The sequence below is a fragment of the Sparus aurata genome, chromosome 9 (genome assembly GCF_900880675.1).
Source record: "Sparus aurata chromosome 9, fSpaAur1.1, whole genome shotgun sequence".
Taxonomy (NCBI): Eukaryota; Metazoa; Chordata; class Actinopteri; order Spariformes; family Sparidae; genus Sparus; species Sparus aurata.
In genome coordinates this window covers 21,782,236-21,926,414 of record NC_044195.1, presented here as the reverse complement: position 1 = coordinate 21,926,414, position 144,179 = coordinate 21,782,236, and the positions used below count along the sequence as shown (strand labels likewise).

Here is a 144,179-nt window from a genome sequence, read left to right as displayed (position 1 = left end):
GAAGGAGAGGGGCTTAGTGGAGAAAGAGAGCATGATGGAGAGTGGAAAGGATGAGGTGCTTGAAGAAGTAAGGTCGATGTCATTCTTTAGACGGATTAGTGCTAGCTTCCACAGGGTTTTGGACATTTACACATGGTTCACCACACACACACATACTAACACACACACACACACACACACACACACTTGAATGCATGCAGACTGATGAGCATGCACGCACACACACGCAGGATTATCCTTATCCAGTAATAATCACATCACATCTGATGCTCTGTTCATGACTTCTGGCGACATACTAATGTGTGTGTGTGTGTGTGTGTATGTGCGCGCGCGTGCGCTTGTGCGTGCAGGGCAGCGCACATGTGTCTGCCATTGAGATAAAGCAGTCTAATCCTAAAGGAATGGAACATCTTCTCTCTTTCATCCTCCTTCCCCCTGTCTCTTTTTTTACAACACTAAAGGACAATGTAATGCTGGTCAGGTCTAGTCAGACTGAGGGGGGGGGGGAGGAAACGTAGAAAAAATGAAGGGATAAAGGGTAACAGAGATGAAGAGATTAGGAAAGCAGGGAGAGGAGATTAAGCAAGGAAAAAATGTCACTTCCAGGTTATATCTTGTCTCTCGTTTTTTCCTCGTCTTCATTTCATCTTTCCGTCTTTGTCCAAAAAGAAATGAACAAATTAATAAAAATCTGACGGCTTTCACCTTACTACACAATGCAGCTTGATATTGGATACTGTCAGTTGTAACAAACAGATATTTAAAAAGACAGAAAATACTAGGACTATGTCATTAGTTCAGGCAGAGCTCTGCTTGCATTAGCATCAGCTGTTTCATTCATGCTTCACCGTCACTGACTCACACAGCAGATGTGGCTTGTAGCATTCAATCATATGCATGCAGGTATGAACCTGACATCATGTAACTCCACTCATAAGGTCATGCCAATGCCTTTTTCCACTCCACAGCTTCCTCTGCCACCCAAAACTTCTCCATATGCGGTATTGTTTGGTATTATCAATTTCACTTGTATTTTCTTGCATGTTGGGGTTCTCCCAGCAGAGTTCTTGTTGATGATGATCTGTACAACCATTTGTTGTGGGTAAGTTTCTTGATGAAAGTGTCTTTGACTGAAAGATATATGAGAAGATGAGATATTGGTTGACAGCTGAGTGTTAATGTTAAGGAAAAAAAACATCAGTAAAAAATAGATTTTAAAACATTCATTAGATGGGTCAGATTTTGAAAGCGCTGAATCCAGTTTTACGTTTTGATCCAGTCCTGTCCCCTTAATGTGCATAGAAATAACTTGGCTTCAGACTTTCAACTTGCATGCAGTACGTACACCAAGGTCCAATTTTTACTCCCAGCTGATACACCAATCCTTCCCATTAAGATCTGCGAAAAAAACCAATGTGTCCAAATCAACACATTCTTCCAGCTCGTAAAATACAGCAGCTTGGTCAGTGGCATGAAGTTTCAAACTGTGATGTTCTACCTAAACCTCTAGCATTAGTTTTGCGCGTGAAGGGCTCCCTAGTCAAGTAGGCTATGATACATCATAAATAAAATAAACCTGGTAGACAAACAGTTGGTTAGGTTTAGGATGAGATCATACTCTGGGTTAGATAACTACATTCAGTTTCGTAACTAAGTAGTGACTTAACTCACAACATGTTATGTATGTTACATCATTTTCGTAACATAACTTAAAAACAAATCACTCATGACTTTTGGTCACAAACGAGACATAAACCCCTGTCCAGTATCTGATCCATCCCACCACCGCTCGACTCTTCATACTGCACTAGAGAGGCGCTGCAAGAAGTGATGCTCGAGGGGTAACAGCGTCAAACTGAGATGAATAAGGCCACTCACCAGTAGTGCTGACAGGTTGGGAGAGAGAACGGGCCGGTCCAAATGCATTCCATCTATATGTAAGACAGCTTATCAGACTTATTTTCCTAAACGTAACATGATATTAAGTAGTTTTGTTGCCTACATTTAACCAGTCTACAACCATTTCAAAACATGAACCATGTATTAATTCTTTTACCATGATGATGGAGGTCACCTGACTACACAGGTGTTAATGGGAAGGATTGGTGCATCGCCTGCACTCGGATAAATGGGGCCAGGTTGGTTGTTCTGGTGGTTTTCTCTCAGACTGCGACATGCTCTGATATTTTGCATCTAATTTTCTCAAAGTATATAGGCCTGTAGATATTATAATGATAAAATATATAATAACATGATATCGATATTTGAGTGTTGTGAATGTCTTGTTTAGAGTATTAATTTGGCAATTAACTTTTGTATGGCTTTTTAAAAAATTCCTATTTATCTTTGCTCTGTCTCTGCATCTTGCTGTTGGCAGAACTGATGCAGTCTGTTTTCTCTGCGTTGCCAGGTCTGTCGTTGTCTACCAATTGATGCCCAAACTGTTAATGGTGCACAAAAATCTGCCATTTGCCAAGAAGTGTTTAAATGGCATTCAAGTTTTTATAGTAGATGTCCAACGGTTGGTGTACTTGTTTTGTTCCAGGCTGTGTACAACTCTACGTCACGTACCACTCTCTCTCCCTCCTTCCCTATAGGAAGTTGTGATAACATGTGTATCCAGTTACTGTGTATGTTTTATAATGGGAGAGAAACAGCCAAACACTAAATGAAAGACAGGGTAAAGCCAGAAACCTCCATAAAATACACACACACGCGAGTGCTCATATATCCACAAGCACGCAAATACACGTACACATGTATAATAATAATCACAGTGTGCACACAGACACACACATATATACGGCATCTAGCACCCGCTGAACATATACAGAGGCCTTCAGAAGACAGACGCCCGCACTGCTGATGTGTTGGAAGTGCAGAGGAAACGCCACAAACAGGAAATTCTCCAGGGTTTCCCACAGATCTCGACTCTCTTCATGTGGTGGGTAACTGGTAGCTCAGGCTGCCGCAAACATGTAAATAGACAGAGGGAAGCTGTTTGTTGGAGGAACACAGGATCTTGATCAGACTTGTGCTGCTGATTTTTTTAACAAAGTGTCATAAATCACTTGTTGAATCATAACGCTGTTATAAAAATGCGGACTTGTCACTCATAAAAGAGCCATCAGACAAAACATTTAATTACAGTTACAATGAACACGTTTCCTCATAAAAAGTTTAAGCAACCCCACTTCAGAGCCATATATATCGGATGTGAAAATAATATTTACGGAGCCACTCAAAATTAGTAAGACTCTGAAAGGACTCACATTTATGGTTACAAGAGTTAAGCTCTGTCAAGATGCAATAAATAAAAGTTTTACTGACAACAATATGGACAACAAAGTCTAGTTTGTTCTCTCATATATAAATGTTATCCCTCCATGTTTGAGAAAACTTTAGACCCCTCCATGTTTTTTTCTTTTCTATCGTAGCCTCTGGCAACAAGACAAAAGCTGGACTCTTAACAGGTCATGCTATGAAGGATGCAAAGGATGCATAGGTGTTGTTCATTGAAACTGACCAACTGTGTAATAATATGCAGAGTTATCCTTTAAAGCACGTGTTTAATGTTGGGAAAGAGTTTATTTTAGACTAAGCCATGTTTTTATAAATGTATGTTTTTTGTTGCTTAAACCTTATAGCAACAGATTATACTAAAATGAGCAGACAATATATTAATTTTGTGGGAAAAGGGACTGTCCTCTTCAGAAAAAAATGTATTAAATCAAAAATGTTTGTTGGTAGATGACGACTTCTAGTGTCCATAATAAGTATTACAGCTGCAAAGGAGGAAGTGAGCAGACGTAATATGAAAAGTGGAACGTCTGTATAGGGAGGATGTCAGCAATGGACTGTTGGCTTATATATGCACAGGACTTTGTTTGTCTCCCATGTGAAACCAGAAGTCAAGAGTGACTTACTTCAACATTTTAAGGAAGTGAAGTTATGTCGCTTATATAACATAACTTAAGTCACTTAGGTAACGTAGATATGTTAGCATTGGAAGTAACAGAGCTAGCGTAGTGATATTAACCCAAAGCACAATGATTTCCAAAACCTAACCAAGCAGTTTTCTCACCTCAACCTGACCAAACTGTGACCTTATGAAAAAGGCCCAGTACGTGTGCTGTACCTATTCAGCGACACCGTTAATAATGCAGATTTTGTTGCTTTTTCAGCAGTAAAAATGATGCACCTGGAATACCTAAGCTAATTCATTTGATATCAAGAGCTTGGGAGGCAAGCTTTGTGATAAACCATTAAGAAAATTACAGCAGAGATGACTTGATGAAGATCGACACTTTGGGGAATACAATTATTGTCTTTCTTGCCAAGAATTAGATGAGAAGATTGGAAACACATTCCTGTTTGTACAGGCTGGACACAGCAGCCAGCTTCTAGTCTTTGTGCTAAGCTAAGTTCGCTGACTGTGGTATTATCAATCCTCTCATCCAACTCTCAGCATGAGAGCCAATGGCAATAAAAAGATACATTCTATGCTCTGTTCACAGATAAGAAGATTAAGGATATGGATATTGAGAGCGCATGTTGATAAGAGGTTATAGGAAAGAGGATCCATCACTCAATATTTGTATTATTTTGATAGTGAGTGAGTACAAGCTCAGGCTTATATGTTTGGATGCGACCGCAGACTCCTGAAACCTTCAGAAAGGCCGTCCAAAGACTGCACCTGCTCAGCAAAAATGACTAGATGTAAGTAAGATACAAAAACATGTTTTCTTCTGATCTCTGATGAGACACTATGGGTGGCCGGTGGATTTTGGACCCTTTGCCTGAGCAGCGTGTTTGTGCCAAATCTAAGACGTGACCCAAAGAGAGTAATTAAACCAAATACATGTGAGTAATCTTCAACAGATTTTGCTCTTGGTTTTATGAGCTCATCAAAGCGCTGCGTCCACTGACTCAGAGCGTCCTGCCCCCCTGATAAAGAGCACACTTCCCTCCAATCTGTTCTCAAAGACTGACCTTTGAGAAGGCAGCGGAAAACTCCCTGCAGCGAGAGCATGTTTAGATCTTCCTAATGCCTCTGATACAAACGTCCACTCTGACAAACAAGCAGCAGATTTGCGAGCTGGCCATCTAAAGCCTCGTGATTACTTTGATGGTGCAGACTTTGGTAGGGCAACTTAAAAATAATTTCATTGTTTTTTCATTTTTTTTTTAAATTGGAGTTTCTAATGCATTCCTGAAATCCTGCATTTCTTTGGTCATCAGCCAGCAAACAGCTGGTTTCACAAGAATCAGAAACCTCAGAGGAACAATGAACACCCGGAGTAAATGTGATGGACATAGATTTATGGAGACTGAGCAGAGACCAGGAGTGAAATAGGAAAAGGAGAGGAAAAAACAGGAAAACATAAATAAATATTAACAGCTTCTCGCTGATTAAGTAAACATTAAACACACATGAAACATTCATCAACAAGTGAGCGGTGGACATTTCCTGCTGCAGAGTGAGTTCGAGCTGCTTTCCCCCTGTTGTCTGTAAGAAAACCTGAGGATCATCAATCCAACTGACACACACACACACACACACACACTCACACCGAGGTCCCAGGATGGTAAAATCATTGAAAATGTAAGGGCGCCTGTCTATCTAAATCCACGTTGCTATGGCAACCGCCAAGGAGAGGATGTGTAAAAGACTCGACTCTGTGGTTATGTAACCAGCAGCAGTCGCTCAACTTGTGGAGAGTCCGACCAGTTTTCATTTGCCACCGTGAAGGGATCAACTGTTAAAATCTGCCCTCCCGCAGAGTAAAGATGAGACGCAGATCTGATAATCTTTTCAGCTTCTTAAACTGAAAGACACCACTTTGTGCCTGTTTAGACGGTTGCGGATAGATCAGATCTGTGCCGCTGATGTCCTACAATGGACATGAGGTCTGTTGACGTGGCTCTATGGGGAATAGAGTTGGAGTGGAAGAAAAAGCAAAAATAGGAAACAAAGGACGGCATAAAAAAGGGGAATGTTAAGTGTGGGCGATTGTAACAATGTGTGAAATGTTTCATAACAACACAGTGTCCCAAAAGCACCCTAATCCAGAATCTGTTAAAACGTGCGACATGTACACCTATGTCAAATTCATCACTCAAACAGCAACATATCACAGCAAAGTTGAGGCAGCTATCGTAAGCTAGCGTAAAATATCACCATAAGCTATTGTTAGCCATCGTAAGCTATCGTAACAAACAAGGAAATGCATAATACCTTCAGGTCTTTCTTTCCTTCAGCAACCAGCTAACTTAGCAACACTGTCAGTAGTGATACAATACCTTCATATGCAAACACTTTACTTACAAGTCTTCAAGAAACGTTGCGAGTTCAGCATCAGACTTAATCTCTGCAGAGCTGTTGCTAGCACTGAAAAGCAACGCTAATGTTAGCAACTTGCTTCTGTTTCTGTCACTTCTTTGCGTCAGAAGAATGTAATAAAAATACGCCCTCAGGGCAACGCTACTTCTTCATCATCTACATGTCTACAAGGTTTCTTAGGCTACGTTCACACTGCAGTTACAAGTGACCTGAATCCGATTTTTTCGCTCATATGTGACCCATATCTGATTTGCTTTTGACAGTTTGAACAGCACAAGTCGCATTGAATCTGACATTTTCTAGTCAGATTCAGGCCACATTTAAATGTGGTACTGAATCGGATACGTATCAGATTTTTTGAATGCGACCGCAATCTGAACAGCCAGGTCAAAAACAAACAGCCATAATCAAAACAAACATGGAGGACAGCAGTGATCCTGCTCGGTGTAACCAGCCACATCCCGGTCCCACCACTCCTGGCTCCGACGCCGCATCCAAATACTCCTCTGTACGGATGTTGCCGCTATTGCTCCACATAGAGCCATCATTAAAATATGAATTTCACAAATTTGCCGGCTGCCGCCACACACTGTTTTTAGCATTAAGCCATACAGTCCCACGTCACCGGTTGCAGTTGCCATGTTCGCTTCCGTAAACACCGCTGTGGCATGATGTCATCAATGATCAACTGCGCATGCGGGTCCCGCATTTAAAGAGGTAATGTGAACAGCCAAACAAAAAATCGGATTTGAGCAATAAATCGGAATTGTGCATGAAGACCTGCAGTGTGAACGTAGCCTTAGATATGAGGGCTTGCACCACATCTCAGCTTCGCACGCTTGACCAACAAAGGCAACATCTTCGGACCAACACGAAAACATTTACTGGTTGCACTTAAAGCTAGGGTCTGTAATGTTGAGAAATGATCCTGCTATCCTGTGATCCTGTATTCAGAAAAAGGACCGAAAAATAATCGGACCTCTGTGGCAGCTGCAGGACTGAGAAGAGCTGACCAATCCGTGCCATCCGGCCCGGATTGGTCAGATGCACGGATTGGTCAGATGCCTTCATGTCTCGTTCTGTCCCTCCCTCCTCCGCGCATGCACACGTTACATTTCACTGATGCCGGAAATATTCAGCACACTCCTCTGCAGATATACGGAGTTGCAGGAGAAGACGTTCATTTGGTTACAACGGCAGAGAAAATGCAGCCAGCATTACTTGTAACAGCTCACCCCGCTAAAAAGGCAAAGAAAAGAAAGCCTGAGGCAGAAAAGGCTGCGACGAAAAAGGCTCTGGATGAAGAAAGAAGTCAGACCGAGTCAACATCGGTGCAGCGTTTGAGCGGTGGAGACAACTGGGGCATGTGAAGGGCTTGAAAAGTGATGCAGAGGTTGCTCTCTTTCTGTTGGACAGGTAACTATTTGTTTTGTTTCAGGGGGATTTGTTATTTTCATGAAATATGTGAGGTTTGCCAACTTGGCTACGTTTGTAGCTCTTATTAACCCAATGCTAACGTTAGCTTCTTTGTGTGTTGTTTTTAGCCATGAGAATGGCTAATGAGTCGGCCCAGTTTCCACTGGATATGGGTCCGCTGCGTTGCGGCTCCGATCCGGTTTTGCTCCGCCTTCCGGCAATCCCCACCAGTTGCGGTTTGAGTCCGCAACAGCGCAGTACGGTAGATAGTTGGCCTCATGATGTGTGCTGGTGTCAACACGGAGTGTTTTATTTTGAAAAGTAACCGGATGTAGTTTGTTATTTTGGCGCTTGACTTCCTGTCTGCTCCGTGCTAAATTCAGCTGAATTGCTGCGTCTTGCTCCGGCATCTCCTTCTTCCTGCTGAGTCCCACTGCCAGATGCGCATTCAAGTTTGTGGGGGAGTGGCTTTGGACGGAGCACTGACGGGATGGGAAGGGGGGGGAGGTGGAACTTAGAGAAGGTGCCACTTTCAAATCTTGCTAGCTCTCTTGCTAGCTCTCCAGGATTGTAGACCCTAGCTTTAAGTGGACGAATGGCAACCATGGGCGGTCTGCTCCAGGATTTCAAACCAGACCCAAGTGTCTACCTGCTTGGAAACTTTACAAAATTACAAAAATGTGTTGATAATAAACATGCAGTTTTTGAATTTACCTTAGCTTAACTTTACAACAATAAAGTCATGCTGTGAGTCATGCCCTTGATTTGCATAAAGTGGCTTCGACTCCACTGCAAATGAGACAAAGGCAATGCAGCACCCTGTCTCTCCAAAACACAACACTATGCTACCAGAATACATTGGACGGTCCAGATAGACAATGAATGGGAAGCATAGAAAACAACAGATCCTATGGACACGTACAACAAGGGTAGACAAAAACCTACAATGACTCACTGTCACCTCTTGAGGCACAAGGACATAGCTGGTTAGCGCGACAACTTCAGTAGATCTCTGCGACACAATACATAGATACCTTTGACAAAACATCAAAACGGTTGTTTCCTCACAATCTGATGATCATTTTAAGCAAATATTTTTACATGTAGCGCCTTTAAATAACGTGCTTTATTGAACATGTGTCTCCATCAGTATAAGCAGGAATACTGCAAGTGTTAGTATGTGAACTCACACCTCACTGACGCACACAGCTGTTGCTCAGAATGAATGAGTCCAGTGTTCAGCTGTTTGTCCAGAGCTGCTGGTAGCAATAACGCTGATCACCGATCCCCAGGTACCAATAGAGCATTGCCCTGGCTGGAAACACACACACACACACACAAACACACAAACACATTTAATAAGCCCAAACAGAGGTAGCTAATATTAAAGAACACACCCACAAAAACAAGGAAAACACCAAATTCTAATCAAGAAAAAGACATATGCACACAAAATCTTAACCAACTGACCCCCACCCCCGAACCAACACACACATACACACACACACACACACACACACATACACACACACACACACTGCAAAAGAGAGGCGGAGAGAGGTTCAGGTATTACTATAAACATCCCCTCTGGCCTCTGTGACCACCTACAGAATAATAATTACTGACACACGGAAACACTTTGAAACTGAGCCAGGTACTACACACACACACACACACACGCATACAAACAGGCTAAACACATACAAATGCTCATATGCAACCACTTTTGTGGACAGTCTTTCATCACACATGTTAATCTTTCTGCATTTTCTGCATACAAAATATGCACACACACACACACAGACACAGACACAGACACCAACACAAACAACAATACTGCTAACAGCAGTCTGTTTTCTTTCCCTCGGTGTGGCCTGATCTGGTTTGTTTTGGTTTGGTTGTGTTTTTTTGTCTACAAACAACAAGCACACGCAGTCCAGAGACAATATGATTTCTTGAATTAAGCACCATGAATAATGATTAATTATTCATAGTGTTGGATGCCTACAAACTAAACTCCGGTTAATGCTGCCATCATTGGCAGCCGTTTGTTTTAGCTATTAATTAAATGTTACAAGCAGATTGGGCATATTCTAAATTACAGTTTCCTCTTGGATACTTATTTTACCTAAAAAAAAAAAATACAGAAAAACAGATTAAAGTTTTATTGGAAACACCCTGTGCCATGTGTTTGTGAAGAAAATCTTGTGTGTATGTTAGATGCCTGAGCTGCAGGGAGAGTCAGAGCCCAGTATCGTGTTCACTTCACCACCCCGGCCCCCTCCAACACACATACATGCACAAGTGCGCCCACAGACTGATGCCAAATTGGAATTTAATTAATTTTTCTCTTGTTGCTCTCTGACAGTTGCTTCTTTAATTTATAAAAGAGGTTAAAGGTTTCATTCAGTTTAATTTGTGTGGAAAATAATTAAATAAAAAAAATATCTCATGAGGGACGACTGTCCACAGCCAAAATCTGATCCGATACACACTGATTTCTGGGCCAGACCAAACTGGCCAATTTATTTTGAATGAGCAGTAACGTTCTCAGCAGATATGAGTGAATTATGATACCACCGTGATAATGGAAAATTGAATCACAAGCAGAGATAGGCAGAGGTTGAATCAGGGGTAATGTAGTCAGATTGATTGACAGAAGGTTGGAGAGTCATACAGACGCACAGGAAGAGTTCACTTCCACTGTTAGCCTTTCACTACTGACACCTCAACTTTGACCTTTACCAGCATTAAGGAGGGCCATTACACCTCAGGAAATGACAAAGTCAAAGATTGTTCATATTTCACCAGCACAGTAGACAGCAAGTTAAAGCTCTGGGAGACGCTGTGAGTGATTTATGAATTGTTAACAGCTGAATATTATTGGTAAACAAACAAGGGAAACATTCTTAATGTTTCCCTTATAATGGATGTTTTTATTGTTTTTATTCAGTGCACCTCCTAAATATTGTAAAAGCAAACTTTGTTTAGTGCTTTTGAAAAGCCAAACTTTAATGCAAAAAGTAAATAATACCATCAGGGCCGGATTAAATGGACGGGTTACTTTAGGCTGAGTGTATTTTTTCAGGGGCCCTCTATATGCACATTTTGTATTTGGTAAACAAACAAAAATTTTTTAATGTCACTAGTGAGGAACACTAATCATTTGTCATGAACTTATAGGTAAAGTTTATCTAACGCTGTGTATTTTTAAAATGAATTAATGATTGACACAGCGAAATTAAGTTAAAGGAGAACTTCGTTCGATTTAAACATGCAGCTTCATTGCTCAAGCTACCCTTGACTTGCCAGTACCGAAGACGCGAACAAATTTGGTCCAGCCATTACAGAGCTCCGTGAACGGAGATGTAGCATTGAACGCTAAGAGCATGGGGTCAGAACTTCACACTGTGTTTTAACCGTCTTAACATGCTCCACATCTCACACCAGAAGTTATGCAACATCAGCAGACACCTTAGCACACAGCACGGTAGCGTGTATGACTCAAACTGAATAAAAAAGTAGTTAAAACAGTGTGTTTGTGCAAGGAGCTACTTACCTGTTTGTTGACATCCGTGTGTTCCGGTAGCTAGACCAAACTAGTCAATCCATCGAGCGTGCACTTACTCCCTCACTGGCGGAGACGGAAACGTATTCCAGCATTTTCGTGTTTATGTTCATAATGTACATGTCCATGTTACAGCCTGTCATGAGCCACGAGCCTTACAATAGCCTGTTAAGCCTGTTAAGTGCACACTCGATGGATATGCTAGTTTGGTCTAGCTACCGGAACACACGGATGTCAACAAACAGGTAAGTAGCTGCTTGCACAAACACACTATTTTAACTACTTTTTTATTCATTTTGAGTCATACACGCTTCAGTGCTGTGTGCTAAGGTGTCTGCTGATGTTGCATAACTTTTGGTGTGAGATGTGGAGCATGTTAAGACGCTTAAAACACAGCGTGAAGTTCTGACCCCATGCTGTTAGCGTTCAATGCTACATCTCCGTTCACGGAGCTCTGTAATGGCTGGACCAAATTTGTTCGCGTCTTCGGTACTGGCAAGTCAAGGGTAGCTTGAACAATGAAGCTGCATGTTTAAATCGACCGAAGTTCTCCTTTAAGGCTGGAGATTCTTTGAGTTTTTTAATTCTAAAATGTTTGTTAAAGATTATTTAAACACACAACAGGAAGATGAGACTGGGAGACACAGGAACACAAGCCAAAACTGAACAGACAAACTGACAAAGAGAGAGGGGAAGACAGGGACTTGAATACACAAAGGGTGATATACTAATGGAGCACAGTTGAGGAGTGAACAAGGCAGGAAAACAGACAAAGGGAGGAAATGAAAAGTAAAACATGACACATGGGAACAGAACTTCAAAATAAAACAGGAAATAATAAAAACCCAAAACTCAAACCATGAATGCTTCTAGTGTTATTAACATTGTCAATTGTGGTTTGGTAGGTTTATGCAAAAAAGTAATTAGATTAGATTAGGTAAAAAGAAAAAAAAACTTGGATCGCAAAAGATCAGTCTTTGGAACAGAAGTTGTAACTCACATCAACTCTTCATCACAAACGGGATGCAAACTCCGGTCTCTGGAGGGAAGCCTTACTAATAATCTAACAATCCCGTCCACCTCCTGACTAGATGGCTTCACACCTACAGTCAGTGTAGTCTATTAAAAAACTGTAACAGTCAATATTTGACAGCTGACAGTAAACATACTACTTATAGATCAGCTACCCCCTTGTTGGTCTTTGACCTTTACTACTAGCACGCTACTGTTGTTATTCCTAACTTGCATATTAAACAACTGAGCTTCTCTTCTCTCTGTTACAGGTTTTCACTGTTTCTGAGAGAGTGGATGTTGGAGGAAACCATCTGGAGAAAAGTTGATGTACTGTAAACCAGGCCAAGGTCACAGTCAGAGTGATTCCATAAATCATTTGTCAAAGAGATGCCATGAAAATATAAACTGGTCCTGTGGTGCCACAGAAGCAGTGAAACATGAGAGTCTGGGTTACGATGAGGCATCTTATGTAATTGTAATTACTTCAAACTGATGCCAATATGTTTACAGGCATAATTCTACATTGCTTAATTTCTGATACAACTATAAGTTATTGATCCCTTCGATAATTTATTCCTGTGGCACAGAGAGCAGTTTACTGCGGGAGGAAAGCGCTTATCTGCTGAAATGTAAAGCGTGACACTGACGGTTATCATCTTGATCTATTTCAACGTGTGTGTACGTGTGTGTTTGTCTCCAGAAGCCATTTTTTTTGTCTCTTGAGCTAAAATATTGCATTTACATTTTTCCTGACGGAGCAGATTGAAACTTTGGGTTTAAATTCTGCAACGCCGAAGATGAAATTCAGCTGATAGATGGTTATTCTAAGCAGGTCATTGATTCCTGTAAGAGACAAACCTTCCCCCGCAGAGAGTGTTGTTTGTCTAAGTGTTTCTCCAGCAAGCGGATATCAAACCACCCATGAGTCTCAAAGCAGAGTTACGTGAAAAAGAGACAACTGTTTCAATGTCTGAGAAGTAAAATACCAGAGTTTCACGATGCTCTTTGGCTGAAAGAAGGGCTGCATTCCCAGACTCATGGCTATTCCATCGCTGCAGTTATTGCACGCATGCACGCACGCACGCACACTTAAACGTACTACAAGGGAACTTTTAATTGGTCATGAAAAAGTGATGGCATGCCTAAATATGACCTAAATGGAGAAACAAGACCGTTATTAAATAGTTATTATAGATATTCTTACATATCAGGCTGTGAAATGAGATGAAAGGAAATTTGGGGTATCAGCAAATGGCCTACCCTCAACCCCCACCCCCATATAACCCTACACCATGGATGATAACAACTATAATAATAAAATAAATACGAGGCTGTGAAATCAAATCAGAAAGAGGAAGGTCAGAATGATGTAGAACTGCAGTCCGCAGAGGACGAGCAGGAGAGGCAGCAGGCAAATGCCAATGCGGGAAAAATCTTGCACTAAAATTGAGTGAAATTTGAGTTCTAATTTGCTGCTCCCGAAGAGTGTTTTTTTTTTTTCTTTCTTGGGACCGGTTTCATTCGTTTTCAGCAGCAAACTGAGCAGAGCAAATGGCTTGAGCGAGTGCTATGACGAGAAGTATATCAGGCAGGGTTGTGTGTTTCAACGCAGCACGCTCACCTCTGCCTCTGGGTTGTTGGTACCACTACAAATATCCCACACAGAACGAGTAAAACCCATTTCATTTGTTCCACTATGAAATAAGGGGATTTACAGGAGAAATTACCAATTGGGGGTAAGGCTGTAAATATGTAAAAATCGGGAGTGCTGGCAGGTTTGCTCTTAATGCCCATCACCAGGTCAGATTCTGACATATCTGGGTCGGTTGACTTGAGGGGTCTCACAGCCTGAGAAAAGGAGCTGCTATAGGAGATTTATTGCTCAGCCGGTAGAGCAGGTCGGCTAGTTATCGGAAGGTCGCTGGTTCAAATCTCAGCTCTGGGCTGAGCTGAGCTGCATGTCGAAGTGACTTTGAGCAAGATACTGAACCCCAAATTGCTCCTGATGTGCAGTTGGCACCTTGCATGGCAGCCTCTGCCATCAGTGAGGGCCCTGCGATGAGCTGGCTACTTGTCAAGGGTGTACCCTGCCCTCGCCCAGAGACAGCTGGTCCTGGCTCCAGCAAAAAACTCTGCGACCCCATAAAAGGGATGAAGACGTTACAGACAATGGATCGATCTTTTTTTTTAATCCAGTCACTGGTAAAATTTCAACTGAAATTTGCTGACTTTCATACAGGCACACACTTGTGTGCTGTTGCCCAAAGCCACATGCATGCAGGCTGCACACATGCTGCACACACAGAAGCAAAGAGAAGGATTTATTGGGAACAGAGGTAGTAGTTTGGACTTTGAGGGGCACTTTGAGAGTCACTAATGTCAGAGGTAAAACTGAAAATACAGCCACTGGTTAGAAAAAAAACAACGCCCCCTGACTACTATGACACACACAGAGCACAGGGCTACACTCTTAGGAACACACTTTCTTGCGAACACACACCTGTTTGACGCCCATGGCCTTGTCTGTGCTGGCCTCGACACATCTCGCCCGGAACTTTGAGTGGGAATCCATCAGGTTTGGCAGAGAGAGAGCAGAAACTTTCAAAGAGAGAAGTTGTTTGAAGTCAATTTTTGAAGTTTGTGAATTTATAACACAGTCGTCTGTGGGGCGATGACCTCTGCTCTGCGATGGTGAAAGAATCTTCTTCTGACAAAAGTGGACAAGTGGATTCGTTGTTGGACCGACAGCAGATATCGAACTCCAGCAGACTGTTTATACAACACAGATCTGAGCTTTCAGCAAGTTCGACAAAGGCAACTATTACCTTGTTTCAATACCGAGAGGCAGACAGAAAGGCAGGGAGACATGAAGAACAAACTGACATTCCTGCAGAGCAAACCTGGACTGGGACAGATGCACAATCAAAGCAGAAAATACTGTTCCTGTGAAACCCTCTGTTTAAAGGGGGGAGGAAGAGTGAAGCAGAGTGGAGCAGGGAGCAACCAGGCAATAAAAGCAGGCGAGCCAGAGAGAAAGAATGGAGAAGAAAGGACAGTCCCAGGGAGCGAGGAAGGCAGCAGGATGGGAGATGAAAAATTGCTATTCTCCTGGAGCGCTGTGGCAGAGGTAACAGGAGGAGGTGGGGGAGGTGGAGGAGGGGCAGGAGGGTAACATCAAAGACGGAGGGGAATATGAGTTTGACCTCTGCAGGAGAGGACAACATGGTTCGACCCCTGACATCTGTAAAGATACAGTTACCACCAAACATTTAATAAACACACACACACGCTCAAAACACGTAAAAAGTCGTTGTCTGCCATTTTCTTTCCGTTCTGCATGGCTTGCTTAGTGCCTCCGTCTGATCCAGACACATATATCCACTCAGCTTATACAGTAAATAAAATAAAAGCCAGTCGACTTTGTCTTCTTCACTCTGAAACACACAAACACAAAGTCACAGATGAGCATGAGTGGGTGCGTAATGAATGAGATTTAGATATTGCAGAGGTCTAGAGTGACTCCACTACATAGTAATGCACTTGTCTCATTTGCCAAAAATCATAACGTGTAGCCGCACTAGAGACAAGTGTCACCTTCTCTCTAATTGAGAAACTGCGGCTTCACCCTGTTTGCTCACATTATTAGTATTCTGGTGCCGACTACGCGCACCGGTAGGAAGTCATATCAGCATAACCATCACAACTGAGGAGCAGAATGCAAAATTGCTCCTAAGAGCGTCAACAAAGCTGCACTCACCGGCAGCGGCTGAAGCTGTTGGAAGGACATTTTTCTCATTTCCTGCAGCCACCAAAAAGAAGACATTAAAGTTTACTTACATGTTGTTTCAATTTCTGGATAATGAAGTTCACCAGAATCCGACTTTTTGCTGCTTTCTGGAGCTGCCAAAAGGCAAAACTGCATCAGGAAACACTGACTTTATTTCATTAGCCGAAACAAATTATGTGCTCTTTTCATTTTCCACCCACCGTTGACCTTAATTGAAACCATCACGAGGTTTAGCAAAACATCAGCTAAAGAGGATGAGAAAGGAAGCAATGGCACACATTTAAGCCCGTAATACCCAGTTCCCTTTCATGTTTATGAGCTTCTTCCTGTTGGTCGTTGGAGTTGTAGGATGTTTGCACATGTTCAAAAACTAACTTCCATGTTTCTAAGGCTGCACCACCCACATGACTCAAGTACGAGTATTTGTAATTCACATACGAAAATGTTAATGTCATTCCGATGTGATGAAAGCCAGTCACTTGGCTTGAATACGTTTGAAAATCTCCAGTTCACATTGGATATTTTCTTTTTCACATGTTAAAAATGCTATTTCTCAGGCGAAAGTTGCCAATCACACGTGAGAAACTGGAATTCACACGTGAAGAAGCAAATTTCATGTGTCATGTTGAGTGGAAATTCTAATCTGCATGTAGAAAAAATGGAAATGTAATTTTTAATTTAATGGAACTGGTGAAAAAAGCCAATCCCTTGTAAATATGTCCAGTTCACATGTTTGAAACTAGTCAAAATTGTTAGGTTGCATGTAAAAACTGAAAATTGCCATGTTTTGTTTTCACGTGTGGAAATTGTAATTGGAATGAATCGATCATCGAGAAATGAATCACAGGCATTTTCTATTTCTCGCTTTCACCACTGAGTGCTCATGTGCTGTTTAGGTTTAGGCGCACAAAAGAACACTTGGTTTGGAAAACAACGTGGTTTCACTTAAAATATCTGGTTTGTTCAGCTCGTTCACAGTTGAGGATGGTCCGACTTCTCATGGAAAAAATAGTACAAAAACTGCTAATTGGCATATAATGTGTGCGTGATATGCCACGTCTAGTACAAATGTATCTGTTAAATGAAATGTTTGCTGCTGACATTATATTCTGGATATTTAGACATTTTTAAAATCAAAATATAATAAAGTTATAGGTTTGAATGCCTTTTGGCTGTGCAGCATGTGTTTGTACAGACCAGCGGGAGTGGATTAAAGAGGTTAATTAGAGGAGAATTTAATCAGTTCTTATCGTGACTGCAACATAGAAACTTCCAACCCACTCGTTGTAAAGCACATTTGCAATAGTCTGCTCTTGAAAAGCTCCATTTAGATAAACGTCTGTACTTAATGCAGAGTCCAAACGCTCTTTTGGCTTCTAGGTCTCTTTTGCAGATGTGTCTGTGATCAGGCGGCGTGGTGTGAACACTGTCAGGAATACTGAAGTCTTACTGAGAAAAACTTTGCACCCTCTCAAGGTCAAAGGGGAATTGTGGTCAGTTATAATCAGCTTATCTGAGAACACATCTAGAATGTAGAGAATGCTGAGACAATTTGCACACACTCTATCTCGCACACATACACATCCAGGTAGCTATCTCCCCCTCCCAGCTGTGAGCCTTTAACCTTCCAGTTACATCACAGCTCGAAGAGACACCTGGGTGTACTTTACATAACACTAACACACACACACACACACACACACACGAACAGAGACACACACATTCACAAAAAAAGAAAAAAAAAGCTGAAGGGTTACATGCACGCAGCTACGTGCACGACAATGTAGACGCCTGTGCGCAGGTCTGGAGCAGGACGGATAAAATTAGGAATACATGAGTCTCAGCGGACTGTGGCTGTGCATCTGTCGAGTGAATCAGCACACACACAGTAAAGTACCTGGCTGGCTGGCTAAGTGATTCTGTTTGTCTCATCTGTCTCTACATGACCAGACTGAATAAGCAGAGCCATTTGTCTAAAAGAGTGGTGTCAGTGAAAGCTCTGAGGCCAGAGCAGCTCCACATCCCGGATCGGATAATGAGTGAATGCTGCTGCTGAGTAGGTGACAAAAACAGCTCCGGTGAGCAAGAGGTGAGTAACAGCAACGCAAGAGTGAGAAAGTGGTTTGAGGCAGCTAGTCGAACAATTTTTTGCAGAACATGTTTGAAGGCAACAAACTAAAATTAGAATATTACAAAGCAGTGCATCAAGCCAGCTTTTTAAATGTCTTATTCGCAGTATCTGAGGTAGGGACTGACTGCGACTGTCCAGTCAGACAGGAGCAAGCCATTGAGTCAAAAATACCCATGTGACACTGGACAGAAACCCCACTAACACACAGTAATATCTGTTTTTTGTCTTCAGCGGGGGAAAGGTACAATCAGGTCAAATGACTCTGCACTGCTCCGATCAGCAGTGCAGGAAATATCCCAGCTGGACAATATCATTTTTGCCTCTTTATGGCATTATTCTATAATGCCTGCAAATGCTTTTCCATATGTCTTGGTTCAAGCAGTCATTGTTGAGTTTGAAAGACAAACTGAAGTAAAAGATGTAAAAAGTAACCACCAGAACGTTTTCACTCTCTTGTCTTCATGCGGCTTTCTACTGTTTCCTGTTTTGCATCACGTTTGTGATGTGGAATGAGACCAGAGATGTGGATTCGAGTCATTGTGACGCAGACTTGACTTTGACCTCAAGTAACATTTTGATGATTGCAACCTGAATTGACAATAAATGAATGACTTGAGACTTCACTTGACATATGATGACTTGAATGTTCATTGTTTTTCAGTTTAGTTTTTTTTTTTTTGTCATCTGGCTGTCAAAAATTCACTCTGTAAAAGTGATAAGGAGGGAATATTTTTCTATGGAAAAGACATTAAGAAAGCTTTTATTACATTTTTTGTTTGATTATATTGATTTCATTGAAACTGAATGAAATTGTTATACTTTTTGAATGGGTTCATTGGTCAATAATATCATGTCAATAGTATCTTGTCTTTCCTTTTTTTTATAAAGACTGAACACTGCAGGAAAGAATGGAGTTTCTTGGGTACCCAGATAGCAAAATGAAACCAGACATGTTCACCCAGCCCACATACCACTTGAAATGATGGCACTTTGGCGGTCCGCTCCTGTTTGCCCGATCTGAGCCACAAGCAGGCCATATCGTGGCCACATGTCAGCCAAGAGCAAACTGAATAAAACAGAACTGGCTCAAGTTTGGGAAAATGTGGCCTTGAGACTTGACTTGCCTTAACTAAGGACTTGACTTTTTTTGACTTGACACGACCTGTGACTTTTGCCCATGAAAAAAAGAACTTGAGACTTGGACCAAATGGCTTGAGACACATGCCTGAACATGACACAACAGAATATAAAAACGGGAGGACGAACTTGTTTCCTGGCGACGGGAAAGGAGTTAATTGCTTATTTCAAGTGGATTTGCCTGCATCTATGCTCTAATTTTGGTGTAAAATGGTATAAGTGTGCTAGAAAAGTTCAGAAAGACAACAATTATCCACCAGCAGTCACTGATTTGATGGTTTAAGCCCTTTTCTGTTAAACCATCACATAGAAAACTGGCTGTAAAATTAAAATAACAGACAACCTACAGAGCGGCTTGATTCTGAGCTCTGAATGTGTTAATGCAGGAGGTGATCTGGTAATAGCTGGATACGATTTACACAATGCCAAGGTGAGTAGAGTCAAGTAGAGTCAAGCCCAGATTGAACTGCCTTGGTACCTGAAAATGCAGAGCAAACAAGACACAAAATATATCTTTGTTAGAAATGTTGCAAAGGCAACAAAACAAAACAACTTGGCCAGACACCATCAGTGTGGCTGAGTGGAACGAGGAGGAACACACACTCGCACAGAGATACTCCCACATCCCATAGCTGAGGCAGCAAAACCTGGCAGGGACAAAAAATGAAATAAGCAATAAAATGAACGATAACAATGAGATATTCTCTGCATTAATTCACTACACCCAGTAACTCAGCTCTTTGTAATATAGCAAACATGCTGAAAAATTAATAAATGAGGCCCGGTGGGGATGCGCAGCGATCTTAAACAAACACAAGCAGCCAGACAAACTCGCAGCGCAGTGGGCTTCAATGTGACACAGGAGGTCACCAATTAGGGCTGGTTTCTGGGCTATTTAGGGGCAACGTCTTGTGAGGAATTCAAGTGACTGAGAGTAAACAAGAAATAAATTTGGTTTTCAGCTTGCAAAAGTAGAACCAGCGAGGCCGCGGGGTGTGAGGTGATCTGATTTATCTTCACAGAATCATAGACAGTTCACACCCTCATAACACACTGTGTGTGTGTGCGTGTGTTCGGTAAGAGAGTTTCTGCAGCAAGGAAAGACGATGCTAAAAAGCCAAACTTCCTTCCTGTCTGAGCGATATCACAGGCCAACGAAAACACACTCTCTCTCTCTCTCTGTTTTCATCGGTCTAAAGCACTCTCTCTCTACTTGAGGGCAGTGCACACACACAGGCACACACACACACACACAGCAGACAGGGACAGTCCATGTGAATGGTACACTCAGCAGGAAAGCTTGGGAATGGTGCACACATTCTCCTCCATCCAAAACAAAATAGCGGACAGTAGAAGTATTTCATATCTCAGAGGAGAGTATGGTAATATTTTGGAGCAACACTAATTTGCAGCAAGCATGTTATGCGTCAGATAAACTTCAGAAAAACAGGCAAATAAAAAACTTTGGGGAAAAGGGTCCCCCAATGACCATCATATTGGTACATTTTGCAATAATAAATCCCCTTAAACGTCCCATAAAGGCACTTAAACGGTGCACTGTATCTATCTCAAAACCCCCTTCTAGAAGAATGGGAGAATCAGGGGGAAAAAGGCAACTTTACCTTGGAGAGATGTCTCAAAATGTGGCACCTGTAATGATCGAAAACCCTTCCCCCTTGAAAAATCAATAACCAATTTGCAATGCCATCTCAGTAGGAAGCCTCCCAAGGGGGCCCCACCATGTCAGTCCCACTGAACCTGCATTGCATCCTCGGTTTTTTTCCTCGGTTTTTTTCCTCTAGTTTTTAATGTTGTTTTTTAAATCTGAACACTAGGAAATAAAAAATGTTTGTATATGTACATTTTGTGTTGGTGTGAGATTAAAGGTGCAATATGTAAGAAACTGCCCACTTCTTGAATTCCTACGCACAACAAACTGGACGTTGCAGAGTAACTGCTAACTGCTGCCAACAGTAGCTGCCATTAGCTGGTTAGCTTAGTTAGCTTTGAAGCTAGCTGTCCAGGCTGGGAGCTCAGAGTTAAGGGGAAGGGTTAGTGTTTACTTCACTAGCAGAGGAGTTCTGACTCCTGAACAGGCTAGCTGGCTAGCATGCTAAAGATTACAACACAATACATTGACATCAGTTATTCCTTCACATTGTGTTGATAATCTTAGTTAAGTCTTCAATGTTTTTAACCAAAATTCTTAAATATTCCATCTTTAATATAATGCTGATGAATGCTGGTTGGAGGGGAAATATTTGGCCAGGGTCCCCAACAGACCCTTACATCACCTCTGTGTTTCTACGCATCCTCATTCTCTTCATCTCTTTGAAGAAAAGAAAGATTAATAGTAGTAATGGTAATTATTCCGATAATTCTCTCTCTGTTATTTCTCCCAGCAGATGCTTCACAAATCATGTACTTTTGCAATTCCAAAAATGGATCTGATCCTTTGTGCACCACTGGAGGCGTATTACACACAAAGCAGAGGATGTCAAGGCTCACTAAAAATGTGTTGGATGACTCTCCTGTAAGGGTGAACAAGCTGATATGCAAAGAACCAGCCCACGTAGATGGAAAAATAACTTCCCTAACCTCCTTGGAGCAGTGCCTCTGTAATCCCATAATCATCATGCGCTAAAATAAACAAAAAACAGCAGATTAGAGTTTTTCAAAAAGTGGAACTTTGCCCCTAAACTCTCTCCTCGAGGCATGCTTTTTTTTCCTTGCTCTTATAATCAGGAACAATGCTGACCTCAGCTGGACCGACTGCGCTACTGCTGTTGTTTACGCTCCTTTATGGAAAAAAGCAGCGGGCATCCGAGGAGGCTGAATTATGTAGAAATTCTCCCACAGAGCCGAGCCTGAGGGGGCATACAATCAGAGAGACAGACAGACAGGCAGACAAAACGATAAAATGGGCTTAGACAGGCGAGACAGAGGGAAACAGATAGATGCAGCAGCAGACGGATAAACAGGTAGAAGGTGAGGGGGAGAGAGAGACAGATGGTCAACAGACGAAGAAAGCAAGTGAGACAGACAGGCAATAAACAGACTAAAGCATCCCACGCTTAATTAATTAGAGAGCAAAAACACTGCGGGGCTCTTGGCTGCCTGAAAGACAGTTAGGCGTGCAACATCCCCACAACAACACACCCACACTGAGATACCCAGACACATGCGTGGATGGCCGTGCGCACACATACACACACACACACACACACGACAAGGGAACATCGTATCACCTCTTTTCACGGCTTTTTAGATGAGTAGGGAGTGAAGAAAACAGGGACGGAGAGGGAGCAAGGGATGGAGTAAATGAGTTGGGCTGAAAGGAGGAGAAGAGAGGAGAGAAGAGATAGATGTGAGGAGAGGAGCAGAGAAATGGAGTGTGAGATGAAAGAGAGGGAGCGAGAGAGAGTCAAGGAGGAGGAAGAGGGCAGATTTGAAAAAAAAGGAAGGAGGGGAGCCAAAAAAATAAAGAGTAGTAAAGTGCAGTGGAGAGGACGAGGAACAAGCGAGGCGCAGGCAGGCGGATGAGAAACGAGGAGAAGGGAGACCGGAGACGCTGTGACCTCACATGCTTCGGCTGCAATGACGCTGTGAAGATCATCTCAAGGTTGTTAGATAAGAGGGAACCTATGCAGACAAGAGGAGAGGGAGGGAGGGAGGGAGGGTGACAAAGGAATGGAGCAAAAAATTGTGATATTTAGAAGAGAGAGAAAGATAAATAAAGCACCAAAAAAACAGCAAAAGGAGAGGAGGATGAGAGGGAGGCGAAAGGAAGCGTGAAGAGATAAGAGGAGGATAGTGTAATAGTGAGAGGGAAGGAGAGTGATGAAGGCCACAGAGAAAATGATTCAGTGACTCAAGTTGCTGAGAGGCATGCAGTAGTGTGTGTGTGTGTGTGTGTGTGTGTGTGTGTGTGTAGGTGTGTGTGTGTGTGTGTGTGTGTGTGTGTGTGTGCAGATACAAGTATCGAGAGAAGCGAGCATGCATGAACATGTGCGCGGTGTGTGTCAGTATCAGCAGACATGCAAAGACACAACATAGTGTGTGTGTGTGTGTGTGTGTGTGTGTGTGTGTAGGAGTGATTAAATACAACGACCTACCAGCCACTAAACAAGCAGGCAGGCTGTGTCCCATTCCCTAATGAGCTCCCCCTTATCTGTCCCCATCCTCTCCTCCTTCCGTGCCTCCTTTATGTGTTCTCCTTTACATTATCTCACTCACTCCTCCTCTCCATGTCCCATTATCATTCATCAGGCATCCCGCACTTCCACTCCTCTTTCAATATTTCCTCGCTCAACTACTCTTTTTTTTTACTCTCTTTAGCTTTATCTCCCCCCCGCCCCACTCGTTCGCTCGATTCCCCCTGGAAAGAAGAAAAGCAGTTGACATTGTTGTCACGGTCTTTCAGACTGGGAGATGCAACACTAAGCAGGGATAATTCGCTCAAATCAGAAGCAAGAAGTATCTTGTTAATGTTAATTTCAGCGACGCTGCCAGCGTGGCAATGCGCTGGTCTGTCGGTTTCTTCACTGTGGAGGGATCTGGATTGAAATTTTGCACAGGCATTCATGGTCTGCGGGTGATGAAAGGTAATAACTCTCGAGCCCCTTTATTATTCTTACCAGGTACCAACATTGTGTCAGAATTTGAGCTCTTCTAGCTGTTGACTCTCTCGCCTCAAAAAGTGGAGTTTGACTGTGCATGTGTGAGCACATGTGCTCCCCCAACGTGGGTATGTGTGCACATGATTCAAGCGCTCATATGTGCAGGTGTTGCTCTCATTTCACAGTGCCTACATGCCAAGTTATGTCAGGGTATGTGAACATGGATATGTATGCACTGCCTGTAGCCTATTGTTAGTAATATTATGCATGTGTACAATATAACATGAATCAATTTAAAGGGGCCCTGCAGAAGTACTGTTGTGCCGGTAGGCGATCATTAGTGTCCATTAGCAGTCTGCATTTCTAAGCTAAAGTTAGCAACTGTTGCTCTCTATTAGCAAAGTAGAGAGAGACACTGAGGAGAGGCATGCCAGAACCTGCGTAAATTCTTTACAAAGAAATCCACAGAGCAGCAGCAATGAACAACTTAAAAAAAATCGTCCACCGGCTTGTATAGGGAGAGAGTTGAAGGTCCTATTTTTCAAATCAAGTTACAATCCGCTCACATGAGGCCAATAAAAATGTGATTAATAAGTGTGATATTACTACACAATGTAACATAGTTTAAATATTTTAAAATCTGTATACTTATATTTGTACAGGTTTTACATGTTCTTTTCTCAAACTAATAACATGTACTAGTAGAAGGTGAACAAAATATGATTCTGTAGCTTACCTTACTTATGTTTCATTAGGTGTTAGTATGCTAAAGCGCTAAACTAAGCCACGAACACGGTAAACCCTGTACCTTTAAAACATTAGCGCACTAGCACATGTCAACATGTTGATGTGTGAGGGATGTTAGAATTTATCTCACTGTGCTTAAATACAGCCATACAGAGCTGCTAGCATGGCTTATTAGACTTGTTAGCCCTAACCGCTGTCTTGGACACTAAATATGATGCAAAACTCAGTTCAAACCTTAAGCTTGTTTCTAAGCAACAGACTTCCTTCAAATAGCTTATTTCGCTAAATTTTGTTTTTCTAGCTTAATAGAGCTTAATCTAGTGGAATGTGCAAAATAGCGCTTCAACAGTAAGTTACATATTTTCAGTTTTGTTAAAGCAAGTGAGTAACACATCCTCCTCAGAATGTGTCATGATGACCTCCTGCTGTGTTTGTCCTTGAAGCTAATTTTACCTCCACTTAGCAACATGTAGCCGACAGTACAAGACAAACAAGTTGTCACAAAGCTCTTTGTACCAAAAAATGAGCACACACTCAGGTAGGACACTCAACTCTCCGCTGAAGATGTGCATTTGGATCAAAACTGTATTAAAACACTTCCCTGTGTGGAATTTAAACCTGACAGGAATTAAATTAGCGAGATTTAGCAGCTATCAAACGCAGCCAAATACCTTGAAATAGTCTCCAGATGCTTCACATTTAGGTTTTAAATATTAGTCAGGTATCTGTGAAAATGTTCCAGTCTGCACCATCTGGACACATCTTGGTACACATCATTTCTGGGCTGCGCTCAGCAGAAAGATTTCTCCACCTCTGATGTTTAAAAGTCAAGAAATTTCCCTCTGAGATAAACAACCTCAATCAACTTGCCATCGTTCCAAAAAAAAAAACCAAGCCAGTGACTTTTGATGATATAAAGTTTGTAAATTGAAATGGCAATGTTGCAGTGATGTTTCAGTTCTGAGCAACTGGCTACTCAGGTCGTTTCCTGCACATGTTGACGGCAAACACAAAAAACACCTGGTCATGACTTGAACTCCTGCCTTTTAATGTGTTGCCTGCCATAAATCAAATTAACTGCACTTATATCGAGTTAATGGGATTAGAGCGGGGACACAGTGTAGGAGACATCAATCTGGTCTGGAAGTCAGCCATGAATTTGCTTCTTTCACATCTCACAGGGTCTCCTTGGCCAGCTGGCAGGGGCTGCCGGCTCCGTGATGATTTATAGTGATATCTCCCTACTTTGCTGCAGTAGTGGCTTCGGTAATCGGACAACATATGTGCTATAGAGCAAAAATGAAGATAATCCATAGTTTATAGACATATTTGTGCATCGCTTTTGTGAAACTGAAAGACATTGCTGAGTGTGATACAGGAAGATCGGTACCCCTCTGTGCAGACACAAGGGTTGTGTCAATATCTACAGCTAATTCTGGGCAAGAACATCTTCAAGAGTATTTCCCAAAATGCTGGACTAGCCCTTCAGTCCCCAGCAACTTCTGTCTGCTATGGCTGTCTTCATACTTTAGCCTTTTTCAGTGTTTCATCACAAAGTAAGCCCACAATCTCCTGGCCATAGCTTCAAAATCAGCGTACAGATGTCAGGGAGGTTTTCTTCTTGTCTGCCTCTCAGAAAGAAAGAAAATAAATGTATGTCCTAAATGTGAAACTATCCATTAGTATAAATTAAATGACTTAGTTGGACATTTATACTTTTCAAGAAAAAAAGAAAAGCCCAGTGACCAAGAAAAAAACAAAACAAAGAACATGTGTACTGTGTGTCATTGAGTAAAGGAATCACTGGTGAGTTAAAAACAGAGGATGCCAAATTACCCCCTACATGCCCTCTTGATTTCTGCGAACACCACCGTAAATATTCGGAATTAAAACATACAAGACATTTAAAATGCTCATAAATTGTAAAATACTGATATTTTTATTTTTCAAAAATGCAGCAGAAATGTTTTATGCTTGACACAATCCAGCCATCCGCTGAGTCAATAAACCCAGATGAAAAAGAAAATATTCAGTCAATCAAACACATCCGTTAAATGTTTTTTTTATATCATTTTTGTAAAAGTTTCTTTGCTTACCATCCACAAATGTCTCCAGCTTTCATTGTTCATGTATTCTGTTGACAATTAACAAAAAAATCTCTCATGAAGAAGTTACTTAGGATGAGAGGAGGTTAAATAGGCCTCACTGTGACAAAGCTGCATGTAGTCGCACAGACGAGGCTGGGAGGGAGGGGGGGAGACAGGACGGGGGCAGAGGGGAGAGGATAAAAGAGGAAAGTTACAATATTAAGGATGAGTTACTGGTTAGGATCAAATTATGTGAGTTTGGGGTTGGTTATCTCGTTGCCTTTTATAATGGGTTATCTTTATGGCGAGATGCGGTCGACCATTTCTCATTTTTTTACTGGCTGCCATGACAGTACCACATCTCTGCCACATGGATTGTCAGTACGAATTGGTTGAAATTGATTTTATGAATGCTGCGAATCTTATTATGATGACACATGGCAGCAACCACCACCGCCCTCGAGCGCTTACTGCGGAGTCAGCGGAAAAAAACCTCCAACTTCTCTCTGAAATGAATACAATCAGCATTTCCACGACTATTGGTTGAGGTTTTCAATCATTGATTTCATATCTTCTAAAGCATTACTGGAAAGAAGAATGGAAGAATGCTCCATTAAGAGAATGTTAAGGCTCTAAAGTCGGTATGTTTGGAGGTGCGCTTGCCATCGATGCCAAGTCAGACTAGCTCACAAAAGATGTGATCATCCCTCTTAAGCACCACCTCATCAACCAAATTGGACTCCAAAAAACTCCAAACATGGTGGCTCGCCCAGTCGCCAGGATAAGATGTTGGCATTTATTCACATTTATACCTGTAATAGGCTACATGCAATATTGACATGACTTCAAAACATGTCGTAGCATGTTCACATTACATATTTATGGCTTGACCTTCATATCAGCAGGTTGGGTAGAGATGGTATTGGTGGGCTGATAAGGTGAGCAAGCCAGTGACCACAGTTCAGGAGTGTGTTTCAACATCTGTAAGTATGAAACCACAGCTTGTTGTTGTTGTCATCATTGGTTGGCATGACACCACTGTATATTCTTAAGAAGACCTCAGTACAATTTCCGAACTTGTGACAAAATTTTAAACATTTGACAGGAAGTCGTAACATCTCCTGCAGTGTTTGAAGCGACCAAAACAGCACAACATTTTTTGTGCCTTAACCTAAACTGATCATAAGCATTGTCAGGAGATACATTTGAAAACTTAGCCTAAAGAAACACAGAAGTTTCAACATATCCATGGTTTGGAGAAGCGTACATCGCCAACATTTATTCTGACTACTGGGTTGTGGTGGCAGGTGATACACCAAACTCCAGGCTTTAAAACGTATGTGACAGATCCATGTATTTTAAGCTTCAAAAAATATTATTTTCTGAGAAAGAGAAGTTACATTATTTATTAAATGCAATGGCACAAGTTCTTTTGATCGGAGCCTTTAAGGGGGACAAGGTTTCAGTCAGCAATAGGTAGTTCAATCAGGGGCTCTTAAATACTGGCGCCCCTGGTAAGGTGTGAAACATAAAGGTCAAACGAATACAAAAAAAAAGCATTCTTGACTCTCTGGGACACACGGTGACCCCCCTGAATCATCACCACCTGCCTGTCTGCGGGGATGTTAATTAAGTTTATTGGGAGATGAAGGGTCAAGGCCTTTAAGAAGATACTTAGGGAACAAGGAGGGAAGGACAACGGGGGAAGGGGTTAGGGCTCAAGGGGTCATGGTTTTTGGCTGGTGCTCAATCATCAAACCGATATTGCATTATCTACACAGTACTAGCTCATCATCTGATGGTCAAACGAATAGACAGGATGGTGTGGAGAATGACCTATACCTCAACTACTAAACAAGTATCTAGATGTTTACATAGCTAAGAGTAATTTTAATGACTGTGCATAGCAAATATAGCCTTTTTAAATAAAGGTACTGTGTACATATTACAGTGGGTGAGATAGAAAGACAACCAGCCTTTGCTTCAGGACATCTATACAATAATATAGTAATATCTGAAATGAAAGCAATAATGTGGTTAAATAAGTCATGTTTTAATGCAAGAGCAGGTAAATGCTATAAATCATAATATATCATCTGTATCTTTCCATTCTATTTACAAGAGTTGAACACATAGCTGGTTAGAGTGATTCTTCAGTCAGTCTGACAACACTTCGGAGGCCCCTCTCTTCCTCTGAAGCTAATTTCTGTCACTTGGCACACTTTGTCTTCCGTATCACTCCATCTCACTTTGTCTCTCTCGCACTCACAGCTGTTAAATCCCTCTCAATAAAATCTTAATCTCTATCCCGCCATCTGACAAACTTTTCCTTCAGCTCATGTTTTTTTTTTTTGTTGAATCCCTCCTTTCCTCTCTGTCTGTTTTTTACATCCGTCTCTCGCCGAAATTTTTGTTATTTTCTCCTCAGCTTAGGTTGATCCTTGGCAGATAGGGCCTTTGATCTTTTAATGGAAAAAAAATGCTACATTCACATTTCACAGGTTGTTCAAGTTGACATCAGCAGTCTGTCTGTGTGTGGTACTCCTTAGCTCAGTTCTGCGTCTACATCTGCTCTGCTCAGTTCCCCGTGCAGCACAGGTACAGTAGGAGATGTAAAGCGATCCATAACTGACCCTTTTCGCCACGGCACTCCTCCTCTTCCTCCTCAGGTGTAGAAAAAGCAGATTTAATATCCAAAGCAGGTTTTTGAGACGTTTTGATGGATGTCTTGGCTCGTCTTGATCCAGGTTTACGAGCGATTGATGCATAGAACTGCATCTCCTGGGATCCGGTTTGTCTTCAGGTCCCCAACATGCAACACACAGCTGTCTGCCTCTTCTTCCTGTTACTGAAAATGTCTCTCTGTCACTCCATCTGTAACAATCCTGCAGGGTAATTAGTAGAGGTATTTAAGTCTTTTGTTTTATGTGTCTGTATGTGTGTGTCTGTGTGTGTGTGTGTGTATGTGTGAGTGTGTGTTATAATTATGTCCCAGTATGTATCTTGCAGCGGTTATACACGCGTGGTGGAGTGTGTGTGCGTGGAGATGTGTGTGTGTGGCAAGTGTGTATTGCTATATGGGCTGTGGTGTGTGTATCCCTGGTGCGGATGCCCCATCCTCATCCCCACCACCGATCCGGGCGTCATGGGGGTCATCGGCGTCGCCGGGGTAACAGGGTGCGACCCGGGGGTCACAGGCAGCGACCCCGGGGTCAGAGAGGTCATGAGGGGGACGTCATCAGGTGAGCGACGCAAGGTGAGGGTGTAGTCAGGCGGGCAGGTGAGGCGCACAGTGTCCAGCGTGCTGTAGATGTCCTGCGTGTCCAAGCCGTCCAGGGCGTCCAGCGTGTCCAGAGTGTGATGGTGGTGAGCGTTGTTCCTCTCGTCTGCTGATGCGGCGTCACACTCTAGCTGCTTCACCTAAGAAGGTTGGATGAGTGGATAAGGGGAAAGGTAGACACAAAGCAACGGGGACAGAAAGACAGAAGAGGAAAGAAACTGAATCTCAGGCTCATCACCAAATCGTCAGATCTAAAGCTGCCCCATAGGGAGTATTTTCATTATTCATTAATGAACTGACTTTACTCTTATTAAAGATCCTCTCCAATGAAAATCAAGTTGATTTAACCTATTCATACTGTATCTATATAATATCAGATATATCATGAGCAGAATAAGCATTTAACGCCATGGCTAAGACTACTTCAGAACTGCGGCACACTAATGACAGTGTGGCTTCAGACAAGCTCGATTTTACACATCACAAACCTAAGGGATGACTCCCATCAGCTTGCGGGCTGGGGCATTTCACATCATAGCATTATGCTGCTGGGAAACAAGCAGTATCCTGGAGAAGTTAGGTGAGCCAGATGTGGCTCATTATTTGTATTTTGTATTTTGCAAAAATCTTCCGGATTTAAATAAGTTAGTAATGTTTGCAGTCCTCATTTTCCAGACTGTTTTGAGACTTTAACCCATATTGGTCTCTCTAACTATATTCTAATAAATCCTCAATATTTTGTTACATAAAATGTTGTAAAATAGGGGAAAATGCGCAATCACACCTTCCTAAAAGCTGCGGTGAAATGTTCTAGTTGCATGTTTTGTGTGAGCCAGAGATTGTTTTCCCATTAAGGCTTAATAAATTGCCTAAACAATGACTCAGTTATTAAAATAATAGCTGATTATTTTTTTATCAACTAATCAAGTTAAAATGCCTGGGCCATATGGACAAAATCAATTATAATATTGTTAAGATTGTTTCATATCAATACATATCATGGAAACTATGATTATCATCATGTATAAAAATTGAATAACTGAGGTTCAATAATATAAACTGTGTCACTGTTATTCATTTAATCAAATTATCTAGAATGATCAATTCTAGATAATTTAGGGGTGTGTTATCATTTATTCACGATATGAAATCCACTGAAAATCGTTACATAATTAGACAAAATAATTAATATTTATCAGTCCAACATGTAGTGGCGGCTAGTTTGATTCACACTGTGTCTGAAAATCATTTATCAGATCTTGAAAGCATCAACAGAAGCTATTCCCTCCCACAGAAAACACTGCTCCTGAAATTCATTATTAGTCTCGCTATTTAATTCTGTGACTTTGTGACATGACACCATGTCACCATGTCAAAAATTAGCAAGAGTTAAGCCTAGCATCTAGTTTGGCACGTAAGAATTGATTTAGCACAGCTGCTCTGTTGTTGTTAGCGGTGCTGGCTCAGGCTTGTGTGAGCCGACCAATCAGAGCAGAGCCGTATTGGGGGGGGCCTTAAAGAGACAGGAGCTAAAACAGAAGGTCTCAGACAGATGGGGAATACAGCGCTGCAACACTGGACAGTACGAGAAAACTGTTGTGTTTTCTGAGAAATAAAAATGATGAGCCTGATAATAATATAATGAAAACACACAAGGGATGACCACCCTATCTGTGTGTTAGCTTGATGCATAACCATTTTAAAATCACCACCATGACACATTAAAGTTTGTGAAAACATTTTAGAGTCTTAACTTTGGGAGTAAATTGAGTGATCACTTGATCAAATTTGTTTCAGAGCCAGCCTGACACCAGCTAGAGCACAAACCAAATACAGAGTTCAGCTCAAGTTCAAACTACATCATGACTATTACTCATCATCAAAAACTTCCATCTGGATTAGACTGATTTTAATGTCATCCACTGCTTGGCTATTATGTGTTTTTCATGGTAAGAATTCTGCATAACACTAGGACACAGTCTGTGACAATCATTACGCTGATACAAAAACGCTATGCATGATTTTCATCTGTCACATCAGATCTACCACTGGGATACACCACACGAAAATAAATTACATTTCAGATGAATAAAACACAATTAACAAAAGCAGATGCTATGTGCGGCTACAGTGCTGTGGTTCAATTGCCAATTAACAGGATTTGTCAGCTGTAAAAAAAAAAAAAAAAAGACCTGACATTTAGTACTCAGTGTGAGAGATTTCAGCACAACTGACGGAGTGCGGGATAGGCCAAACAGTCAGAGGATGAATTGGAGGCAATTGGAAGCAATTCAGGCAATTGGACACAGCTCACACATGCACATGCATCAAAAGAACACACACGCACAAGTACACACACACACACACGCAAGTGCACACACTCTCCCACTGATAATGTCTGCTGATGACAGGCTGTGTTCTGCAGAAGTGCTCTGCTGGCAGCTTCTCCACTGGCAAGAGAAGGCACTCTTTCATACAGTCTCACACACACAGCCTCAACTGGCAAAATTAACAATATGCATAATCATGTTCATTGTATGGATACAGAAGCACACAGAAGCCACACACAGTCTACATGGCTCACCTGTAATGACATCAGTCCCTCCCCCTGCAGGTGGGCAGCGACATCCGCAGGTGTGATGTCCCGTCTCGGGGGAGGAAGCGGACGTGGCCGGCGATGCTCCAGACGCCTCTTATCTTTCTTGTACAGTAGAGCGGCGAATGCCAGGATGTTTAGGAACAACAGTGACGCTCCCACTGCGATCGTCACTGAGAGCTCAGTGGAGTAGTCCTCATTAGGGATGCGAACCCCGTTTTCCTCTCCACCTTGGCCCAGAGCAGACTCTGGCGGCTGTGGAGTACCTCCTTGTGAACCTGGATGACGCGTGCTGCTGGGCGGCCAACCTTTGGCCAGACGCTTGGTATATGAATACGGAGTGTCGTCCTGTGGAGAGGGACTGTGGGTAAAGGAGGACACCGATTGAAGGAGCTCATTGACATGATGCAAGTGAGGGACCAGCTGGAGCCAGAAGGAGATTTTGGTGGCACGATAGTGGTCTCTGACACGAGGCTTCAGGCCAATGTGGAGGTACAGCTGCTCTTTCGGGGTGTACTTGGACCAGGCCACTTCTTCAAAGCGGTTTGGTTTAGTGTGGATGAACTTGGTGTCTTGAGGGACCGGCTGGTTCGGGTCACTGGAAAGAGTGAAACACAATGAGTTATTTATTTGCATCTAGATGGGTTGTGTGTGGTTGTTATGTAAGTTTTTTGGACCTGTTTTATAATTCATTGATAACAAAAAGCAGGCATCAATCATTTGTGTTGGGCAGGGCATTTGTCTTCATCTCCTCTGAACTCTTTGGTCTACAAATATCGTATGCCAAGAGATACATGTAAGAAAGGAGAACTATGTTTAAAATATAACAATCTTGACAAGTTAAAGGAGATATATGTTCATTTTCAGGTTCATCATTTTATTTTGGGTTACTACTAGAATAGGTTTACGGGCTATAATTTTTAGGAAACGCATTGGTTGTCTTATAATGTCTAAGAACTGCAGCGCTGTATTCCCCTGAATACACATTCTGAGACGCTCTGTTTCATCTCCTGTCTCTTTAAGGGCCCTCCCCCCAATACCCATTCTACTCTGATAGGTAAGCTCACACATGCCTGACCCAGCACCGCTGACAACAACAGAGCAACCAAATCAAAAACACTTTATAAATCTCTTTAAAAACTAAATATCAAATGCTGAAAAATAAAAAAGTAATTCATAGAATTTACCCTGACAGCAAGTGTCATAAAGCATTATTTTGGTGCTTACAGAAAATCTAGCGCACAGCTTGCAGGCAGTGAAAAGCTTCAAACTTAAAATTTCTTTTAAATAAAATACAACACATCCTCACAACTTAAAGGCTCATGGACGAACAACTTCCCAACAGGGGAAAGGGGACCATCCAACGAGCATGTGAATACCAGGTAAGATTAAATATATGATGAAAAAGGATTAAGTAAACCACAATGAAAACAAACTCCATTTTCACACAGACTGCATCAAAACTGTCGTAAATACAAATCTCAGGTGTGCAACAATTTGTTGAGCTCATCGCATCATAACAATGTTATGTGTTGAAAACGTGTGTGTTGAAGCAAACATGTAATAACACCGTGATCCGACCCTCTCAGGGAAGTTACATAGTGCAGAAACAAGTCACAGGAGGCGGAGAGGCTGAGGCAGAAACACCATTCACCCTGTTACAAGACACTGAACCAGCTACATGATTCTGAAGCTTTTATTTTAGGGTAAAAAAGGTTACATAATGTTGCTCTAAGTATAAATACCAGTATTTCATGCTTCCGAGTTTTTCAAATGTCAGAGCCTCCTAACAGAGTTGCTGTGAAGACTTTTTCTCAGCTGGCTACCGTCCTCCTGTAGTGTGAGTGCTGGCCAACAGTTTCACCAGCGCTGGCACACGTCTTTCTAATCAATATAACAGTAACACAAGGCAAACCAGTGGCGGAAAAATATCTGTACAAAGAAAAATAAGCTTATTTTCCTGTGTGCAAATGCTCAAAGGTGGTCTAGTTGTAAATCATTGATTTTTTTTTTTTTCCATCTTCTTAGGCCTCTCACAAACTACAAAAAATGCAAAAAAAAAATTCTCATAAGAGGCGAATATGTGTATGTGGCATAGTGAAAATCACCCCTCTGACACATGCAGACAGACGGGCATTGATTTGTTGATTTACCGACTTATTTGTGTTGGCAGCGAACTTGACGCGAATCAAACAGCAGCACATCTTCACAGACGTGCCGGTGACACGCTATGCGCTCACTTGTCAATCTACACCTTATGAACAGCACACAAAGGCAGCTAGCATAAAAAAAAAAATTTAAGAAGACCTACAGGCGCACAAACACACAGACGGGCTGAAGATTTATACGCCCACGCAGAGGCTTACAAAATATACATCAGGGAGCATCATACCCTCCCTGTTAAATTGAGCTGTCGCAGAGTTCCATCACCATCGGAGACACTCTCAATCGAGTGAAACGTTCCTTCAGAGAAACTTCCCCGCTGATAATTGAAGTGCACGCTGAAATCTTCTCAAGCCCTCTTTGGTTATTTTGTTCCGCTGCTTGAAACAGCTAACTTGATGCGTTCCGGACAGGTTTCCTTTAAAGCCACAGTCAAATTACGTGAGAACGGCGTCCTAATTCTGCATGTTGTGAGATAGCAAGGCTCTGTGGTGATTTAGATCAAGGTCTAGACTGCAGATGTCTCTGTAAATCTGAGGAGGTCTCAGTGGAGTGAGCCTCGATTGGATTAATTACTGGTAATTACTCACTTCGAGCACAGGCGAAAGAGGGTCCATCCTCAACAATTACTTTTATCTTGTATATCATGTCAGAGTGGGCAGATAAAAGGTACTCTTATCAGTGTGGATTGTCAGGTTTTTTAAGTTTTAATGTGTGACTACAGCCACTGTAGTTTTCATTTCACATTCAATTTAATAAATTGCATCTGTGGAAGTGTTTGAAGCTCCCGGCAGATCGTTTTAATTCCAATTTAACATATTGAATAAGCTTTTTATGTCATGGCACCAGACATGACTGAATGAGGATGCAGCGCGAGAGAAGATTTATCAAACAGTGGCCGATCTCTCATTCCTCTTTCAGGACATTACCTTGGCTACCCTCAAGGACTTTTCCAAGAGCAGGAGGTTCTTTAACTTTCTCAGTCAAGGTCCAAAGAAGAAGAAAGGCCCTGTCAAGATCTTGACATGACGGAGAACCTGTGTGCACTCCCCGCCTAAATTAGTCTGCAGTGCTGCTTTTATGATTGTATCTAAAGTACTGTCTTCTCGACAGACATCAGAGCCCTTTTGAGGAGAAAAGACATTATAATACCAGATCCTTCGTCTGTGAGCTCATTATTTTTGTTGCTCCAACACTCCAGTGTTTTTCCTCAGATGCCTCATAAAGTCTCAGCCTCACTCAGTTTCAACTTCCTCTGCAAAAAAAAAAAGATTTTTTCACCAGTGAGGTTATGATTTTGCCTGTGTCCATTTGTCTGTTTGTGAGCAGGATTAAGCAAATACTACTGAACGGATTACCCCAAAAACTCTGGTCTCCACCCGGAGTGGACCCCATTAAGAGGAGGGACCCAGAAATCTTTTCACATTTTCTTTAACATTTTGAGATTGGGGGTTTTTCGCCATTTTCATTAATTTCTCAGGGAATTATTGATGGATCTTGATGAAGAAAAACAGGCGTAGTTATGTGGCTGGTATCTGAGGACAATTTGGTGCAGATCTTAAATGTGGAAAGCTTACATCATAGTTTAACAGTTATGGGGGGTTTAAAATAGGGCTGTCACGTATCAGATTTTTACTGGGTATATCGATATCATTATAATGATATTATTATTAAATGCTGTAGGTCAAATTCATCTTTAACTTTGGTTTTCGTGTGTTCTGTTTCTTCTTCTTCATTTAATGAATAACACTCACGACAGAGTTTGTTTAACCAACATGGTTTTTCTTTTACAGAATCCAAAAAATTCCCACTCTGTCAAGTTAACTCTTTCCAGATGCGGGTTTTGCTTATGACATGATTTGGTCGCGGCAGTAATAAGTCAATGACTAGCAGCTACACGGTGTGCTATTATCCAGCATTACGGTGCACTACTGCCTGCTTTTACAAGAAAGCGAGACAGTAAAGTAACAGAAATAGTTTAAGAGACACTGGATTATGTACACGATATTATCATTCATTCAAATTAACAAAATATTTCATTTTTTAAATATTTCCTGCATCGTCAATAACATATCATTTGCAAGACCCCGATAGTCACATTCAAAGCACTACCTCGCATCATGCATCGCGCTAAATGGAAAAATATGATGGAAAAGAAAGCTTATATTTCTACATTTACGTTGTAGAAAAGGTTGGCTGGTCACTGGGGCGGTACCCTCTAAGGTACAGGTGTTGGACCCTTGACATCAGGGACGTATTTGTACCCTTATGTTCTGTACCTTAAAACACAACAAGTCTTCTACCTCTGGTCGCAATTTTGTCAAAAATCAACCTTTTAAAAAAGGTACGTATGTGAACCTTTTACTGCTTGAGAACATACAGTAAATGCATTTTTTTGGCAATCAAAAGGTACACATAGTTATCTTTAGGTCTGATATTTAGCCCTGGGGGTACATTAGCGTAGACTGTACCTTGGGGAACAGAAATGCCCCTATTTCTGACAGTGTATAGTCTGCAATAGAAGACTCTCTACACAGTGAGTAGGGACCAGTGAACAAGGGGATGATTTCAGACACAACCGAAGCCTAGATCCTGTCCAACAGCTGCATCTAGGTTGGTTCCCTAGAAGCCTCACTCTCACTATGGTCTGCCAGAATGCTGGATTTTTCCCAGAAAAATTAAGGTCAAATTACAGCACAAAGGTAGCCTGTGTAGCACAACAAAAACAAGACGAGGCATTGTTTTCCCCGGTCACTATCCCCAGGTAACGGTGGAACAACTGGAATAACTGTGGCAACTCAACTCTGCAAAGGAAAAAGAACCCTGATGATGGAGGAGACAAAGAAGTCGAAGATATCGAGATAAAACGAGAGGGAATGGATTAGCATTTACTCGATCTCTCCATCGCTCTGGTGTTGTGTCAAAGTCCGCTCGCACACTGATATGTGTTTCCTCTTACACAAGACGGTTCTACTACTGGATCAGTAATAAACAAAACCTGCCTACTTACTTATTTTGCTTCACACGGTAGCCAGGCTGCTAGTGGAAGCCATGATGCGAACGCTGTCTTTTCAACAACTGTAGTTACAGCCGGTGGTTGGGGTTGAAAAGCTGCCTTCTTCCACTTTAATGCTATTTAATAATAATTATCTTCTCCCTGTAATTCCGTTTGTTTGATTGTCCTCCTCTCTCCGTGTGAACCGTGCCAGATAATTACAGACCACGCACGCCCATGTTTACTATCAATCAGTCCAACAAATTAAACATAAAGAAAACTCATCAAGCACTCGCTGTTTATCTGGACGGCACCAAAGACTTGAGTCTTGGCTGTCTTATTCGGAGCTTGGAGGAGGTTTGTTCCTGTAAAATCGTGAGCAAGCTGCCCACAGCTAGAGCAAAAGCACAATGCGTTGCCAAAAACCACGTCTCTGCAGAGACTCAAACACAATGGGATGAAGAATGACTATCACTGTGCATTTTCCTTACATATTAAAACATGATTACGTGACTCGCTTTCATTCACTATCGTGACGCATTCTCTTCGTGTGGGTGGGGATTAGATATTAATAGCAGACATTAGAAACACAATATCTGCGTCTAAGGAAGCAGAAATAAAGAGAGACTGAATCATGCTGAAGCTACGCTTTGTTTGTTTTCTTTATAGAGTATAGTCAGGCAAAGAGAAAAAACGTTCTCGGTGGGATTTTCCACTTGAAATCAGCGTCTCACATCAGTGTACAGTTTAATAGCTTACCCGGTCTTGGCAAAGTTGGTCCAGTAAGTCATGACTACAGCACTCAGCATCACGTCGTTCTTGGAGAAGTTACAGTTGAACAGATCAGTGGGTCCCACCATGGGCACACCGAACACATAGGGCACCTACACATACACACACACACACACACACACACACACACACACACGTTATGAAAGCTTACTGTTCTGCCAACAGATTACATTCATTTTCTAGACAGTAACCGGAACCATAACTGAATCACTCCCGGTGAAGACAGAAACTGATTCATGCGTAACAGCAGTGAACCTAAACTCAGGTCAGTAAATTCATCTTCAGGTCGACACGTCATTGCCAATCGTCTGGACTGAAATCCACCCCCACATGTACAAATACATGCACACACACACACACAAATATGCAGAGCAATGACATAAACTTGTGTAGCTATTCAAAATTAAACCAATATCGAAGCTTTATGAGCAAATACCAAAAAAAAGGATACTGTGATAAACTAGAGTAATCACAGCAGTAGGTAACAGGTAGGCACGACAGCTGTAAAACAAAATCTGCCTAAAAATAAATTCCACTCACATTTCAAATATCTCATGCTGTGGAGAGCTGCTTGATCTGACTTATTAAGTTAATATGGAGCAGCACTTTGAGGAGCTCCTGATTTATTGTGTTAATATTCCTAGAGCCACCATTGTTTTCCCCGATCTGTTTTAGAGTTTAGTAAGTACCCAAACCGGTCCGTCATCTTACCTCGTCACCGTGTGCAGAGTCAGCCCAGGGTGGAGTGGCATCACTCTGGCAGTGGTGGTAGAAGGAGTAGAAGTAGGTTGGGGATCCGTACTGAGCGTGGAGGTCGGCTGTGGCGATCGCCGGCGCCACCCATTGGTGGTCCGTGAACAGCGCGACCAGAGTCTTCCGCCGGGTTTCTGCATTGTCACGGTCGGCCCAGTCCGTATACATGAACCTTAAGCGAAGACATTTAAAATTAGCCTATTACTCGATCAGTTCTATTAGTAAATTGATTAGGACTGTCAGTTATTTATTAAAAAATCTTTAAGAATATTTATTTTTGTTAAAGGTATTACACTTTATACTGTCTATGCAAACACTGTATATTATAAAGTTGACTTTTCTTTTACCTCAGAATGACCAAGTAAAGCAGACTATTACATTTAACTTACACGAGCTAGAAACTTTTAACAACAATTAGTATATTTTTTCTTGGTAATTTTGAGGTTATCGGTTTCCTCAATTATTTTTTGTAAAGTCACTTTGTCAGATTTTACAGGGTATTTACAAACCCACCTCAAAGTCAAAAGTATTCATGTGTAAGTTTAAACATTAATTTAAGGGAAATACAAGGAAATACTCGTAATCACCTTCTCGACGATAGTTAAACTTTTCTTTTTGCGTGCACCATTTCTTTTCATAGGATGGCAAAGGTATGATTCGCAAAGGCAAAGGCAAGGAGCATTGGCCAATCAGTGGCAGAGTAGGGTGGGTCATTCCTTTGCCATCCTAGGAAAAAAAATCTAATGTTTATCAGATTATGCTTGCAACAGCAGAGGGTTTGTTTAAAAGGAAACATGGGAAAACATGGGGGAAAAACTAGTCAAAGTTAGAAAATACATTCACCACCGACATTTTAGCTTACTAATCGATTAATAAAAATAACAAAAACCGAAAAAAAACCTTTGGACATTCAAGCTGTTTCCCCCTGTTTCCAGGCTTTAGGCTAAGATTAAACAACTTTTCGCTGACTGTAGGTAAGAGTACGAGTGGTTTCAATGTTCTCATCTTACTCTTGGCAGAAAAGTGAATAAGTACATTTCCCCAAAATGTTGCACACCTTAGAGAAATTAAGATATTTACAGACTGGCTCACCTTATGCTCTCTCTCAGCGTATCTCGGCCTTCTGGGTATCCGTACAAGCTATCCACAAAGTCTGACACAGCAAAGTCAAAGTCCTCAGCCGTGACACCGTCCTCTGAGTCCACAATGCCCTCCACAAACTTCACGCCCTCGCCCTGGTTAACCCCGAGCATCACGTCGTAGTTCAGAAACTCTCCCTGCTCCATCAGAATCTGGGGGTCATCTGGTATAACATCACCATCAATCACCGGGGCAAAAGCCGTGTGATACTTGGCCGGCGTTATGTTCTGCTCCACAAGTTCGCGGTAACTCCGGCCCTGGAGGCAGGCGACCAGTTGGGTGCTGTCGTCGATGCCGCAGCCCACCCTCTCACCGAGCTGCCGGGCGTACTTGCTGGGCTGGTAGTTGACGGCCCAACTGGCTAAGGCGCTGCCGCTCTGGATGATGGCTCTGTGAAACAGGTCTGAGACACACATGAATAAAAATCTGCGTGAATAAAGCGTGCGTACTGAGGCGCAAACATGTACATTTATGGATGCACATGCACCCACACACGCATGCATGAGCACACAACCATATGGCTGGACTCTTACACAATCCATTTGCAACCATAAACAAATGCGGAACATGAATTTCCAACTGATCTCGCAGACATACATTATTCACCAGGATGACAGGTCATGTTTAGAGCAGCAGGTTCACGTACGTAAGAGTTAACATTTTTAAATAATACAGCTCTTAGCTATATGAGTCACGGGCTGTATTATTCACAAGGCTCATTCAGGCGTTTATACCGGTAAATGAAAGCTTTACCGGTCCACTGGAGACTTTGAAAAGTTTCATAACCTTAAATGTCACGGCTTTCACAGCACCCACCTACTTACCAACCACCATGGGTGCCAAACTGCAGATCTGCCTGCTCTCTATGTGTACCTTTTAAAACCTTCCCACGTGAAACAAAAAGCAGCCTTTCTGTTCATCCTCACCCTCGGAGTAGTGAGACAAGGTGAGCAGGCTGACACAGGAGGCTCCGGCCCCGGATCCAAACACGGTGACCCTGCCAGGGTCTCCTCCGAATGCTGCGATGTTCTCCTTCACCCAGCGCAGTGCCTGGATCTGATCCAGCAGGCCGTAGTTCCCTTTCGCCGCCTGGTCACCTGTGCTGAGGAATCCTGCAGGCGGACAGAAAGAGAGATGTTATTGCGAATGGTAGACAACTTAATAAAATGCTCTGTGGAGAATTGAGCTGTAAAAATAAGTCGAACAAAAGATTTTTTTCTTCATCTCACAATGCTCACAATGTTCACACACACAGGAAGGTGATTGGATGTACGTTCTTGTTGGATGATTTAAAGAGAAAACTAATGAAAACCGATGTCCCCCCCCCCCCCCCCCCCCCCCCGTAATTTCTCGAAAATGTGATCAAATCAGCAAGGTCCATCCATATTCATCGGACATAAACCTACACACGCATGCAGTTACAAACGCATCCCTCAGTCCCTTTACTGCTGACGCTGTTAAGTAAACACAAAGGATCCTAATGGACTCACTCCACTACTGTATATCTCATTACTGCAGAAGCTCATTTCTGTGAACCTCAACATATAAGAGTATAATTAGCAGGAAGGGCGACGTTAAGACATAATACATTTCATTATTCATTCTTTTTTTTTGTCATTTCTCTGAAATTTCTCCCATGCTAAATGGACATGGAAAGGAATTATATTAGCTTCAGAATGACTTCATAATCTGCTTCCACAGTAAGGTTTTGGTAAATGTCTGAATTCATACAAGTTCATTAAGAACACACCCCGGTTCCAGATGTTTCAGTAAGATTAAGAAAGAATAATGCCGTGCATGATTGGACACTTTGCACATTTTGGCTCACCTCATGCATCCAACTTATGATGGCAATGACGAGGAGGAAGAAGAAGAGAAAGGCGACACTGCAACTCGAGATGATGGAGGATGGAGGATGGTGGTGCTGGTGGTGGTGGTGGTGATTGTATTGGAGGTGGTGTAAACACAGAAGATGGAGATGAGGACAAAACAAAGGCAAGCAGGATTGGCTCTGTTTAGCTCGATATGGTGATTACAACCGTAGCATCTTGTCCTCAAGGTCAGAATTAAACAGTTGTTTCGCCCACTAAGCAAATGCCTTCTTTTAAAATCAATATCTAATGAAAGACTCCAAAGCCTTTTAAAAAAAAAGTCAGAAATTTTTTTTTTTTTAAATCTCAAACTCAGATCAAATTATTATCATTTTTTTTTGGTTGAACTTTTTATTCTTTTTATTCGATTTTCAAAAACTGTCTTTTTAAAACAGAGAGGAGTTGCGCTCAATCTGCTCTCTAATCAAAGCAGAAACCAGAAGAAACCTTCCCTCTGCAGCAGAAACATATCTCATACACTATTCACACGCTTTGTGTGCGCACACGATCGACAAAATGTGCTAAAACGGCACAAAAAGATGGCAAACAAAATTGCTGTGTTGAATAATTTAAAGAGAGAGCAACCCAGAATGATTCCTTTAAAATTTCTCCCCTCGTAGTTAGTACATTTATAAACATTTTATCAAAAGCCTTACTCACAGACATCAGTCACTTTATGTAACATAAATCCACATAATTAAGAAGATTAAAGTGAAAATGGTATGTGGGTTAAGTCATTTTGCTGAATAGACCAAATCACACAACTAATTACAAAGAAGCATAGTGTATGTTTTATTAACCTGCTGGCAGATTTTAATTAATTCCTTCGTATGAATTATTAAATTGCGGGCAACTCCTAATGAGAATGAGGGCATGATTTAACCCAGCCAATGGAATGATACGCAGCCCCTGCATCTGACTTAATTTAATATGAAGCCATACTGTGCTCAAGCAAACCCCTCTCAATCCTCTTGCCCTCAGTGTAGCACGATAAATGCTGCCTCTAAAGTGCGTTTTAACCCTCCCATTGCCCCACACAGGCCTTGTAATATTTATAATTACAGCTACAAAACGCCGGGATTCTAAGATATTCTATTTATTCAGCCTGTGAGCTTTGCATGGCTGTCTAAAATTAGAAAATCCACAGGGAATCAGATTTTCCCCGTTCAGAGCGCAGTGAGTCAGAGAGTCATGGGGGTAAAAAAAAAAAAAAAAAAGGATCAGATTTGAGTCAATGCTAGTGTGGAGAAAAATTGGCTTCAGGGGGTTTATTTCCACCAGGGACACCCATACTGAACATGTTTCCACTCCGAAAAGAAAGAAAAAAAAAAACAACAACAAAAAAAAAAGAAGCACTCTGGGTAAAATCAACTCGCTCATGGTTTACACATTTTATAGCTCGGTGAAGGATTAAACAATCCAGATGGTGAGCGTGAGGAAAAAGGAGTAGACCGCGTCAATGCTCTAACATCTTATAGCTCTTTGCTTATAAATACACAATACCGAATGAAGATCTGACAATGCCAGGGCAAAAGCAAAATAAAACTGAATCAGAATAACAGCGCTGAGGAAAGCATCATCCCACGCCACCTTATCTCTGCTGCAACAGCTTTCGTCAAACCACTCTTTTTTCACATTCCTACTACATTCCCAACTTATACAGATGTGTGCGTTTCCAATTATTATCCATTTGTTACCCTTTAGCTTAGCCCCCCTAATGTAAGGCAAATTACCAAACAGTAGGTGTGTGATACTGCAGTGATATTATCAGAATACCCAGAGCACCTTGGCAGTAATTGCACTGCTATTGTTCTTGCTCAAAGGGTGGAGCGTGGTGGTGTAGCACTAAAAAAGAGCCATTTTGAAACGTGGATTGTTTCACAGAATGCCTCCTACATGTACACATTTTAGGGGGGGTTTCTAATAAAGTCTACCTAACAGCCATCCAAGTCCAGCATCTATCAGTATATTATATGGTTGTCAAGATACACTGAATGTATCTGCATTGCAGAAAAGGATGAAAAATGATCAAAACATACGATTCAGAGGTTTGAGGACACTATATATACTCATAAAACCGTGAAGCACCTACGTGTTGAGCAAATTACGCAGATATAGAAGACAGATTATTTTACCCAGTACTCCGAGGCGGTAGTTGAGGGTTATGACGATGACGTTGCCATAGCTTGCCAGCACACTGCCATCCATCATGTTCCCGGTGCCTTCTGTGTACGAGCCCCCGTGGACGTAGACCATCACCGGCCGCTGACCCCCCTCCTCATGGATGTCTGGGAAAGAGAAGAAAAAGATGGATACAGAATAGATGGATGGATAGATAGGTGCCAGTGCTGCAAATAATCATTTTTGTGCATGCGTGTGCACAGATCCACCCACTGTCCTTCTGCCTCCACTGTGTGTGTGTGTGTGTGTGTGTGTGTGTGTGTGTGTGTCCACCTGTCCATTTGTATGTATCTGAGCCTTTAATCACTTGCTGGCTCAATACATACAAAAGCAGAGAAAGTCTGTGGCGGCCTTGCTTCTCTATGCTTCGTATCTCCCTAGCGGGTGGATATAAAATGAGGCTGTGTTCATGCTTGCAATAGTGTGTGTGTGTGTGTGTGTGTGTGTGTGTGTGTGTGTGTGTGTGTGTGTGTGTGTGTGTGCTTGTGTGCATGCGGGGTGACATGCATGTGTATGAACCAATATGTATGCATGAGTGAGCCTGTGTCCTTCCCACTTTGCTCCACAAGTCAAGGCGTCAACCCCTCGGCCACTGACGCAGGTGTCTGCATTTTAAGTGTCGGTTCGACCAGCGGCGTGAACAAGGAGGGGATGGATGGAGCTGGTTGGAGGGGGGTCAACTTAAAAAAAAAAAAAACCTTTGTTTGTTTTAGTTGACAAGGGCATGTCTGTGCCCTGTCAGGACACTTGCATGTTTTAATCATTGGCCGGAGACAAAGTGTTCTCAAAATCTTCTTGCAGTCGTCTCTGGTTAGCAAGTGCCATTTTACTGCTGCCCAAATGAACCTTAAAGGAGACCTATTATTATTTTACTTCAGTGTTTCATATGTTCTTGTGCATATAAAGTATCTTAAAAAGCTGAAGCTCCTCTCGCCCATACAAAACACTGCTCCTGAAAAGCGTCCTCAGTCGCCCAGACTTTAATTCTGTGACGTTGTGACATCACGCTACGTCACCATGTCACACATTTGCATTATTGATGCCAATTAGCTAGTCTGGCACATAAGAATTGATTTAGCACAGCTGCCTTGTTGTTGTTAGCAGTGCTGGCTCAGGCATGTGTGAGCTGACCAATCACAGCAGACTGGGTATTAAGGAGGGGGAGTGCCTTAAAGAGACAGGAGCTAAAACAGAGCCTCTCAGACAGAGGGGGAATCCAGAGCTGCATCTCTGGACAGTATGAGAAAACGGATGTGTGGTTTAGTATCAAAGGGGCATTATGTAGTTTTGGAGAAGAAATTCAATATTTACAATATTTATGAAGTAATTATAGAAACTCTGCAATATTTATTTTTTCCAAAAGTGAACAAACAAGTTGTTCTCAGAGGAAAATACGGTCCCCAGAACACTGCTTGAAGCTAGAGAGGTGGCAGGGTTCACTCACCCTCCTCAGTGGGGACGTAGATATTGAGGTAGAGACAATCCTCGCTCTGGTGCGTGAGGTACGTCGCCGCTATATCCAGGTTGGCTGTGAGCCAAGACGGCATCATATCTCCCAGCATGCTCCTCTCATCCAGCGACTGCGGGCAAACGGGAGCAAACTGTGTCACATTACGTATTCCCGGCCAGGGTAAGGGAGGCTCGGGCGGCTGGAAGCGCCGGTCCCCCGTGGGAGGCCTCGCGTATGGTACTCCCAGGTACTGGATGACAGGCCCCAGGAGGTCGGAGGGCAGCGGCGTCAGGATACCCCGGATACGGCCATGCACGGTGGAGATGACAGGCACAGTCTGCTGCCCCAATGACGAGGCCGGGTAGAGAGAGAGGGAGAGGCAGAGGGAGAGGATGGCAGAAAAGGATGGGAGAAGAGGCGAGGGAGAGGGAGTTCTCCTGGTCCTTTGCTCGGACATGATGGCGTGTTTAGGGGTAGCTGGGAGATGAGGGATGAGAGGGGACGAGGAAAGGATCAGGGGAGGGAGATGGGTTGCAGTTGCGCTGACCCTTCAGAGGTATCCAACACTCACACACAGCTGCTGCTCTGCCTGGCCCATAGCACACCAAACACACAGTCCGAACAACCTTTTCCTCTTGTGTGTGTTCGGTCCTGCGTGTGAGTCAGTGATTCTGTGCCTCTGAGTGTGTGGTGACTCAGTCCGAGAGTCCCTTGAATACGTGTCTGTGTGTGTATGTATGTGTGGAAGTGTTTAAGCCAGTGTGTATGGCCTGGACTGGCAATTGGAGCATGTGTGTGTTTGTGTATGTGTATCTGTGTGTGTATGTGTATGTGTGTGTGTGTGTGTGTGTGTGTGAGTCTCTCGTTATGTAAACAGTAGCATCACTGTTCCTCTGTCACTCTCTCCTTCCGGTCACCCCCATAACAAGCCCAAAGTGCCTCCTGGAAAAGAGAAAAGAGAGGCAGGGACATGGAAAGAGAGGCGCAGAGGGATTTAATTAGTCTTCATTAGAATAATCAGTGTAAAATAAATAAAATGTCACACACGCGCGCACACACATACACACAGAGCATGCTTACACATCACATCAGAAAGAATGGGCTGTGCCACCTCGCTGCTGTTCACGTTAAAAATAGATATGCAAGGGATAGATAGGGCAAACGAGATGTTGTCCGCTCAGCTTAACTCGGTGTCAGGGCTGCTGTGTCACACAGGAATGGGTTTCTGTGTGTCTCTGAATATGTGTGTGCGTGCGTGTGTGAGAGAGAGAGTGTGTGTATCCGGTATGAGCCGCAGACATATGTCACATCCTCACTACACACTGCTTCACAGATCACAGGACCCGGTTGAGGAGGATGGGGGGGGGGGGGAGTCACGTCACATGCTTAATTAAACCCTTATTGCACCGTGGGGCTCCTGACCTGCCTATAGCATAAGGTAGGAAGCCTGTGACACGCACACGTACACACACTTTGTTGCATGCGCACCTTCTCTTATGTTTTCCAAACAAAACAAAACAATAAAAATGCATACACACTTTCTTGGTGCTCACACACACACACACACACACACAGCTGCTCCCCAGCCGACACTGCTATCTCTCTCTCTCTCTCTCTGACGGCCTTTGGGACAGAATATTAACACATACATACACGCACGCGCGGGCAAGCAGGCGCGCGCGCACCGATATGGGAGCAACATCAATTTCCGCACATCCTAGGGCGCACGTCCAAAGCGACAAAGATATTAGAGTGCAGGAGCGATCAGTACTATCGCTCCTCCCATGTTAGATTGTATTGGTGTCGGCTGTCCAAGGTGCTAGTTAACATTCCAGTGGTGATCACACACGCTGATGAATAACGCTCCATTTATCAAGGCAAACCCGCCTGCCACCCTCCCCTCGTGTGTTTTTTATACAGAAGGAAGAAGGAAAAAAAGAGAGAAAGGAGAAAAAGAAGAAGAAGGAGAAGAAGAAAAAGAAGAAGAAGAAGATGAAGAAGCGCTGTCTGAATTCTTAATTTTTAAAAAAAACGGCAAAAGGGAGAAGAAAGTGTGTGTGTGTGTGTGTGTGTGTGTGTGTGTGTGTGTGTCGGAGGGGGGTTGTTTAAATCTCTATCGGCACTAGAGCTGACTACGGCAAAACACACACACACACACACACACACACATATGCAAAAAGCCTCAACCTGCATCCTCGCTGCAGTAAAAAAAAAAAAAAAAAAAAAAAAAGGAATCATCTATTGACAAAATGTAAGGATGTACCGTACCCAGCCGGGACGAGAGGTGTGAAATCCCACGGAGCATGTTCCCGTTCCCGTCCACCGCAATATTCGCCTCGTGTTTTCGCTGCTGCAGCTTATCCGACGTGCCCGGGATGGGATATGGGGAGATATTCCTCTGCTGCTGCTGCTGCTGCCGCCGCCGCCGCTGCTGCTGCTGGTGGAGGTGGTGTTGGTGGTGGTGGTGGTGGCGATGGCACGTCTCCTGGGTGAGAATAACCCCCCCACAAAAAAAGAGAGCGAGAGAGAAAAAACAAATAAATGAATAAATAAATAAATAAATCTGCCTTCAGTCCGAGAAAAAGGTGGGAACGGGAAAAAGAAAAAGACGTTTTCGGATAGTAGTGGAAAAAATGTTCTCCAAGGAACGCGAGGCCCAGGACGCTCAAATGATCAATCTCCCTCTCTCCCTCTCTTCCTTTCTTTCTCCTCCCTCCCCCATCGCTCTCTCTCTCTCTCTCTCTCTATCCCTCTCTCTCTCCCTCTCTCTCACTCTCCCCGAGTCTCTCTTTCTCTCCCTAGATGCGATTGGACAGTGTGGCAGGCAGCCGCTACTGATCCAATGATACGCACCTAGCTCCGTGAGGCTGGAGAGAACAGGGGAGAATGGTGGAGAGGAGGAGGGGAGAGAGGAGGGGAGAGGAGAGGAGAGGAGAGGACCGACCTGTGCAAGGGAAACACACGCACACACACACACACACACAGAAATGCACACCATTACACAAAGAACACTAGTGAACGCACACACACACACACACACTTACACCTGTAGAGGGTAAAAAAAAACAAAACACATATGCACACAGGAAAACACACAATGCATGCTCACACAGACCTGTAGCAAACACACTCTCTCACACACACACACACACACACAGACACACACCTTAACACGCTGTCGAATGGTGCTGGAGTACACAGTGACCTCTTCAGGACCAGAACAGGAGATTCTGTTGCCATTCTATTCAGCTCTGCCTGCGAGCAGCTTTCTCCCTCAGGCACAGCTTTTGTGTGTGTGTGTGTGCGTGTTCGTGCCAGTATGGTAATGCAGTGGGTCTGCAGTCGCTACTAAACTGTGTTTGGGAACACTCCTCACGTCAGCACAGCCTGCCGCAGCAGCATTCAGAACTTTCTATTCCTCTCCTCAACAATCTTCCATCCACTCATCCATCTCTTTGTCTCCCTGCCTGTCTGCCTCCACGTCTGCCCGTGCACTCATTTGCTTATTCCTCTGTGATGCCCTCTACCCACGTCTCCTGTGTCTGCCCTCCCCTCCCCTCTCTCTGTCTCTCTCTCTCTCTCTCTCTCTCTCTCTCTCTCTCCCTTTCCTTTCCCCGCTTGTATCTTTTTTTAATAAGGCAAAAATAAAACATGCAAGTCGATTTGTGGAAAGGCTTTGTCTGTGCTGATGGGGTTTGAGGGGTGGTTTGGAAGGATGACATTGACTTATAGTCTAAGCTTTACAAAGCCACAGGGCTCCTATCACAGCAAAAGCCCTGCCACACGTACTTTTTAAGTGAGGCTGCCAAAAATTCACCCCGCGTGAGTATCTGAGGCTGTCTTCGGGCTCAGATCGGATTAAAAGGTTAGAGTTGTAGCAAGAGGTTAGGCCCGTACAACCCAAAGAAGTTATCAATGAAATCCGAAAACTGCCTAGCTGTGAATATGAGGGCTGTAGCAGTTTACATATATCTGGAGATGTATCACATCTTGTCAGTTTGTTGGAGGTATTACCCAGCTGAAGTTAACATGATGAGAGGAGTTTCCCAAAGGTCAAGCTTAGATAAAGTATTATGTTGAAATTATATTTTAAGGAGCAAAGTAGAGAGTTGTAGTAGTTGATTTGAAGGGCCAAAGAGGATCAAAGAGTCTTGAACAAACTGGTTTTAGAAATAATTGGGTGGGGGGAAAAACCTGACCTATGCTTATGGTCAAATGAGAAATCCTTCTAGTGGCCATATTGTGATGGAAATAAAAAGTAATGATGATATTATCAAGCGAGACAATCAGGGTGGATAAATGGGTTAACAAAACATCAGACTTTGCGATGGAGACGGCTGTGTGCTTTCCATTTCGACGACAATCTGCATTGTTTGTTTTTTTAAGCATGACCATAGTCAATCTCCTAACCACAATTATCTGTTCCTTTTTGCGACCGTGACAACAAAGGTCCTAAATCTTGCGACCATGATAAAGAAGGTCCCCAAATTTTGCGACCATGATGACGAAGGTCCTCAAATTTTGCAACAATAACTACTTAGATCTCCAAATCTTGTGACCATGATCACATAGGTTACCAAATTTAGCGACCATGATGAAGAAGGTCCCCAAATTTTGCGACCATGATGATGGAGGTCCCCAAATCTTGGAACGATAACTATGAAGCTCTCCAAATCCTGTGACCAAGATCACATAGGTTACCATATTTAGCGACCATGATGAAGAAGGTCCCCAAATCTTTGGACCATGATGACAACAAGACAACAGTTAACAAATCTCGACAAATCATTTTGACACAAACCACTGTCTTTGTCTCTCTAACTTTAACACAGTACTTATTTAACACAAACTACAATCTTCCTCTGAACCTATCCATAGTGGTATCACATCATCAAACAGATCAAGTTTTTGGAGGGCACAGACAAATGTCATCCTGCTCACAATGGCAGAACAGAACATATTCTGTGTCATTCTGGAGCGCATGGAAAAACAACGTCTTTTGTTGTTACTAACATCTTGTCAGAGGACCTTCAAATGGAGAAGAGTTCACTTCAGCAGGAGTTTTGTTCCCTCTGTCGTAACAATTCTGATCAAACTGCCTGTTGTGAGCACAAGATTTTGTATATTCTCTACATATGTATGTTTCTGTGTTCTACTGGCAGTGAAAACAAATCTCACACTGTGACAATAAATCTAAATCTAAATGTAATTTGGAGGATTTGTTATTTAATGAGAGATTTATGCACTGCAACCCCACTATAACAGTCGCTCTGTGTGGTTGTCAGTCTGTTGTTGCTGACACAAACTGATCACGTCCTATATTGGCATTCATAGTCGCATGAGAGTTTATCTTCTCCTTTTCCTTACATACTGCACTAATGCACAAGTGTCAGGGTCATTGAATTTGTGCTTTCAACCAAAGTTTCCAAACCTATTTACTGATACATTTTTTATATTCTTTTCTTAGTGACTGAAGCTTCTGCCATGCATGTCCCATAATGAAGTCTCTTTTCCTTTTGTCAACTGGGCCTGCATCACATTCTTATACATGTCAGAGAGCATAATAGAAGGCTAATTGCTTAATTGTATCATTCAGTCCATCTGTATAAAAGCACCTGCACTACACTATTTCATTTTTCATTTTTTCAATGCTCGATGGCCTTGAGTAGATTAAGCAAACAGGATTCAAAATGTGAATTGCATTACTTTTTAAAAAATTAACTGTACTTTCCATGTTATGATCCCTTCACCAAGATTCCAAACTGTTTAGGTACTGTGTTGGACAATTGGTTAAGTATTTTCTACTGGTTTTGAGCAAGTAAAAGCTGTGTCCTAGTGTGAGAATATTGATAATAATCACAGGCCCTCAAAAAGCTGGAAGGAAAGTGTGTATTATCTGCAATTTAAACATTTTTTATTTTACATTAGTTCTAAAAAGAAACACATAAATACCATTGCTATGATTATTGCCCACTGTGACTACATATGCAACAGGGCTCAGATCTAAATGCTATACACCTCTGAGTGAAACTACCTGTTGATTATGATTCAAGGAGCCAGGTTAGAGCAACACTTCTTCCAAACTATTTTTTTTATGTTTTATGAAAGTGACATTTCCTGTGTTTGTCATTACGTCATTACAACCAGAAGCTGAAGCTGAACTGTAGCAGGAAGTAATATGGATGGAGACAAGTTGAACTCTGATAAGCTTCAAGTCTGGTTTTAAATCACTGCCGGCATCTGTCCTTCTTTAATTCCCCTAGTAAAGCATGATTTACATTAAACAGATACAGCAGATTGTCATCGGCATAGCAGTGAACCTTAGCACTGTTCTGGCAGTGGAGGAAGCCAAATGGTAGCATTTCAAAAAATAGTGTACCTAAAATTAAATCCTTAGGGTATGAAAAATATATCTTAAAGGTTCAATTTGTAGAATTCAGCCAGAATTTTAAGGTAGCTACAAAACTGTAAGGGCAGCATATCACCTCAGTAACCAACAACTGCTGATCTTTGCTTGCTATCCTTGGCTTTAGCTAATCTACCATTAGCTAATTAGCTCATGGCTCAGTTTGCTGTGGAGCCACTGGTCCTAGAGTGCATCTAGACTTAGACCTCAGATCACAGAAAGAGTCACCACAGTTGACAGATTTGGTAGCCTGAGTGAACATGGCTGGACAAAGAACTGGGACTGAACACAGCCTCCAAGACTGAGTGAGGTCAGTTTGATGACAAAGTACATCAACATCCTTCACATGACATCAAAATTGTTGTTTCTTCACTCTCTATATGTGTTTGGGTTAGGGTTACTAAAATTAACTAAACAATTCTGGCCATACATTACAAAAACCTTCAGCTTATGAAGTAAATATAGCTGAAAGGAGAAAATTGCTATGCAACAGGAAAATTATTCCATAGATGCCATCAGTATCAGTCCACACTGTCGTCTTAGCCAGTGGCATGTGCAGAGCCGTTTTCACTACATTTGCGCTTTATTTAGACACCACTGTGCTTCATGTTGTTTGGCCGCTCCGCCTTGATACTACCTGATGAAGACAGTAGTCGCCACCAGAGCAGCCAAAAGCTCTACCATTTTTGGGGTTCTTAATGCCTTTTGAAGGCCTTGCCTTGAATTTAGATTTAAATGAGCTGATTTAATATCTCACTTACTGCTTCTTTCCATTTCACTTTGTTCTCTAATTCCACACCAGAGAGGAATCTAACTGAACCAAGCGCCCTCTGGGATCTCAAGTGCTCCTAAATGCTTCTTGGGTCAGTCCAGTTGCCCTACAGCTGGCCTCCAGTCACCCCACTAGGGCCTCTCTGGTCATCTGTGACCTTGAGTGCCCCTCTGCTTCGTCCAAATTCCACTCTTTTTCAGCTCAAGCGTTGCTCTTATGTGACATCAGGGCAGGAAATTAACTCTTAATCTGCAAACTGGAGGGGTTTATTATCACCATTGCATCACAAATAAGTGACTGGAGGCTGAACTTGTTTGTGCATGCAATATTTAATGAGCTTATTTGTTTTCCGTCCTCATATCTTCTTTCATGGTTTACCTATCCAGAACTCATCCGTGTAAGCAACGTTTTTCTACAAGTGTCCTGCTTTATAGCGATTTTTCTAAACCATTGCCTTTCATCACACCCACACACACACACACACTCACACACACACACACACTTAATGTTTGTCACAAGCTTGTCCAGGTTTGGGGATATTTCTGAGTATTACACAATGCATCTATTTGTCCATTCATCCATCTTATTAAATTAACGTCGGTTCCTCTCTTCATCCCTTAGTCCAGATTAGTCCACCATTCATTCATCTCTCATCCCTCCAGCTTTTCTGTCTCTCCTCCAACACATTTGCTCTGCTCGTCTATTAAATTATCTCTCCGTCTCTCGGCAGCCCAACTCCCTTTCAGTTCACCCATCCCTCCCACAGCTCCCGCTTGCTCTTAAAATATTCATTGATGTCTTAAACACTTCTCTGTCTCTTTGACACACATTACCTTATCTTAACTCTTTCGTTGCTCTGTGCAACCCACTCACACTGTATAGCATCACATATGCTTTTTAGACACAATATATTTTGCATTAATTGACACATATACACATAATTCTTTATTATTTTATCTTCATAAAATGCTCCTTAGTTTGATGCTTTACAATATAATGTCACTTACCTAACTGGAGTTGAATTTTATGTGATTTTTCTGACTGATTATTTTGAACTGATAATGGCAGTTTGACTGGTGTTTGATTTAAGTTAGTTTTAGAATCTGTGAATCAAAATCATACAAGTGCATGTTTGTAGTGCGGTAATCCCAGCAGAAGCTCATCAAAACTGTGCAACAGGGAGGAGCAGGTGTAATTGGTGTATACTGCATCTGAAAATGTGTTACATAAACACTGGCTGAGCTAAAGTTTTTACGGTTACAAAAACGAGTTCTCGTCTGTCACTCAATTACATAAACCTGTTGCTTATCTCGTAAAATTGTTGCTCTTGAAGCACATTTTAGGGCTGTTTTCCAGGCCCAAGGCAATCAAAGTTATCAAAGCTCATGGTTACAAAGAAAACCTTTTCTCATTGCTGTCTACTGTGGACAAAACTGCACACACACACTCAAATGAACACCATTCACACATGAATCCATCTTCATTAGAGTCATTTCCCTTTTACACAGATAACATAGTTAAAATAAAAAGTGCTCCGCCACCACATTTCCTATGTACCCTCTTGACACGAGAACTCATTTAAGTCATGAGTGTTCCAATTAAATTTCAGTCAACCTGCATAATGCTGTCTCTGAGCCTCTCTGCTCTTGTCTATCTCCCTGACCACTGGTGTGGCCATGCTGTAACAAGTATTTTTATCCCTCCCCATCATATTATATGTCTGGGCAGTCAAATCTAGTCAGATTTATTTACAGGGCACTTGTCACAAAGTGCTTTGTCACGAGGAACTTTGCTTGAAAGAAAACAAAGGACACACAAAAAGATACTAAAACAAAGGCCATTAAAAGACAAAGCCGAGAAAGTCCAGTGTTTGTTTGTGCGTAAGTGTTTCTGCTCTCAGCGTTGTGTATGATGACTTACATATAAATGCAAACAGTCTTCAGGAGACATGCAAGACCATAAGAAAGTGGCCACAGAATGATGGCTGCTCGTCATGACAGAAGCTTTTATAACTTAATGGGCGTCTAGTCTGGGGCAGTCTGACACTTTGTCTGCAGTGATGAAATGGGTGGACTGACATAAAGGAGACCTGCATATTGTAAGAGGAAATTACTGTGCAGCACTGGATTATGGAACATCTTCAATGTATAAACAGGAGAGAGAAAAGAACAGAATGTAATTTTAGCACACAGATGAATTCCCTCCCTCTCTCAAGCTCTTATCAACAGACGTGCACATACAGTGCATGTAAGCAGTGTAGTCAGTGCAGGATATCAACACACTGCTGAGAAATTACCTAATACAAAACCCTGAAAGAGCAGTTGGGTATTCAACTTCACAAAGTGGCTAATGTCATGTGATGGATTGTGAAATATCTAGCAGTTGTTAATGGTAAATCTGTTCTCAGGTACGATAAAATTTAATCATTAATAAAATCTTTAATAAAAGCATTAATAGCAACTGCGGTGCGTGCAAATGTTAAAATGTCACTATTTTTAAATCTCTTTATTGATTCAGTGCTGAAAACGTATTATTTATTACATAAATGCATTTATCATCATTGCAGCAGATAGCTCAGGTTTTGGAATTCAGAGCAGCGGGCTCTGAGATGATCACGGCCCACTGCATCTTTCGACCATCCCACCTGACCAGCTGGACCACAACTTTGGACTAAAGGCTGCTCCTGGTTAATGTCCGACTCAGGGAAATGAAATGGACAAAGTGGAGATTCCTAATAAGAGACTGTTGTGCCCACATCTTTACAGACACCTGTCCCCACCACAAGATCTCAAATCAAGCTGTTGCACTGGATGGGTGGACCGTGTTCTGAGCCGACAGAGCGCAGGACTACAGCAGGAGGAGGAGGGCTGGAGATGTGTTGACATCGTTGACGCTCACACGCAGTCAAAGTTGATGGACAGTGTTTAAGTGATGTCCAACTTTAATGTGAAGATGGCAGCCATATTATTATCACCATTTTATTGCTGCTATCTGCGTTGACCCAGAAGCTAATTTTAAAAAGGCACTGTTTTTACGTTTATATGCATACCTAAATAACTGTAAACTTTAATTTCGTCATGCAACACTGTTGTAGAATGACAAATTGAATATAGTAAATCCCTTGGAACCTTATTACCTATTTACTAGTGCTTATACAAGGACCTTAATACCAAGTGTTACCAACACTAAATGTCTACATCACCCACATATTACTCACTATCCAAGTGCAAACTATTGTTCCCACTAACAAAAGCCTTTGTCTTTGGCTCCCACTGTCAGATGTTTTGATGCCAAAATTTGATTTATTCTGGATTTCCATTTTTTCAAAATGTCGCCTACACATACCTACAGTTGTGTACTGCATGAGTAGGCCGGGGTCGGCGATGAAGTCACTGATTCTCTGTGCAGTGCAGCCGGGCTCAGTGGTGCTGCTGGAGCGCATGAAGTAGCACTGGCTGACACACTTATGGAGTTTTGGGAGCACACACTCCTCCTGCACACTGCACCAGTCCTTATTGGTATTTCTCATAATGTCAGAACATTGTGGAGGAAGGGGAGGGGAGGTCAGAGATTGGGAAGTAGAAGATGGATGTCAGAAGAAGATGGGGGGGGGGGGGCCGGGGGAATGAGCAGGAAAGGTGAAGAAGGAAGGAAGCAAAAGCATTCGTTGGGAGAATATACGGGGAAAAAAGGAAGGGAGAAGAAGCAGGGAGAGAAAAGGGAAAATTGGTGCAGGTGTGAGACAAAGAAGAATGGGAGAGAGAGGAGAAGAGAGAGAGAGAGAGAAGGAGAGCTAATAGATGGAGTAGAGGGTGTGATAAAAACGTAAAAAGCAATTAGGAGAGGTGAGAGCGATGCAGAGACAGAAAACAATAAGGTGCTACGGAGACGGGTGTTTTATCAATCCTTTAAGGTAACAGTTATATGATTGTACTGAGATCACACTAAAGGGATATGGATATTACACAGGTGAGGATGAGTATTGATCGACTCACAGCGGCGGCATCTACGTATATCCAGGGGCTGTGAGGAAATCGACATGTCTGGGTCATACTTGTGTGGTGTGAAAATAAAAGCCTTGTAATTGGTTGTCCTCTGTGGGCTGGTTTGGGGCGGAGGTTAGAGCAAATAAAAAGCACCAGAGAACTGTGTGGTAATCGATGTTCATGGTACCCAGAGAGACAATAATACCCCCCTTTTTTTTTACTTTTATCATTCAAACACAAGATGAGCAGAGACTGGTTGTAAAACCAGCAAATAACCATAACAATAATCAGATCTTATTTCCATTTTGTTTTTTTACATCATTCATTGAATGGTTGAACAAATTGAGAGATGTGAGCGGTGATTAATGACATAATCAGTTTACTGATGGATTTAGTGTTTCATCAATAGACTGACTGACTGAGTGGGCTGGACTGATTGCTTGGTGTCTTCTAGTGTGGTCTGAGATTGAAAGGCAGGTAGGTTTAACATCCTGTTAAAAAATATTCAGTTTTGTCACCACAAACTCGGCTGGAAAATGTCCATACATGTAATGATGAGAATGTAATATTGATACTTATTGTAGAAATGTTGATATGATACGTATGAAACAAACAGATTTAATGTATCCTTGGCTTACCAAAATGCACAGTGCTTTAATTTTATTCTGAGCTGGAAACTCCACATTGGGTATAAGCATGAGTGTTAGTGTCCAAAGCGTACATCTAAATGCCAATGTAAAGCCCTTTGAATAATTCTGCAACCAATATAATTTTTTCATGTTATAGTTGCACCTTGTAATAATGATAGTAATTTGGCTTTTTGTGTCATCGTGTTGCAGGAAATACTGCCTATGTAAATCCACAGTGCCTGAAATTGATGTCCATGTATCGCAACCCTAACGGGGATTCCGGCTGTCATCTCACATCAAACATTCTTTAAAAAAAGCTCTCGTCGCTCTGGGACCTGAGTTTCTCTATTTCAAAAAATATGTATGTGTGTGTCCACAAATGTGCGTGAGGTATAGCTCCAGTCCAGCCAACGAGAACACTGGACTGAGGCAGCGAGTGCGGTGTGATACGCGTACATGTGTCTCCCTCTTTATCCGCGTCGGGAGATTTATTGCCAAAGGTGCCTCTGAGCTACAAATAGCTACTGCTCTGACTGCTGAATTGATAGGGCAGATGTTCAATCAGGAGACCTATGGGCACTGCTAGGCGACAAAGCCTGTTGGAGTGCCACTGAAATCCTGTTGCTTAACTTGAAGATCCCTCCATTCTCTAGAGCTCATCTCAGTCATCTCTCTGTCAGCTTTGTGCCGTGACTGCACTCGAGCCAGTGTGTCGATTCCCTGTTTGGAAAACAGCGCACCAACTCCAATTTGTCAAATCAGTATGAATTTATGCAGACGGCACAAACCTCCTGCTGGGTTTACTTGAGCAGTGTTCAAACAAAATTACTGTCATTATTGTTGTTTAGAGAAAGTCTTTTCATTAGCTGAAGGTTTAATATTTCTCAACCAGGTGATTAAGGTCTTGTGGATGTCTGAAAAAAGCACCATATTAATAAAAGAAATCACAAACTGAAGATCTCATCAATAACTGAAACCTGCCATCATCTCAAGCATTTTTCGCAAGGCAAGTTAAGCACTTGCAATAGGTTAACGAGCACGCAAGCTCTGATCTCAAACATCACAGACAAAATCCAGGTTTTACTGAACACCAGCTCAGAAAAATCACTGCCGCTGATAATTGACCTCGCTTTAATGTAGTCCTGTGTGTATGTGATTGTTTGTAGGCCAACCTTGAAGTTGCAAGCACAGTCCGAGGGCTGCAATAAATGAGGCCGTTGGGCCCTTTTTATCCAATAGTTTATCATCTCCATTGTGGCCATGAGATATGCCTCAATCATATGTTTCTACGGCAACCTGCACTTAGGTCTAGCTTACCGTTAAACACACACACACTGCTTGTTTTTATCACTTCTGGGGACATTACATAGAATGGCGTTAATTCCCAGGGCCATCAGTTAGATTGAATGTGGGGACATTTTTTGACAATATAATGTTGCAGCAGTGCATATAGTATTGGTTTCTGACAGCAGCCGACCTCTTTTGCTAATTGATGGCATTTAGGAAAAAACTTAGATGATCTAGTCTAATAACTCAGTCTTGGTTATTTATATAACGTATTAAACATGTATTTAACGTAATATCTGTCTGAAAATTGTACATTTAAATTTGATTATACCTGAGACATACTGTGAGTGAAGTTTGTTTTGTCTTTATTGATGTCTGCTTTGACGACCACCAGGATAAATTATGAGGACTCATACAAAAGTTTGAATAAAATCTGTCTTGTCTGTCTGAGTGTTGGATTCTCGTAACTCCTCGTATCTCTGAGAAATTTCACATATCGTATCCCTCTGGTTTTCTATTTCTTTCTCTGTACAACATACAGCAGTAACAGGTCATTAATATCCATTTTCCTAAGCTGTCGACACAGCTGGAGAGCACAGTGCGTGCTCGGTGGCAGTGTTTACAGAATGTTATCATTTATCAGTGTGGATACTAACTTTGTCGTCTCTATAGTTATACACACACACACACACACACATATATATATATATATATATATAGTTTGATATAATATATATAGTCTGTCTATGTTTGATATAATATATATAGTTTGATATAATTTACACTGCTCTTGCTCAAAGTGTTTTAACCTTTTGCATCATCACCTGTTGCTTTGGTAATGCAACAGAAGCACAAAAGAACTCAAAGGGAAAATTGTAACTACAGCAAATAAAGACTTATTTGACCAGCCTAGGAGACATTAACACATCTAGATCTTCAAATAAAACAGATAAAATTCTATCAGATCCCAAGCATCTGCTTTTTAGCTGTCCCCTTCTGGCCATAGTTTTCGGAATCCAGCCTTTTTCAAAAAGTAATTAAATTCTTGATTAACTCCTTAAATAGTTGTGGACTGGGTCCGTGAGACATTATTATACAATTTTAAGCTTCATTACGAGGTTGGTTTTAGCCTATAACCTTTCTTGCAATATTGTGATACTGTGATATAACTCATGGTAATTGTGACTGCTGAAGGCTCATGTTTTTCATCCTATTGTTTGAGGGATCTGTGCAATGCTGATGCTGTTAATTCATGACTTTTTGTGATTTTGTCATGTCTTTTTTAACCTGTTTTGTATTGCCAAAAAATAATTGATTTCCCTAAGATAGAGTTTTCCTATGAGGATAATAAAGTAACTAACCTACTGTAACCTAACAAAATTTTTAGTGATCGTTACCTTTACCCCTTTACCCTAAGCCTAACCATCACTTTTCTAACACCACCAACACCTTAAAAATGTGAGAATTTATGTTATGGGGTCCAGTCTTTTGTTCCCCATGTAGTAGAACACAAACACAAAGAACACAAACACACAAGCACACATACACAGACACGAGTGAACACATGATTACAGAAGACCCTGACTTAAAAAATATGCAATATGTATGTGAATGCAATGTACTGAAAGGCATTTTGCATGCTGCATGCTCTGTTCTTCTGCAGACATGCAGAGGAAGAATATCTCATGCCTGGAAAAACAGACAAAGAGTTTTTACAGTCTTAAGATACAAGACAAAACAAACAATGCTATAAATGTGTGGTGTCAGTTTGAAAGATGCTACAATTCCCCAAATCTACATTGACAAACATTGCATTTAGTAATAGTGTATATTTGCTTGAAAATATCAACATATTAGAACTATTCCACTACTTGTTATACCATTTACTTCATCATTTCACCCTGTGCCCAGAGAGAAAGAAAGGTTTTAGTTGGCAGATACATTAATCACCGCATGCAGCCGCCGAAAAAAATAATGAAACATGAAGGCAAAACACTGCACACGTGAGTTTTACGTGGAGTGTGAAATGTTCGCCACAATTTACTGCAAAATGCAATTTTTAGATTTTCTGCAAGTTATCCATCAAATGCATCAACTAGAGCAAAATGGATTTGCACCAATATGGTTGTTTAATTGAGCTGCTACTCCGGTCATTCGCTTATTTCGCTCATAAATTAAGCCACAGACCCGAGTGACCTATGACCTGTGAGGCAGCAGCGCTTGATGGCAATTTTCCAGATACATTCCCCTAACAGGCTGATAAGCCTAACTGGAAAGATGACGTCCTCCTTCCACACATGGATTAGTATAATGGAAATTGGATTCTTAGAAAAAGAACATTGAGCAGCAGATGAAATGTAATTTAAAGATGAATAAACTGTTAACAGCGGGTCTTATTACACATTCTGCCAAACTGAGGAGGGGCTGCTGAAAGTCTCAAGCTATTGGTGGATATCTTCTTAGTCAGAAACAGCAGTAAACATGTGCAAATATGTCAACTGAAAAAGTCAAACAAAGACGCTAGAAGAAAAAATAGTTTTATCATAAATCATTGTATATTCAGGGAAATTGACAGGGCATTAATCTCTCTAACAGCAATGCCCTGAATTTACATACAAACAGGTAAAACAGATATAGTGGTAACTATGGTAATAACAAAACAAAATTAACATCGAGCCCAAATAAGACCAAATTGATATAGGCCTAGAAAAGATGATTATAACTGTACTGGGTCACATAATTATTTGGGATTTTTGAAAATTTTGGGGTGAATGTGGCTGTTTGCTGTCTTGAAAGACTGTCCTCACCAGAAAAACTGCAGTACCAATCATGCAAATAATGGCCCAATTAACCCATGTTTAGTATCCTTTCTCTCATTGTTTTGTTTGCCTGCAACTATTATCCAGATTTTTGTCATGATTTGGGTTTTGGGTTAGTTGTTTCTTGTTTTATTTTGTATACTATGTCCTTGTGTGTCATGTTTTACTTTCCACTTCCGGTCTTTGTCTTTTTCCTGCCCTTTTTATTGTGCACACCGGTGTATCCATTAGTTAATCTTTCCTGTGCATTTTCCCTGACTCTTCGTTGATTCGTCTCTGTTTCTTGTCTGTTCCCTGGTCCTGTCTCACTCTACGTTTGCTGACTGCGTTCTTATGTTATACTGATTTGTACTGAGTTTTGTTTTTGGTTTGCAGTTAAGTTTTTGGTCTTGAATTACTCTTTGCTTGGATTTTGGACGTAGGAGTTGGCATTTCCGACTTCCAATCTAAAAGTGCTCCAGTGCATTTGCTCAGAACATAGAGAATGTTCTCTTCAAAAGGGTGTTTGAATGGCAAATCTGAACTGAACTTCACAAGCAACCACGCAGCAGATTTAACAGTTGAAGGCAACAATGACACTGAGCACAGATATGAATAAAAGCAAAAAAAAGTGCTGAATCATTATCAGTGCTGAATGTGTGTGTGAATGGGAGAATGTGGCAAGTATTGTAGAGTGCTTTGAGTGGTCTGTCAACCAGAAAGGCACTACGTAACTGCAAGTCCATTCACCATCAGTGCAAGACTGAATGACGAAAAGCCCAAAATACGCTACTGACGTGTCACATGATTGTGGTAGCTAAGCAACCCATGAAGTGGAACATAGTCAGGGTCAGAACATGAAGAAAGCGAGAGACTCTGTCAAAATATTTCTCTGCTTGTGATTATTTATCTGTTTTTCAAATGAAAATCCATTGGTTTGGAGGTAGAGTGTCATCCACATTCATGCCAACAAGGTGTCTGAAATGGAGCATGCATGTATGCATCATGGCATTGAGCTCATTATGAAAGAAAGATGAGGATATGATGGATAGAAAAATAGCAAAGAGTTTCTGTTGGCACTGTATGTGCTGCACCACAATGAAGCCTCCATTCGCCATAGATTGTTTGTCAGTCAGCTAATAAGCAGAACACTTCAGGGCCGAAGAAGGTCGATAACAGCCTCTAAAGCAAAGCCCTCGTTCCACAGATACAGATAAGAGCTCTCAAATTAAATGCCTGCGACTAAGTATCCTTGCTCGTGAAAACCACCCACTGACTAAAGTTTTGTCCCTGACACACATATTTATACATGCCACAAATTCTCACTGAGGCGGACTTTGGGCACACTTTGGCTACAGAGGAGACTGTGGTCCATTCCACTGTATAATACATGGATATGATAAAATATGAACAGACTTCCCATGAATATCCAGCAGCAATGAAACATAGTGATAATTCTGTGTCCCCAGTCCAAGTTTGCCCCCAGCAAGAGTGACAGCTTCAAATCCATCAAATTGTGTTACAGTTCAAACCTGTGTCTCCTCTCAATACTTCATTCATGATGCATACTAATGCATCCTTTCTGACAAACAACCGTAAAGGAAACACAGAGATAAGACTCGCTGTGAGCTTGCATCTAGGAAAACAAATACAGGTCAGTGTTGTCGTACGACAAGCATTCAAAAGCGGGTAACAACAGGAGACAAGCTAACAGACAGTCTCTTGTACTGTCAAAGTCAAACATGTCCTGCAGTAAAATAGAAGAATAATCAAAACAATGACACGTCAGACTGTCTGCCCTCTCCGGAATACAGAAACAATGTTGTTAGAAAAAGGGCTGAAAAAGGATTTAAGCGGTGTGAAAATAGACATAGTAGCTGTTCTGTGTGAACAAACAATAATGCACGTCTCATATCCTGTTTTTTTCTTTCTTGCTACTTGTTAGTGAATACTGCATGTATTTTTAAAGAAATTCACAATGCATTCTCTAAGAGCAAAAATTACTAAAGCTGCATATTCCATCTCATTTGTTTCATATTAATTGACATTACAGCGTCTCAGCACCTTGTGATAAGAGATGTAATATCCACCTACCAAAGCAACTAAAATGAGGGGCATAATGTCACAAATTGCCTGATTTTTATTTCTTAGGTTTGTAAAAGGTGGACTGGAGCAGCAAGTCATGTGAGCCATGAACGCCACCACTGCCTCGGCCACTCAATTAAGTTGCAGATCTAATCTATTTTGCATGGAGGCCATAATTAATGCATACGGCAGTGGGCAAAAAACATACATTTCTTGGCTGTCTCGCTACGTCAGGGTACAACGAGTCAACTTCAAAAGAGCTGTCATGTCTAAGAATGTGTACAAGTACAGTTGAAGGTAAAAGCCTTGTGACGCCAGCAGAGTGAAAATGTTTGTTGCTGTTGCTGAAAGAGAGTCAGCGTTTAACACCTTGCATGAATAAAATGTGCAAAGTGCAGCCCATTGAGAGAAAACACTGGGATTGTGGAGAGACAATTGTTGTTTTAGCTGCTCTTAGAAAACATTTCAGCACCTTTGTTGCCACGTGAATATGTATAAGATACTTTAGAGCGATAACATGTATGCAGCCAGGGTTGTATCTCAAAAACCTTTGAGACAGCCTGCAACAAACAAGACATCCAAGACTGTTATGGTCGCCTCTCAGCGTATATCTATAAAAGATGAATTTGCGACTTTTCTCAACTACATAGAGCACTCCCAAGAGACATCCAATTCAGATTTAAATAGGTGGAATGAATAAGACATGCTGAGTTAGGATAGATGATGTTATGATGGACTGGGACAGGATGGGATTGGACTTGGTTGGGTGGGTTAAGAGGGGATAGGACCAGGCAGGACAGGAGAAGATGAAATAGAATAGAAAGAGACAGGGGTGCCCAAACACTGAAACTTAAAGAGAAGGTTCACCCTAAAAATTTTAATTTAGTCATTATCTACTCACTTTCATGCAAATGGAGAAATCTAAGGACATGAAAAAAATAAAACGACAACATGGACTAAAGCAGCTTGAGATCCTAAATTGATTTGAGAAGATGTTAAGCTAAAAGTGTTGGCCAGCGACCCATCTGCAGCGGATGCACAAGCTCGATCACTTTAAATAACGTCCAATCATTTTTTTTTTTATCTCAGGGCTTCTGTAGATTTAGAATAGACCAGACGAGCTCCATGGAGCCATTTTCTGTAGTTTTTCAGTTGTTTTGTTCCCCATGTACACCAGATGTTTAAGAGAACGCTGGACTGCTGTTTTGCTTTGAAGCTCCAGAAATGTTTGGTTCACTGATTCAATTTCTAATCCATCGACCAACTAAGTTTCACCCGACTTTCCATCACCATGGTGGAAAGCAGATAATGACTTAATTTTAAGTGTTAATAAGTAATATATGAAAAACCTATTGAATATTTTTTTTCTGATGCAAAATGAGACTAGAATCACAAAATTCCAAAAGTGGCTGACTTGAAAACACTGACAGAAAACAAATGACGATTCCTTTTTCAGAGTTTCATGAGAAATCCTTGAAGAAATAACCAAAAGACATTGTATTGAAGAATTATGTATTACAGTGAGATCCCTGCAAATGTGTGTCTTGAAATACAATCCTGAGTCCTGTTTGTCTGAGACCAAGCAAAAATGTGTCTCAAGACCAAGACCAGTCTTTAGTTCCACAACAGTAGCATAGGCAGAGGTTTATAATAAAACATAAAAAAAAAATAATAATTGCATTAGCAACATTTGGCGGGCGTAAACTGATGCTCCCAACGTGGGGAGCTGTTGAATAGGCTGAAATACAAGTTCCAATCATGTAGTCAGCATGTGAAGCAGTGACAATGGATTCATTGGGTGGGTTCAGGTCGGGCTCATTACCTTAGTCGCCTCACCCCCTCTGTCTTTCTTATCTGTCTTATTTCTCCCCGATGTATAATCCTTAATAAAGCCAAGGCACAAAGAAATAACCCTTAACTCTCCCTCGTCCCATGTTTCCTGTCAAGTTCCACAATATCATTAAAGCCATTTTAAAGACAATTGAGCCAATGAAGGCTAACAATACAGTGATGATCGTCCCTTCTTAGTCCGAGAGCTTATAAATGGATCTTCTGATGAAATGACAGGACAAAAACAATACAATCAACATTACATTTTACCGTCACTGTGAGGGGTCACTAATGAACGAGTCAGCCAAGAGGATTGCGTTTATAATTAAAGATCACTCTAGTCTATCCAGGAATAGAACCTGTGATCTCTCAGTAGGACCAGGGAGACCACTCAACTAACCAACGTGAGTACTTTACAGCCCTTTGGCGAGTATGAATATTTGATCAGCCAGTTGCAGATTTCAATATTTGATCAGTCTGTTGCAGGTGGTTAGGATGTCGACCTGTGATATTTTTTGTCCCAGTGTGTCATTTACCTAAATATCCGACAAACGAATTAATAGCGTCCTTTATAACAGGCCTGTTATTGGCTCCTGTGAGTATTTCATCAATCTAAATAGAGACTGAATGGAACCCAAGGAGGCACTGTCAAAGCACTGAAATGAAATAACAGCTGCTTTTATGTTTTGTGTAGTCTCCGCTGTGCAGGTTGTTCCTCCTGAAGCGCACAGATGCCAGCACCACTCTACCTTGATGCTTTTGTCGTATAAGTCAGCGCGACCTATGAACTAGATCTTGCACAAGTGACAAGCTCACACGCCGAGCAGCACAGCCGCTCCACCTCGTCGTGTCTTGACCTTACATCGTTTTGTGACTGCGACACGCTCTCGATATTCTCACCGCGAGCCCTAACATGGGCGATGAACTGGAACGTCCATGACTCTATAATACACACATCTGAACAGTCGGGTTAGGGGCTAAGGTGTGAGCACTGGGCTGAAACCTGCCATACATGAAACACACACACACACACACACACTTTAAACTGTCTGAGCAGTGTTTGTCTGCAGCTGTAAGATGATGGTTTAACTGACATCTGGACTAGTTTAATGCACTTATTTGTCAAATAAATTGTAATTTAATCAATTAAGATTATAACAGAGTTTAGAAAATGGCGAAAACGACACTATGCTGCCCACCATCAGTTAAATACGTGTTGCAGCTGAGGCTTCAACACTGAGTCTCACCTTTGATGTTTGAACACATGCTACGTTAATCAGAGTAGACACAAGGGGAACTTTCCTCCCCTGCAGCTACCAGACACGCACACACATAAACACACACACACACACACACACACACACACGTATTAACCTTGATCTACCTTGATCTTTGTGGACGTCATCATGGGTTCTCCCTCAAATCCTGTCACAAACAACACACACACATGCACATACTACCTCTGCTCTCATTCTCGAGCAATGGACCGTAACTAACATACACATTCCTGCGGCTGTCACACATACACACACACACACACACAAACACACACATAGATGGGAGACACAAAGAGGACACGTGCACGGCCGCTGTGTTTGTCGAACGTGCAAGCCCACGCTTTGATGTAGGACTCGCACAAACACACACTCTCTGCCTATAGAAATGAATCACTTGGAATCTCTGCAGCCAGGCAGATACACACACACACCCACACACACACAAACTGCACTGTACTACCTCGATGTTCTCATCATTCACACCGGCACGTGCTACGGTCAGGAGGCATCTGTCTCTGGGGCTGACTTCATAGGTCAACTGTGCGACAGCGGCCAGCATCTCCTCCGCCCTAGTGGACGGAGTTCGATGACCCACATCCAGCTGAGATGACTAGAGGCCACATTTCAAATAGTCTGTTTGCAGTTTAGAGATTAAATTAGATACACACAAGAAGACGTTTTTTTCGCGATTTAAGGTCATTTAAAGGGAATGTCTGTACTACACAGCAGGGCAGCCCGATGACATGATACTTGACTATTTTGTCATCTGTAAGATATCTGCCTTGCCAGCAGGTGACCTTGTTAACTGCTTTGTATGTGACATACAATCCTCATTTCCCTGCATTTACCCCTCCCTCCCAGTCAGGTACTAAACCCAGGTTACCTGCCACCCATACAATCCACCTGCCCTCTTCACACTGTGCCCTATCACCCTCTGTAGTCTGTGAATGGAAATATCCATCAGTTGGCACGGCCATTAAAATAACTTTATCTTGCCAGCTCCCTAACATAAAGTCTGTGTAATGTCCATTTTAGCTCATGTGTGATTAGAGCAGGTCATTGTCTGGAGAATTCCCAGCGAGCGAGTAGGTGTTCCCAGTGTTCTGTTTCCTTCCTGTTCCCAGTGTTCTGTTTCCTTCCTGTTCCCAGTGTTCTGTTTCCCTCCTGTGTTCCCAGTGTTCTGTTTCCCTCCTGTGTTCCCAGTGTTCTGTTTCCCTCCTGTGTTGCCAGTGTTCTGTTTCCCTCCTGTGTTCCCAGTGTTCTGTTTCCCTCCTGTGTTCCCAGTGTTCTGTTTCCTACCTGTTCCAAGTGTTCTGTTTCCTTCCTGTTCCCAGTGTTCTGTTTCCTTCCTGTGTTCTCAGTGTTCTGTTTCCCCCCTGTGTTCCCAGTGTTCTGTTTCCCTCCTGTGTTCCCAGTGTTCTGTTTCCCTCTTGTGGTCCCAGTGTCCTGTTTCCTTCCTGTGTTCCCAGTGTCCTGTTTCCTTCCTGTGTTCCCACTGCTCTGTTTCCTTCCTGTGTTCCCAGTGTATTGTTTCCCTCCCGTGTTCCCAGTGTTCTGTTTCCTTCCTGTTCCCAGTGGTCTGTTTTCCTCCCGTGTTCCCAGTGTTCTGTTTCCTACCTGTTCCCAGTTTTCTGTTTCCCTCCTGTGTTCCCAGTGCAGTTAGTCCAAGCCAGACATAGGAAGACTTCCAGACTTGGGAAGTTTTCAGATGTTGTGTGCATCTAATGCAACTGCAAAGCATCTGAGCATAAATCTGGGAGATGTCTCTGAAGAATTACTTCCAAACATTTTGTTATTTTTAACAAATGTGCACTTATACACATTTAAATTTCCTGCGAGGGCAAATGAAAAGAAGATTTTGAGAGAAATGCTTCTTTTTTTTAGTTTCCAGGTAGTGTTAATATTTTAAATGGGTTAACTTCAGTCATCCATAAATGAAGCTCTATAGTTGCTCCTTCTCAGTGCCCTCATGAAATATTCATACGTGGATGCAACTTGTGTATCTGTAGAAGTATGTTCCCATATCGTTGCAGCAGACTCTCTCTGCTTTCATACAGTTTTGGTTTCTCTTTTGGATTCTGTCTCGTCAAGGACGTCGACACACACACATTTGAACTCAAAAGGGCACACATACACACACACACACACACACAGTTTTGACAGTACAATGAACCGACAAGTACAGTCAAAGTCACAACCTTTATTGTACTCCTCTGACCAGTACATGGACCCTCACTGTTACAGACACAGCTCATTTGGCTCTGTAGGCAGTGCTCCAAATCCTCCTCAGTAAAATTAGGCGTCTTATTTTCTCTTTTGTTCTCGGCTCTCCCTCTCTTTTGTCTTCACTCTCGTCAGCTTTTATCTCGTCGAGCCTCTCATTTCCCTCAAATCCTCTTTTCTCCTTTTCTGTTCGCCGTCTCTGTTGTCTTCGTGAGTCTGTCTCACACTGAAGTGAAACAAGTTCCACTCTGATCCAGAACTCCACCACGGGCTGAATTCATCGGCTTATCCAGCGTGTGCGTGAGTGTGTGCCTGTGCATGTGTGTATGAGTGGAGAGTGAAGCAAAGTTGTGAGAGGAAAGTGTGTTGTGAGAATTCAGAGCGAGAGGGAGAGGAGAGGAAATTTGTGTACGTGACCTCTTTTCCTGGCTGCCTGACAGAGTGGGTAGAGTGCTCGGATTGGGTGGTCGTTGCAAAGCCCTCAGCCATCCATCGACTGACGGCCATTGATCTGCAAAATCCAATGACTCACTAGCTTCTCGGTATGCAACCCACATAAGAATACATGCAAACGTGACTGCTGCATGTAAACAAGCGCACATGCGGACACTGGCAGGAAGGCCTGTAACCGTAATTACTGATTGATGTCATTGTGGTCCACAGATTAAATGACTATATTTGGTCCAGAGTATATCAGCAGAGTTTAAGAGATAACTAACCCCCTGACCCACACGTATTCATTAAGAAGGCAATATTGGAAACTCAGAGCAGAATCAAAATACTGGCTCTGCATTTCTGATTGTTGCTGTTGTGTTTGTCTTTAGAGACTCTGAAAGATCTTCATTTATGCTGAAGGGAGGGCAGTCCGAAAGGGTAGAGGAGGTTGTTTTGACTTGATTTGTTTTATTTCAGCCCTTGGATGAAAAAAATCTAATAGTCACATAAGATAAGATAGATTTGTATGCACTGCGACTCATAAAGGTGCTCTTTGGCTTCATGCAGGCTAACAGGGATTTATTTTGCAGATCATGATGAGCAGCCTGTTCACAACTCACTCATTTGGCGCCTCAAAAGGCATAATTAGGTGTACATACCATTCAAATTGGCCCCTCCTCCCCAGCTCAATGGGCGAGACAAAGAAAAAGGGAAAGCAGCAATGGTCAAGCTAGCTAAAGAGTAACTGAAGCGAGGGGGGCAGTGGTGATGTTCTAATGCACAAATAAACACGCCCACCTGCGCACATCTTGTGTTGATGGTGTGAATGCAGCCGAAGTGCACACTTTAACCCGCCCTCCGTTTGCCTCTCTGCTCTGCCTCTGTGTGTGCGTGTGTGTGTGTGTGTGTGTGTGTGTGTGTGTGTAGCTCGCCCTGCCCTCAGTCAAACAGACACACAGCAGCTCTTTATGACACAGTAAGAGCAGAGGTGAGAGACAGAGACAGCAAAGTAACTTGGTTGCTAAATTTTCATATAGTCCCAACCTCTTATTGCTTTTGACTGGGGGCTATACACCACTTCTTGAACTCACCAAAATACCAAGAAAATAAGGTGATACAGGCAAAGGGCAAGGTCTCTGCAGAGACACCCTCACATTCTTCTTGTGGGTCGTAAATGATGATTGAAAGGGAGTACTTTTGTATGAGTCTATACATTGTTTTGTTCTGGAAAATCTTTCTTTAGTGGCCCTTTGTACAAAATTTAAGTGGCTGTATCTTCACCAGTAGGAGGGAGGGAGAGATGTATGCAGGGGTATTACAATGGGTATTTTTACGGCAACAGTCCAATAAATATATTGATGCTGTGTAAAGCAGCATTCCTCCCCATCTCAGTACATTTTGTACAGTCCCTACTTTTTTACATACTGCATAAAACTACTACAACATTTCATTTTTACTAGTGCTACGGACACAAATCATGCATGAAAGCAAACAGTAATCTTACATAATTCTAAGCAAGAAGAGATATGTTGCACGGCCGGATTTGAATTCACTGCTCGTCTTCAATCCAAATAGAATATAACATCTGAAATCTGAAAAAAAGCTGAAATTCTGTGACTAAATCGCATCTTATACAGGTTTCAACAGCAGAATAGGTTTACGTTCCTCCATCACCACTAAAAAAAGCCAACAAATAAAAGAGTCACTTTACTCATGACAACTTTTTAAGACACCAAGAAGGACTACAGCATTTTTTCCTCCTCTTAAAGTGTTTATTTCATTTGAACGGGGAATTGGATCCATTGCACTGTTCAGTCCAAAGCCTTTAATCCATGACTATGGTAATGATTGTATTTTTCATCTGAGTGTACGCCACAGTGATTTGTATTTTAAAGCAGAGACTCTCACTGTGGAGTTTTTAACCTTTTTATCCAATTCAGTGAGTAAATCCACAGATTAAAGCATTCTAAGCTTTCTTCATGAAGACTGCCCCGGGTCACTCGTCTTTGCTTGACAACTGAGGAAATCAGAATACTTGTTAACTGAAAATAATTTGCTTAATGTGTCAAAGTCTACACTTTACTCTCTCTACCACTTTTCCTTGACGATCTGTTGGATTTGTACATTACAGTGTTTTAAGGCCCTTTTTGTTGATAGCGAGTCCGAAATTGCTTGATTTCAGTGTCTGATCTCCACAATAAAAGCACGCTGGAAACACAGGGAAAGTGCACCACTTGTAGGAAGGTTTCATAACTACAGGTGTCTTCTAGCCTAAAACATTTATTTTCTGAAAGGACATTCTAATTATCCATTGTCTCAGGAAAATGACATTTTAGCATCAGCCCACTTCTCTTCTAACACTCGTATAAAAACACTCATTTATCTTTACCCATCTTTAACTTCCTTCCACACAGGCAAACAGACAAACTTACGCACACACAATCACACAGCCCTGCAGATCAATAAATTGTACAGTCAGTTGGGGCAGAAGGCTTTCATTATAGATCTGAAAGCTGGTTGCTCACTGCAAAGCAATGCACAAGTGGGCCGGTGTCATTGCACTTAGCATTTATTTTCTGACCCCATTCACACCAGGCACTGCAGTCTAATTTCAAACAAAGGAAACTCGTGCACTATCTCACTCAGTACAAAAGCTCCTTTACAACTCCATGTGGATTTCCTGCAAATTGAAGTAATTTCCCCTTTAATTATAAAAGGGGTGTGACTCATGGTGAGAGTTTGGAGCAGGAAACTGGAGACTTGTCAGCTTAGTGCGACTAATGTCGACTATAATTTTGGGGGAAAAAATCTGTGTGTTTCAGATAAGAATTCTGACATATTTTATTCTGCAAATGTGAAAGCATCGGGGGGGGGGGGAGTCAATAACTGGGTCCATCATAATCTATCCTTTTCACAAAAATTCTATTGATGTTCTTTCCTGGGTAGGACCGATCTTCTCCCAAAATATGGGATGGCATGTCGTGTTTTTTTATACACATGATTTTTAAACACAGCTTGGGCATGTCGTTCAATGAACAGAATGTAAAGCCCACTGAGGTAATGTTTTGGCTTTTTAAATAACTATATTTGATATTCTAACAGGATTTTTAAAAAATATACCAACTCGTGTCATTAAGTTGTGATGAAACGTACTGATTTAAGATAGTTTACTTGTCTCCACTGGCATTTTTGAAAACAACCACTATCAATTAGGAGATCATTCAGCAGTCATTTAGCAGTCCATGTGATGAGCTTGGGGCACTGGAGTGTTGTTGATACACTGCCTGAACAGGAGCCTTGGAACAGGACGAGGCTAGCTGGTTAGCATGCTAACGTCTATGGATATCTCCTAAACATAATACATATACATCATAATGTCAAAATTGTAATTTCTCCACATTCTCTTGAAGATTTGTTTGATTTTTAACCAAAATTCTTACATATTGCACCTTTATGGATAGTATATCAGTTTGATCTACTGCATGCTAATCAGCCGAGTATTACAGATTAAAGTGCTTTAGGGAAAAATGTGTGAACATTTGTTTGTATCTAAGATAATATGCATATTAGGAAAATAAACACTGTTACACAATAAACATTGGGTCTTACCTACAGCTCACCTATACTTGTCCGATTTCAAACTGATATTTAGTATATCTTCAAGTCAGAAATGTGCAGCAATACAAAGAACGGAAGGACACAAGTATACAGATCATTGAGGTTTTTAATAATCATCAACACATTTATGTACAAAGCAAGCGATGTCATACTCAAGTGACCAAAAAAACAAAAAAAGGAATCCTAAAATGCATTTTCTTCTTTTTCCTGTTATTAAAATAGCTAAAGGTTATCTGAGGGAATCAACTGAACAGTTCAACACTTTTGGTATTGAGTCAGTATAGTTACAGTCAGACAAAACCATTACAGATTATATTCTACAGTTAAACAGCCCTGGGCATGGAGAGGTTGACACAGTGGGATGGATCCAGAACTATTTCCCTCTCTAATGAAAATAAACGAGCTATGAGTGCAAGAGTCCTTAAAAACCTCATCCCTGCCAGTTTTCCCAAAAGCACCATTTTCGTCTTTGTTCTTCAGTTATCCAACGGGACGAAAGCATTTAGCGAATCACTGATCTTTTTTACCCCAACACAGCTCACAAAATAACATTTACAAGTAAAGCAGGTACTAAATGTATTAGTGGATTAAATGAAAAGGGCTTGTTGGGTTGGTGTTTATGTTCACAATTACTACATATTCTTTCAATAACAAATCTCTCCTATTTGCCATCTGAATAGAACGCTGTAAGAAGTGTAAATGAATGGGGGTTTTAGTTCTTTCTTCAAAAAAGCCTTCTTGAGACAAAGAACCTGATTGTCTAATACACAAAAACTTTAACGATGTCACAGTTCAGGGCTTACTAAACTTTTCTTATTCAACTCTAAAACCACTACAAGTCATCTGTCACCCCCAGCACAACAACTTGTAATGTGTTTTCTAAAAAAGCCAGCGAGATAAATTGTGTTTAAATAATGTAAACAGCAACAGAAAGGCAAAAGCAGAAGCTACTTTTTTTTAAAGAATTGCCAATTGTTTGTCATGTATTCAGTCACGCAGTTAAACAGAAATGTTCTTCTAAACCAATAGTAATACTCCCGTCTACAGTGTGAAGTTTACGAGAAATTGAAATTTTTCATCCCTCGTTTCATATCAGGAATACAAAAAAGTGGATCATGATTTTGTTCTGTTCCCAGTTCTGAAGATCTGGGATCTCCAAGATAACCATCAAACCAATTCAAAATTACCAGCACGTACTTATAGTATGGTTTGGGTGCATCTTAAATTCTATCATATATAAACACACAACACTGCATGTACGTATTTGGGTGTTAAAACTGTGGCACATGAAATATCCAAGTAAATCTACAGCAAACAAAAAGCCCAACAAAGCCCAAATAAAAGATCCGGTCAAACATTAGCTTGGTGCGATTTAAAATAGATGGAAAGAAAAGTCATACCCAGGGCAGTACTAACTGAATTTAGTTATGTGTCGGTGTCACAGTCAAAATTCAAAACCGTCTTTTTGCAGCCATATATTAAATTATTCCCTTTCCTTCAAAAAAATCAAATCTGCCACCTTGTTTCTACATGTGGTCACTCTGAAAACAAATCACATGTGAGAAAACTACTACCAAAAAATCATCTGCGTTATCAATTTATAAAACCTGGGACTGAAGATAACCGAGGGAAATACAGCAGAACAAGGAAGAAGTTTCCACTTAACACAATCCTTTAAGAAAGCATAGAAGTAAAACAAATTTAGAGAAACTAATCTTTTACAAAAACACTTGCGCCACTAGTTAGTTTGGTTTGTTTCCTCTTCAGTCTTTACAACAGTGGCTGCTTAAATTGGCAGCAACACTGAGGAGTTGGTGGTAAGAGTCACTATATACAAAGACACACACAATTCACACAGACGCGCACACACACTATACAGTCATACAACTGTGCACACATGTCAGCGTGTCCAGTTTTCTCAGTGGTATCACAGGCGACAGTTTGCCAGTCTTTCTATCTTTCACACAAACAGAAACTAACAGGGGAGCTGAGTGGGGCAGTGGCAGGTGCCGGCGCTCCTATGTTGTAGCTATGACAACTAGGGTGGTCTTCTTCTTGGTGGTTTAAGAGGCTCAGTCAGGTCATCTGGGTACCAAGATGAATTGTGGGAAAGGTACGTCTCCCTGTAGATTTTTTTTCATTTTTCTTCTTCTTCTTTTTTTTTTTCTTTTAAATTTTTTCTTCGATCCATTGAGGGGAGTGGCTGTGGTCATAGACGGAAAGAGAAAAGGTCAGTTTGTTTGGACAATTTCTCTAATTTGTTTGTAGTAATTAGAGAAAAAATCATCCATCAATGCCCACAGAGAACAAAGTTAGGTTTCAGTGTAAATAGGTCTATACAATGTACAGAGGAACAATTTAGTGTCAGCTCATTAATAATTGTCTAAACAGTGAAAGAACTGGCAAAAGTTTCATCTGTTTCAGTAGATATGTCTGTCTGTTAAGCATACTTACAGGGTATACATTTTTACACATATTGAGGTGTTTACAGGTCTTGGATCAAAGAAGGCTGAATGTAATCTGATAAAATAATGTCCCTCAGTGGCTACATGTTGCATTGTGGGTAATGTAGGCACTAGGTTTTAAAAGGCATTTGCCCATTTAATTCCACGCATTCTTTCTCCTTTTCAAAAGCCAGCACCTACATTACCCACAATGCAACGTAGACACACTGTCGTTTATCAGATTATATACAGCTTCCTCTGGAACCACAAAAGGCTTTATACAACTTTTTCCACATGTAGAACACACGAAACTAAAGTAGCGTAGTTACCCTTTCAGTGTTATCATGATAAGTTCAGAAAGTGGATGTAACTATCATAAACATAACAATGACAATTCGCAGCCATTGTAGTGCTGAACTCTACAGTAACAGGACTACTGTAACCGTAATTATTTTAAGTATTAGATTAAATGACCCTCGGGCAAAGCATTTGTGAGGGTCTTTGGAAGGGTGAAAATAAATGTGAAAATTTAACTGGTAAAAGAAAACCCCTTCTAAAACAATGAATGGGATGATTTTATTTTAATGTGTGCAGATAAATTTATTAATTAATCTTAAATATTGATGTACCATGTAGGGAAGAGAAATGTGTGACTGAAAAAAAGAGGCAACAGTGGGAGTACTATGTAAAAGAGAAAGGGTATAAAAGAAAATTAAGAGGGACAGATACGTCACATAAATAAGAACATTTTACCATTGGGGCTTGGTGGTTTTAGCTTTCATCATCCGAGACATGGGGTTTAGCAATGGCCATCTCCTCCTTGCTATTTGCGATCATCTTACACTTCTACAAAAACACAGAAAAAAAAAAATCAGATTCTTTGAGTTTACATTACTCGCACTGAAACATTCATCATGCAAACATGTACATTAATTGTATTATCACTCCTCCAACCCCCTAGTTTACCTCGGTAAGCTCCTTGATGGTGTGAATGTTTGCTTGCTGAGTGACCTTCCGCTTTGCTTCCTCGATATGGTCCAGGTTAAGGGTTGGCGTTGGAGGGGCGAGGCACGGGGGAGGCTTGTTAGTGATGGTAGGAAGTGGGGCAAGGGGAGGCATGGCAGCCAGGGCACCCATGTTGGTCAAAGCAGCTGTCATAGTAGCTGCTGTCATACTGGCCATAGCGGCACTCATGGTGATGTTCGACATGCTGGGCATTCCTGGAATATTGGGTAACCCCATTGGACCCATGTTGGGCATATTCGGCATGTTGGGCATCCCCATACCCATTGGGAGAGGTAAAGGTAGAGGTAAGGAGAGGGGCGCAGGAGATGGAGTGGGTAGAGGGAGCTGGAGGATGGCTTTCGGTCGAAGACTCTCAGGAATGGGCACCCCTGCCTTAGCACACATGGCAGCAGCATTAGCTTTGGCTATCTCCAGTAACTGGTCCTTATCTGAGGAAAGAAAGGACCGAGGCATAGGAAGGGTTAATGCATCATCAAGGAGAAGAGAGGGAACATAAAGTATAACATGAGAAAAACATCACAAACGTGAATGAAAGTTGTCTTTTGGTGCGATTGTCAGTAGTTACGGTCAAAATGTTTTACCCAGTTCAGTGAGTCGTGGCGGAGTCTTGCTGTTGCTGCGTCGTGTCCGGGAACCTGAGCGGCGCTGTTTGCGTAGAATGAGAACTGGAGAGTGGCTAGGTTCCCTTTTCCACCGGTCACGTCTATCAAACGAACGGCTGCGAAACGCGGGCCGCCTTCCTCGACCCCTAGATCTAGACCTGCGCCTGCGATCAGAAGAACGAGACCTTGATCGCCTGCTTCTATCTCCAGACCTGGACCTTTTCCTCCGGCCTGTGGAGCGGCTCTTGGATCGCTTGCTTCTGTCTGTGGACTTGGACCTCCTCCTCACACGGGCATTGGGTGAACGGGATCGCCTCTTGCGGGCTGGAGAGCGGGACTTGGACCGACGGGTTCTGGTCCGTGACTTGGATGGCTTACGCCTTGCAGGGGAGCGTGACCTCCGCCGTCGGGCAGGACTCCGGGATTTAGACCGTCGCTTCTTTCTTTCTGATGGAGAGATAGACTCTCTTTTCCTCACCGGAGACTTGGACCTAAGGAAAGGTGAATTAAATACTTGATAAATAATTAAAATATATGCAAAATAATTCACAATACTGACTTCTCTAGTGCAGCACAGTTTGATCACTGGGTCCGGACATTTGATGTGTTTGAAGTCTCTGTTTCAGAGGTCTATAATACCTTTTAAGTGAGCAATACAGACACCCAACACACCTTGACAGCTTCTTTCTGGATGCAGACTTGGATGTAGATCGTCGAGGCGATGAAGTTGAGCGCGAAAGCTTCCTGCGGTCTGGAGGTGAGCGTGACTTTGACTTCTCCACTGTGGTGCTGAGGAGCTTGAGGATGGTTTTAACAGGAGAGGAAGAATCCTCTTCTTCTTCAGAGCCTTCTGAACAATCTGACCTTTCAGGGCTAGTGCCAGGTTCTCTGGAGCCGGATCGGGACCTGGAAACCTCTCGTTCATTGGATGAGCTGGCACGCTCCCTCTGTTCCTTATCATTTTTGGGAGCAAGTGTCTGAGCCTGCAACTTCTCTGAGGAGCTTCCAGCAGGAGGGCTGGGGGCAGCTGCTGAGGGCACGGGTTTCCACCCACCTGCATGGTACATATTAAATGACAAGGCATAAAGATAGGTCATTTCAGGGCCACAGTGACACAATTTAAAATTACCAGTTAGAGAAGAGAGAACAGAAAGTTGAGTTTTGCTAATTTCTTTGAAGATGACCAGATACAGCAACATAAGAAATAAAAACAATTTGTGAAACTGTGGTTTGCGTGAATAAATGAAAAAGTTCTGACCTGCTGTAGCTGGCAGTCCACTTTCTCCAGCTGCCTTCCCACCAGCTGTTTGCTCTGCCTTAGGAGGGGAAGGCTTCTTCTCTTTGACAGGAGAGGAAGATGTGGATCTGGCTGGAGAGGAGCTCTCAGACCGTGCATCACTGGACTCAGACCTGGACTTGGATCTATTCAAGCCCGCAGAAACAGATTTAGACTTTGACCTTCTTCCTTTCCTCCTTGGAGATTTGGACCTCCTCTTGCCAGGTAGTGGTGAACGTGTCTTTGACCGACGCCTGCGAGACAAAGAACGGGATTTGGAGCGTTTTCCCGACTTTGGTGGAGAACGATTTCTCCTGGCAGGGGACCGAGATCGCCTTCTGACTGGTGACCTTGATGTAGACCGCCGTCGTGGCGGAGGGGTCCTGGATTTGGTCCGTTTGCGGGGACTCTTGGATCTAGAGCGGCGGTTACGCTTAAGGACTACAATGGAACGTGATCGAGTTCGCCTGCTCCTACGGATCGACCTGGAGCGTGACCGACGGGATCTGGGAGGGGGTGACCTCCTACGTCGAGACATGGATCGACTCCTGGAGCGCCTGCCTCCTGTACGCCTAGCGGGTGACCGCGTTCTGGAGCGACGAACAGGGCGTCGGGATCTAGAGTGGGAACGACGGTTTCGAGTGATTGAGCGTGATCGTGAATGCCTGCCACCTCGTCTAGGTGAGCGGGTCCTGGAGCGCCTTGTGCCTCCACGGGGACGTGACTCTGACCTTCGACTTCTCCTGGGAGACCGAGATAGAGATGGGGACCTGCGGCCACTGCGTTTAGGGGAACGTGACACCTTTCTTTTGGGAGAGTGGGAGCTTCTTTGCCGCTTTGGGGAAACAGACGATGAACTCCTCCGACGTTTAGGAGACTTTGATTTCTTTGGAGGCTTTGACACCTTTTTCTTGGGGGTGAGTGAGCGAGAGGTAGACCGGGACTGGCAGCTAGCTCTCACGGGTGACTTTGGGGATGTGGAGAGTGACTTCCTCATAGGTTTAGGGGACTGAGAGCGGGAAAGGGAGCGGGACAGCTGCCGACTCTTAAGAGGAGTTGTAGAACCTTTTCCCTTTGACGTTGACCTAGAAAGGGCTCTTGATTCCTCTTTCATTGCTGGTGCGGCTGTTTGAACATCAGACTGCTGTCTACCAGGACTCGCTGTTGGTGACAGGCTATGACTTGATCCAGACCTCTTAATTACTACATCCCTGGAGGGGGAAGGAGACCTAGATCTGGAAGAATCTTGTTCCTTGACCTTTGCCATCTGAACTGAATTGGCCTGGTCTTTCAGGCCTGGGTCATCTCTTGGGGTGGCACCATCCTGTTTAGGGATGATGTCAGGGAGTTCTTGGGCCAGGCTGAATGCACCATCGGCATGACTACCTTCTGTTTTAACCGAAACTGTTGCCGTCTGTGCTATTACATCCTGGCCTGCAGAGGGCATACTTATATCTTTTTCTGATCCATTGGTGTTACCTCCCTTGCCTCCAGATGGGGACATATCCATATCTGATATCTCCTCTTTCTTCACTCCAAGCAATTCAGGTTTCTGTGTAAGGTTAGGAACACCTTTCTCTTCCCCTCGTTTGCTTTTTGGAACTAGTTTGGACACTGGCTCTTGCAGATCAGATGCTGCAGCTGCAGAGTATTTGGCATCACCAGCCCCTTTACCTCCTTCACCTTCAGATTCAGAACCGGAGGCTGAGCTGCTTTCAGATGGGGAGCGAGATGGGGATTTCTTTTCCTGCTTTTCATCTTTCTTCTTTTTCTTCTTCTTCTTCTTGGCAGCGTGTCTTTTGTGTTTCTTGGATTTTGCATCAGCTTCTGTATCCCCACGATCTGAGAGGTGAAGAGATGATTTATCAAAAATCACCAGGGGAATTAAACCATTACTTTCAAATGAAATATGAATTGGGTTTTTGTCTGAGGATCTCCTACCTGTAATTACATCCCTTTTGCTATCTTCCTGTAACCCGTCATGGTCTCCAGCTCCTGCAGCTGCTGCCAGTCTTGCACTACAAACACAATTTAAGCACAAACAAAAGTTTCCACATAAATTATCATTTTTCCTTGTAAATATATGAAAACTTAAGTCCCTAACATAATCAAAACTCAAGAAGGTCATTTTTTACGTTTGGATAAGGCAGACAAACTTATTTAGGCAAGCATAAACTGGGAATGTTGGCTTTTCTCAGACAAATTTCTCTACATATTTGGATTTCACACCATATTCTAGACCACAACATGGACTTCTACATTTGTTTTGAAGTCCAGGTGCTTCCTACACCGCATATTCTACACTGCATTTACTTTTCTGTATGTAAATCAATTGCCATAAAACCCACCAACATTACAGAGTCTCATTCTCTGCTTTTTGTTTGTCTTCAAACTATGCGGCCACAGCCTGAATATAACCTGCAAGAGATATGAAATGTTGACTAAAAAAATAGTAGTAACTTCTTAAAACAAAGATGTGCTATCCATTATTGACTTGATTTTGTATGTTAACTTGAGTGTTATAAAGTGTAGACATTTATGCATTGATAGGATACATCTATCAGGTCTCAGACAATAATACACCTACTTTACACAGCTTATTTCAATTGAAAGTGCTTCTTACCTGGCCCTGGTGGTCCGAACCGGTCTCGGTGGAGGTGGTGGCTCTACATCCGACTCAGCACCTGATTCTGAACTGCTCTCCTTTTCCCCCTTCCTCTTCCTCTTCTTCTTCTTGCTCTTGTGTTTTCTGTGCTTCTTGTTTTTCTTGTGGGGTGGCTCATTCTCTTCCTTGGCATTCATGTCATCTTTCTCAGGTGCCTCATCCTCACCTGTACCCGGCAGTCAATATTTCAGATTAGATAAGTATTTAACAAATCCATTATATGTACAAAACCTGGAGCAAGTAATTTCTGGAGTTGACCGATCATGGGGGGCTGGAGAGAATCAAAGCTTCAATTTACTGTGCACTGTTCCCGAAAATGTCTAAACTGTTCAATGTACACAAAGAGTGATGTATGGCTAAGTGAAATTTGGCCTATATTGGTTAGCCTTTCAAGTTGACAATGCAGCATTTGATATCATGCAACTTTGTCCTATCACATGAAATATCAATAATATACAAAGTCGTGAGCAACTACACTGTTACATTATTTCCTAATAGTTATAAACATGGCTAGATGCAACTTTCCTGTTTTAAATAGTTCAGGACAACTATGTAGTTTTCTGATATGGAGGCTAAAACTTCAATCTAGGGTAAAACATCAGTTTAATAAAATAAATAAAAATGGTTGGAAATGTAATGAGAGACCTCCTGTCCGATTCATCACTCACCTGAGGGGATATCCACTGCACATTCCATTGTGCCGGTACCGCTGGTTTTGTAAAGGCCCTCTTAACTTCACTGGTGTGCTGCTCTCTCAATCAACACTGACAAGAGGAAAAAAAAAAGGTATTGTAACTTAAACAACAAAGAATACAGCCCCAACAGTTGCCACGCCAAGCAGCAGTTAAATGCATTTCCACTACAGCTTCAGAGCATGGGATAGCCCTGCCGGACAACCAATGCCGGGGTCCAGTTCTGTAGCACTGCCTCAAATAGCCAGTGGATTGGCTCAAGTGCTGTATCATCACATGCACTGGTCAGGCTCAAGAATGTGTTGTCACGTACAACCGATGAAAGAATGGGACATTTACAGCTATACAGTAATCCTTAATAGATTCATGATTTACAGCATCACAACATCAAAGTATCAATACAACAACACTGATACAAAGAACGTTGTGCACCTTGAGCACGCTGAACACTGTTTTTTAAAGAAACAATAAGGAGAAATACATTGCTTAGTAACAAAACCTCACAAAACATGCACAGGTTCACGGGTGTTTTTTTCCTTTTCGTGCAAACATTTTGTAATGGAAAACAAAGCCGAGCTGTGCACCAACTGGAGTTATACTGGACTTTAAACACTATCCCTAATGATGTTTGGATGGGTACAGAAGAACTTTCTAAAACTGGTTCCCCCTTGGTCAGGTGCAAAATAGCTGGATAGTCATTCTGCCAACTAGTATTTATAAATGTGGTGGACAACATATCATAGGCACCTCTCAGTATAAGCAACAGTAATACAAACTACAGCCTCCAAAATGAACATGAAGCTGAATAAATACCTTTCTAGAACAGTTTGAAAAAATCTGAGCATTACAAACTTCATGAAAGTAGGATTTATTGCAAATCTGCTGTCTTTGAGTGCTGTATATGCCCCTCCTGTTATCAAATACAACACTGAAGGCTAGAAAAGAAAAGAACAAGATTGGAACTGATCCATTTCTGATTTGTACAGACATCATGTGCAGCACAAAATATATACAAAAAAAAAAAAAAATAGAATACAGGGCTCTACAGTGTGAGCATTTCACTCGCATTTGCCCCTAAAAAATATGTATGTGTGAACTGGGAAAATGATTTCGGCGCACAGTGTAGGGCTGCATGATAAATCGAATTTTCATTGCATCGCGATATGAACATGTGCAATAAACACATCGCAAAAGACTGCCTGACACGCGATGAATAAGAAAAATCATTTTGTTTGACGGAGCCCGGATACAAGGGCCAATCAGATGAAGCCCCAGCTAGCTGTTAGCTACCGTGACAAAATTAATCAGCATCAGATCGGTGGTGATTGCCAGGTTATGATGGCTGAGGGAGGAGAGAAAAGCTGTGAATATGTGGTTTACGAAGACCTTGTGGTGAAGAGAAACAGCACTTCTGCTATATGGACTTTTTTTGGATTCAGGAGAGACGACGTTTTACAAACACAGGTACTGTGTAAAACATGCCGAGCAGTTGTTGCAACTTCTAGAGGAAACGCAACCGACCTCCATCACCACCTGCAATACAACCATAAAGACCTACATGAACAATTCAAAACTAACATTAGCCATCATTAACTGTATAGTTAATAATATGCAAATTTCAATATTTGTTTATTTATCACAAATTTTCTGGTCAAATAGATGGTTTGGCTGGCAGACAAAGAAAGCTCATCTCTGCATACAAAAGTTAGAACCATACAGTATGTGTCAACAAAGATCAAAATCTGCTCACAGGGCAGATAACTGAGTAACTTTGCTTTAAAACACACTTTTCACTTGGTTTACTGGCAAGCAAACAACCAGACTCCTGAGTCAACAAAAGCAGCATCTAAGACTACATGGAAGCTGGAATACTAACCAAACACACTATGTAAATATCTACATGTGGAAGGTAATAACCATCCCAGATTTAAAAGATTTGTACTTTAAAACCTCATTCAAAATTGACCAACAGTCCCTCAAAGGCACCTTATTGAGAAAATCTTAATCCTTAAGCCTGTCCTGTGCATACACATACGATTTGATTATTTTTGTGTTGCATACACATACGATTTGATTTTTTTTTTTCTTTTTTTTCCCCAGGTTAAAAAAGTAGAATGTAGACCAAACTTTTGAGATAGACTGAAGAAAGGACTTTTCCTACGATCCTTGAGTTTTAATAGAGCCAACATTAATCGTGCCATCATACATTTTGTATATAACATGTGGGAAGCGCCGCCTCTCGCACACATTGGCAATTGAAACCACAATCTCAGTCTATGCACAAAAACGCCCATACTTATTTGCAGAAGAAATTTAGACAAACCAAACAATATTCATGCATACAAAAACAAAGATACTAAAATCCTACGGTACCAAAATTCGAGGTTTTGTAGCCAAATCTCTGCCGAGTTGGCGTACATTGCCGCTTCAGTTGATGCTAAAGCTAGCCATCAGAGATGCCGTTGCCAACATGTTATTTTAAATTTCAAATAGCGACATTACGTTAGCCCGTCTGTTCCCAACACACTGTGTAGTTGTGTTATGTTGCACAACAACGCAATTATTCACACATAGGTCAAAGCTGCACGGATACTTGAACCACAAAGAGAACAAAGTTTAAAGCAGCACCAGACAGTTCATCAACACGTTAGGTAACACTAATAATAATGTAGGGCCTGCACTGCCGTAGCTAGCGGTAACATTCATTCACACATCACTGAAGCTTGGTTAGCTAACAATAGCTGAAGTTCAACAATGACTGAGCTTTTAACAAAACTATTATTCCACCAAACTTAAATTCTTGTGCATGCCTACCATTTGGACAACGTATACGCTGGAAGAGACAACCACGCTGCCTGCACACCGCGGCCTAGGCGCCGATCTACTGCCAACTCGTTCCCCAGCTCGGACACTGCCGCTAGCTATCTTAGCACGCTGTTAGCTAGTTCGCTAGGACATTTAAGCTAGCTTCCACTTGTTCCAACAAAGTAAATTCATACGCTGGTCGCAGCTGTAGATTAGGTAGCATATATTTACCCAGTTTCTGTTCGGCGGCTGCAGTCCCCGTGTAGAAAAAGCCAGCTGGCTACAGTCCTGCAATTTGAGAAACCAAATAATCGCTGAATATGCTAGCCGTTCACATTAGCCAACTGACTGATCCGCCATGATGAGAAAAGGTATCCCAACATGCCATGCTTCGCGGTTTGAATGGCGGCGTCACTGTTTCCTTGGCAACTCAATGCTCCATGATAGCAAGCGTAGCAAAAAGATGAATACTAACTAGCTAAACAGCTAACTAATTAACTAAAAGAGAAAAACCTGTTTGGATTGAAGTTGCAAACATTTCAAATTTAGTGATTATTGACTTTGTTGTGGAAAGGGAATAATGTGCCGTACAAAAGCAGTATTTAGTGCTTTTACTCAGAAACATCAGGACAAAATGTATTAGTCTTGTTTTAGCTTGAAGAGATGTGTTTGACAGGACCTATTATTTTAAAGCACTGTGATTATGGTACTCAGTTGTCATGTCCAGTTACCTTGAACACTAAATGCACTCCAGACAAGTTTTAATACCCTTTCATCTGCTCCTTCTCCCTTATTGAGCAAACCATGTATCATTGATTTCAAAAGTATATGAAGTAATTTGATTCCAAAGTGTCCATTCTAGGTTTAGAGTTGACACATCGCACTTGAGTGAGCTACATATTAGACCACAATTGCCTTTAAAAGTACACACTCCTCAAGGCCCTGAGAGGCAATGCTGTTGATCTATTACCTAAGCCTGTTCTTAACGTTTTCCTTTACTGTGTGTATGACTTAATAACAGGTGAACACATTTCTTGACAGGATAATTAAAGTTTCTTAAAAATTTTTAATTAACCAGCCTTCAAGGCTTCCATTGCTGCCGAATCCCAAATACCCTTAACTAAATTGAATACATTTGAATATTTTGATTTGTAAATACAGAGTACATCATCTTTAGCAGATCGATGCACAATTATGAAATAAAAAAAGCAAAATAAATATTGACTTTGCTTTCTCCCATAATTATGACTTTTATCATATAGTTTCAACCTCATACATTTCATAATAAAACTATTTATCTCATAATTATGACTTTCAGCTCATACATTTTGACTTTTTACCTCTAAGTTATGGCTTCCCCTTCAAAGCTTAATTTCTGAACTTCTTTTTCTTTCTTCAACAGGCTCAAATGAGCTTCTAGGGAAACAACCTTCTACTGGACAGAAACTGCTCATACATCGTCAGCAAAATGTTACGTTTAGCCTGAATTTCAGGCTTTTTTTCTCTTATATGGCTAAATGGCAGCGTGAGAATGAAGTTAAACATCAGAGAAAAGTATGATTTAATCAATTAACTTTCCTACTCAGTTAATAGTTGTGGTAGCGATGCTTTTATTTTGAAGGATTCAGATCGGAAGTCGTAATGTTGTTGCTGTAGCTAAACCTGTCAGTGTGCGAAAGAGGGAGCTGACAAAAGAGAGTCTATCCAGCTAGTGGCATGTGTTTGTTTGAGAAGTCTTCAGCTGTTAAAAAAACATGAAGAAGAGGTTTAACATCAACCTGGACGACTCCGCTTTCACCAGAGAAAGAACACCGGTCGGTATTTTCCAGAATTAACACCAATATTTCTGTAGCGGCTAGGAATTGGCTAGCTAATGCTAGCTAGCTTTTCAGCTTGTAAATTTCAACTTCACAAAACAAAGTTTTGAACAGAATAGTTTCCCTTAACGTGATTGTTGATGTAATTCACCTCATGATTCTCGGCTCTGAGATACGATTTTAATGTGATTGTATTCCAGCCAAAGTCGCACTTTCAGTCTTCATCCAGAGGAGGAGAAAACACCTCAGCTTCATCCTCGGCAAAACCTGCTTCTGCGCCCCTGTCCTACGCAGAATTCATCGTTCAGAGTAAAAGCAATGTGGGTTCACTCCCTGATAGAGAGGCTCCCTCAAAAAGTGAGCCAGCTTCAGTGTCGTCTGCCCCAGGAGGTTGTGAAACAGTTCAGGACTGTGGCCAATGTACTGAAGATGGACCTGAAGGTGTTAAGAAGAGTGAGGAGACACAGGTGGCTGGCACAGACCAGAAAGAGGGAAACTGTCAAAGGTCAGATCTGAGCCTCAACCTCGGCCCGAAACCAGTGGGGTCTGGGAGCAGCATTATTGTCAGTCCTCGGCAGGTATGCATCAAAAATAATTATACACCACTAATGCTATATATCCACACACCCCTTCTCTGCACATGTATCCCCACTCACATTACAAGGTAGATTAGTTTGCTGATGCTATTCCCCATGGAGTCATAACGCTGTCATGTTGTGTCCTTATTAGCTTGGAATAGTTTCAGTTATCACATCACAGATTTTTTTTTATATATATTATTCAGAGGGGAAATCCCATTCTGAAGTTTGTGAGGAGTGTCCCGTGGGAGTTCGGAGATGTTGTACCAGACTATGTCTTGGGCCAGACAACTTGTGCTCTCTTCCTCAGGTGGGATGCTGTGCCTCAAAAATATTCTATGGGCCATTTGTTGTGTGTACATGCAAAGCAAATGATGCATGCTTTGTTTTGTACATTTCTTCCTGTGTCTTAACAGTGTGTTGATCATTAAAATAATGTTTGATGTGGAAGAGCAGCTATGCACTTTTCTTATATGTATTTCTTTCTCCTGTCTATCTTGTTTTGCTGTGTTGTTGGTTTTGGGCCTCACTTAAAGTCTGAGGTATCACAATCTCAATCCAAACTACATCCACGACCGTCTCAAGCTGCTTGGACAGACTTTCACCCTGCGAGTGATACTGGTACAAGTAGATGTGGTAAGTAAAAATATGACCTTTTATATTGAAACTTCATGGTGGACTAAAGGCAAAAGCAAGCACCTAGTGTATTGTAAAATGGTATGTACGGAAGCACCTAAGGCAAAGCTATTGATTTATGTTCTAAGTCTGATCTAAATTGTTATTAAATAAATAAAACAGCAGATTCAGTGATTTAATGCAATTTTTAAATTAATAGAAAAAAATTGATTCTTACATTACATCTCAGTTTCTGTTACAAAATATGGACAATGATTATTGGGTGTAGCCGCACTGTGTGTGACTAAATGTAACAGCCTACACAAAACACTAAACTGCTCAAAAAAAGAAAGAATTCAAGCTATCCATTCAGAATGTTTAATTTGTAAAGTAAATCCTTCCTCAGTTGAGCTAGTTTCACTAATAGTCATATAATTTAAGTTTGAAGCTGGAGTGAATTTTGTAGGAAAATGTTACTGCAAGAGTTTAATAATAATAGATTCTGTATGAAAAATGATTAGATCTGGTTAAAATAAGAAACATTAATAAGCAGGACAGCTCTATGTGCATATAGATATATAATAATGATATCGAACTTCCATTTATGAATCAAGATTTAATCTAGTGTTTCCTCACAGAAAGATCCTCATCATGCATTGAAGGAGCTGGCTCGCATCTGCATCATGGCTGACTGCACTCTCATCTTGGCTTGGAGGTAAAACCTGCGACTGATTGCCAAGACTGACTGACTGTGACAGGACAGGGGCATAAAAGAATCAGTTTTAAATCTTTACTTCTCCATGTGCACAGGATCCTGCTGCTTTGCAACCTCAAAGTGTATTATCAGAAGATTAAGTCTGTTAGTTGTTTGTTTTATTCTGGTCCTGTTTGTCAGGAACATTATGCCTGATAATAAACCAAAATGTAAATAAACACATCTAATATTTTCTTCATGTTGATTTGACAGTCCAGAGGAGGCAGGGCGTTACCTGGAAACATATAAGTCATATGAAAAGAAACCAGCAGACCTTCTGAAGGAGCAAGTTGAAAAAGACTATCTGTCAAAGGTGTGTGGATTAATCCTTTTATATTGAAAGGTTGTAAGTTCCACTGCTACTTCAAATTTGATAATTTTGCTATTCTCAAGCCGCGCACAACATTGTAATGTGGTTGACTGAATAAGATCCAGCCACTTTGAATGTAAAGGACAATTATCTGCTATTAGAGTATGCTCCAAAATGTTTTTTCAGTCTTTAAACAATGCAGTTCTGATTAGATTGGTGTGTTTTAAGGTTACAGATTCCCTGACAACTGTGAAATCCATAAACAAGACCGATGCCATTACCCTGCTGTCCACCTTCTCAGTGAGTACAGCTACAGGGAACATTCACCTTCAGATTGATGCTATAAAATAAACAGCTTATATGCACAGACATATCCACACTGATGATGAATTTTTGCTTATTTTATAGTCTGTAGAGGGAATCATCAGTGCCTCCAAAGAGGACTTGGTTCTCTGTCCAGGTCTTGGGCCACAAAAAGTGAGTCAAAATACACATCACTATATGAATGCACAGAAGGTAGAGGGAACATTTCTTTAATGACAATGTTGATATTTTGTGTTTGCAGGCAAAGAGACTCTATGATGTGCTGCATAAGCCCTTCCTCAAGTCCAAGACAAAAGACGGCTGAAACTTCTTACCAAGGATGTGTGAAAAGTCATCCATGAAGTTCATCATCATGTGAAATAGCTTGTTAACGCATAAATACACCTCAGAGGACTGAATAAAATCCTTAAAACACTCTTGCTTTACTGCTCTAAAAATCAGCAAGTGAACTCTTCAACTGTTTGACCTGCTCACCGATTCTGTTTTACTAAGTAATGTTGTGATATCATTTGTTCATTGTCAAATTAATTTTCTGTGAAAATAAATATTTTGTAATATTTTTATACTGTACAATGCTCTTTATTTCTTTCTTTGTCACTTTGTTCTCACCAAGAAGCTAAAATACAGTAAATAGAATACAGAATGTATTGTTGAAGAACGCTGTATAAAACTTCAACATTGAAATACGTGTTTTGATGAGCGAGAGGGGATGATACCATACCCTGGGCAAACACTAAAGAGTTAAATATTTTACAGTTTTGGACTGCTGATCTAATGTAAGTCATACATTTATATTCAAAGACTAATGATACAACAAGTTGGATATAAAAACAAAGAGAGCAGTAGATTTGCTGTCAAATGGGATTCAGGAATAATGTTAATTGTCTTTTTTGGGGTGGGATGTCTTTTACATGTGATAAATATGAGTTTGAAGAGGAGGTGACTACCAGAAATGTTAAATTTAAGTCTCTTCCCGTCCATTGTATTCCTAAACGCGATGGTGCCTTTAAGTGCTCCTGCGAGAGTCTCGCTTTGTTAAATTCTTGAGCCAACGTATAACAATTGTACCTTTAAAGGCGGTGAAATAAGCTGTTTGTAAAGATGTAGTGACAGGAGAGGAAACCTTGGAAACATTACTGTCTATGGTGATACGATGATTAAGAAAATATGTATGACATATTGTGGGGGGAAAAAACTATTGTGAAAAAAATTTAAATATGCAATTGTAAATTAGTATCATACAAGTCTTTGCTACAAGTGTGCTTCCTCTTGACACGTTTACATGATCACATACAGAGACTCGAGAGTAATTTGGGGACGTTATTTTTACGCTAGATGTAGAATCGGCATATTTCCGACAGCACGTAAAGACGCTGATAACTTAATCTGACGTCAAAACCGGAAGTACTCGTGATATTCACGTTACTTGACGTGTTGTGGTTTTTACCGCTCATTTTCATTATAGTACACAGTTTTTATTTATTATCACTAATATTACTTTACTATTCTGCTATCTCTTAAAACAAGTTTAAGTTGTTTTTCACAATAAAACCACACAGCAGTCGAGTGGAAACCACCGCCGGCGGACATGCAGGCAGAGAAAGAGGAGGATGAGGATGATACATCTCCGGAAGAATATGTTGCTGTGTCTAATTTCACTGGAAGTGGCAGCGACCAGGTTAGAGACCCACACAGACCTCTGGTAGACAAGTAACGGCATACTTTAAACAGAAATGTCTCTTAACTGTGCCGTTTTTGTCCCGCAGCTCAGTTTCAGCAGCGGGGACGCGCTGCTCGTCCACGCCAAGCCTTCACCAGAGTGGTGGTGGGCAGAGCTGCAGGGGGTCATAGGTTATGTCCCTGCAGGCTACCTGCGACAGGATGCTGCTGAGGAGGAGGACACCTCCATGGAGGACCCGTGGCAAGATGAAGAATACTTCGGCAGTTATGGGACACTGGTTAGAAACTTTAACGGATCATTATATTCTGCTTTTCACAGCTGAATTACCTGCAAGTTGCACATGCTGACAATTTAAAGCACCTGCAGCCCTCCAGGTACACAACCATATATTTTAGGTTGCCAGCTATAAACATCAACATGCAGAGGCCTGACTCCATCACATAAAACATTTATTTTGCCAAAGTTATGTTCTGCTTATAACGTAATACAGATGCTAGACAATATATTTGGTGGCGTATCAGAGGACAACTTTGGGTAGTTAAGAGAGCCTGCACAAAGCCTGCATGAAGGTATTTGTCGATTGGTTGTTTGGATCCCCATTAGGTGCGACTAATGTTTACCCAAATAAGAGTAAACATTACTATTAATAATAGTAATGTTTACTCTTATTTGGGCAAAAAATGAACCGTGATGGAGCCTTGATTACCTCTCAACCAAGTTTTCAAGTGTATGCATTAGTGATTGTCATCCTCCTGTCCTCCTATACTGAAATATAAATATATATATATATATGTATATATATATATATATATATATATATATATATATATATATAATATAATTATTATAATAATATAAATAATGTTATATATAACATTATTATAACACATTGTCAGCCATTTTGTTACCAGTAACACAATGGCTGGCTTGTTAAACAAAACATAAGTATATCTGCATAACTATCAATGTCATTGTGATGACAGGATTGTCTCATTGTGTGTCATGACTTTTTTTTCATCATATAGAGGCTTCACTTGGAGATGCTGTCAGATAAGAGCCGCACTGAAGCGTACCGGCAGGTTGTCCTCAGCAACAGTGCCTCTCTGAGGAATAAGGTGGTGATGGATCTCGGCTGTGGGACTGGCATTATCAGCCTGTTCTGCGCTCAGCTGGCTCAACCCTCAGGGGTAATGTCAATTTTATGGCTGGTGGGGAAGTTACACAAACATTGAGGCGATTTAACACAAACAAACAGGTTGCTGGTCATGCACCCTGGAGTCTATAGACAGTTGAGGGACTGAGACCTTATAGGAACATGGCTCTAATCCAATAATTTTTGAGGGGGTCATCTATTGGCAAGTTTATCCATTGATTTTGAAATATTTAAGAAATGATTTGGAGCTTTCCATTTCTGCATGTAGCATATGCAAGCACTATACCCATAAAATAATAGTGTTTATTAGAGTATTATTGTACACTTGGATTTGTATGATTACTATTATTTGATTATTTGGTTATCATTATTTCCACTAGTAATCAAATAGTTGCCGTCTATAACATGTCTGTCAATTGAGACCAACCAACCAACAGTCCAAAACCCAAACACTCTTCATTTACAATCATAAATGCTGAAGAACATCAGTGAATTCTGACAGTTAAGACGCTGAAACAGAAAATGTTTGACACTTTTGTTTGAAAAATGGCCAGATTGATTATCAAAATAGTAGTAGTAAATAGTTAATGTGTTATCCTAGTAGTGAGTAATGTAGCCTGGAGCGACAGAGGTCTGATAGCCTCACTTCTTCCTCACACATTGCCCCCAGATTTCTTCACATTTTCAAAGTCGTAGTTTTCTGACTTAAACACTTTGAAAACTTTGCACTGCTCCCTCTGGAGCCACAAGAGACTTCATACAACTTTTTTTTTTTTCACACATGTAGCAGTACTCCTGAAGACCTACTTTGAAGTGTAAAAAAGAAACACTCAGATATCATGAAAATATTCATACCTGAGATTTTTTTAAATCTCAAATGATAACGAATTTCTGACAAAAATAGTCAGGAAATCCAGAGAAGAATGGTCAGTGAGAAGAGCAGATTCTCTGTTTTATACCAAACTACTTATTTTACTTATAGCTGGAATATATATATCGATTATTAGTGAACCTACACTCCCATCTGCTGGACAAGGAGTGTTTTTACATGTGATAAACAGCATGGTGTGAATGCAAGTTAATGTGGTGTTGTAGGTGTATGCTGTGGAGGCGAGCTCTATGGCAGAGTACACCAGACAGCTGGTGAAGCAGAACGGCTGTGAGGAGGTGGTCACGGTGCTCCAGGGACGAGCTGAGGAGATCGAGCTGCCTGAGCAGGTGGATGTCCTGGTGTCTGAGTGGATGGGTAACTGCCTGCTGGTAATAATGACACTGTCAATTGCGTGACGTTTTTTTCAGCTTTAAATTGACTTATCTCAGTATTATTACAGTTTTATTTGATCCCATGATGTTTCAGTATTCCTTCCTCTGGTCTAGTTTGAGTTCATGGTAGAGTCAGTTCTGCTGGCCAGGGACCGCTGGCTTAAGGATGGCGGCGTTATGTGGCCCTCATCTGCAGCCCTCACCCTGGTGCCGTGTCAGGCCAACAGCTATTATGCAGAGAAAATGGCATTCTGGGAGCGGCCCTATGGTCTGGACTTCACTCCTCTTCAGTAAGAGCCATTTGTCAGCTTCTCTCTCTGCACACTGTCCTGTCTCACCCTTTATTTTCAGGGTCAGAGTATTACAAAATAATTTTTAGGAGAGGTTTTGAAAGATCTTGAACTCAGATGTTAAGTTTTAACAGTTAGTATATTAATCTGTGATTCCAGGTAGTGATACTTTGTTTATGCGTTATTAACTTTGGTGGGATCACGAGTAGAGGCCACTGTTACGGCAACCTCATTAGACCTTTAACTTATAGTGCAATTAAAATCAAACTGGACAGATGTAATGTTGACTTTCAGCAAGAAATTTAGCGGTCTCAGAGGTACTTTTTAAACTGTATGTGATGACTCCTGAAGCCACGATACTATACTGTATGTCATAAAAATTGCGATCCATTTAGTCTTTGATCTACGTACAGTTAACCGTTTTCTCAACAGGTACAGTATATTGCTATAAAAACCCACCCTTCTTTATTTTGTACATGCATCCTTCACTATGCACATAGTAACTGTGTTTTCAAACTAGATCCAGTGTGACTGATCAACCACCTCAGGCAGCAACTAACTGGCATGTTTGTTTATCTGTAAGTTGCCTTATGTTGCCCTGAAACTACTAAAGTTGACCTTTCTTGAGGTATACATATCAAACACAGAAAACTGCAAACGTGAAGAGGAACAGAGGTCATTCGACAACTAAAGGATATTAAGATAACTAAGGTGTACACTTGCAGAAACCCATACTTTAAAAAAATGTTTTTACCTCTGATTCTTTATTATAGTCACCTAATGCATGCATAAATTTGATTTGTACTTTCCCTCTAGTCATACAAGATATTATCTGTGGTGGTAATTTGATTTACATTTAATTTCTGCAGGCCCTTGGCACAGCAGGAGTTTTTCGCCAAGCCTAAGTTCAGTCACCTCATTGAGCCCGATGACTGCCTCACCGCCCCCCGTGATGTCATACTCCTGGACATGTACACTCTGCAAGTAAAAGATCTGGAGGTAGAGTGTGTGGGTTTGTTTATGGGTGTGTGGGTTTGTACCATCCCGTACAAGAGCTTTATAATTAATATAACTGCTGTTTAATTTCCCAGGAAATAAAGGGTCAGTTTCATTTTTGTGTGGAGAAGTCTGGTGTCTTCCATGGATTCACCGCATGGTTCACTGTTCGTTTCGAGAGCCTGGAGGCAGGAGGCGCAACAGTGGAGCTAAACACCGGACCTAACTCAGAGTAAAACATATGAAACAATACTCTGTTGTACAGTTAAGACAGTTTATTCATTAACACAGTGCTCCTGAGCCCTAAGGGCAATTTCTAACAGCCAATAAAAAAATTGTGAGTGGTTAACAGACAATAATCAATGTCTGAGGCCATCTTTCTGTGTGTTATAACCCGCAAATAACATAATACTCTTGGTCAAAATGGTAAAAACTGCAGTGCTTGACAATATAAATAAGACTGTTTTCTTTTCAGCCCAACGCACTGGAAGCAGACGCTGTTCATGCTAGACAGGCCAGTTAGCGTGTGTGCTGGAGACTCTATCACCGGAACCATTGTCCTCTGCAGGAACCCTGTGTGGAGACGCCACATGAATGTTACCCTGCACTGGAGCATTAACGGCAGCACAGAGGACACAGACAACTGCCAGGCAAACTTTACTTTACACTCTTTTTATCTAAGTGGTGATAGATTGTTTTATTGTCTTTTATAGTGTTAAGGTTACATTTCTGACGCTCATACAATGTGACATACATTAGCCTCCCAAGAGTCCTGACTTGTCCTTTTAAAGAAAGAGTTGACCCAAATACTAAAATTCCATCATTATCCAACCCCCCCACACAATGTTTCTGGAGCTTCACAGTAAAACAGAGTTGCAGCATTCTACTAAACAACTGAAGTAGATGGGGACTTGTTTTCAAACATAAATAAACAGCTGGAAATAAATAGCAGTAATGCAAGTGTCTGAAAGCCCCAAACTGATTTGAAAAGACCCTTTTTTAAGATCTAATCTTTACTGTAACTGCTGAGCTAAAAGCACGCACGGCAGCTCAAGTGGGTACATGATCTTTGCCATGTGATGAGGGTGTAAATAATGACTTTAACTTAACTTATCCATTAACTTGCAAGTGGTGTTATCATTGTTGCTGACTTGTTTTTTCTCTCTGTCTATAGGTTGGGACAAAGAGTTTCCCCATGTGGAGGTGACAGACTGTCAGTCAGCAGTGGAGATCCACAGAAAAACAGTCGAGCGCCCCTCCTCTTGAGTTTAGAGTCAGGGAGGAATTAGCTGGGCTGCTGCTGACCTAAAATGATCTGTCATTTTATAATGAAAGAGGGCAGAGGAGGAGGTCAAAGGAGGCTCATCTGCCAGGACATGCAGTCCAATAGTGATAACTGCAGGCTCAGGTGATGCAACTCACCGAGATGTTTAAGAGCAAGTTACATGTGAAGTTACATGCTAAGAATGAACTGTGCAGCCATATTGAAACTTCTACATGAATGCTCACTGGTCTAGGTGTTAAAAGATGCTTTATAGAATAGTGTTGATAACTTGAACATTTTTTAACAGATATTTGTGTCCTTAAGGTGCAACAAAAGACACAGTTCAGTCCTCCACATTCTGCTATTATGTTTATTTTTACTTTGTGCATATCGTTTAACAATAGACATCTCATCTATGTACATTGTTTGTACAAGTGCTACAGATGCTAATAGGCTTGTATGGATTCAAGAAAACAACATATTAACCATGAATTTAAAATGCTTAAGGATATTCTTTTTTCTAAGTTCAAACAGAGTGAACAATGTCCACCACTGAAATGGTAATTATAAATAAGCATTGCTAGCTAGAAATATGCCTTAAAAACAATGTTGTAGTACCTTCAGTGATAATAATTCACAATAAAATTAATTAAATAACTGTACAATTGGTAAACTAATTTATATGAATCACGTAACAGTATTTGTTGGATTTATTCAACTACAAATTTGCTCTTTGTCCCTTTGTCTGATCATTTGTAAACATTAAACTTTTCATTTGTTCTGTTGGTTGCAAAAAAAATTACATTAAAACACACCTCTACTGCCCCGCATTTATTATGAAGTGCAGGACTGTTATGACACATTTCTTGTTTTTTGTGGCAGTGGATGTTCTTGTGGTCATGGCTCCGTTTTACTCTTTGCTTTTGCTCTGGAGCGTGTGTTGACCTCTGAAGTTAAACGCTGAGTGGACTCAGGAGATGAAGGCCTGGAGGTTGGGACAAACAGGGGAGGTTTAACAACTTTCTCTTTAACCTCCTTGCTTTTATCCTTTTTCTGCCTCAAGTGTTTATCACAGTGGTTCACAAACGTATCCAGCTTGACAAAGGTCTTGTTGCACACTTTGCAGTGATAAGGCCGATGTCCCTTGTCGAGGCGTATGTGCAGCCTGATGTATGATGAACGTACAAAGGTGCGGCAGCAGACGCCACATTTTAGATCCTCAGAGCTACTTTGTGTCTTCTGGGGCTGGGTGGGCGCTGGTGCTGAAGCTGATTTTGAGTGGCCAGACGCCTCAGAAGCCTTGTGAGAGAGCAGGAGTGGCAAAGAGCGAAAACCCAGGCCACAGTGCTCACACTTGTACGGCCGCTCCCCTGTGTGTAGACGGACATGTGCCAGGAGTCCGGCCTTCTGTGTGAACGACTTGTCGCAGAATGTGCATTTGAAGGGCTTCTCGCCTGTGTGGAGCCGACGGTGGGTTGCCAGATGTGAGGCACGGACAAAGGACTTGCCACAGTCTGGGCATTTATATGGCCTGTCCCCACTGTGGATTATCTTGTGTGCCATCAGGTGGGATGACTGATGGAAGTACTTGCCACAGGTACTGCATCTGTACTTCCTCTCCTTGTTGTGGGAGGCAAGGTGGAGGGCCAGGTGAGCGGAGGAGATGAAAGTTTTGGTGCACAGACTGCAACTGTGGGGATCCAGGCGGATGCGGCGGTGTGGACGTCGACCATTAGGGAGGCTGCTGCCGGCCTGGCAGGATGGACATTTAGAAGGACTGTCTAATTTGTGCACACGCTGCTGTATAGGAGAGGCTGAAGTGTTGGCTGAATCAGGGTCAGAGTCAACTTGTGGTAGGCTGAAGCTGCATCCACAGTCTGAGCAGTGCCCAGTCTGTTGGCCGTTATCACTGGTTTTATCCAGCATGGTGCTATCTACAAGCCAAGTGGGAGGGGAGGGGGGTTCATTCTTTGAGACATCTGAAAGTGATAAATGCATGTTTGTTATGGTTCACAGCAGTGTAGCTGAGATTATACATGTCAAGCAGTCTGATGGGTTGACATTAAGAACATAGTCAAATCAGCATGACAGCACACCTTACTAATCACCAGAAATACTACTCTAATATCATTATCATTTTTTTTATCCCATTTGAATTGTGCCATGAACATATGTTTGTCAATGTTAAAAGATATTTTGTCATAAAAACTAATGAAATATAAGACTGAAAATCAGGGTTCGTACACATTTTTCAAGGTCAAATTCAAGCACTTTTAAGGGTCATTTTTAAGATTTTCCAGCACCTTACTGCTGGGGTAAAATACGTATCTAAAGGAATATATATACTTGTGTTTTTTTTCTTCACTTTTTATCACAATTATGTACATTGTATTATGCTGTAAACATCTAAAATTATATTCTATAATAGCAAAAACTTCAGAAATTAATTATCCAGTCTGATCCCAATTTTGTAAAAGACATAGAGTCATAATGTCAAGCACTTTCAAGCACTTAAACTAAAATCCAAGCACTTTTCAGACCTTGAAAACACAACATTGAAATTCAAGCACTTTCAAGGATTTCAAGCACCCGTACGAACCCTGGAAAATACATAATTATAAAGTCTGCACGCCCAACGGTTGGGTTATTGATATTGTCTCAAAAGGTCGCCTAAATGGGCAATGTAAAGATTGTAGACTTGGTCCTGTATATTAGCTTGCTTGCAGTCCTAACAAACTACCATTTCACATAACTGCAGTTGTCAGTATGGCCATATTTATTGAGATTTTCACCTTACTTTTTCTGTATTGAGGTGACAACCATGTTGTTGGTGACGTGTGTTGACCATTGCAATGTAGTTCACTGCGCTTTAACACTAAACTAGATGGCATTTTACTTAATTTAGGTCAAACTGCAGCTTTTTTTAATCAAACAATTATCCTTTAAATTGACAAACATCATATATGTAATTCATGGCACAATTCAAACCAGATCAAAAATTACTAAAGTCTCTCCATTCACTACCAAGTTTTCCAAAATAAAGGTGCCACCATGGGGTCCACCGGAAGAGTGTGGCTTCGGTTCTCTATGTCTTTGTTCTGGCTATTTCCGTCAGTTGTTACAGTAACATTTGTGGAATAATTGCAACAAAAAAAATGTTAGTAGTCAAACTTAACTAAATGAATTACTTGTTTTAATGAATCAACTTTCTTTAATGAATATAATTTATGGTTTTGCTGTTAGACTGCTTCCTTGATGCAAAGTGTGCCCCTCCTTTGTGTGAAGCTGGCCAAGGAGTAGTTTTATGACCACAGCAGAAATGTTGTTTATGAAAGTTTAAACACCAAAAAGTGCTAAATATTTAATTACATAAAACATTATGTGAATTCTGTAAACTTCTACATCTATCTTTTCCCAATACAATTTGAATGTTGGACTTTTCAACGCTCTAGAGTTGAAGCTTGGCTTGTAAGTAGTCTTATGGTGCTGTTAGCTAACGTTAGCTTAATAAATATTAAGTTTGCAGATGTATTAGCTAAATCTTTCCTTAGAAGAATGATTTTCTTTTCTGCAGATATCTTAGTTATACCAAGACAGAGCTAGCTAAGCAACTTTATGTCTATGCCCTACTTATCCAGTTTGGAAAATCACAAGAGCACTAGAAAGCACTAACATTAGCACAAGGCTAAGAAAGCTAGGGATTCTGTTGCTAGGCCGTTACTAAGGGTTGGCCTACTTGCTGGAATAGTGTACTATGTTTCATTACATATTCGATTCTAATGGCGTGACTGGTTCTCTTCCAGTTATTAGTCAGACCCCGTGTGTTTCCATGGAAACGAAGGTAAAACTAGCGAAAATGTATATTTTTAGAGCTAACGTAAATAGCCCTAAAACATTGGTACATATATATGTTTTCCATTCGTTGGTAATAGTTCTTATGATCGCAATATTACACTCTGGTGGTCCGTAAGCATCCATGGAGTGCCACAAATGACCCTAAGGCACATCCTTTCGTGTAATATTGCTTAAATACAATCAGCTTCACTACTACGAAATGGCGTACTGACAGATTATACTTTATGACTGGTTGTACTGTACGGTCAGAGAGCGATAGCGCCACAGCTCATCTGGGTGAACTGGCCGAAACAGACGGCTCATAATGCGACATGCAAATCTGAAACCAGAAATACAGTATAGCCTAGCCACAAATCAGCTGTATTGTTCCGCAGGCCTTCGCCCTTCACAATGAGGTTACCCGATGATGCGGCTAATGGCACACAAACAAAGATTTTACATACCGTATTCAGTGTGTCCCTAAGAGAGTGTGTATGTACTGAGAGTAAATATCTTGCAAGCGCAAATAAACGTCACATTAACACAGGCAGAGGACAACGGAGTGATTGTTGGATAGATCGCATTTCGTCTCCTGCATTTCCCTGCAAGAAGCTGGCCGGTTTCTCTGATAAAACTGGGCTGCAGCATCATCTAGCGAGTGGCGGAGTAACTGTCTTAATATGTGTGATAATGTTAAAGAGGCAACGTTCAAACTAACTAATGGATCAGTCAACTCTGATTAGAATGCCTTTATTATACCGATGTGTGCACATAATGATAATAATACGGGGCCATCTGAGGTCGGATTCACGGAAGTGACTCCAATAAATCAGTTTCGTTTCACTGAGGCAGAAGAAGAAACGACGGTTGATTCTCTTTAATGCCGCTTACTCCTTAAGTTTCGTTTAGTACAAACTGGCACTAGGAAAACGAGAGTAACCGGCAGAATGTTACTGGAAACGACGTGTGGTTTTGAGATTGGGCCATCAGCAGCCTTTATAAACAGCACATCTGGTGTAACGCCCTTTAGTTTGTCTGGGACTGATGCGACTCCTCCACAAACATGATTGAGGTAATGTGATTTTACTACTGTGTAAATGTTGTTTATTATTATTATTTATTTTAAATGTATTGATATTAATTATTGTCTTAATCATCAACCCTGACTGAGACAACTAACATGCATGTATGTTAAGTAGGCACGTATCGGATGGATAGCAGCATAAGGAACATTTATTTTTTTCAATGGCAAAGAAGTTATTAAATGAATCCATGACGTTTCAAAAAAGTTTAATCTTACTCCTCACATTTTCTTTTGATGACATTGCTTACACTACTCAATTAAAATGTGGTTCATTCATCCATCTCAGGTTTTGTATTTTTTAATTTTTTTTTAAGAAATGATACAAATAATCATCAGAAAAAAAAACTGTTCAAGAGAGCGTACAAGCAGTTGAATGAAGGTTAAACTAGAATAAATACAAAATTAGAGGAAACATGTCAGGGGTCAATGTAAATAAATACATTTAACTCAGATACAATCATAAAATGGCAGCACAATCTCAGTCTTTATAGATGTTTTCTGAAGATATTGTCTTAACATAAAGCTCATTTCCCTCTTCATAGCCTGGAAGTAATGTTTTACCTGAACCAATTTACATTTATAAATGTAAAACTTTGCAACAAATAAAATGCGATTGATTGAGAAAATACTCCTTCATATATGGTGTTGAAATTTACCAAAGAAGTTCAGAGTAACACATAATACTATACAAGGTAAATCTTGCATAATATCTTGCCACAGCTTACCGGCAAAAATTCTCGTTTTGAGCATTTCCTGCTTGTGTAGTTGACGTTGCTCTGCCCCAAACCATAGATGTAGGCAGGTCACCGGCCTCAGTTCCTGCCAGGCTGGAGTTTCAGTAACCTTAGCCAACAATAACACTGCTCTAATACTATTACAGTATGAGAGAGGTTGGTTAGACTATCAGTATGAAAGGCACAGACAAGGTGGCAAAATCAAATACATGGCTGAATGTTAAACATCTTAGTCAAGCTTAAGAAAAAGATTTGTTAACTGATTGTTCTGACTGTTCTGCACCTTCTTGTGTGTGAGACAACTGTATTCTGGAGAAAAGTATGGACTACTTCGATGAGCCAGGCAATTCATAAAACTGGAAAACTGAGCATGTTTTGAGCAGGTTTCAGAAGAGTCCGGAAGTCTAGCTGGTAGCAGTTTCTCATTTCCTCAAAAGCACAGAAGTGTGACTCAGCAAAGTTATCTGGTTAAATCAGGCTTGAAATTCTCTTACTTAATTTTCATCTAGTGTCTCAGTAATAAAAGACTTCAAAACAGTTTACACCTGTGCATCTATGGTTACACAGGATTAGTTTTTGCTCATGTTAAGAAAGATTTTGAATTTATTATTGATGAATGAATTTGGAACTTACAGTTTGGGTTAGGGTTAGTTTGATTCTTGCACCACTAAAATCATGATGTGGCAGTCATTACAATACAGTACATACACTATGCATTAATGTTTGATTATGTAGATCTATACAGTTTATAACTAACATTAAAACACATGCTCGGCTTCAATAATGTATATATGAGGCATTTTATCATATTTGATGTGCTCAGGACTCACAGCTCTCTGTCACCTCACAATTATTGCCAGCGACTACACTGATTTAATTTGAGTTTGATGTGGATGAAAGTAGAAGTTTGTTCTGCAGTGATTTTGTGACAACACCCTTCACTCTCTTACAGCATCTAACCCAGGCAGGATGAGTACGAAGAAAAAGACTCGGTGAGTTTCATCTCAGTCTGTTTTTACTTTAATGTGCTAAATGATGACAGGAAGAGGCAGACCAGCTTGTGTCCTGCTTTTATTTTGAGGGCAATGGAGGGAGGTGGAAATTTGACCCGAGTTATGCACTGAAGCAATATTTGACTTACCGACACTGATTTCTTAATAAATTTGCGAAATTTACCCCAAAAAATCAATTGTGAATTATATTCTGGTTATTCATTTTTGGCCATCATATTTTACAGAATATTATTGTTGAGTGTATGCCACATTAACCAGTGGACCTAGAGACTCTTTCTGTAAAAGCTGTTGAATCGTAGTATTAACAGGCAGAAACTTGCAGAACACCATATCATCATCAAAAAATCTGAATTTACAATGAAGTTGGCTTTGTGAGAGAATTACATGTGTGCAGTGACACATGCATCAGTATCAGTTGTCAAGCATGTCTAGTGAATACAAAAAATCAAGAACAGCATGATACAAAATTCCTATTCACTTGAAAAGTTGATTTTACAAATGAAGTTTGATAAATAGATGTTAAAGACATATAATATGCTAATACATGCTGAATGAGTAATAGTGAATTTAGATCATTAATAAAGCTAATAAGACAGAGATAATAATTATACTGTTCATGTAAGTGAGCGCATGAGCTGTATGTTGATTTAGAGATATTTAGAAGTTTATCATTATAATAATTTGCATGACTGATTAAAAAATAAAAACAATACATGACAATTTCACTTGAAGCCCTACAAGCCCCAATACGGAATGCTTTTTCTCAGTCTTGTTGCACCGGTCTGTATAAATTCTATTCATTCATTCATTTAAAGGTGTGATATGTAAGAACTTGCCACCTTTCAAATTCATCCTAGCATATCACCAGAGTATCTGCTAACTGCAGGGACTCTTATTTAGTTAGCTTAGTTAGCCATGCAGCTAGCAGTCCGAACTGGGAGCTCACAGTGGTATTGTGAGAGAATAGGATTAGGCTAGCTGGTTAGCTGCTAAATTCAGTAGATATCTGCTACACAACACATATATGTCTTTAATATGTTGTATAGATTCTTACTCCATCACATTCTGTCGATCACTTTTGCTAATTTGTTTACTATGTATAATTTAAAATATTTTAAACAAAAATTCTTAAATATTGCTCCCTTTAGAGCTGTGCGACATTACCATATATATCATAGTGCGATATAAAAATGTCCACTGTAGGATATAACCCTCTGTCGTTTATATCGTAATTTTAACGTGTAGGCTACTTGTTTAGCACTGTTGCTACACTAACGTTAACGTACACTACAGTTGTGATTTATTACGGCGTGTAAAGCACAACTCAACACCGGAATGACCGTTGGATAACCAAATTTTGAGTTCAAAACAAGTTCATTGTATGGAGGCGATTGTAACTGCACCAACTGCTTAGTGGTAGCATTTTTACGTCACCCGCAAGGACTCGTTTAAGGCATCGGTCGCTCGGGAGTAAACAGAGGCAAAGCAGCATGGCGGAGACAGAGGAGAGCGCATTGGAAGACGAAAATAACATTACTAGTAATGTTACATCAGCGACGGATACAGAAGCAGAACCCCAAGAAGCCGAGCCGAAAAGGGGAAACTGGAATTCCATAATTTGGCCGCCAACAAGTTGTTACAAGCGACTTGAACACATCCAATCTTTTCTACCACTTAAAGACACGACATGAAAAACAATACAGAGACAGTGAGAAGATGCAACAAAGCACTAACGTTACCTCAAAGTGACGAAAAGAAAAAAACGCACCAAACAAGCCTAAAAGCTTAGAATAGTTTTTGTTTACAAATTCTTATTTGTTTTGACAGTGCTTGCAAAAAGTCACGAATAAAAGGAGAAAGTGCCATTCATTTGCCTTTCATTCACATGGTTATCACAAATAGTTCTGAGATGAGATTGATTTGAATATATACATATATATAATAAAAATACTATATCAGGATATATATCATTATCGGGATGTAAAATTAGCTATCAAGATATCAAATTTTGTCTATATCGCACAGCACTAGCTCCCTTTAACTATTTAACTTTGTAACTATTAGGGGTGTCATGATTCTCCAAATCCTTGATTCGATTACATTTTCGATCCTAAGGTCACTGTTCGATTTGATTCTCCATTTTTACATTTATTTTGTTTAAAGCACAGGTTGCATTTAGACTAGACTTTTATGCAATATAATATCTGACCTTGGTTAGCAATGTACCAACACTGCATTGTCAAATTTAAAACTTCTATTAACAACATAATGTAACAATAACTTATATCTTCAGTCAATTGGAAACTTAAACAAAATAACCTGCCATCTAGTTTCTGCAGAGCTTGCAAACTGTGGCTATTTGTCGTCAACGCGAACGTTGTCAACATAACTCATGAAAATCCAAAATACTTCCACACCGGTCACTTCAGTGAAAGAGGAGGGGGTTCAAGTTCTGTCAGTGGGTCTTCTGCATCTGCAGTTGCCATTGCTGTACGAGTGGCATTGTCCCTTTCGGGAATAGAGCGGTGCGTGAAGTGTGTGTGCGTAAGGAGCGTAAGGTGTAGCAGTAGTAGCGACAGCAATAAAGTGTACTATATAGGCTGCAGTTTGGCTGTGAATAAAGGCGACGGCTCTTCAAGATACAGCAAAGCTCCCTGATATTATTTCCCGACCAACATAACACGTAAAGGGGGTTCACCCCGAAGGTAAACACTAACTTTGGCCCTGGAGGAAATCATCTCCTCTGTGCTTCCCGACCATGGTCCAGGAGCCTAACAGGAATGGTGTAACACCATGCTATCGTTTGGCTGGCTGTAGCTAATAGCTACTGGCTTAGTCAGTAGCTAAGTTAGAGGAGGTGACTGATTTAACCACGTGACATGGGGGTGTGGCAGCATCAACCATTACATTTTTTCATTCGAAGTTCGAGATTGTGACTTAATTTCAGTCGATTTTGATTTAAAATAGAAATCGTGACACCCTTAGTAACTATTTGTAACTAGTTATCACCTGACACTAAATATATAAGTCAATACATTAACCTGACTCTAATCCCAGCTCTTCCCCCTTTAACTGCTTCTTGATGAGTCACCTTCTCTTGATTTGAATTTTAACCCTTGTTTCTACTATTTCTTTTTTTTCTTTTTCAGAACGTCTTTTGGGGCAACAGCACCGCCCTTCATTGACTACCTGAAAGATATTCTACGTCGATATCCAGATGGTGGACAAATTCTGAAGGTTAGGCAAACATAATTGATAATTACTGTGGGGTTGGATTAAAGTTTGCTGGAGCTTTACCTTTAACTTTGAAGGTTGGCACAGTGATTGCGCTGCAGAATGCAAATCCTTGAATTTTAGCTTTGGTCTGCTATGCTTTGTTGATGGCTGTTGTTTTTGATTGCCGACAGGAGCTGATTCAAAATGCAGATGATGCTCAAGCCACAGAAGTGATTTTCATCCATGATGAGAGACGCTATGGGACTGAGAGCCTGTGGACTGATGAACTGGGAGAATACCAAGGTATGCGGGAAATTCAGAGATTAGCATTTTTCCTTGTAATTTTAATAATGTATTTTTTCGACACAAAAAGATCTTAAAATAGGTGGAAAGAGCAAATGTGATGTAACCCGATAACACAAGGTAGTTTTTTATTATGCTAGCGTGTGTTTTTGCTTTCTTCGATTGCATTTGTTTTTGTTCTTTTTTTGGAAAAGCACCCAACACCCAGAAGCTGCCCTTCTTAAAGTGAGAGTTTGTTTGTCCTGCTTGTTTACTTGTTAGTTTCCATTTAAAGTCCAGGGTGTCCATGTGTGGAAAGTTTTAGCTGAAGTGTTGGCATTACATTAGATCACAAAAAATTCTTGTGTTGGCTCTCATGATCACTTGATAAGGTGGCAGTCTGATATGCTGAACATTTATCTTTAGGAATTTCAAAACAGCCCCCATGCATTCTTATTTTCCTTATCTAACACAAAAATACAATCATACACCGGAATCAAGTTTTATGTCTTTCTCTTGACCTAAAATGAACTCTGTTACTTTGTTAACCCATTGTAAAACACTTAATTGAAACATGATAGAATAATAAAAAACCATAGAAAAACCATTCTGATTAGTGTGTCCTAACAGTCACCAACTTCGGTCAGAATAAACCCTTAATTCACAGAGTTATATGTGAAAATACTGGAGCAGATATATAAAACCGCTGTTTGCTGACTGACATTTGCTGTGTGCCATAGAGTTCTGAGGGAGAGAGGTAGAACAAATCGGAGGAGAGCTCAAAAGTTTATTTTTTGAAACTTCAGGAATTAAAAAACATGCTGTTTGTCCCCTCTACCTCTTTTCTGCCATCGCTGGCCTGTCTGATACTGTGGTAACTTGCTGAAAGAGTCTGTCGCTGAGAAGCAGAGCTCACTCAATCTTCAAAAGCTGACAAATGAATTAGCAAAATAAAAATGTTGTCAATCGGCCAAAGAAATCTCCTAAAAATATGAACAGAAGATGGAGCCAATAGATTTTTCCACCTGCCTAACCCTAGTCTCTAGAACATACTTCACTGATTCTTTGATAATCTTTTTTTTGTTTGTTTGTTTTTGCAAAGGTCCCGCTCTCTACGCCTACAACAATGCAGCATTCACTGATGAGGACTGGGAGGGAATTCAGAGTGCAGGGAGGAGTGTCAAGCGTGATGACCCAAACAAAGTCGGGAGATTTGGAATTGGCTTCAACTCAGTTTACCACATAACAGGTGAAACAATGCACATTTACCACACATGCATGTAATTTCTCAGTCTCAGTTTAAGTGGCCTGTAGGAAATCTGTGTAGTAAATGAATTGGACAATATCTGTTTGCCTTTATTCACAGATGTGCCATGCATATTCAGTTCAGGGTCCCTTGGTCTCATGGACCCCCAAGAAAAAATATTTGGAAAAAGAGAGGGAGGCTTTCGGTGGTTTTTGGATGATCCAGAACACCAAGATGCTCTGATGACAATGCACGATCAGTTCCAACCCTTTCGAGATATATTTTCACTTGTGAGCAGACAAGAATGGGCAAAAGTCATCAAAGAGGATCGGCAGTTCGATGGGACAATTTTCAGATTCCCCTTGCGCAGCAAGGCATCAGATATTTCAGACAATCTCTATGACTCTAATAGGGTGGTTGATCTTTTTGAAAGCTTCATTGCTGATGCAGACTTGAGTCTCCTGTTCCTGAAAAATGTGACTTCTGTGTCCTTGATACATGTCAGCGTAGATGGCACTGTTAACACCAGACTTGAAGTGAAATCCTCAATCCACACAGATGTCGTGTTGGAGTCAGAAGATGAGTCAGTCGTTGAGGCTTCAACAAAGTTCAAATTGATAACCCTCACCTCAGAAGACCACAAAGAAACAAAGTGGCTTGTGACAACGTGCACCATGAAAGAAGGCAAGGTAGAAAAACTTGATTCACTGGCAGAAAATTTGAAGTTTTTCCCTCAAGTTGACTTGGCATTCCCTTGTGGTGAGAAGAGAGACTGTCAGGAAAGTAGACTGAGCTGCTTTCTCCCCCTCCCAAACAATGAATCCAACAAGACAGGACTCCCAGTTTATGTCAACGCATGCTTTGGCCTCACAGACAACAGAAGATACATCAAGTGGCAAGAGGAAGACCAGAAACATGATGAACACGCCATTTGGAATGAATTGCTGATGAAGGAGGTGCTGCCACAGGCATACCTCATCATCATTCAAGATGCCATCAAACTTGCCCAAGAATCTATTCTGCCTGCCCCCTCTGTGTACGATCTGTGGCCAGATATCAGCCAGATAACACACAAAGACAAATGGTATGCGGTTGCTCTGGATGTTCTCGGACACTTATTCAGAGAGAATGTGGCTGTCCTTTCTCTTGCCAAGGATGAAAGAATGTTTGTCACTCCGTCAGAAGCTGTGTTCCCCTGTAATGGTCCAACAAGCCCAGATACATTGGCCGCCATCAAAAGGACTTTGGTTTCCTGTGGAGAGAACCTTGTCACTTTACCAGATAATGTTGCAAGAGCTATACATGAGGCCTATCCACACCTCAACATCCTAAAACATGTGACTCCAACTTTTGTAAGAGACATTCTCCGCAGGATTGGCACACACAACATACCTAAAGACGACAAGCTTTGTCTTTTGGAGTACATTTTAAGTGATGGACAATACAGAGATCTTGAGGGTCTTCAGCTGCTTCCACTAAACGATGGCTCTTTCAGATCTTTCAGTGACAGAGACGAGGACACTGCTCTAATCGACAGCCATGAATTTCCAAGGTAGGGTTTTCATTTTTGGCCTTATTCTCCAGATAGAAAATAAAGGTCAAAAGACTTGGAAATAAAGGGTATCTGGTTTGTTTCCCATGACCATTTTGGGCTTATAGTATATCTATAGTAGAAAAAAATAACCCTTGCTCTGGTTTTTGTTATTTAAAACTTTGTAGTACACAAGCCAAATAATTTTTTTTTTTTACAGATTTTACCATGAGTATTCTGTACTGTATAAACACTACTGATTATTGAGCAAAATGTGGACCAAACAATGTGATGGATGCTGAAGTTTCTTTGCATTTAAACAGCAACTTCTTTAACTCTCCCTCTAAATAATCTACAATCTCTGTGCAAGAAGCCGTTGATTTGTGGAGGATATTTTGTATTGGTGTTTATGTTGTAGCTGTGGTTACTAACGTGTATGATGTAGCTTATGAAGTAAATTATTGGTATTGTTCAATTTCAGCTTCCAACATCAACCTGAATTAATGGATTTTTTGCCACTTGGGGGCAGTGAAACAGGCTCCAAATACAATATCTACATATTGTCGCGCATTGATATAAAGATGGATGATGCATATTCACTTCCTCCAACTGTACAAAAATTAAGTCAGAATAGTTCATCAACTTGTTGTCGGCAAGTTTGTCTGTCTGGGCAGAATCAGATGTGGCTCAGATATTTTTTCACAGTCTCCAAGAATGTTGTACTTTGAATTAAGTTTTTACAGATTTCTTTTTTTTTTAATAATTCAAAACAATTTATTTTATTAAGTTAACATGTTGGTAGTTCCTGTCCAAGTTCATTCTTAGGATCATTAGTATAGAGCAAGTCACACTTATTAGCTTTGATATATTATCCAACAATTACTGTTATTTTAGACATTTTTGACTGGATTTAGATTTTAAAAAGACCATCTATTTTTGGTCACTTAATGTAGACTAAAATGATATGCAAATGTTTATGTTGCATGCCTAATTAACAAGTTTATCCTTTGTGCAGAGTCTTGCTACCATGCTGTCAGCACCTCTTCATCCAAGATGATCTCAGTCTAGCCTGCAGGACCCACCTGAAAGAACTGGCCAGAAAAAGTAAGTCACTTCATAGAATACAGGAAATTAAATTGGCATGTTTTCACACTATATATACATATATTTATGTTTGTATTTTTCATAAATCTTTTTCAGATCTATTCAAGGTCATCAACATTGATGCAGACCAGGTGGCCGAATATGCGAGGAGGTATTTGCCACAGGACTGGAAGCAGATGGGGACAGGGCTTGTGACCTGGGATGTCGGGAACAGTCAACTTCCACCTTTGGACTGGCTCCAAGAATTCTGGAAATTTCTCAATACTCACTTCAAAGAGTTAAGTAAATTTACTGGAATGCCATTGATACCAGTCACTCCCCTGTCTGGCAGTCAGCCTGTATCACTAGCAAGACTACAGCAGAACACAACTCTCATTTTTCAGAAAAGCAAACAGATTGACTTGCCAGAACAAATAGCTCAGTTGGTTAACATAGTAGGTGGCACAGTGGTGAGAGGCAACGAGTGGCTCAAGCATGAAGACTTACACTCTTATGTGCTTTGTCCATCTCCGAGAAGTGTCATGAAAGTCTTTGTGAATTTAGATTCTCAGGATCTCATCAGAGAACTCAAGAATGCCTCTCATAGTGCAAGAGAAGAACTGAAAGATTATCTCTCTCATCTGGATTCTCTTTCAGTCACTGAGAAAGATTTTCTCTCAAAGTTGCCTCTGTTTCAAACCATGAGAGGCTCATGTGTCGCAGCCCAATCAAAGCAAGCTGTGCTCCTAAATTCTGGTCTTACAGTACCAACGGAGTTCCCTATGCCTGATTCAGTTGTGCAGTGTGCAACTGAGGCTGATCGCAGGCTGTTACAACTGCTCAAAGTTAAACTCTTGGATACAGCTGAAGCAGCCACTCTCCTCATCGACTGTATTGAGAGGGGAGTTTGCAAAAAAGAAAACACTGAGAAAATTATGACTTGGATTTTACAGCACGGTGCTGTCCTTTTCTCTCAAAACCAGACCTTGAAATGCAAATGTAAGGACTTAAGCTTCATTGAAGTCAATGGAGAGCTGAAAAAGACCTCAAGTTTTTTTGATCCAACAATTCAAAGTTTCAAAGTCCTTTTTGAGTCAGATTTCTTCCCCCCACCTGTATACACTGAAACATCGGAGATGGTTAAAAGTCTAACTGATCTTGGATTGTTAAATAAAGAAGTGGATGTGTCACCTGAGCACTTATTGCATGCCGCCACACTGATTGACCAACAGGATGCTGACTCTCAATCTCAGGCTCTCGAAAGGGCTGAGGTACTCTTGAAAATGTTGGATACTAATGATCTGCTGTCAAAATTTTCTCATGATCAGCTTCATTGCCTGAAAATGCAAAAATGGGTTCCATGTGCTAAGTCCTTTGATGACAAAAAACACTGCAATGAAGAATCTCAGGAAGTTTGTTTCTTCTGTCCAGGTGAAATAAGGCATTTTATGTATGAGGACATTGTTGGGCATGTCATGCCTCTGGTGGGAAATTTCAGTGACAGAGTTACCAGCAAACTTGGTCTCAAACGCCTACCTCCACCTGAAAAAGTGATAGAGAATTTGTCAGTCTTGAAATCAGAAGCAGAGACCATGGCCGATCCTGACACAAATGCGGATTTTAAAAGGAAGTTGCGTAGCATTTATGAACACATGCAGAACAACATCTCTGCATTTGCAAAAGTGATGAATAAGGACACACGCTGGTTGTGGAGTCACAACCAGTTTGTATCACCACACGATTTGGTTCTAGATTATCCCCCTAATCTCGATCTGAGTGCTTACATTGGGAAGGTGCCAGCTGAATTTCTGCCATACAAGAGGTTGCTCCAGGAATTCGGCCTGAAAACATCACTTTCAGATGATGAAATTGTTGGCATTCTGTATTCTATTCAGCAAACCATTGAAGAAAGGCAGCAGCCATTTGCAAGTTCCTCTGAGACAAAGGTGTCTATTCAAATTCTGAACTGGCTGTGGAAAGAGAAGAAGACAGTTCAGGATGACGTCCCGGTACCAGTCCTCATGGAGGGTGAACACCATACCCTTAAACCACTGTCAACAGCAGTCTTCTGTGATGTAAGCAAACATGGGTTAAATGAGCTGATGTTCAGCCAAGAGGAAGTTCATGTTGTTCATGAGGAAATCCCTAAAGCAGCAGCTGAATGGTTGAACATCCGATTTCTCAGTACCTACATCCTCGATCCAGAGTTAGTGGGAATTGAACAGTGGGGTCAATCTGAACCCATAACAACGAGGATTAAAAACATTCTTAAAGAGTATGATGAAGAAAGTGACATCTTCAAAGAGCTTATACAAAATGCAGAGGATGCTGGGGCAGAAACCTGTAAGTTCTTGGTGGATTTCAGAGTGCACAGCTATGCCCCTGAAAGTCTCATTGACCCTGACATGAACCTTTGTCAGGGACCTTGTCTTTGGGCATTTAATAATGAGCAGTTCACAGCTGAAGATTGGGCAAATATCGTCAGAGTTGGTGCTGCCTCAAAAGAAAAAAAGGTGGAGAAAATTGGCAAGTTTGGACTTGGATTCAATACTGTGTATCATGTGACAGATGTTCCTTCTGTCCTCAGTGGCAACAGTCTTCTCATCCTTGATCCAAATGTTACTCACCTCAAGAAGCACATCAAACATAAAACAAATCCAGGAATCAAGCTGAATCTCGCTCAACAGCGACTTTTCCATTGTTTTCCTGGTCAGTTTGGACCATATGAACGCATTTTTGATTGTAACTTCACCAAACAAAGTCCCCCCAAACCCTATCCAGGCACTCTCATCAAACTACCTTTCCGAACTAAAGAAGAGGCCCTCAAGTCAGAAATAAGCGCAAAGGTCTATCAGGAACACAATATCATCACTTTTCAACAGCACTTTACTGAGAATTCACAAACATACCTGCTGTTTCTGAAGCACATCGATACATTGTCTCTACAAAGTATTTCAAAGGATGTATCAACTCCGCCAAGAGAAGACGAAATAGAAACAGTCTTCACAGGCTCCAAAACCACTCTGAGCACAATGAGGATTCATGATGAAACCAATGTGTCAAAGCAGCTTCAAGCTGAGAAATCATTGATGAAACTTGATGGAAAATGCAAAGGCATTATTGACTGCTGCACAGTCAACATTGTACAAATAACCAATCAGCAATCTGGTGTTACTGAAGTCCAGTCCTGGCTCCTGTACAACTGTTTTGGGACACATCATTCTTTAGAAATGGCCCTTCAAGAAAACAAGAAAGCCAGTTTCTCTTTGCCCATCGGGGGGATTGCTGTACCTTTGCAGTATGATCCAAAAACTGGTAAGCTGGCCTCATTACAAACAAATCTTGTTGGACAGACATTTTCTTTCCTTCCTCTTACGATTCACACAGGTCTTCCAGTCAATGTGAATGGAACATTTGCTGTGACGAGCAACCGAAAAGGTCTTTGGGAGAGTGGAGTGAAACACAAATGGAACAAAGCCCTTCTTCAGGATCCTGTAGTGACAGCATATGTTACTGCACTGTTGGCACTAAAGAAAATGTCTGAAAACAAGCAACTGGAATCTTACAATTATCACACCTTTTGGCCAAATAGAGAGAAAGTGAGTGAAATGTTCAAGCCTTTGGTGGATGCATTTTATTCCGTCATTGCCCAGCACTCCATTGGTCCAGAGATCTTTAGTGATGGAGAACATTGGTGCTCAATGGACAATGCCATATTTCTACATGAGAGCATTGAAGAGGATAAAGCTATCAGTGCACTTGCAGTGCAGGTATGCAAGAAATATGCAAAAGCACCCAACCACATTGTCCGTCTTCCACTTTGGTTGAGAAATAGCTTCAAACAGGCGGGTCTAGAAAAAGTTTTGCAGAAAAGAACATGGAACTGGGAGAGGTTTTACCAAGAAGCAGTGTTTGACAACCTTTGTGCCATGGATGCTAAGAGTAGAGACACTCTTGTGCTGCATGCTATTGACCTTAACATCAAAGACATTGACAGTCTACTTGTCTGCTACCCATGCATCCCCACAAAAGGTGGAAAGCTCCAGTACATCAAGAAACTTGTGAATCCATCAGGGAAAGTGGCTTGTCTTTTTGAACCAGAAGAGGGGCGCTTGCTTGGTGGTACCAAAAATGACTTTTGCTCACCAAAAAGGATTAAACGGTTGGTTGAACTTGGAATGGCAAATGATCATCTCCCATTGGAAGACATCACAGAAAAAGCAGGCACAATTGCCAAAACTTTGAGCACTGACAAAGAGAAAGCATATGTGCATCTGAAGTGCCTTCTTGAACTTATGAAGGATCACCTGAACGACGAAGACTCTCTCCACTGGGAGACACTCAGGAAGACTGAATTTCTCCCAGCGTTTCCCCATGGAGATACAAAAATGGAAAGAAATGTAACACTTGGAAGGCCCACTGATATTTTTAGTGACAAATACTCCCTACTCGTTAACATGACACAACCAGTGCTGGATCATACCAATCTGAAAATACACAACACTGATCCAGTCCTACAGATTTTGGGAGTTCATGACAGTCCAGAGCCTGAGTCGGTACTTCAGCAGCTTCAAGAAGCATGCAGGCAGTCTCAATCCATTGACAGATCCATGCTTCACAATATAGCATATAATTGTTACAATTTTCTGGATCAGTGGCTTATTGATCCTGACAATTCCAGTTTTATTTTGCAGAGGGCAAAATCATTCCCATTTGTTCTTGTTGGCGGCACATTTGTGAACGTGGACCGTGTTGCAGAAAATGAGCAATTTGAAGCAAAACCTTACCTCTATGTGCTTCCATCTAACTTTGCTAGCTTCAAGAGGCTGTGGCAATGTGTAGGTGTTGAAAAACATTTTTCAGCAAGTCAGTTTCAAACTGTGCTCCAGGAATTGCACTCTCAACATGGCAACACGCCCCTGCCAGAGAGGGATTTATCAATTTGCCTCACAATTTTAAACACAGGGATTTATGAGGCCAAAGAGAAAACAATGGGTGACTGTCTCATACCCAATGAACATGGTGTTTTACAACCTGCAAGTGAGATGTTCTACAATGACAGCCCATGGATGCCAGTTGCTTCAGGTATCACATTATGCCATGAGAAGATCCCACGTGTTATGGCTCGCCGTTTTGGAATCAAAACTACCAGGCACCATACTCAGCAAGAGAATGCAGTTGAGAAAGTTTCACCATTTGCTTTTGAGTTTCAACAGCAGGAACAACTAACTGTTCGAATTAAAAACATCATTTCTGCCTATCCATCAAAGAAGGATATCCTTAAAGAGCTTATACAAAATGCTGATGACGCAGAGGCAACCGAAATTCACTTTGTTTGGGACAAACGACAGCATGGCAAAGAAAAAACATTTGGGAAGAAATGGAACCATCTGCAAGGTCCAGCACTCTGTGTCTTCAACAACAAAGTGTTTTCTGATGAGGACCTTACTGGCATTCAACAGCTGGGAGAAGGAGGAAAGCGCAACTCTCCAGGAAAAATAGGAAAATACGGAGTGGGATTCAACTCTGTTTACCATCTCACTGACTGCCCCTCAATCGTCACTGGAGATAAATTACTCTGCATTTCTGATCCAAATCGGAAATACATTGAAAGTCATTCAGACAAAGCACCAGCTGGCATTGGCTATGAACTACCTGACACTTTCAAGAACATGTACATGGATGTGTACAAATCCTTTCTTCCTGACAAATTTCCTCTTAAACAGGGCACCATGTTCAGGTTACCTCTGAGGACGGATGCCATGGCAGAGAGCTCTAAAATATCAAAACAGGAAGTCAATGTCCATGACATGAAATGTCTCTGCTCTGCCCTTTCTGAAGATCCTGAAGGACTAATTATGTTTCTAAAAAACATTTGCAAAATAGAAGTCCATGAGATCAATGAACGTTCAGGGAAGCTTGAAACCATCTTCATGGTTGAAAAAAATATTACACAAACCACCAGAGACGGAAAAGATGCTTTCGTAAAACTTCAACAAAATGCGCTACAATCTCACAGACCAGTAACACCACACAAGGCCATTTACGGAACTGTGATTTCAACCTCAGATAAAAGGCAAAGTACATGGATCATTGCAGAACAGTTTGGTTCATTCAAAAACAGTGGGGAAAGAGAAATGAAAAGACTATCAGACAAACTTCCCCAAGTAGCAATAGCAGCACGTGTTAGCTCAAAGGGTCAGGCATCATCCAGTCACACAGATTTCAGTGGAGAAGCCTTTTGTTCACTTCCTTTGCCAGGGAAAACTGGACTGCCAGTGCATGTCAATGCAAACTTTGAGGTAGATTCTGCCAGAAGAAGCCTTTGGAAAGAGGATGGTCAAAGTTTGAATTCTAACTGGAATGAATCTTTGAAACAGGATGTCATTGCTCCACTGTATGCAGATCTCCTTCATTACATCAGCTGTTGCATGTCAGATAAAAAAGTCTCCTCTGCACAGATAGAGTCACTTTTAAGTAGCTCCTACTTGTGTTTTTGGCCAACTGTATCCAAAGATGTTGGTCAGGATTGGCATGAAATGATACATGAGGTATACAGGTCAATCAGCGAAAGAGGCCTCAATGTGATTCCAGTGTTGAGGAGTTCAAGGCGTTTCATTGCAGACCGTGAGTTTAAGGTGTATGCTTTTGACTGGTGTAACATCAGAGACACTAGTTCAACTGAAGCACCTTACCTGACACAACCAGGAAGTGATGAGATTGTTCCAATTTTGGAAGAACTTGGAATGACATTGGTTCCTTTTTCCATTAAAATGCAAAAAGTTTGGAACAGTTTCAAATCTGCTGGTGTGACAGTAAAAGATGTGAATCCTTCAACTGTTCAGACTTTCCTGAGAGAAAAGCCTCTCAATGACCCAACAAAAACAGATAAGGATTTACCCCTTCCTATAACTGACACTCTGATCAAAGATAAAACAACATGCTCAAAACTCTTGAATTTTTGCTTAAAAGAGTTTGAAACAGGCTTGAAAAAGGTCAACAAGGACAGTACCAGTTTACTTAATGGACTCCCACTTCTTCTAACAAGAGACAACGTTCTAAGAGTGTTTAACTCTGAAACTCCCAAACTGATATCAGCATACGAGAATCTGTTCTTTGACCACAAGGACCAGTTTGCAGATTATCAAACCAACCAAGTCCACACTCGTGTTCTGCAAACTTTCAATCTTGTCAAAGGTTTAACAGTTCCTTATGCAGTAAAATATCTGAAGCCTGCAGTTGAGCGTCTTATTCAGATCTGTGAAGTTGATCCACAAACTGGTCTTCATCTCCAAAACGACACAGTTTTGAAATGGTTCAAATTACTTTGGACATTCTTGACAAATCAGATTAAGCCTGCAACATCCAGTGATGGTGTACAAAGTCTAGCATTGAGTGATGTGAGGCAGCTCTTCCATGACTGCTGCATTTTACCTGTTGTGTGTCCGAGGTTAAACAACAAACACTTCCTGACAACAATGAAGGAAATGCCGAACGTGATTCACTTCCCGTCAGAAAAAGACATATCAGGCATCCTCTTCAAACTTGGTTTCATGAAGCTTGACATTGTATTCTTCTCTGAGATACATGTAGACCGCCATCATGTTCATTCACTTCTACATCCTGAACTTATGGATGTGAATGATAAAAGCTCTGTGTTGGACCAGGTCTACAAAATTAAACACGCAGAGTTTTCCCAGCTTTCCACTGTAGAGATGAAACAGCTTCAGTGTTTCCTGCAGGATGGAGTATCCAAGACCAAAGACAAACAAGACTATCAGAGAAAGCTCAAATCCTTACCATTATTTGAAACAATATATGGTAACCGAGTGAGAATTGATGGACCAAAAGAGGTATTTATTCTCAACACTACATTCTCAATGAGCTATTCAGACTTGTTCAGTCTGCCCAACAGCAACAGCATTTTTCTCCAGTACAATGTAGAGAACTGGACTCTGTCACAAATGTTGAAGATCGAAATCCTCACGGATTTGGAGTATTTCATAAAGTTCATTCTTCCCATTGTACACAGACTAACAGAGAGCCAGCTGCTTCAATGCCTCAAACTGTTACTGTCATTACAATACATTTTGAATCATTTTCAGGACAGTGACAAAATCATCTCCTCACTGAAGACAATCAAACTGATTCGCAGTTCTCAAGGCAGATTGGAGACAGTGTCCTACTACTTTGACGAAAGTGTTGAGCTGTACAAGAAAATGATACCCCAAGAGAGATTTGTGCCAAAGAGATTTTGGATTGAGTTGTGTGGAGAAACTCTACAAACAACAGACCAACCAAAGCAGTTACTTCGAGAACTTGGAATGAAGCATGTTGTGTCAAAAGATGACATAATCAATTTTGCACACCAGTTAGAATCAGAGGCTAGAGGAAACTGTCGGTATGAAGTATTGAGAGAGAAATCATCATTGATTTTCAAAACAGCTTTGAATATAGTAAACAACCCGGATAACAAAGAGGAAAAGTTGGTGGAGAGCATAGCTGACATCAAGTTCATTTTCCCTGTGAACATTAGAAAAGAACTGTGCAACTACCACCATCCATTTGCTGCTGACAGTCCTGCTGTTAAAATCAGAGGATCTTTGATCGAAAGTGATCCCGGGCATCAAGAACTGATCTGGTCTTCAATGCCAATCATAGACCTGTCAGTTCATAAGTCGCAGAGGCTCATGACTATGATGAAAAATGCAGGAGCTCATGAAAAACCACCTTCAAGCTGTGTAACCAGTAACATGAGCAACATCTGTCAGTCACCCTGTAAAACTGACCAGTTGATCAAAACCCGTGCTAAGGTGTTTCGAAGTTCGTATGCCTACCTGCAAGCAAACCTGTTTGAAGGCGCTGCACTGGCTGATCTTCCTGTTGTGTTGGTTGAAAAAGACAAAGAGCTTGTGAGGCCTGATGATGTGTGTCTTTCAGTCCCCTATGATTGCGAGTTCAGGCCGTATTTGTACAACATTTCTCCCCAGGATGTCATTTTCGCAGACTTTTTCAAGAAAATTGGTGTAAAGGACAACCCTACTGCAGTGCAGTATTGTAATGTTCTGGCAGCAGTTTATGCCGATTCCTGTGATAAACCACAACTAAACCCAAACCAACAGAAAACTGTGAAACGTGCTGTTCATCAGTTTTTTCAGTTAATCACATCTCAAGGAAATCATTCCCATGTTGATGTAAAGACTTTGTATCTTCCTGCAAGAGATGGTAAATTATACCCATCATGCACACTTTACTACAACGACACAGCGTTTGAGATCAAAAGGTTGGAAGACGCACTGGAGAATAAGTTTGTGTTGCTTGAGCATCTCAGTGAATGTCATTTAGGCCATGACATCTATGAGCATCATCGGTTGGTGAAGTTGCTCCCTCAGAAATTTCAGCCTAAAATGTTGTCTCAGTTCACTGAGGAGAAAGTAGTGGAATTACACATGCAGCTTTGTGAGCTTGAAACTGACTGTGAATTCCGTGGATGGTTCAACAAACATCTGTCCTCAGGAGCATTTAGACATGGATTAATTTGTCTCATCAGAGCACAGTCACAGGGAAAAATAACACAAGAAGAAGCTTCTGAGATGTGCAGGAAGACCTTTGGCAGTATTCACATTGTTTGCTGCAAAAGTCTGGAAACAAAGCTTTGGCTGGGGAAACAGCCACTACACAAAACTGCAAACGAAGCTGATGTGTTTGTCAAAGGAGGGCAACAAGGCTGCATCTTTTACTTAAAACACAACAATGACATTTCTACAAAGGTGATAACTGACATCAATATGACATTGACAAATGAGATTAATGTTCTCCTGGGAAACAGAATTGCATCAAATCACCTCCTGGTTCTCGGGAAACTTCTCACGTGTGATAACCTGCAAGAGGTTAGGAAAGCTTTGGCTAAAAATGGTATCCGTGATAGTGCTGAAACGGAAAGCGTCAATCGACAACCAGCACCTGGAACAGATATTCCAGAAGAATGGCACGATTTCTTAGACATGAACTTACTCAACAACTTTGAAGAGGGGGAATATGTTGGCTACAGCACTAACAACAAATACATTTATGCAGTTGTTGTTGAAGAACTGCCTGGGCACTCTGGACCATATTCACAGCGGTACAAAATAGATATTGGAGAAGATGAGCCAATTGAAGTCAGTTGTCTTGACCTGTATCAGATTAAAAGACAAAAGAAATCAAAAGGGAGGACTTGCACATCTGCTGAAGCATCTTGCATGGACCTGGAGCCACTAGCAGGAGCTGGGCCACATTGTGCCCAGTCATCAACTACAAGTTCCTCATCTACAGGATCATCACCGATGTCTGTTGAAGAAGCTAAAAGGGAAATTGACAAGTCTTTGGCAGAGATCTGGACTCTTCCTCAAGAGGAGAGGGATAAAGCCATCCGACGACTGTACCTGAGATGGCATCCTGACAAAAATCTTGACTGCCAATCACTTGCCACTGAGGCATGCCAATACTTGCAGAATCGAATTAATGAGCTCAACAATGGCAATGGCAGGACTGCAGGTTCGTCTTCTTCAAGGGGAAACTCAAATTTCAGAGACTTCTATGATCAATGGAATCAGGAGGCCAGGCAACACAGAAATGGTCGGGAGAGATTCTATAGAGCCCACCAGTCCTACAACTTTTGGAACCATAATGAAAATGTCCCGAGGCCGAACAGAGAAGAGGCCCAGCGCTGGTGTAGACAGGCTCGCTGTGATCTCAATGCAGCTTACAAAGACATAGGTGGGGGCAGCACAGAGTGGTGTCTGTTCAAAGTCCATCAAGTAGTGGAAAAGGCTCTCATAGCTGCTGAGTATAAAAGACATGGCCAACATCCCAACAGCACTTCCATTTCGGCCCTAGCTGTGCGAGTTTCCCTTTATAACGCCAGACTGAAAGTTCTCCCTCAAATTGTGGAAAATCTGAAGACGCTGGGAGTAGACGGCAAAAAGACTCAGTATCCCAACTGCCATCCATTCCCCCATATTCCAAACGGACAGTTCAAATCAGAGAATGAAATGTTGGCACTGAGCAAGGCATCTGAGCTTCTCGATAAAGTAGAGGCATATGTGAACTAGGAATTCAAAACAGATATGTTGTATTTGACATGTTAAAAAGGCTGTTACCATATTGTGATCTTGGACAATACTGTGAACAGAACAACAGCATATTTTGTTAAACAGGTCGAGCATAATAATGATATGACTGTTCAAAAATGTTCTAAAATGAAAAGGTTTTATTTTGACTCTTTAGTGTAGAGCAGTTTTTTTATTAACAATTTTGTGACCATTTATGACCAATCACTGAGGACCCGTAAAATGAGTGTTGAGCTTTATGAAATCATTTTTTTCCTTTACAACTTACTTTGTTATGAAAATGCAAAAATTTTTTCGTATTGTGGTAAACATTTTTAAGTAGTCACTCATGGCAAATAAAATCAATCTATGAAAATGAAAAATGTCACCAGACATTTATGACTACCAAATGAGGACAGAAAATGAGTGTACAGTTTTGCTAGGAAATTATTTGTATTTTTTATTTTCTTTGTAATGTTGTTAACATTTATGAATACTCACTGAGGACCAGTATAATCAGTTTACAGCTTTGTTATGAAATGAAATATCTTTTTTTGTTATTTTAAGTCTTGTAACCATGGATAACTACTAACTGCAAATAGACTCACTGTATTAAATACTTTACTATCCAAATGCAAATGTATTTTTTTGCCATATTGTAAACATTTATGACTACTGAATGAGGGCCGATCGATATATTCACCATATGATGTATGAAATGAAATATCTTCTTTTTATTTTTGTTTTTGCAACATTGGAAAATGTTTTACTACTCACTGAGGACGAATATAATCACAGTATGACTTTGTAATGGAAATGCAAATATAAAACATTTAGAAGAATTTATTCATTTTTGTTGTTATTGTGTTATCCTTTACCTTCTGAAAAAAATAAAAATAACAATGAAAATAAATGATGAAACAGCAGTTGCTGGTTCATATCTTCAAATGTCATGGTACAATGTTGCCGGGGTACATACATACAACCATGATTCCCAAAATGTTGGGACAATAAAAACAAAGTGGTCAACCATCCTTGCTTGTGTAAGTGTGTGTGTGTGGGTCTCTGTCTGTCTGTCTGTCTGTCTATATATATATGTGTGTGTATACACATATATACATGTATGTGTATATATATATATATATATGTATATATATATATATATATACACACACACACACACACACACATATATATACACATATATACATACATATACATATATATATATATATATATATATATATATATATATATATATATATATATGTATAAATGAGAGAGAAAGAGATCATTTCTAAACAATGAAGTTGACGAGGTAAAACATTAAATATATTGTCTTTTTACTTTTTTCAATTATGCCAAAAAGGAGTAGCACATCTTTAAATTCTGTTAAACTATGTTTACACCGCTTTCTAACTTATTTTTGGACTCTTCTGGACTGAAACTAAAAAGGTAGTTCTACAGTTTTTAAGTAGTAATGTTTTTTCTTCTTCAACGTATCATTATGAAATGAATGAAACCATCAGTGTTTACATGGGTTCCCTATAAAATTTGCTAACACAATATAGTTTTGTCTGACACCCAGCATAGGGTAACACATGACAAGGAAGGTTAGCTGGTGATCCCTGTGGACTAAAGCTGTATGAGCACCACAGTTCCCTGTCAGAAAGATCTCAAATCTGTAGCCCGGAAAGTTTGAGTTGTACGGCATCTGTAAAACATAAATCACAAAAACTGCTTCATCTCACCCTGGAAGTGGCCAGTTCCCACCGTCCTTTCATACTAAAAAAATGTTTACAAGGCTTTTCAGGTCTCTTCCCAATGTCCACACGTGAGAATACATTTCAAACTATTTTTTGTCTGTGAGGGAGAAGTTCGCATATATACCAGATTCAGTCTTTGCGTTACGCTGCCTGTCGCCTCTGTCTATTAATAATTTACACAAAACCTGTACACATTTACAGCAGGCTGGAGCCTGTTTCTGAAGGGATGTGCACACAGAAAAAAAGAAGCAACATACAGTGAAGTGATTCTTTAAAAGGTGGGGGGTTATGGTGCAACAAGCATATTAGTCACTTGCTTCATACGTTACATGCAACTAATTTCTTTCAACTCTCAGTCAACCTTTTTTGCACTCGAGATGAGGCTTTAACATTCTGCATTGAACTAGGGCTGGGCGATATGGCCTCAAATCAATATCACAATATATTGAGCAACTCACCTCGATAACGATAAATGAACGATAAGTAAACCCCCCCCCCCCCGCACCTAAAAATTTTTTACAGAAATGCCACTTTAAAGGACTGTAAATCTACATTGTAGTTAAGATTTATAGTATTTATTTAGTAGTTAAGAACAACTGATAGGCACACGATTGAACAGCTGAAAAGCACAGATTACTTTTAACAAGTTTAAAAGTATAAAATATACAGTCCCTTATAAACAAATTCTAAGCTTCTCGCTTTTTTTATTTCTTCGAATTGAATCACGTGGTTGTACTTCAGGTGGTGGAAGAGGTTGGATGTAAATAAATAAACATTTTGAGGACTTCAGAATCAGAATCTAAGACATGAGACAAAATAGTAGAGAAGTTGACATTGCTGCTTAATAATATGTTAACCTCTTGAGCATTAGAGAACTTTTTTTACCACTATTTTCTTTATCATTATATATTTTTGATAGACACAGAATCTGTTTCAGAAGTCAGAGGGTCACATGACATGGAAGCTATTGAGAAAAAAAATCAAGATTTCTGCATATTAATATTCATATAAAATAGAGGAAGCACTAAAGTACAATAAACATAGCTGTGTCTCATTCATCCAGTTTACTAATACAATCTGCTGCTGGAGTCACTGTGTCACATGTCATGGAAGATACTGAAAGAACTGCAATTATTTTGTATTAATATATTTATGCTAAGTAATTTGATGACAGTCACTAAATCAGTTTCCAGCGATTCAGTGCCATGTTCTGGGAGGTGAGCTAACCGTCCCCCTGCTGCTCACACTGGGTGAACCTCAGTAAAGTCGCGGCTAGACCCGAGTAGAGCTTAGAATCAAGCCCGACCCGAGCCCGTGCACGTTGTGTCCGAGCCAGGCCCGACACACTGAATGTAATTATGAGCTCGAGACCGATTTAAACCCGACAACTGTTTAATACGTGGGCTGTTATAACTGACGTTCTCGACTACAATTGCGAGTTGTTTGAACTACAGAAATCTTAATAAATAATGCAACAAGTGCCGCACTTAATGCACTCGACAAAGCCGACAAATGTTATTATCACGGCCCACGACTTGTTTAAAATGGGTCCACACCTCCGACTTTCCTCCAAACTTGCTCAAAGTTAATTCTACTGTTTTTATTTTTTTCTTTACATCTTCATGCTCCATGTTGCACTTAAGCTACACAATCAGTGATGCCGGTAACGCGTTACTAGTTTTGTCATTTTCCTTAGTAAAAAATATATATTTTTGCTTTCTTCTTGCGTCTCGGGGAGTGACGTCACGTACGCGAGAAGTCACGTTTTCCAGCATGAGGACACTCACGAGTCAGACCACGCAGACACACAAATGCAAACAACAATGGAGGGAGGAGAGAGATGCGCGTTTTCTAGCTGGAAATACAGTCATTATTTTGAGTGAATAAAAAACAAAACACAAATGTTTGATCAATGGACCGGCCGGCCGAAGACAGTGGCCTGTTGCAGCCTTTGAACGCAGCATCATTACACAAACTGTCCGCAACTCACAGCGAGAGTGGGTTCACTTGATTACTAACCTGGCATAGCTGGTGTTGCATCAGCGGGCGGAGTTTGCCATCAAATTCATGTAAAATAAGCACATCAGTATATGCCTGGGTAGATTAATCAAGTGGACCTAACATGTCCCCTGTCCCTAGTGGATGTTATGCCTATGACACCGAATATACCGACATGGCCAAAATGACGTCGGTTATCGTCGTAAATTTCGGTATAGGTAAATTTTCGGTTTATCGCCCAGGCCTACATTGAACCCATATTGACTACTTCTTAAAGTCTTTTGCTAAAACACACATTCAACACAAGTGACACTAGAGACAGACATCATTAAAAATATTTATGGAATAAGTGTGAGTTTGTAATGGCTGATGTTAGGATCAAGTATAATCATCCTAGATCAAGACTTTGGGTGCAACAAGAGCAGGATTTACCAAACCTAACCTCCCTCTGCCTCCCCTCCCTCCCCATCCAACAGCTGAGAAACTTAACAAAAATTAAGTCCAACAGGAGCTAGGATAGGAAGAGGCTTGCAAGTTGCTGACAGGGAGCGACAGTAATATTCCTCGCCACCTCACGACCCTTAAATGGTCGGCACTTACTGTCTGCTCTCATTCAAGTCTTTTGCTTCACTCATATTGCATTTTAGGTAAAACGATAACTATATTACACATTTTAGATTTAGAAAAGAACGAGATTGAGTCAAACCACAACGTTATTTCTAAGGTTTCCTTGTTACTGTCACTACAAACTAAAGCACTGTGGCGCCACATTATGTAATAACGCTGCATTATGTAATAACGCCGCATTATGTAATAATGTAATACATTTTCACTTCATTATGTAATAACGCCGCATTTAGTAATAATCAGCCACATTTTGTATTAAAATTCTTGAACGCAATATGTAATAAACTTTGCCGCATTACGTAATAAGTTATTACATATTGGGTCAGTTATTACAAAATGCAGGTGTTGCACTTTTTTTTACCAAGAAAATGTAATAAGTTGGTGCATTATGTAATAAAACACCAAATTGGATGTCTTAATTATAAAAAAAACATTATACCATCAGAAGGACATTGACTTTAAGCATACCAGGATGAATCATAACTATGAATTAATTTTAAAACTAGTAGGATGTTTCATTTGTCAAATCTAAATCAAATATAACTGAATTCACAGAGAATGTGTTTGAAAGCTCATAGAGACAAAAACTGCACTAAATGAGTGTTACTGGCAAGAACATATCGGTTCACTGAAATGACATACACACATGCAATCTGGATTATGATATGCAAATATTATACGTGATAGAAAGCAGACAAAACACGAAAACAAATATCGAACAGAAAAAACTTTATTCATGCTCCATTGCAATTACTCCATGCAACATTGATGTCTATCGAGAGAGAGAGAGAGAGAGAGAGAGCGTGTGAGCTTTGGTCCAGAGACATAGATAGTGAGCACGCTGTGGGAGATTATTACGAAATGCGGCGTTATTACATAATGAAGTGAAAATGTTGATGCGAAAGATTATTTACACTGTTTTTAGTTGGTTTAGTTTTTATCCACTATAAGAAAGGACATCAATGTTGCATGTAGAGCTGTCCCAAACGATTATTTTTCAAACGATTCATCTAGCGATTATTTTTTTGATTAGTCGACTAATCTAACGATTAATTTAACGTTACATGACCAAACAAAAGTAACGTAGTAACTATAACTGTTGTTGGTAACTTATAGGTCACATCCTCAGCAAGTCGTTGGCAAACGAGGGACGCCAGGACGTGAATCACGTTCGTGCTGTCACTCACTCATGATTCGCGTTGCTGAGGACGTGATTCTCGTTCACGTATTGTGCTGAAAGTGGCGCTGTGTCACTCACTCACTCAGGGCAGAGAAGTTGATTCACGTTCAGTAACCGTACTGCTAAAATTAGCGCTGTGTTCAGGGGCGGGCTGGCCATCGGGAGGTTTGGGAGTATTCCCGAATGGCCGGTCTGTTCCAGGCCGAACCGGCCGGTGGTCGGAGCGGTTTTTTTACCCCATAAAACGGCCGCAGGTGACACAGAGTGAAACATCAGACTGGGTCAGTCTACGAGCGGCCAGCTCCCAACTTGAGCTGATCCTTGTTTGAAATGTGATTGGCTCAGCCGCTCAGTCAGTAAACCATTACGTTCCTGTCTAATAATAGAATAAGAAAAAGAGGAGCGGGATAAATTCAAATTAGCAAATATGTTAAAAAGAAATAAGCCGTAGAAAGAGATGGGTGGAGCAGAAAAATTAAGGGCAAAGAATAAAAAACAGTTAATACAGGATGCAGCCTAACGCTCCATATTAACAGAGCTTTTAGTGGTGGAGGGGTGAAGGTCAGCACGCTACAGTCCGCCAGGCCAGTGAAGAAACGGAACCAGCAGCAGACCCAGTGCCGGTATGTCGGGCTGCGATGGGTCGGGTTGTACTTTCTGGCCCGTTGAGAACTCTAGTTTGTGTTTTTGGATGTGTTCAGGGCACACAGAACTAGGCTGTCCGCCGATCGGATCGGACGATATTTTGCATTTTGAGCAATTTGTGAGATCACCGATCTGATCAATGACGTCATTGTCGTGTTGAATCTTTCTGCAGACGCTCCCGTTGCATAGATTGCAGATGGTGTGTTTTATCTGTCTCATTTACTCCGAAGAAGTTCCACAGCACCGACATGTTTGTTTGCTAGTGATGATGTTGCTAGCTAATGATTCAAGATTCTTCAAGAAACTTTATTGTCCGTCACATAGTGACAGGGCTCAAAACATAAACGCCACAAAAACATAACACACATTTAAACCAGTGAGACGTGTTTGTTTTGCTTTTAACAGACAAACAAAGCAAAACAAACACGTCTTATTGGTTTAAATGTGTTTTCTGTTGCACACCTGTTACACCTGCATAAATTATTAATCTGCTTTATCAATTAAAAATAAAATCCATACTGGCTGACCAGAAAAACGCACAAATTTCCTTATTGCAAAAGAAAACATATATCAGGAGGGATTCTGTGTTCAAATTTAAAAAGATAATATTTTAATATATAGGCTATACATCCTGTTTTTCTATTCTGTTTCTACATTAAAGCTCCTGTTTGTAAGATCTTACAAACAGGAGCTTTAATAGATAGCATTTTTTAGCAGCTCAAGAAAAATACATTAACGTGAGTAAATTATTTACAGTTTGTGTGTTTGTTTGTGTGTGTGTGTGGCACTTTTGTTATGTTGATTTTTATATTGTATTTGTGTTCTAACACTTTGAATTCTTTGTAAAAGTGCCATAACTTTTTGTTGCTGTTATTGTTATTATTAGCTGACAAGGCCAGTGTCAGTCATGGAGTTGATGCAGAGGGACAGGATAATGCCAGTCATAGCAGTGAGGAGGAGGAAGAGACAGATGAGGAGGGACAGGAGAAGGAGGAGGAGGAGATGGAAGAGGAGGAGGAGGAAAGTGGAGCAGGAACCACCAAAAAAACAGTGCCAGGTACAGGTGCAGTGTGCAGGACTGGGTTGGCAGTAGGTCTTTGCATAGAATTATATTAAGTTGTCATATGTTGATGTTTCAGTTCCAGTCACACAGAAACAATAAGCCCATCCTCTCCTGCAGTTATTATAGTGCAAATAAAGTATTCAAGTTAAAATTATGGTTCCACTTGTGTCCATCATGCAATCGGATAAAAGGCCTCTCCAAACCAAGCTCCCAGGCTGAATTTCAACCCCAGCCCGCCCCTGGCTGTGTTGCTAACATCCGTGTAGCATCATGTTTTGTGATTTTACTGTGCACAGAGGACACTTTCACCGTGTAATAATTTTAGTGCATGTATACTCAAAGCAGCGCTGCATCTCCCGCGAATAATTGTGTACTATAGTCCGTGTACGCACCGTCCTTCAGTAAGTGAAGGTGAACCTTAGGGCTGAATCATGAACTGAATGACGGATCGTTTGGCTGTTATCAGTTCAGGGAGTTGGAGAGCACTGAACGATTTGGTGAATGAATCTTTTGAACAAATCATTTTAATGAACGGGTTCTAGAGATTCAGTACAGTAAAAAGAACTGCCATTCCCATCACTATGGTCTGCAAATGGTCTGCATTTTTGTAGCGCTTTTCCAGTCTAACGACAGCATGTACAATACATGCCACATTCACCCATTTACACATACATTCATACACTGATGATGGAGCCATGCAAGGCGCCAACTGCTCATCAGGAGCAATTTGGGGTTCAGTATCTTGCTCAAGGACACTTCGACTGCAACTAGGGGGAGCCGGGATTCGAACTGGTGACCTTCCGATCACTAGAAGACCCGCTCTACCAGTTATTCAGTTATATTTGATTTAGATTTGACAAATGAAACATCCTGCTAGTTTTTAAAATTAATTCATATTTATGATTTATGCTGGTATGCTTAAAGTCAATGTCCTTCTGATGGTATAATGTTTTTGTAATTAAGACATCCAATTTAGTGTTTTATTACATAATGCACCAACTTATTAAATTTTCTTGGTAAAAAAAGTGCAACACCTGCATTTTGTAATAACTGACCCAATATGTATTAACTTATTACATAATGCGGCAAAGTTTATTACATATTGCGTTCAAGAATTTTATTACAAAATGTGGCAGATTATTACAAAATGCGGCGTTATTACATAATGAAGTGAAAATGTATTACATTATTACATAATGCGGCGTTATTACATAATGCGGCGCTACAACGAACAACAAATAACGCTAACCACCCCTCCTTACACGCTGCGGTGTGCTTCTTTGAACACTTTTCTATGAAAATCGTATGACCTGCGACGGGCCTGCGTCAAATACGAGCCCCACATTTACTGTCCAGCCGTCTCCTGTTGTGTGATGGGCCACATGGAGGGGTAAACCCTCCCACAGCAGGGCCCTCAAATGTTGTAAGCCACATTTATGGGGCAGCGAGCCCAGGTAGCCGATCATCACCCACATGGTCTGGGTGTCGCCGAAGCTGAGCTTGGTGTTGAAGTGGTCGGCATGCAGCGCTTCCTCACCGTACACTGTGTAGTAGCCTGTGGCGTTGCGAGGACTGCTCACCCAGACCTATCACACACACAGTTGTGACAGTTGTGACCTGTTACACGGGTGATCAAACACATCTGCTATTTTGGTCATTTTTTATTTCCCCCGGGGTTGGCCAAGTCTTGACCGGACCTACTCTGCCTCTGATGGGCTATTACTTGTTGCATTCGTTAGGTTAGACATGAGGAGTGAGATTGGTTAGGTTAGGCCAATCAGAGGCAGAGCAAGTGTCTGAATCAAAAGCTGTCTTAGAAACTTCCAAATAGTAACTTTCAGTAAATTTCAGTTCTTAGTCAAACCATTTCAAATGAAACAAGTCTGCTCTGAAAAACCCAGATAACGTTACCTCTCCTAGATGGGAGTCTCCCAGGGGTCCTTTAGTCTCTGTGTTGGCAATGATCACCTTCACACCTGGGAGGATCTGCAACAGCAGACAGCCATTTGTCAAAAAAACACAAGAGATTTAGAAAAGAGCAACCCTCCACCAGGTGGACCGAGAAGAAAATACAAATAAAAAAGACAAAATGAATTAAGTTATCAAAACACTATACCTGTCATGTCGTAGAGCTATCATGTCCACATGAAGAGTGGTGGGGTCAGGTCCAGCTGTGCCCTGGAGAAACACCAGTAGAGACATGAGTGAATAATGTTAACTCTGGGGCAGCTGTAGCTCAGCAGGTAGAGCAGATCGTCTAATGACGGAGCGGAACTGAGCTGCATGTTTAGCAAGATACTGAACCTGATGTGCATTTGGAAAATTGCTCCTGATGGGGTAGCGGCCTTTGCCATCAGTAGGGGCCCTGCGATGAGCTGGCGACTTGTCCAGGGTGTACCCTGCCTTTGCCCAGAGATATAACTGGGATTGGCTCCAGTAACCCCCGCGACCCCTTGAAAAAGAGGATAAAGTTGTTACATTCCTGCGACCCTCACGACTAAGCGGTTGATAATGAGATGAGAGTGTGAGGTGAGATTGCTGCAGTGAAATGTATCCAAATATGTAAAATAAATAGAATGAGACACCAGGAAGAAGATGCAACGACAATGATGAACTAACCTGTAACCCCGCTAACCAGACTGTCAGGGTGAAGGACCCAAAGTAACATCTAAACACTTAGCTGGACTGTGGACCAGTGTCTCGGTTCATGGAGGTAAATGCTGTGCTGTGCAAAAGTCAGAGAGAAGTAACAGACCTGGAGATGAGCTTAAGTTGAACACCTTGTATTAGAATAACTTTTAGAAAGAACATTAAAAAAATAAAGGTTTACTAATTAGTGGACATCATATCCATATGAAAATAATACATTCATCAGTTCTCTTTAACAAAAGTTAAATTTTCAAGTCAGAGTTAAACTCCAACAGTTTATAGTTCTGCGCAGTGTCTTCAGTTAAGTCTTATAGTCATTCTGGCAGGAGAGTTCATTCAAGTTTCTTTAAGTGACTTTTTTGTTCTTCTGGGTGCACCCTATTTGTAATAAGTCAACCTCAAAATGAGTTGTGACAAATCCTACCACACCAGCAAACTTGTGCTCTGAAGAAGGAATGGATGGGTCCCCTCTCTGATGGATAAAGCAATCAGATTTCCCAGTGGCTCGCCATCTCCCTCGTCAGGGAGAAAATCCAGTCTCTGGTTTCCCAAATCCAAAGGAGTTTCCAGTGGTATCAAAAACATAGCCTGTATAACAATAAAAAAAAACCTTATTTATTATTTTTATTTATTTATTTATTTATTCATATGCACAATGATAAAAAAGAATAACAAGAATTATATTTCATAATACAAAGACAAATATTTTTGCAGGAAAGGAAAAGAAGCCCAAAGGGCTTATATAAAATCCTTCCCCTCAATACAAAATCACTAAAACAGATTAACTAATAGAAAAAGAAAAGAGAAAAAAAGGGAAAGAAACAAAGAAAAGACACAATAAACAAATAAACAGAGTGAAAAATATCCATAAAATTACAAATTCATTTCAGTTATACTAGACATGAGTATTATTTTGCCTGGATAGAAGATACCTCACCAGACTAGTCCTTAACATTTTGTAGGATGATATAAGCTTAAGAGACCTATCTAAAGAGTTCCAGAGTCGGGGGCCATGGAATTTGATAAAAGATTTATGACTGGAGGTACGACAAAGAGGTAAATGAAAATTCTTCAGACCTCTCACTGAATAAGAATGAATATCAGATGATAACAAAAAAAACTTATGAAAAGTGCCTGGAATGTCTTGTTTGTAATGAATGAATTTAGACATAAACAGACATGTTTGAAACATATTAATAGAAAAAATTGATAAAAGTTTACATTTTAAAGGGTTAAAGTTTAAAGGGTGCAGATGGCGCTTGATTAGTGGAATTTGAAATAATTCTCAAGAATCTTTTTTGAATTGAGAATAGCTGATTAAGGTATGAGGAATATGAAGCACCCCAAACAATGTTACAGTATGTCAAATATGGATAAATTAAACTGTGACACAATGTCATAAGACAGGACTGATTAACTAAGGAAGAGACTCTTCTGATAATGCCATAGGACTTCATATTTTTTTTTGCATAACTAATATACCAAGAAATTTTGCACACTAGACTTATTTGATTTCAGTGTTATTAATTTGCAGCTTTGAGTCCTGCTTAGGAAAAGTTTTATTTTTGTTTGTAAAAAGTATATAATCTGATTTGTTTACATTCAAGGAAAGCTTGTTCATTTGAAACCATCTTGAGGCGTATTCCAGCGTGGTATTGGCATTTCTGATTAGACATCCAAAGTCAGGGTGAGACATGGCAAAGTTGGTATCATCCGCAAATAAAATGGGCAGAGAAGACTCAGACATTACAGCAAAATCATTAATAAAAATCCAAAACAGAAGGGGCCCAAGAATTGACCCTTGAGGCCCACCGTAGTATAGTTTTGCTTTCTTAGATTCATGACCATTAATACAAACATATTGTTCTCTGTTACAAAGGTAATCACTAAACCATTTGATCACAACATCTTGAAGACCATATCGGTGGAGTTTTAACGGAAGAATATCATGGTCAACTGTGTCAAACGCTTTTGAGAGATCCAAGAAAATACCAATAGCAAACATATTTTTGTCTAGAGCAGTAGAAATTTTATCAATAAGTTGCAAAAGAGCCATATATGTTGAGTGCTTTTTGCGAAAACCATATTGGTGTTTGTACAATATGTCATTATCACTGAGGTGTGTGTAATAACTCTTGTGTAAACTAACTTTTCCAGGACTTTGGAAAAGCATGGTAAGATAGAAATCGGTCTATAATTGTTAAAAACACTGGGTTCGCCTTCTTTAAAAAGAGGTAAGACCTTTGCCACTTTAAGATCACTAGGGACTACCCCAGTCTTTAGTGACACAGCAAAGACTTGTGTTAAAGGTTTGCTAATAAAGGGAGCTACTTCCTTCAGGAGCTTAGCCTTAATTTCATCGTGACCCCCTGCTGAATTATTAAGATTTACAATGATGTTGATCACTTCATTAACTGTGGGTGGTTCAAAGTTTTGCAGGACAGGGAAGACACCAGTGATATTATCTGTAGGGCAGTTATTAGATGGAGAGATTTTCTTGGCAAAGGTACTACAAACATTTACAAAGAAATTATTAAATTCATTTGCTATGTCAGAGAGATTGGAGAATGTGGACTTGCCATCAGTAAATTGGGATGGAAATGTTGCAGGTGCCTTTTTCTTGTTTAATAGTTCACTAATAATATTCCATGTATTTTTTATGTTGTTAGTAGATTCTTTGAATTTATCAGAATAGTTTTTCTTTTTTGCCATATGAAGTAAATAAGTGAACTTGTTTCTATATTTTTTATATGTGTTAGAGTTCTGTGGAGTTGTATTAACCTTTTATATAATCTGTTTTTCTTCCTTGAGGATTTTAAGAATCCAGTAGTGAACCAGGGTTTATTGTGTACAGTTATAAAATTATGATCATTTATGGCCGTATCTCAGATTAAATAGAAATATGAGAAGAAATAGAAAAGAAAAACAAAACAAAACAAAACAAAACAAACAAAAATCTTAGAAAACACAGTAGATAATATCTTTATCATATAGTTCTATGTTACTAGTAGCTTCAAACCCACATCATTTTATGGAATGTTTTTTCTCACAAATATGTTTATTAAGTTTTGACAGATGTATAAAATACATCTATGCCATTTTCTCCCCCCCACACACCCACCCCATCTTCAAGCCGGGATTCAATATTGTATGGAGCTTCATCCCTGGAGCAATTCGGCGAGAATGTTGTTGACAGAGATAAGAGGAGAGGTCATGCGCGCAAAGGATAGTGCTGGAAAGGCCCTCATAGCTCCGAAATTATTTTAGGAAAGGTCCCCACACATGTGGAACTTTTTGTTAGAGTCACTGACTGAGTTGCAGATCTTTTTCGAGGCTGAGACAGGACATAATGTCCCTCAACCACTGAGCGTGGGTGGGCGGAGCAACATCCCTCCACCTTAGTAGCAGTGCCCACCTGGCCATAAGAGAGGCAAAGGACAATGTGCAACCTTTTACTGGAGTCAGGAGTGCATCCCTCTCTCCACTAGTACCAAAAAGGGCAACCAGAGGGCAGGGCTCTAATTCAAAGTTAAGAATTTGGGATAGGGTTTGGAAAACGTCCCTCCAGTATTTTTACAGGCTAGGGCATGTCCAAACATAGCCAATGGATAAGTAAGCAGGGGTCCAATTCTGGATACATGCAAGACAATTTGACTTTGAAGACATGGGCCCTGTGTACAACTTTAAACTGTAACAGACAGTGATGAACGCAGATAGATGTTGAATTGATCAACTTGAAGATTGAGTCCCACACACTGTCCAACAGAGAAAGGTTTAAGTCCTGCTCCCAAGCAGCTTTAATTTTATCGAGAGGGGCATTCTTTATACCTGCCACCCTGTCATAGATGGTAGAGATTAGTCCCTAAGTAGACTAAGGAGCATATCAGTTACACACGTGTCAGGCGCCTCAGGAAAGTTTGGTAGCTGAGAATGGAGAAAGTGTCTTGGTACCTGAAAAAATGGGTGTTTGGTAGGTTAAACATTAAAATAAGATGTTCAAAGGATGCAAGGCTGTTATCAATAAAAAGATCCTTGAAGCGCTTGATACCTTTTTTTTGTGCCATTCTTGGAATGCAGAATCAAGTAAAGACGGCGGGAAGAGATGATTTGAGAGTATAGGGCTTGAAAGAGAAAAACCATGAAAGCCAAAGTGTTTTCTGAACTGAGCCCACACTCTTAATGTGTGCCTGGTAACCGGGTTATCAGTGGGAGTGGGAGAGGAGTGGGAGTGGAGAGCCAAGCAGTGCTGGCATGGTCCTGACCGGACCCCAACTCCATAGCCACCCATGATGGGCAGTCAACTTGGTTTTGAAAGTGCGACCAGAGCGTAATGCAACGTATATTAGCCGCCCAGTAGTAAAAGCGAAAATTAGGCAGTGCCAGGCCTCCGTCATTTTTTGATTTTTGAAGGTAAACTCTACTTAGCCGAGGTCACTTGCCCTTCCATATGTAGGAAGATATGACAGAGTCAAGTGAGTCAAAAAAGGACATTTAAGGAGAATGTTCATTTTGATTTAATTAATTCGGCCCACCAGGGATGTTGACAGAGGTGACCACTGTGTTAAGCACTGTTTAACATGCATTAAAAGAGCAAGGAAGTTTTCTTTAAGAAGACACATGACTGAAATGCCAAGGTAGGTGAATTTATCTTTGACAATCTTAAAAGGGAGGTTAGTATACTCTGATTCAAGTGCCATTGCATTTACAGGGAATAGCTCACTTTTGTGTAAATTCAGTTTGTATCCTGAAAACTGGCCAAATTGAGAGAGCAATGACAGCATAAGTGGTAGAGAGGTTTCAGGGCTGGATATAAAAACCAAAAGGTCATCAGCATATAGGGACATCTTGGGTTCATTCCTCCATTTCCCAGAAATATTGTTGCAACGACGCAGCGCAATAGCTAAGGGCTCAATGGCTAGGTCGAAAAGATGTGGGCTTAAAGGGCACCCTTGCTCACATACAAAGCAAAGGAAATGCTCAAATTTGTGAAAAGGAAATATTATGAAATGGGTAATAAAGCAAGTAGGTTATTGGCATTTCAGTTATGGAACCGTGTTGTATCTAAAATTAAACACCCTGACACGAATAGAATTACCTCCCAACCAAAAAATTGCAGAGTCGTTTACTGCATAATATAAAAAAATGTATGAAGGTCAAGAATTATTAGGAAAAAAGGATAAAATAACAAAACTTCTGGATATGATACAACTGAATAGGTTATCATGGGATGAGGCTGAGGCTGGGATGCTATGCTCCCCCATAGCTGTACAGGAAATTAGAGATAGTACTACTAAGTTAAAGAAATCTACAATACATTGACTCCGACAGAATGACTCCATCAGTGATTCTCAGCCTGGATGCCGAAAAAGCATTCGACAGGCTGGACTGGATATTTTTGGAGCAAACGCTGGCTCGTATTGGCTTTAACGAAACTTTTTTGAGATGGATTGGAGTGTTTTATATGAACCTGCGGTCTAGAACTAGAGTTGGACGAGTGTAACTGGCTCGTCCAATCTGTTCCTACAGTCAGAGGTTAGTGTAGGGATGTTAAAATTATTTTAAAAATTTGCCATTAAAGTGTTAGAAATTCCTGAATGTATCATTAATTTTGGAGTGATCTGTGGTTGCCATCTTCCATTTGAATTTTTGTAATGTGCTGCTTTGCTCTGAACCCTTTTCGCTGATTGGTTAGCATCTTGCCAGACTTGTCTCCATGGACATAGAACAAGCTCTTGCTCTTCAAAAGCTGACGTTCGATTCGATGTGTTAGAAGGAGATCAAATTTAGTTTGGAGTTCTACACGCTCCTTATATAGTTCTGGGTGTCTATCTTGTGCATATCGTCGATCAATGTCTTTAATCTGGTTGGTTATTTCTGATCGCTCTTCATGAGCCCTCTTTTTCAAAATCGCTGTGTAGGAGATGATTTGTCCCCTAAGATAAGCCTTCAAAGCGTCCCAGACAATCAGGCTCGAAGTTTCAGGAGAGGTATTTGTGTGAAAAAATAAGATTATTTGCTCCTCCATAAATTTCACAAAATCCTTATCTGACAATAAGACGGAATTGAAACGCCAATGTCTTTTGACTCGTGAAGGCCTGGGAGCGTCATATATAGCACAACAGGGGGAGTGGTCTGAGATCACTGTGCTCTTATAGTCGAACGAGCAGACAGACGGGATCAGTTCATATCAATAAGAAAATAGTCAATCCTGGAGAAGGTATGGTGGACATGTGAGAAGAAGGAGTATTCCCTCTTGTTTGGATGAAGATAGCGCCATATATCAGAGACACCATAATTAGATAGAAAGGACTGGATAAATGAGGCAGATTTTCTCAACACACCAGGGCTGGACGAAGATCTGTCCAGCACAGGATCCAACCGGCAGTTAAAATCCCCACCAAGTATGAGAGATTATGAGCTCAGATCAGGAAGGGATGAGAAAAAGCTCTCGAAAAACCTCATATCACCTGCATACGGGGCGATACATTAGCAAGCACTACCATTGTAATTTATAATTTTCCAGAGACAACTATATAACATCCATTTGTATCTGACATGACACTGTGTTGTTCAAAGGGAATGTTTTGGTCAATGAGAATCGAGACCCCTCTGGCTTTAGCCTGGAAGGTAGAGTGAAATTGCTGCCCCGCCCACCATGCCATAAGGCCAGTATTATCAGAACCACGAGTATTTGTTTCTTGTAAAAATGCAATAGCTGTTTTGAAGTGTTCGATATGTGAGAACACTTTCCTTCTTTTAAAAGGGTGATTTAGGCCCTTGACATTCCAGCTTAAAAAGCTTAAGACACTATCCATACTCCTTAGTTAAGAATGTAGGAAGATATAGCAAGCATAAAGCAAGTACATGATGAAAGAATAGCCTTATATGACCAGGGTTTACGTAGGCTCCTTAAACAGTGCTAGCGTTGAAGAATCCCACCCACACAACAAGACAGCTACCAAGTAACATAGCAGCAAGCTCTTCACAACACCCATAATGCCAAAAAATAACAATCTTCCTGTCCTGTGGAACACATCTTCAGCTCCATTAATATTGTTAGTTGAGAAGCACTCAACATTCCTATATTAACGTTTAACTTTGTTAAGAACACAACCATATAAAGTAGGGGAAAAGTAACTCCTTACAGTACTTCTCACTTGGCACCAGAAAGTACAATGGGGAAAAAATTATATATACTGTCACATTTAAAAGAAGTAAGGTCTGCCAAATGTCTCTTCTACAAAGGTAAATAGTTAAGGCAGAGACACGTGGCTGCTCACAGGAGTGCTACCTGAGTAAGCAGCCCTGATAACCGTGACAGTGAGGGCCAGTCCACGCCACCCGGCAGGTGTACGGTAGATGACAGAGAAATCAAAAGTAGGTAAAAATACCTGGTCAGCCACATTGTCATTAAGCAGTTTTGTAGATGTAGCGGGGAGGCCGTCAATGTATGTCTGCGCCTCATCAGCCGAGCGTAGCCATTATTTTTTGCCGCCAGAGAGTGTGATGTGGAGCCACAGGGGGTATAGCAGGGATGGCCTGAGTCCGCAGTTGTATAGCCCCATCATTACTTTCCTGTACTCGGAGCGTGGCTCAAAACCTCGGGGCAGTAATCCTCCATGATACGAATCTGTTGGCCGCGGTAGTCCAGCTTCCCTTTCCACCTAGCCTCCCGGATTAGAAGATCTGTTATCTTATAGTGGTGCAGACGGATGATGACTGGGCGCGGTCTCTGTCCCCGGGCTGGTTTCGCTGCCAGGGAGCGATGGGCTCGGTCAATCTCCGGCGGGGAGGCGAGTGTGCCCTCTCCAAAAACCTTGCACAGCAGAGCAGAGAAGAAATCTGTAGGGCGCCCGCCTTCAACCGATTCTGCGAGACCCAGGATGTGCAAGTTTTGCCTCCTGCTCCAACCCTCCAAGTCTGTGACTTTAGACGTTAGCTTGGAGTTGTTTTCACTGAGGCTGGAGCAAATATTTTCGAGTTCACTGACTCGTTGGCCCAGGTCGTCCGAAGCAAGCTCTAGAGAGGCCAGGCGTTGGCTGTGGTCCTCCACCGTGGACCGGACTTGGTTTAATTTAGTTTCCAGTTGGCTAAATGAGGTTCTGAAGTCAGACGCTAGCGCCTCGGGGTGCTAGTCGATTAGCGCGGAGATCCCCTCCATTGTTATGCTAGCTGTCCAGTCGTCTTTTCGCCCGGATTTACCATTCTTTGATGCCATTTTACAATAAAAGCAGTTGGATGCACCGTATAACACTTTGGTTTTCTTATTAAGAGGTAAAGGAGAGAAAGAAATGAAAAGTTAGCTGGGGCGCAAATTCGGCATCTACTCCATGCGGTTGCCAACCGGAAGTCCCCTTATGGAATTTTTTTAATCCACATTATATGAATTATGAATTGTTTTTAGCTTTTAACCATGAATTTCTTTATGTGCCTGTTTTTACATCACGAACCGAAGTACAATTCAATATAACATTTGTCAAACCTTTCAATCTTGCTCAAGGTCAAGGTTTGACCTTAACATATTTTAAACCTTCTCTCATACTCTTAATGAACTCTATTTTTAACCAACTGTTTTACAGGATACTAAAGACATTAATTGTACTCATAAATGCCAAATATTTTATAATTTAAACAAAAAAGCTGCAGTTCACATTCATTTCCTTACATTCATCAAGGAATTTATTTGACGTAAGGTCAAAGGTCAGGATAGTGTTAATAGAGTTTATTAATTTTGGAGGTGATTTTGAGGTAAGATTTCTCCACATTGCTGTAGTGAAATGTAACCAAATGTGTACCTGTGATAGAGTAAGACATCAGGAAGAAGATGATGAAGAACTAACCTATGAAGGAATTAATTTGACATGAGGTCAAAGGTCAGGATACTGTAAATAGAAATTATTCATTTTGGAGATGATTTTGAGGCGAGATGTATCTACTTTGCTGCAGTGAAATGTAACCAAATGTGTACCCCCCCCCCCCCGACAGGGAGTCTGCATCAATAATAAAAAAAAGCAATTTCCTACCCAATCAAAATTGTTGAAATTGTAAACAAGTCCCATTTATCCCTTGTCTGAATGAGGGATTTGTCTTTTTTTCCCGGGTTGTATGTGCGCCCTAACAAAAAAGCCAGCCCCAACCTAAAAAACCCAACCTAACCTATTAAAACTGGTCCAGGATCGCCACTGAAAAGAGCCCACACCTGTGTGCACGGTGCTCAGGATGCAGACATTCATCCTCAGCTTTCCCTGGTACACAGTAAGAGTCGCATCACTTCAGCACCTTCGTGTTGCGGAGGGGGGAACACAAGTTTTTGTTTGCCCATGGTGCCAACCAGGCTATATAATACAACTACCGGTAAATAATTATTAACTTACAAATAAATTCACAAAGAAGCACAGCTGGAGACCACTAACAAAGTTAGAGACAAGAGAGACAATGAAAGCAGCAAACCGCGCGAAATGATGTGCGGTAAAAATAGGTAAAACATATCATATTTTCTTTTTCTTTTGTTAAATTTATATAAAAAAAACTATTCTAAATTAAAATACAGACACTTTCAGGGAAAAGTCATGTAACAGCAGTATTGTGTTTTTCAATTCAACAAAGTTGTTGCACATATATTTGAAAACGGTCAAAATGACCTGAGATTAATTCTGAAACACATAAAAACCCAAAACAGCCCAAAATTCATTTTCTTCATGTGAGACTATGTCTAGGAACGGGCTGCTGCTGCTTCATTTTCACTCATTTTGATGTAACACATTCTAAACATGAGCGCTAAGGACTAAGTTACTCATTCCTGTGCATTGTTACTTGTGCGCATTCTTGGGAGACTATCTACCAGTTAAATGTTATCTTTTATTTCTTTAAATGTTAGGGGGTTAAAAAATAACGTAAAACATAAGGCTACTTCTTTCTTTTCTGTAAGGAACAAAAAGCTAATTGTGTTTCTTGCAAAAGACTCATTCAGTTGAGGCTGATACAATATTTTGGAAACTGCAATGGGGTGACTCAGTTTACTTTAGTCATGGAACATCGCACTCGGCTGGTGTAAGGATATTGTTTAACAGGTTCCCTGGTAATTTAATTAACCACAAAAGTGATACTGATGGTCATTGGTTAATGGTGGCGTCGGAAATGAATGGGATAAACTATATTCTGGTAAGTGTTTATGGATATAACAGAAAAGCTATATTTCTTCTCGCCACTAAGTAAGTTGATGGAGGAATGGAAAGTGTCATACAACACCGATAAAATAATAATGGGAGGAGATTTTAATTTGGCTCCTGATCTCTGGTTAGATGTCTCCCATCAAGGGGTCAGTGTCATGATTATGATCAAAATATAGTTGAATTGGTTTCAAAAGTAAGTTTGACTGATTATTGGAGGCTAAAATATCCCATTAAACGACAATATACTTGGTTTAATGCGTCCAATAATGGGCAATGTTCAAGGGAGATTATTGGCTGATCTCAAACAATTTAGTCAACGATGTTTCTAAGTGTGAAATCTCAGCATCATCTTTAACTGATCATTGTGTGATCTTGTTATCTCGTTTGTTGTGCAAACATGAACATATTCTCAACCCCATTTGGAAATTCAATAATAGCCTTCTAGAAAATACTGACTTTTGTAAAGAAGTCAAACAACTGGCTGGAGAAATTGTGGAATTGGAAATGTCTTTTTTAAATGGGAATAGTTCAAATTTAAAGTTAGACAGATCGCAATTAGGGCAAGTGAACATTCTTCTAACCTTAAAAGGCAGAAACAGCGAGACATTACCAGTGATATAAATAATTTATGCCATAATGTTGAATTATCCTTGGAAGAACATGTTAAATTAAACAACCTTCAACCCCAGTTAGACAATATTTATATGGAAAAAGCTAAGGGTGCGTCTATACGTTCTAGAGCTTGTTGGATTGAAGAAGAGGAAAAACACTCCTCATACTTCTTTAGTCTGGAAAAACAAAGACAAGCCAAAAAGAAAATTCAAAAGCTGCATTTAAATGGTGTTTCTATTGAAAATCAAGACCAAGTGAATGAGGAAATAAGATTTTTTTTATAGCAACTTGTATAAACTTCTTTATAGAAAATTTGTCAGTTGTTTTTCGAAAGAATAAGGGAATTTGATAAGAATATGGATGAGGATTTCAAAAAACATATGGAAGATAAACTTAAAATTGAAGAGCTAGACGCAGCAATTTTGGGCAAGTCACCAGGACTTGATGGATTAACAGTGGAGTTTTACACTGTTTTTCAGAGGGATATCAGGGTAACCCTTTACAATGCATTCGTAGAATGTATTTCAGCAGGACATCTTTCTCCCACTATGAAGCAAGGTCTTCACTTTAATACCGAAGTCCAATAAAGATAAACTTTTACTTGATAATTGGAGACCAGTAACTTTACAATGTAATGATTACAAACTATTTGCACATGTTTATGCAAACATATTAGATATGGCTTTAATGCAAATAGTCGATGAATGTCAGTCGGCTTTTATTAAGGGAAGAAGCATACATAACCATATTAGACTGATATTTGATATGCTTGATTATCAAGATTTAATTGATATTGATAGTTAAGTGTTATTTATCGACTTTTATAAGGCGTTTGACACTGTTGAGCATTCCTTTTTATTGGAAGCATTACATTTCCCGGGTTTTGGAGAATGTTTTTGTAACATAATCAAGATGTTTTACACTGATATAGTTCTGTATCCCTGAATCCTGGAATGACTCCTAGGTTCAAGGTGTTGCGTAGCATTCGGCAGGGTTGCTCTATCTCTCCAAAACTGTTTATTTTGACCACCCAACTATTAACAATACTTACTAATAACAACTCTGAATTAAAAGGCATTACAATTTTCGACAAGGAATTTAAAATACATAAAATACATGGTAGAAAGAGCTCTTAATATAATTTAGATATTCTCAAAGGCATCAGGGTTATCCCTTATTATTAAAAAATGTGAATTACTTTACCACTACAGATTCAGTTATTGCTTGAGTTAAAGTTGAATCTGAAGTGAAATATTAAGGAATAACGAATATAATCAGAAGAGAAGACATTAATATCTCAAACCCTATAGCAGATAAAAGAAAAAGAAATCTCTCAGCCACTGGCTAACCAGAGACCGTACTGTTTTCGGTGAAGTAATTTTATTCAAAGCAGAATGTATCTCCTAAGTTATTTATCCATGTCACTCCCTCTATGTCTCTTCCAATGCCATTAAAAAGGCCAACTCAGTAGTTTTTCAATTGTTATTGAGAAATGAAACCCACTATATTAAAAGATCACAGCTTGTCAAAAAGTATGATATGGGTGGCATTAAAGCTTTAGACTTTGAATCAATGGTTGTATCTTTAAGATTAAATGGTTAAAAGCGTACTTGTCACAGCCAAATTCGATCTGGTTTTGCATACCCTATTTAAAAAAGTGTGAGGGCTCGATTTTCTCTTACAATGCGATTTTGAGATAAGCAACATTCCTATTAAGCTGTCAAATTTCTAGAGACAGATTTTTCAATTTTGGAAAATTATATTTACCCATAACTTCTCTCCTCATGGATCAACTCTTTGGAACAATAGAGTGATCTCAATTAAAAGGAAATCAATATTTAAGATTAATTGGTACAAGAAGGGTGTTTTATTTGTGACTGATCTACTGGATTGCAATGGTAACCTTCTGGACCACATGGCCTTTCTAGCTAAATATAATTTAAATTGCACTCATATATCAGGTATATCAAGATTTGCAAAGCGATCCCTGTATTGCTAATTCAATTAATCCAAAAAACCTTAATGTACTCAAATAATAAATCAGTATTGCTGAAATTGGCCATTAATGAATGGGAGTTAAATGAGACAAAGTTTAACAATAAGTTTATTATTGCTGCTCTGAAATCCAAATTGTTTCATGATTATAATAGAGGGCTGTATGTACAAGTTCCTGATATGAAAACTTCTACTATGGAAAAGGAACATTCGAAATTTATTAAATGGCCTATTTCCCCTAAGGTCAAATAAATCATTTTAAGGTCATTAATAAGATCTACCCAGTTGCAGAATTTCTTAAAAGAAGGTTCAAATCCTCCTACTGTTTTGAAAAGTACTTCTTTATGTTTTGGCTTGCCTCTTTTTCCTTTTGTATTTTCATGGTCTT

General features: G+C 40.9%; 7 protein-coding genes across 11 annotated transcripts in view; 4 read left to right on the top strand and 3 right to left on the bottom strand.

Moving 5' to 3' along the window:
* Nucleotides 1-26,678: 26,678 nt before the first annotated feature.
* On the bottom strand, nucleotides 26,679-48,970 carry LOC115588290 (neuroligin-4, X-linked-like). Its single transcript, XM_030428790.1, has 9 exons — nucleotides 48,339-48,970; nucleotides 46,065-47,012; nucleotides 44,575-44,727; nucleotides 41,495-41,680; nucleotides 40,521-40,971; nucleotides 39,387-39,600; nucleotides 38,643-38,767; nucleotides 32,714-33,323; nucleotides 26,679-30,269 (listed from the first exon to the last, which is right to left on the bottom strand). The coding sequence occupies exons 2-9, from the start codon at nucleotides 46,525-46,527 to the stop codon at nucleotides 29,862-29,864; spliced, it is 2,610 nt and encodes an 869-aa protein (XP_030284650.1). The 5' UTR covers nucleotides 46,528-47,012; nucleotides 48,339-48,970; the 3' UTR covers nucleotides 26,679-29,861.
* A 24,534-nt stretch (nucleotides 48,971-73,504) lies between these two features.
* Nucleotides 73,505-85,340, bottom strand: sona (SON DNA and RNA binding protein a). Of its 2 annotated transcripts, XM_030428027.1 has the most exons (10): nucleotides 85,158-85,340; nucleotides 82,098-82,193; nucleotides 81,388-81,595; nucleotides 80,706-80,782; nucleotides 78,747-80,606; nucleotides 78,161-78,542; nucleotides 77,468-77,979; nucleotides 76,827-77,314; nucleotides 76,614-76,706; nucleotides 73,505-75,619 (listed from the first exon to the last, which is right to left on the bottom strand). In XM_030428027.1, exons 2-9 carry the CDS (start codon nucleotides 82,123-82,125, stop codon nucleotides 76,632-76,634), a joined length of 3,630 nt encoding a protein of 1,209 aa, XP_030283887.1. In that variant the 5' UTR covers nucleotides 82,126-82,193; nucleotides 85,158-85,340; the 3' UTR covers nucleotides 73,505-75,619; nucleotides 76,614-76,631. The 2 variants fall into 2 exon arrangements, with proteins under 2 accessions (XP_030283887.1, XP_030283888.1); XM_030428028.1 differs by lacking the exons at nucleotides 73,505-75,619; nucleotides 85,158-85,340 and adding an exon at nucleotides 84,936-85,086.
* A 1,205-nt stretch (nucleotides 85,341-86,545) lies between these two features.
* On the top strand, nucleotides 86,546-89,879 carry ercc1 (excision repair cross-complementation group 1). Of its 2 annotated transcripts, XM_030428029.1 has the most exons (9): nucleotides 86,546-86,740; nucleotides 86,944-87,321; nucleotides 87,528-87,631; nucleotides 87,858-87,957; nucleotides 88,575-88,651; nucleotides 88,904-89,003; nucleotides 89,229-89,300; nucleotides 89,409-89,477; nucleotides 89,566-89,739. In XM_030428029.1, exons 1-9 carry the CDS (start codon nucleotides 86,681-86,683, stop codon nucleotides 89,626-89,628), a joined length of 1,023 nt encoding a protein of 340 aa, XP_030283889.1. In that variant the 5' UTR covers nucleotides 86,546-86,680; the 3' UTR covers nucleotides 89,629-89,739. The 2 variants fall into 2 exon arrangements, with proteins under 2 accessions (XP_030283889.1, XP_030283890.1); XM_030428030.1 differs by lacking the exon at nucleotides 89,409-89,477 and having other exon boundaries at nucleotides 89,566-89,879.
* An 855-nt stretch (nucleotides 89,880-90,734) lies between these two features.
* On the top strand, nucleotides 90,735-96,633 carry prmt2 (protein arginine methyltransferase 2). 2 transcript variants are annotated; one of them, XM_030429247.1, is made up of 9 exons: nucleotides 90,735-91,002; nucleotides 91,091-91,282; nucleotides 92,031-92,192; nucleotides 93,254-93,418; nucleotides 93,536-93,711; nucleotides 94,581-94,710; nucleotides 94,803-94,939; nucleotides 95,183-95,357; nucleotides 95,882-96,633. In XM_030429247.1, the coding sequence occupies exons 1-9, from the start codon at nucleotides 90,913-90,915 to the stop codon at nucleotides 95,912-95,914; spliced, it is 1,260 nt and encodes a 419-aa protein (XP_030285107.1). In that variant the 5' UTR covers nucleotides 90,735-90,912; the 3' UTR covers nucleotides 95,915-96,633. The 2 variants fall into 2 exon arrangements, with proteins under 2 accessions (XP_030285107.1, XP_030285106.1); XM_030429246.1 differs by having other exon boundaries at nucleotides 95,183-96,633.
* LOC115588576 (zinc finger protein 525) lies at nucleotides 96,328-100,475 on the bottom strand. Its single transcript, XM_030429248.1, has 2 exons — nucleotides 100,270-100,475; nucleotides 96,328-97,950 (listed from the first exon to the last, which is right to left on the bottom strand). Exon 2 carries the CDS (start codon nucleotides 97,895-97,897, stop codon nucleotides 96,869-96,871), a length of 1,029 nt encoding a protein of 342 aa, XP_030285108.1. The 5' UTR covers nucleotides 97,898-97,950; nucleotides 100,270-100,475; the 3' UTR covers nucleotides 96,328-96,868.
* A 63-nt stretch (nucleotides 100,476-100,538) lies between these two features.
* On the top strand, nucleotides 100,539-122,118 carry sacs2 (sacsin molecular chaperone 2). The gene is made up of 8 exons (XM_030429240.1): nucleotides 100,539-100,877; nucleotides 102,576-102,615; nucleotides 105,786-105,873; nucleotides 106,044-106,155; nucleotides 107,237-107,383; nucleotides 107,501-108,932; nucleotides 109,927-110,015; nucleotides 110,112-122,118. The coding sequence occupies exons 2-8, from the start codon at nucleotides 102,593-102,595 to the stop codon at nucleotides 121,085-121,087; spliced, it is 12,867 nt and encodes a 4,288-aa protein (XP_030285100.1). The 5' UTR covers nucleotides 100,539-100,877; nucleotides 102,576-102,592; the 3' UTR covers nucleotides 121,088-122,118.
* Nucleotides 122,119-144,061: 21,943 nt separating this feature from the next.
* LOC115588570 (sacsin-like) overlaps nucleotides 144,062-144,179 on the top strand; it is an 18,802-nt gene continuing 18,684 nt past the window's right edge. For both annotated transcript variants that reach the window (XM_030429241.1, XM_030429243.1), the window contains exon 1: nucleotides 144,062-144,179. This exon is cut by the window's right edge and continues 508 nt beyond it. The gene's annotated coding sequence lies outside the window, so the exon portion shown is untranslated.

What these genes read in the sequence shown, in the direction of transcription:
- LOC115588290 (XM_030428790.1), bottom strand. Translation starts at nt 46,527, where the DNA reads ATGTCCGAGCAAAGGACCAGGAGAACTCCCTCTCCCTCGCCTCTTCTC. An exon ending in ACGCTGAGAGAGAGCATAAG is followed by an intron (nt 39,601 to 40,520) that starts GTGAGCCAGTCT and finishes TCTTCGCTTAAG; the next exon opens with GTTCATGTATACGGACTGGG. An exon ending in ACTCTGCACACGGTGACGAG is followed by an intron (nt 38,768 to 39,386) that starts GTAAGATGACGG and finishes GTGTATGTGTAG; the next exon opens with GTGCCCTATGTGTTCGGTGT.
- sona (XM_030428027.1), bottom strand. Translation starts at nt 82,125, where the DNA reads ATGGAATGTGCAGTGGATATCCCCTCAG. An exon ending in CAAAAGGGATGTAATTACAG is followed by an intron (nt 80,607 to 80,705) that starts GTAGGAGATCCT and finishes TTCACCTCTCAG; the next exon opens with ATCGTGGGGATACAGAAGCT. An exon ending in GCCACGACTCACTGAACTGG is followed by an intron (nt 77,315 to 77,467) that starts GTAAAACATTTT and finishes TTCTTTCCTCAG; the next exon opens with ATAAGGACCAGTTACTGGAG.
- ercc1 (XM_030428029.1), top strand. Translation starts at nt 86,681, where the DNA reads ATGAAGAAGAGGTTTAACATCAACCTGGACGACTCCGCTTTCACCAGA. An exon ending in TACTGGTACAAGTAGATGTG is followed by an intron (nt 87,958 to 88,574) that starts GTAAGTAAAAAT and finishes GTTTCCTCACAG; the next exon opens with AAAGATCCTCATCATGCATT. An exon ending in AAAAAGACTATCTGTCAAAG is followed by an intron (nt 89,004 to 89,228) that starts GTGTGTGGATTA and finishes GTGTGTTTTAAG; the next exon opens with GTTACAGATTCCCTGACAAC.
- prmt2 (XM_030429246.1), top strand. Translation starts at nt 90,913, where the DNA reads ATGCAGGCAGAGAAAGAGGAGGATGAGGATGATACATCTCCGGAAGAA. An exon ending in CTGGAAGTGGCAGCGACCAG is followed by an intron (nt 91,003 to 91,090) that starts GTTAGAGACCCA and finishes TTTGTCCCGCAG; the next exon opens with CTCAGTTTCAGCAGCGGGGA. An exon ending in GGATGGGTAACTGCCTGCTG is followed by an intron (nt 93,419 to 93,535) that starts GTAATAATGACA and finishes CCTCTGGTCTAG; the next exon opens with TTTGAGTTCATGGTAGAGTC.
- LOC115588576 (XM_030429248.1), bottom strand. Translation starts at nt 97,897, where the DNA reads ATGCTGGATAAAACCAGTGATAACGGCCAACAGACTGGGCACTGCTCA.
- sacs2 (XM_030429240.1), top strand. Translation starts at nt 102,593, where the DNA reads ATGAGTACGAAGAAAAAGACTCG. An exon ending in CTCAGTTTACCACATAACAG is followed by an intron (nt 107,384 to 107,500) that starts GTGAAACAATGC and finishes CTTTATTCACAG; the next exon opens with ATGTGCCATGCATATTCAGT. An exon ending in GACAGCCATGAATTTCCAAG is followed by an intron (nt 108,933 to 109,926) that starts GTAGGGTTTTCA and finishes TCCTTTGTGCAG; the next exon opens with AGTCTTGCTACCATGCTGTC.